Raw genomic sequence first — 138390 nt, 5'->3', positions numbered from 1 at the left:
AAAACGAAAGACTTGAAATCATGCTTGACGAAATTGAAAACGTAACCGCTCTTGTTGTTTCTGAAACATGGCTGATGAGGGAGGAGGAAAAATACTTCAATATTCCGGGATATGAATCAGTATTTGCAAGTCGGGAAAAACGAGGAGGGGGAGCTGCCATATTCGTGAAAGATTGCATAGAATTCAATGTGATCAAGATTGTCAGTCGGGGAAATTGGTCATATATTCTGCTGTACCTGGAAAACTGTAGTAGATATATTGGAGCCATTTATAACCCACCATCAAGTGACAACAAACATTTTTTGGACTTTCTGGATGAGGAACTGGCGAATCTAACGAATAAAGAAGTGATCATTATGGGTGACATCAATATAAATATGTGGGATCCAAATTCTTAACACCCAACTGAATAATACGCTACTGACTTGACTACGAAAACTACGCGATCGACCCTAAAAGGTTGGACCATGCAGATTTATCGATATAGGGAGACGTAAGGGGAAGAGGTACTTGAGACTTAAGGACTGAGGTACGATACAGACGAACGAGGGTGGAATTCGACGTTAGAGAGTAGACGGACATAGTTGGGAGTCGACGTTAGAGATTAGACGGAAAAGGTTGAAGAATTCGACCTGATAGGCGCATATGATTCGACGTGAAATATAGTAGACGCAGCGAGTTAGATAATTCGATAATTAGACTATTAACAATTAGACGGAATAAAATAGCTTCGATAGTTCGATAGACGAAATTCAGTGGCTGTACATTCAATTGAAGTTGAATTGTACATAGTGTAAATAAACAATAGTTTAGTACCGGCGGCCTTTTTATATAAACCCCTAGACAACGATATATAAACCCTACAAATATAATTGACGGTTCAAGAATAGTATCCAATTACAAAGACGTCTGTGTGACAAATGGGTTTCAAATAGTCAATGAAACTTTTCCCACAAGGATCACTGGCTATTCACAAACACTTATTGACCATTCATTAATTAGTCACTGCATCTATAGAGCTAGCAATAATAAGCAACAGTATTAGTGATCATGAACTGCAAATTCTGAAAATGAATACTGAGATCTCTAAACAACAACCTTAAAAGTTCTACACGAAAAAAAAAATTGATCTGGAGAGATTAAAGCAAGATCTCTTGGAGGCTGATAGAAATTACCTGGACACCCTTGATATAGATGTAAACTACGGAAAAATAGCTAATTGTTTTGAAAAAAACACTTCCTATCAAAGATGTAAAAACAAACGCAGGAAAGACTCCAAACCCTGATTCACCTCGAAAGTGCTACAAGCGATAAAACATCAAGAGTATCTATACGAACAGATAAAAAGATTTCCAAGTAATGAATATTTCTTCGACCAACACAAAATGGCTCAAAAATCTGTAAAAACTGAAGTCAAAGCTGCGAAGAAGAAATATTATGAAGAAAAATTCAATAGAACAAATGGGGATAAAAAAAACATGGAAAATCATAAACAACATTATTAGAAACGAGTCAACAACCTATACAAACCATATTTCTGCTATAAAAACAGATAACAATGACACCATCACAAGTCCGGAAGAAGTCTACAACTATATGAAAAACTATTTTGTTGGAATTGGGGAAAAACTGGCCGCAAACATCACACCCCAAAATATAGACCCTGCAAAGGAAACAACTTGTAATGCCAGATTCTCATTCACCCCGGTAACACAGGAGGATATAGGTAAAATTATAGACGACCTGGACACATCCAAGGCACCAGGATGGGATCAGATTGAAGCGAAGACTGTGAAAGAGTGTAAACCTGAACTACAAAGTGTTTTGTGTAAACTTATAAACCAGTCCTTATCATGTGGTAAAGTACCAGAAGTCTTCAAACTAGCGAAAGTATCACCTATGTATAAGTCCGGTGATAAGGAAGACCCGAACTACTATCGCCCTTTATCAGTGCTTCCAATACTATCGATAATAATTGAGAAAATAGTGAATAAGCAACTGCAGGAATATCTTGAAGAAAATAGTATATTGACGAAATCACAGTACGGCTTTCGCAAGTCGGGTGACACTACCACCGCTGCTGTTGATCTGATATCTGAAGTACAAATGAAAATTGATAAAAACAAAAAGTGTGCTCTTGTTTCACTTGACTTATGTAAAGCCTTTGACACTGTCAACCATGATATCTTGCTGAAAAAATGAGAATGATCGGTGTTCAGGGGAAGTATGTCACATGGTTTCGTGATTACCTATCAAATAGAAAGCAATTCATTCAATAAGGCTCATATTTTAGTGAAAATAAAAAAATTAACTGTGGTGTACCACAGGGATCGATTTTAGGTCCCACCCTTTTCCTCATTTACATCAACTCTTTAGCGAACATAAATATTAGAGGGGAAGTCCGACTGTATGCAGATGATACAACAATTGTATACTGTGGAGAAACATGTGACGTCGTCTCCCGGAGCATCGAACACGATCTCCAGTGCTTGACCAAATGGTTATCTTGCCATAAGTTGACCCTTAATTTGGATAAATCTTTTTTCATGTGGATTGATAAATGTAAGGTGCCTGAATACACCAAAAAAGAAATATCATTTGGAAATAGTACTATGAAATACTCTAGTAGGATTAAATTTCTTGGTCTGATCATTGATGAAAGGCTTTCATAGCGTGAGCACATTGATTACGAACGCAAAAAAAATAATAGGACCAGTAGGTGTTCTTCGAAGTTATACTGTGCCAAAGTATCTATTGAGGTCAGTTTACTTCTCCCTAGTTCATTCCCATCTGGAATACCTAATCATCATATGGAGCTCAACTTTTGAGAGTTATATAACACCACTGAAAACACTACAGAACAAAGCCATCAAAAACCTGTATCAATTACCAATGAGATCTACAACATCAAATCTGTTCGGCAAATACAATATTAGATCCCTGGATAGCCTCTATGTGGTGAGAGTTAATCAATTTATTCATCAAGCACTGAATCAGGTGGGACACACTCAAATGGAGTTCCCTATGAGGTATGAAATTCATCCATATGAAACTAGACCATGCAAACATATATCTTTACCACAATTATGCTCACGTCATGGTCTGAATTCACTGTTATATAAAGGAGCAGTGGAGTATAACAAACTCCCCTCCAACATAAAAAACTGAATGTAAACAAATTTAAAATTGTCATGAAGAGACACGTTCCCTTATATACCCATTGAGAGTACTATTTCATTATATCAGTCATTAACCCATTAGATCCTAGCGTTCCATATATGAAACGACAAAAAAGTAATTTTTAAAAAATCGGTAGAACGCCCCTGCGTTGAATATTTGCTTGCATAACAACGTTTTCAGGACGGGGAGTACCTAATCTAACCTCAAATGTCAATGAAAATAGTCGCTAACCGGTTTTTAGTTTTATAGTTGAACTTGAATGTTATTTACTTTTCGGAAGGGAAAAAAATGAGTTCTAAGAAACGATAAGTTAATTTTTACATTATTGTTATTGAAATATGCCATTATTTATATAGTTTTGAATTTAAATGTACTCAAGTGAGATATCTATGTTTATAAGTTATAGTTACATTCATTGGCATGTCTCTAAAGGTCACATGTTGACTGGTGTGTCTTATATGGTACACTAGGCCTTTAGGCTACTGAAATTTCATTAGTTTTAAAATATGTTTTATTATTATTACATAATATTATTTATTACTAAAACGCCATTTGGTTTTATACTAAACAAATTATTATTTTATTTCAGGCTCACGGTACAAGATGTGGCTGATATGTTTGAATCCGAAGAGTTCTGGGCGGATTTTGAAAACGACGGTTTGGAACGGGTATATATCGAACCACCCGATAACAAAGAGGAATCGGACGAAGATTCGGGGGATGAATCTGGAGGTTTGTTAGATAACCTGACTGGTCGGCAATTGGCATCATCTGCAGAAATGGTTTTACAAAGTGGGAAACGATTTGGTTATGAGGAAGACGACGAAAATTTTACCGAAATTGAAAACAATGGCAACCCTCCAGACCAAGACTACGATGAAGAAGATGATCTGCCTCTTGCCAGGTTTGTTATTCCTAATGCGAAAGAAATTACGTGGTGCCAAAATAATGGTCTGCCTGTGTCAACAGAAAAAATATTTCCCGAGGTAGATTTTTCAAAATATAGAAACATGTCACCACTGGAAATATTTGAACTGTTTATGACTAATGATGTCCTTCAACTGCTCCTAGAAGAAAGCAATAAATATGCACTGTTCGTTAACTGCCCAGATCCAAAGATTACCATAGAAGAATTGAAATATTTTATAGCGATCCTTATTGTATTTGGATACGATAACAAACCCTCAAAAAAGAGATATTGGGACTCTGGAGATGATTTACGAAATACTGCTGTTTACAATTCAATGCGTCGTGACCGTTTTATCCAAATTATGAAAAATTTGCATTGTGCAGATAATACCAAATTGGACCCAACCGATAAAATGGCCAAGCTTAGACCTCTAATTGACCAAATAAAAAAGTGTTTTCTGAAAAATTACTTACCAGAACAGAACATGGCGTATGACGAAAGTATGATTGAATATTTCGGGAAACATGGATGTAAGCAATATATTCGTGGAAAACCCATACGCTTCGGGTATAAAGTGTGGTTACCTAATAAATTTTGAGATTTACCAGGGAAATATACCAAATTCAAACCAAGTCCACCAAAAGAAATTCGGCTCCTCTTCTGCAACTTTTAGAACAGATGCCTGAAGAAAAAAAAGACTTTCCTTATCGAATTTATTTCGACAACTTATTTACGTCAACGAACATTCTTCACCATTTGAGACTAAATGGGTACGAGGCAACTGGAACCATTCGAGAAAACCGATTATCTAAAAGATGCCCTTTGCGCTCTGTCAAAGAGATGATGAAAACATGTCGTGGTACGTATGACTACGCTTTGAGTAGTGACAAAAAAATAGTCGTAACTCGCTGGATGGACAATTCAGTGGTAACGGTTTTATCAACTATACATGGCATTCATCCCGTATCTAATGTCAGTCGCTATTCCAGTACCGAAAAAAAGAGAGTTGGGATTCCAAGACCATTCTGCATTGGAAAATATAATGAGTTCATGGGAGGCACCGATCAAATGGATGCCAACATAAACGTATATAAAATCGGAATTAGAGGCAAGAAGTGGTGGTGGCCAATATTTACATGGCTCATTGTGTATTATATCAAATATGTAAAATAGTATGTTGGCAACATTGATATGTCACATGCTATTCTATGAGTATCCAGTCTATGCACATGACAGTTACAGATGTACAAGAACAATGGCCGCTAGTAACGCCATGCTTGCCGTGTAATCTTGTTAGACAAATACACTTGTTAAAACTGATAGTAGAAGTACTTCTTGTTGTACAAATACCTAAACCATATAACCGCTCCCTAATACATGGTGTCAGGTGTGTGTGTTCTTGCATATTTATGTAAGTAAATTAACGATTCAACTTGTGAAGCCCACGTGGAAGCAAAGATGGAATCTTTCTACAGACCCCCGGAACAACTTGTTCTTGATGGTAACATTTCCGAGAATTGGAAAAGGTTTCAACAAAAATTCGACGTGTTCTTAGAAGCCACGGATCTAAAAACTAAAGATGAGTCGAAGAAAATTGCCGTTTTCTTGAATTTAATAGGCGATCATGGATTGGAATTACACAATAGTTTCACTTATACAGATCAAGAAAGAAAATCCTTGAATTCGATAATGCAAAAATTCACTGAATATTGCTCTCCTAGAACCAACGAAATATTTGAAAGGTATAAGTTCAATAGTATATCTCAAAAGGAAGGTCAAGGATTTGACAGTTTTTTGACAGACCTGAGAAAAGCTGTTAAAACGACAGGCTACAAAGATCAAAATGAAATGATCAGAGACAGAATCGTCATGGGAATTCTAGATAAAACAACACAGGAAAGATTGTTGAGGGAATCACAATTAACCCTAACGAAAGCTATTGAATTTTGCAGAGCTATAGAAATAAGCAAACAGCAATCGAAGACAATGCAGGAATCAAGCACAGATGTCCAAGTTGATGCAGTGAAGCATAATAAACATAATCAGTCAATGCAAAGCTGCAAATATTGTGGATACAAACATGATACAAAGAAGAAATGCCCAGCCTTAGGAAAAACTTGTGCCATTTGCCAAGGAAGGAACCATTTCGCATCTGTTTGTAGAAACAAAGGAAAGAAGAATCAAACTAGAAAAGGAAACGAGACATCTGAGAGAAGGAAGAAAGTTGATGACGTACAGAAGAAAGAAGATAGAACAGACCAAGAAGACAGTGATAGTGATGAGTTTTTCGTTGATTCAGTGAAATCAGTTGGTGCTGTAGGTGTAAACAAGGAAGAAGATACAATGTGGAAACAGAAACTTATTGTTGATGGAAAAGAAATTGAATTTAAATTAGACACTGGTGCTGAAGTAAGTATTCTTCCAGCATATGTACTTGATCGTTGCAAAATTTTGAAAGTGAAAGTTAAACCTACGAAAGTAACTTTAGTAGCATATGGTAGTGATAAATTCAAAATAAGGCCAATAGGAGAAATTTCTTTAGAATGTAGTTGTAAGAACAGAAATGCAATTGTTGATTTCATTGTAGTCGATTGTAAAAATCAAGTTCCATTACTCGGTTTAGCTGGTTGTATGGCATTGAAATTAATCAGACGAGTTGATAATGTGGTAAAAAATGTTAATACAAATTTCAGATCACTCGAGGAATTAAAGTCCAAGTATCCTCAGGTGTTCAAAGGTTTAGGTAGATTTCCGAATGATTATCATATAACGTTGAAAGATAATGCAGTACCTACAATTTCACCAATCAGACGTGTGCCACAAACTTTAAGAAATAAATTAAAAAATAAACTTGATGATATGTGCAGATTAGGTGTTATAAAGAAGGTTGACAAACCAACGTCATTTTTACATCCACTAGTAATTGTAGAAAAACCTAATGGTGATATAAGATTGTGTCTTGATCCAAAAAGTTTGAATGAAAGCATCAAACGCGAACACTTTCTTATACCATCTCTTGAAGAAATTTCATACAAATTAAGTAACAAAAGATTCTTTACCGTTCTTGATATGAAGGATGGGTATTGGCAGATTGCTTTAGATGAGGCAAGCTGTGATTTGTGCACCTTTGGTACGCCTTTTGGAAAGTATCAATTCACTGGATTGGCATTTGGTATTAATTCGGCGCCAGAAGCATTCCAAAAGAAAAACTATGAGGTATTTGGTGATATTGATGGTGTTGGATTATATTTTGATGACCTGATCATAACAGGCGAAACAGAAGCTGAACATGACAAAAATTTAAAAGAAGTTCTTGATAGAGCTGTTAAATATAATTTAAAATTTAATTTTTCCAAAATTCAGTTCAAAAAGGATAATGTCAGATATATGGGTCAAATATTTTCTAAGAAAGGAATCTCTACTAATAAAAGTTATACAGATGCCATTATTAAAATGCCGAATCCCCAAAATAAAACTCAGTTGTTAAGATTTTTAGGCATGCATGGTTAAATATGTTAGTAAATTTATACCAAATATGTCGAAAATTAGTGCATCATTAAGAAATTTGACAAGAAATGATGTTGAGTGGCAGTGGTCAGCAGAACATCAAGCAGCGGTTGACAATCTTAAACAATTAATTGTCAATGCACCTGTTTTATCGTTCTTTGATCCTAAGAAACCTATTGTAATAGAAACAGATAGTTCGAAAGATGGGTTAGGAAGTGTCCTTATACAGGATGGTCATCCTATCGCATTCGCTTCACGAAGCTTAACAAAAAGCGAAGTCAAATACAGTCAAATTGAAAAAGAGTGTTTAGCAATTCTTTTTAGTGTACAGAAATTTCATTTCTTCATATATGGTTTACCAGTGCTGATCAATAGTGATCATAAACCACTTGAATCAATATTTAAGAAGGAGTTATCGTCAGCAACTCCAAGAATACAAAGAATGAGACTGAAATTATTAAGATACAATGTGACAATTAAATATAAACCAGGAAAATATCTAGTTATAGCTGATGCTTTATCGCGAACTTTTTTGAATAATCCAGATTTAAAATCCAATGCAGAAATAGAATATTCTGTTCATTGCGTGACAAAATATTTACCAATATCAGATAAACGTAAATTACAAATTAGTGAGGAAATAAATAATGATCTTGTTTTGAAGCAGGTGAAAACATTTGTTGATACTTGTTGGCCTGATAAAAATAAAATTAAAGGAGAACTTAAACATTTTTTCAAAATTAGAGAAGAGCTATATGTTGAAAGTTATTTAATATTCTTTAAAAATAAACTAGTATTACCTATAAAAATGAAAGCTGAGATGCTTCAGTTGTTACATCAAGGTCATTTTGGCATTGAAAAAACCAAAGCTTTGGCGAGGAGCATATTTTATTGGCCAGGACAGGCAAAGGATGTTGAGCATCTTGTGAAATCTTGTAAAAAGTGTGAAAGATTTGCTCGTAAAAATCCTAAACAATCTCTGTTACCTTATCCATTACCTCAAAGACCCTGGGAACGCTTGGGAACTGATATATTCACTTATAGTAATCAAAGTTATATAGTACTATTTGATGCTTACTCAAATTGGTTGGAAATACTACCGATCCCAGATAAAAGTGCTTATTCTACCATAAAAGCAATAAGACCTGTATTTGCTAGGTTTGGTCCCCCAGACTCTCTAGTAGCAGATAATGTACCCTTCAACAGTTTACATTTTAGAAAATTCGCTGATTCTTGGAATTTTAGATTACTGTTCAGAAGTCTACATTTTGCACGCTCAAATGGGTTGGCTGAAAAGGCTGTATCCATAGCAAAGAATATTTTTAAAAAATCGGAAGGAAAGGATATTGATAGTGCTTTGTTAAATTATAGAAATTCACCACTCAAATATATGGATTATTCTCCAGCACAATTATTGCTTAGTCGTAGATGTAAAACTAAGGTACCAATTTCTGATAGGTTACTACATCCTGAATTGTGTCAGAATGTTCATGAGAAGTTAGAAAAGAAAAGAGAGATTAATCTATATAATTTTAATAAAACATGTAATAAAAATTTGCCTGTACTCAACAAAGATGATAATGTAACTATTTATAATCATTACCAAAAGACATGGGAACCAGGTGTTATTGTAAACAAACATGAGGCTCCTAGATCTTATATAGTTAAGAATAACATGGGAAATAATGTTAGAAGAAATCGTCATGATATAAAACTATCTAAAAATGATTATGAGGCTCAGCCTAATTCTGAATCATCAGAACCAATAGAAAATAATATGCTAAGTAATGAGCATGAAAACATTGCGAGTTCTTCTAACAATGTAGTATTAAGAAAGTCATCAGATTTTAATGTTGACTCCCCTATACTTAAGAAACCAGTTATAGGTACAACACGTTCTGGTCGTTTTGTTAAAAGACCCAACAAGTTGGATTTATAAAAAGAGAAATGTATTATATCAAATATGTAAAATAGTATGTTGGCAACATTGATATGTCACATGCTATTCTATGAGTATCCAGTCTATGCACATGACAGTTACAGATGTACAAGAACAATGGCCGCTAGTAACGCCATGCTTGCCGTGTAATCTTGTTAGACAAATACACTTGTTAAAACTGATAGTAGAAGTACTTCTTGTTGTACAAATACCTAAACCATATAACCGCTCCCTAATACACATTGATTGCTGTATTCAAAATTCTTGGATTATGTACAGGAAACATAACCCGTCCGTAACGCAGCTGCAATTCCGAAGGGAAATAGCACAAATATATTTAAAAAGATTTCAGAACCTTCCAAAATCCGGTGGACGACCTTCGACATATTCTGCAAATAGTAGAGTCACGCCCGATATTAGATACGACCGGATCGACCACATCATTGAATACGTACCTAATAATAAGAGAAGACGTTGTGCCGGAAACCATATACCCTCCAGCGCTGTAAGAACACAATGTCTCAAGTGCAACGTGGGGCTCTGTATCAATTGTTTTGGTGATTACCATAAAAAAAACTAAGGTTCTGATCATTTGTTTTTAAATTTTAAATGAATACTTTTCTTGTTTCTCTGCAATATTATTGTTTTCTTTAGTACCTCAAGGGACTAGTGTGCCATATATGGTACGGGTCAAATCTGTTCTAAATATATGAACAAATTTAAAAAACGTATTTTATAGTTTATGAGTCCTCAATTAACAAGGAAAACATTAGTTTTGATCAAAATTAAAAAATTGGAAAACTCAGTCTCTAATGGTTTAAATGGAAAATATCCTGATTTCTACTACTGTGGTATATCTAACCAAATATTTTATTATCTCATCGGCTATTTCACTGTGATACATCTATTTGACTTGTTTATTGTGTTATTGTAGCGTAATTTTTATAATTAGAAATATTAGAATCTAACTTTATACATTAATACATTTCATCTATGTTTACCTCTGGAAATAGTGATTCATTATTGACATGCCCACGAAGGGCAAAAGTGTGTGATATCAATATTTTTCCACCTATTATTATAGGTGTCCCTATGTAACACTCTGTGTATTTTGGGATGAAATAAACGCAAAAAAAAAAAAAACACCAACAGAATTTATGAGATTTTGTAAACCCTGGAGATCATCACACACAAAACCAATATAATAACCATAATCGACTGGAGGTGGTGCGCGGAAACTCAGTACTAAACCACCACTACAAGAGATCACATGTCCCATAAGATTATAATATTCAAGATAGTACATTCCAAATTGTGTTTTAAAACTTAAAAGGAAAATTACCTCGTTTTATTCCCAAGTATAAGACAGAGACATTGATCCATTTCATTTTGAAGTGTTCTAATGTCGATTCATTTTTCACTGAATTCATTCAAATATGTACGATCTACGCCTACTCTAAGAATATCACAATTACCTCTATAACACGAATCTTCAAGTGGTTTACCCCTATACCTCATTACCTCTGTAAGTCAAATTCAATGATGAGTAATCTGTATAACTTGCCTACATCAAACTATACGTAACTCGAAGAAAAACCTTGGTTCCATCGTGTTTCGAGTTAACAAGAGCCGAATATAATACTTTAATTGAAAAACTCACCAACACTCCTACTCCGATGTTTCATCAACAACTTAAAAACACCTTCGTCGCATGTGAAGACCTGAAAATAGAAATAAAACTATTTAAATACCCGAATTTCACCTCATATAAATATTTTTTTTATTAAGAATACATTCATATGTATATGTGCTTATAAGGTTCTTCAGAGCTCAAAAATTCATATATTTTCATCATGACATAATTTTTTATGTCATATAATGAATTTTGAATGTTTTCAACAAAAAAACTATTACTATTATTACTATTAATAATGATTTCAAAATCTACTATTTAAAGATCAAATTGATGAGCAGAAACAGAAGTTTTAACTCCTCCTCGGTCAAGATTTTAGTCCTTCTGTAGAATTAATGCATGCTGATATCTTGGGATGTAATATCTACTTGTTAAAAATAAATGCATATAGAATGCAGAGAAAGAAGAGTAAAGTAAAAAAAAGTTTCTCTGCAAATCATAATTCAGATAAACATGACAGAATCATATCGCATACGCCTATGTTACCCCCTTCCTTCAAAGCAATGTAGGTAAGAGAATTGTTCAAATGACTGCATCATTTTGTAATAATTTAACTAATGGGATTCCTTCTCTCTACCTCTCGTTTGATATATGTATACAATTATCACATGATTTATCATTGCCAAAACTCTATATTGAAGTTTATCGATGAATTTCTATATAACTGCAGTAGAGAGATGTGCAGAGCACTGAAAAAAAGTGCTTCGCGTTAAAGGCACTAAACACTCTTGACAAGGGGCTCCAGAATGAAGAATCTCAATTCACAAAATCACATTATTGAATTTTTTGGACATCGTGAAGAATAGACAGCTTAAAATTAGTGCCTAAAAACAATTACAGTATAGAAAAATAAAATATTATGAAAAGTGTACAAGAAAACTTTCAAATATAATCTACTTAGATTTGATATCTGATATATAGAATATTGTATGTATGTATTCATTTCAATTTTTCAGTTCCATTCATGAATAATTTCTCTTTATTCACCAATATAATGAAATAACATCATATAACTAATTTTATTCAGGAATTTTTACGGAACACAAAATCATTCAAATGATAATGTTCCAGTACTACAAGATTTGCAGCATCACTACAAAGAAAAACCTCTGAAAGAGAACAGGTTTGAGAAAAAAACAACAACAACAAACAGACAACCTTTTGCACAATCTGATGCATTAAATGCCTCATCAGAGAAGAAATAAAAAACCACCTGTAGGATTAAAAGCCTCATTCAGAAATTTATAAAGGAACCTCACAATCAATGTATTCTTCCATTACTTTAAGGATAAAATAAGAAACAGGCTAGAACAATACATATAACTAATTATTATCATTATTATTGCTACAGAAGAGTTGAGATTTATATCTATAAACCTCTACTTCGCCAACTTGTAGTTATGGCCACGCAGTCGTGTATCAGCATTCAGGCAGAAGAGATTGGCTAAGTTAGAGTTGAATAAGTGAAGAACTCTATATGTGGTAATCAAGTCACCCCTCAGACGTCTGGTAGTAAATGAAGTGAGGCGCATTATGGAAAGTCTCTCTTCATAGCTAGGTCTTTTTGTAACATAAGGAATTCTGGTTACGCTCCGCTGAATGGACTCAAGGTAATTCACATCTCGGGCCCACACCGGACCAGCATATTCAAGAATGGGCCGAATATAGGTGGTATAGAGTACTACTATATTTTTCTTTGAATAAAAGTGAAAAGGAAAGTTTTAAGTTGAATTAGTTGATTCGGATAATATGATTGTAATATGTAACAGGCTGGAAAACTTTGCTTATATCTATTCGATTATATTCTAACTCATATTTTGATGATGAAGTAATAATTGTGTTCAAGTACTAAATATTTTCAGGTACAATTTCTCAATTCATACTCTTATAAAATATTTCATGTTCCTGACTTATCACAAGATATGTTTGAAATGTATGAAAGGGCCAGAAAACCTAGGTTGATAGACCCTTGCATTTATGATCAACACATTTTTAAAATAATTACCTACCTATAACACATTTATGCTATGTTCATACTATCCAAACTTCAAATGATACTTTGGAGAACAACTTAAAACCATCTTTGTCACATTTGAAGACCTGAAAAATAGAAATAAAACTATTTAAATCCCTAAGTTCACGAATTTCAGCTCATACAAAGATATTTTTGCTTTTGAAAGATTATTAGATTCATTTGTGTTTATGCGTATAAGGTTTTTCAAAGCTCAAAATTTACATATTTTCATCACGACATAATTTTTTATGTGGTATAATGAAATATATATGTTGTCAACAAAAGAACTCTTACAGTAAAGATTATTTGAAAATCTGATATTTACTGTCCAAATTGATGATAATTAATTCGATTTTGTTTCGTAGAGTGATTACGAAAATAAATTCAAAATAAAACCATTATACATTATATAATATTCATCAACAATGAAGACTGAAATATATTTGATATTATTTTACTTATATATTGAATAGAGTGCATGAGTCCTTGGTCAAAAAAGTGACATAGCTACCTGAAACTATATTTCCATTAAACTTGAAGTCCTGTCCATTTAAACTGTTAGTTTTTGAAATGGAATATAAATTGTAATAATAATTTCAATAGTGTTTCCAATTCACAGTGTGTTGTGTTGACTTGTTCATAATTACCGCCATTTTGTGGTTATGTTCATAGAGAAAGAAAAAACTTTGCTAAACAAGAGCATAGAACCACAATTTTCTACAATCCGCGATTCAAGGATAGGTCGCGCTGTCTGTGAACAAACACATTTAAGCGCGTTCGGTTATTACCTCGGACCGCTCGGACTTGTCTGAACCGTTCGTTTATTACATACAGAAATCTTTATTTGTTTATGGTTTATTACATCCAGATTGAGGGGAATACACATCTGGAGCGTTCGGCAAAGATATCTGATCAATCAGATGTCGATCTTTTCGTCGGACGTTTTCGACCTAGCAAACGATTTTATCCACAGAGTTTACCTTTGTCTATGAATTATTGGATTTTATCTGTCTTTAAGGGTGTTCAATACCTTGTTCATACCACTGCTATTTCAGTGCTAATCAACTGCATTTCCAATTCCAAAATACAGGTCGGATTCATTTCATTTTTTGAGTGAACAATGACGTGATAGTGAACTTGAAGGTCTCGTCTCGATTTTCAAAAAAAAATCGATAGTATTCCGAAAATTTAACTTTGAAATTAAACACATTCTTTAAATGACTATTCAGCTTTAGAGAGACTTCTCATTTCAAGTAACTCATCCTTAAATGTTCAGTGATATTCTGTATTTTGAATTGGTGCAAATATTTTTTTAAAATTGCTTGATTTGCTCTAATTGTAGATGTTTTTCAAATAGAATTATGCTTTTAGGAACGCCTCCCAAAGGTTTACACCTTTTTGCAACATGAACGCCAATAGAATCTTGGACTGTATTTTATGGCTCGAGATGAATGACACTCTTATGATTTACGAGGGTAGGGTTTCTCTGATTGGCTAAAATTGTGTACATTACTAGTTTATGACAATATTGCACTGATGAATAGGGATAGGTAGAAAACTTGTTATGAAATCATTGTTAGAATTACAAACGATACTGTTCCTAAAATATATATGCTAGCTGATTTTATTCGTAATGATGTCTGGAGAAGTACATTTTGAGGGCTTAGTATCATAAAGAAAATTTCAAAAGTCATAAAGAAATTGAGATGAAAAAAAGGTATCTGGATTTTTGCCGAAATATGGAAAATTATTAATATTTGAGAAATCTGAAAAAAAATTCTCAAAAAAAAAAATTCTTTTGAAAAACTCCCTATTCCCGAAACTCTATCTACAATATTTATCATTTCAATTTAACCCTAAAAATAGGCAATTCTTGATTAAAAAAATTTTCTCGTACTTCCTTCATTAATATTAACTTGAAAAAATTTATAGTAAACATTTTTCGCTTCGTGAAGCCATTCTTGTATACAAACCTCCTTGAAAATTTCATGTCATAAAAGTTTAAGAAATTGCCATATTTTTTTTAAATAATTTTTTTCGTTAACAAAAAATGAAAAATTTATGTAATGCAATGTAAAGTGATGTGCGTTTTTTCTTTTTCATCATCATATACCGTTTCGCCATCAGCGAATGACATCTTTTAATCCAAAAAAAATCCGCCATTTGTGTAATTGAATTTCAATAATATGAAATTCTAACAGTATTGAAATATTCCATTTTTCTCTCGAGTTAATAGATGCCTTCGCTGATGAAGGAAGGATCATAACATATTAAATTGAAAAAATTCACACATTACATTTTTCGTTTCTTTAGATTTCTTAAATGTTGATAGTTTCCGAGATATCACTTCGCCACAATGGCCGTACTTTTCGAATTTTGTGACGGGAATGGTCTCCAACGATAGTGTTTGACTCACCGATGACGAATCCGTCCTCAAATTCGATTCTGGTCAGTCCGACAGGCCGTCCTATACGTGACAAATATATGATATGCAGCCCTTTCTCACTATCTATATATTCAATTTCAATGAATTTATAAATCAAACTAGAACTTTATGAATCGTTATTTCTCAGAATATATAAGAAAAGATATTTGTAGATAATTCAATTTTGAAGGCATAACTTATTCCATTTATGAAAAGGAACTGTGTAATTAGTATATTTTCTATATGAGTACCTATATATTCGAATGGATGATACAAAAAATATTAGTTTAAGCTATTCGGAAAACGTGTGAATAGCAGTGCATTTATTTGTGATATTTTTTATATTATTATTATTTTGTACCTCAATTATGGCGAAGCGCCCTAATTCATCAAGATTGCATAACGAGTAGGGCTTCCCCTTGCACACCGAAAAAGTTCTTGAAATTTGTAAAATATGTCATGTCAACCTAGCTTAATGCTTGTTTGTTTATAAAAATTAACATTTCGTCGTAGTTTGTATTGAAAAATTTCAATATCTAACTTGTTATACTTCTATAATTGAATTTTAAATAAAATTATGGGTATGGAATGCAGATAACAAATGAATAGGTAGAGTGTATATTTTCGGAATGAGATATCTGGTGGTGACTTTGGACAATATCATTAGTAAGACATTGGGGACAGATAATTTTTTCGTGCATGTTCAGTTTATTCAGAAGAGCGATGGACATTCAAGCTAGGGATATGAAGAAAAAGGCCAAGCTTCTAAAAAAGCTGACCATGTTTACAATATATGAAGCGGACTGCCGGACTGGTTTCATTACTTCTGAATAAATGAGACAGACTTCAGTGAATTTTTCACCTTATTATATTGAAATTATGTAATGGATGAAGCAGAAGGAATTTACTCCTTCAAGGGTATCGACTGGGACATCAGTGTCCCAGAAGTATTTTATAAATGTCCTGTTCGGCAATAAATATACCCAGCATGGAATTAATTGGGAATATAAAGCCAGATCAGTGTATTCAAGGTACTATATCTATATTTGTGTCAGCTAATAGTTTATTATCATACGAAAGTTTCATAGAAAAAAATACTATATTCAGGAAAAGGACTTGAAGTTTGTCAGGCGGACCCGAGGCTTGTTGCTTTTCTGAATGGTGTTATTTTCAAGAATGGGGAGTCAGTGAAATTATTGGAAATCAAATGTCTATTCATTGGTAAGTTTCTAGTAAGTTATAGAGATTATTTTTATAATTGTTTATAATTTCAGGTCAAATTATTTCTGCTGAAAATACTGAGCACCATTGCCAATATTTGAGAAGAGGAAAAGCCAGCTAATTTGAAAGATTGAATAAACATTATGCTAGAGTCTGATTAAGTATGGCAATTATGAATTTGAAAAATTGCGACTCTATAGTGTTCCCATCTGGTGATAAGACGTTCAAAACTGTTAGTGAGCCATTTGATGAAGAATTCACAAAAAAATAATTCTTAAAACTTGAAATGATTTATTTTAAAAATATGCTTTACACATTGTGTAGCATGAAAGTTTAAATTTTTCAATTAGAAAGATATTTTTCCAAGCCTTAATTGTACTGTTATAAGACCATCCAGAATAAGAAAAGTTCCGAATCATACATGTCTGAAGTTATACATGTTATAACTTCCAGATTATTGAAAAATTTGTGTCCAGTTGTTATTAGTAAGAGAGTAAAGGATTTGCTATTGGATCATACAATATACAGGTTGAGTGATTTATTTAGGAATCATTTTTGTAAATATCATATTATTTGATAATTTGTAACTACAAACATATTTATGTTTTCATTACAATGACTATTAATACTATTCATTTATAGTTTCAGATTTTTTGATTGAGAAGCCATGTGAACTTTTGATGGCGTATGTTTTTATGGATTTCTTGTGTGCAAATAAATTATTATTATTATCAAATACTGCATTGATTTTACATATCATTTATTTATCCTATGGCAGTAAGTTATCCCATCATACATTTCCTTGCACCATAGTCCATTAAATTACTGATCAAAATAAAAGATATCATCTTCCAAATCACTTGGATCAATTTGACATGAAAATTCCTTTTTTCCTTCTTAAACTTCCATTGAAACATTTATGTCTTCCTAAAACGAATGGAGATTTTAGAAGTGGTTCCTCCTTGGAAATATACTTTCTACTAGATCAGACCATTTTTCTTTTATATCTTTTCATTTTTGTAGAGGAATTAGGTATCCGTTTTTCAGGCCCGGTCTGGCCAGGTCGGCAGGTCGGCGATCGCCGAGGGCCCCCGGCCAAGGGGGCCCCCAGCTGAACAAAACTAAACTAAACAAATTTTTGACAAACATTTTTTTTGGCAAGTTTATTTCATTTTAACGTTATGGTAGACTTTACCAAAGATATAGGAAGCAGTTATGGTCCAATTGGCTATTTTTGTAGGGTATATCATTCGATGACAAGTTTATGAAAGGCTTCTAGAAAATACTGTAATTGAAGACTCGAGTGGACTTGCATTCTACAAGCGTGCAACTTCAGAATTAACTAAGTACGGAATTCTGGAATCAAATATGGTTTCATGTTCATTCGACGAAGAAAATAACATGAAAGAGTGTTATAACGTTTTACTTTAAAATGACGTATCTATCACGTCTTGAACCTAGTAGCTGATTCAGCAGTAAAGTTATTAGATACAGAAAACTTTTTGGATTGGAGGAAGAATCTGCAGTTTTTCTGAGTTCATCTCAGAAGCGAATGGCAGTATGGGAGAAAGAAACAAAAAACAACATACCGCACACGACAAACTTTATAGACTGCAAAAAATAGGAGCCAGTGGAGTAAATAAGGCTCTATCTTCAATAATTGATGAAAGTGTGTTGGAGGAAACTGCCAAAAATAAATTATTGACGTCAGTACACCGTATTAAAAAAAAAACATGATGGTCAGATTGATTGTAAATCCAGACATATGGCCAGAAATTTGGCAAATCAATGATCAAAATTTAGAAACTCATTTATTTCATTCGTTTTACATTTGGTCCTTATTATAACTCCTGGTTCAAAATATTTGCTAACTAAAACATTGAACTATGCTGTTGCTTGAAATTCATATCAATCACTGCTCAAACTAATTAATGAAAAAAGAAATGATAAACATTTTGAAGTTGTATAAACGAAAACAAAAGAGTATGCGACATGAGTTTGCTGTTAATAATAAATCGGAAGATAATAATACTGATGTGGAAATAAAATTGGATTTCACGGGAACAAGAATTTCAAAGAAAAAACGGATATCTGGGAAAAAATCAAAAGATGATGCTCCTAAAATCTCAACAGACAAAATTACAAGCCAGTATTTTTCAATATGTTAGACTGTGTTAAAACCAGCATTGAAAAAAGTTTTTGTCCGAATAGAGAAATTTTAGAGGGTCTGTCAAGAAAGTTTAATGAAATAAGCTTGAAGATATTCCGACTGTAGTCCCCTCTTGTATTTCATATTCATTATTAACATAAATAATTTGCAGATCAGTTCAAAAGTTTCATGAAAATCGAAAATAAAAAGATGAACAAATCCCAGGCAAAATGTTAAACGAAGCATAAGAAAATTGAGATTACTGTCAAATTGATTCAGAACCTAAATCAGAGGAAGCAATTTTTCGTTGTCTCCGCAATGAGAGTAAAAAATTTGTCAAGTGTTTGTCATACGTCTCTTCAGTTCTTTATGATTTCTCTGGATCGGGCTTATTCATTTATTTGTATGTACCTACCTTATAAATTTGTACTAACGATATTTTGTATACAGGTTACCTGTGAAAGAGTGTTTTTTTGAGCTAAAAATAATCAAGAATCGTCTTAGGTTTAGTTCAAGCCAAGATCTTATTTCTACCCTTGTTTTTATGAAAATAGAAAGCGATTTAATTTCTGACTTGGACAAAGATGACATAATTAATGTCATTTGCAGGAGATGTGAAGAACTTATCAAAGACTGAAAGGATAGTTAGTAAAATCATTAATTACTAAACTAACACTGTGCTACGAATTTTTTCTGTATTAATATTGTTAACAACAGTATTCATTTTGACCTTTATACATATAATGATTCATTTTATACTTTTATTTCATACTGATACATTACAAAGGAATAAATGCTTAGTTACCGTAACTATAAACATTGTCATAACTCCCTTGGGAGTTAAACAGGGCAGTTATAGATCTTTAACTCCCTCTAAAGTGTTCACAAAAACAAACCGGCAGTTCTCGAATCTACCACTAAAGTTGTTATACCCGAATTGCAAGGACTTTCTATTAAACGGTTGTCACTGTTAATGACTGTATTCAAACATGAAGTTGTTTCCCTTCTTTCATCTGACATGCCAGCTTACATTCTTGCAGTTTTGTTTTTCAATTCCATGCTGTCGGCCAAATACCCTTCTGCCACCGTTGAACTTCGCCATCCACCATGTCTCTTCAATGTTGTTGTAGTATTTCACATATGCCTACTTATGCGTTTCGTCCCTGGCACACACACCGGACTCATCAGTGTGACTTTGGTATATTTGTGTGTGCCGTGTCACAGACGCTTGGGGAATTTATTATTATCGGGAGCCGCCGGGATTCGAACCCGGCACCTTGTCGCATCTCGGTGGGTGAGTCTACAGTCTTAGCCACTAGGCTACCGAGTGCTGTGTTTATTGTTGCTATGTGGGCTTTATGAGAAGCCGCCACATTGTCATATTTGCTCCTGCATTGACCAAGGCAGTCGCAGAAATCCTTCGCAGACAATGTCCTGTGAATGTTTCTGGATTCGGCAATTCCAAAAAACTAGCAATTTTGCTTGGAATTTTCCCGAATGTATTTTTTCCAACCGGTTGAACTGAGCAACGTTTTCCGCGATACGTTAGAAAAAATCTTTCCGGGCCCGATGGACGTAGAAGCATATACTTCCTCACTAGACTCAATGCAGAGAACTCGTTTTCTTCCACAATAGTAAATCTCTTACGAATATCTGTTTTACTTTCCGGAATGTCAACCACCATAACAGAGCCCCTATCTTCGATGTGATTAATTTTCATATTCAAAAGTTCTTGATATCTACAGCCCCCGAAATAACCCATAATCAAAACAGAACAATAAATGTGCAATCGTTACAGTTTGCATTACATGCCTTATGAAGTAAGTATTCTTGATCAGACGCATTCTTCAAAAATTTGACAATATCTTCCCGACTAAACACTTGAGACTTTTTTGGCTCATAGCCTTTACTTTTGCGTTTGAGAAACGCTTCCAATTCGTGAAATTTACTTCCATCTATGTCATCATGTATTCTCATCATCAATTTTAGCATTGACCTTTTAGTCCACAGCGAATTAGGACTATACAATTCAGACTGTAAGAAAAATAAACCAATTCACATATTAGACTAAAAGAATAAATAGATACCATCTCTTGAAAATACGCCAACATTACAGTTTCACTCGTGTTTTTACTATCCATACGGTTAACTTCCATCCACTGCAGAAATTTGTCATATTCCTTTTTGTACTTAAGTTCCGACTTAGTCGGTAGTAGTACGGAACGAGCTTTTTCAGCCTTTTCCAACAAATCTCTTGAAATCTCAATTCTCTCTGAGTTTGCATTCATTTTCACAAATTTGAATATGATGAGAAACACGATATGACAAATATCTACAATGTTGTCAGTAAGATGCATAGAATACCTGGTGTGTTTACTGATTCGATTTTGTTTCAGACTTTTTGAGAGACCCACCTGTTGCTTTGGTGGTCTGCTTCACCAGAGTGCTGTAAGGTGGCGCTCTTTGAAATTTTTCGAATTCCCGCATCTGCCTGGTGCCGTTTAAAAAGGAAATACTGATTTTAGACACTGCAAACATTCACAATAAATTACAATTCAGTTCATATCGAATTTTTACTCAAATGAATGGAATATAATGACAGACCATAGAATATAAAATATTATTGTTCTATACTCAAAGTTCACGACAAGAGCGTAGAAATACGGGGATACTGGGGTTGATTACACGGTGTTCCTAAATTGGAGATACAAATGAAAATGACAGATTTCCGGATCATTTTAAGAAAAAAAGTCCTATAACATGAGTCCCCAAACATTTTGTTTTGAGATATATGTGTTAAAGTTTAAGTTATTTTCTCGTATAACCTTCCCTTCACAAGATATCTAATATGAATTGGCCATAAATATTCCAGTTTAAAGTTTTCACTATGTGATATGCTAATTTTGAATGCAAATCCACAGGCTGATATATTTTCTGGAAGGATGCCTGCTTCCTTCCTCCAAAACTATATTTTGGTGAATGGCTGTTATTATTATTATTATTATTATTATTATTGTTACAATAAGAGTAAAGGTACAAATACCTATAAACTCAAACTTAAAAAAAAATAACATTCGGAAACTAAATATAACTCAAAACAAAAATTATGGTTTACAATGACAAAAAAATTAGGACGTATTATTCTCGAGGTTGGGTAATCCATCGGTCATATCCATTCTTGAAGGCGTTGGTGGAGGTTGCATCTACAAGATCACTCGGTAGACTGTTCCATAAGTGGAACACCCTATTTGTGAGGAACTGCTGTCTCTGAGGCGTGCGGAACTGTTCTCTCCTAAGCTTAAGTGAATGGCCCCTGAGGTGATTGTAGTTTCTGGAAAACAAGCGACGGATATCGTCGCCAAAATGATTGCGAAGGGCTTTGAAGGTAAAAATGATATCGCCTCTTGTTCTCCTGTCTTCAAAGTTTGGCAAACTGAAGAGTTGCAGTCTTTCCTCATAAGAGGGTCTAATGGGTCCATAAGGAAATCGAGTTACCCACCGTTGAACCGACTCCAGAAGAGCTGCGTCTGCTCGAGATGAAGGCCACCACGCTGGTCCTGCATATTCCAGAATAGGTCGCACATAATATTTTATCAGTTTGCTGAGCGTAGCATTGTTACAGCCGTTAAAGGATTTTGAAAGAATGAAAGCAGTCTGCTTTGCCTTGCTAGTAATATGCGCAATATGTTTGGACCACGAAAGGTCGGTCGTGACAGTCACGCCAAGGTCACACTGATGCAAAACAGAAGGAAGGGTTTTACCATCAAGACGGTAGTGAAAAGATGGGTTTGTTTTACCAATGTGTAGAACTGAGCACTTATCAACATTCAAAGGCAACAACCAATCAGAACACCACTGAACCAACCGGTCTAAATCCTCCTGAAGAGTGCTATACGATGAAAGAGGGTTGTTGTACAACTTCGTGTCATCCGCGAAGAGGAGGCAAGGGGATTTTAAAATACATGGCAGATCGGATGTGTACAGGAGAAAGAGAATGGGCCCAAGAACCGATCCCTGCGGCACGCCTGACCCAACTGTTCTGTTGGATGAAGATAAAGCATCACCCACTTTCACACGAAATGTTCTGTTGGACAAAAAAGCTGAAATCCAGCTCAGGAGATTTCCACGAACGCCGAGATGATCCAACTTCGAAATGAGACGCCTGTGTGGAACCCGGTCAAAGGCTTTAGAAAAGTCGAGATACAAAACGTCCACCGGAATGCCGCGGTCGTACGACTCAGTCCAAGCAGACAGACCTGTTAGAAGATTAGTAAGAGTGGAGCGGCCGGGAATAAAGCCGTGTTGCTCCCGCGGTATGATAGAGTGCTCCATAGCAAATTTGATAAGTTGGTCACAAATTATGCGTTCTAGAACTTTGGCGACTGATGAGACTAGACTTATTGGACGATAGTTCAGTGGTGAGAGCTTATCACCCTTCTTGAAAATTGGCGTAACCGTGGCCGACAGCCAGTCACATGGAAGACAAGAGTCTCGGAATGACTTGGAGAATATGGTGGATAAAGGCACCGCCATAGCCTTAGCACAATATTTAAGTAAACGTGAGGTAATACCATCACGTCCGGGAGAGGTATCAACTTTTAGTTCTAAGAGGTATTTCTCAACGGTTTCTTCATCAATCCAAACATGTGACATCCCAGGAATAGACCGTTCTGTTTGACAAGTCGGGATAGGTCCAGGTGGCTCTGAGGTGAAAGCTGAAGAGAAGACATCAGCGAGTACATCCGCCGACTCCACAGGACTCCCACACATGTTACCATCAAGCCTTCTAACAATCGGTGCCCCAACCTTAGAATTGAGGAAGGATCTTACGTATTTAAACATCCTTTTAGGGTTCCTGGACGAGACCAAATTATTCTCAAATGCTGCCTTGGATGACTTGATTTCCTTACTGACGAAGTTGGAAAGGTTACGATGATTTATGTAGTCCGAATCAGCTCTGGTTCTCAAGAATCTCTGCCAGAGAGATTTCTTTCTTCTCACTAGTGCCAAAATACGATCATCAATCCAGGGTCTCAAAGGATTAAATTTAACCTGTTTTGTATACGTATTGGTTGCAATAGCAGTCTCAACAATTGAGAGAAAGGTAGACCATATAGCATTCATCTGATCGTCTGCAAGGATCAAGCTCCAGTTCTTCGATGACAGTTCCGCAGCAATGCCGTCATAGTTCACTTTCCTTATGGTTTTGAATTGATTATTTTGGGGAGTGGGAGCCTGTAACTGGATTTCAGTGGCCAAAGTTAAATGGTCAGATTTTCCGAATGGTGCTAAATATTTGATCTCTGATACAGTGTCTGGGTCTGATGTGAAAAATAAATCTAATGTGGATGGATTTTGTCCGAGGCGATATCTGGTAGGGTTCTCCACCAACTGCTGAAGTGCTGAGTTAGAAACTATTTCTGCATAAGGAAAGGACGGGGAATTCACTGAAGGCAACTGAACTATGGGCCAGGTAATATCAGGGCAGTTGAAGTCTCCTGTAATCAACATGTTATTGTAATCTAAAGATGACTGCCGCATGAACTGAGCACAGCTCCAATCAGCTGAGCTGGGGCGAGGTCGGTAAATACAACCTACTAGCAAGGAAAAGCAAGGTTTAGTTATTTTTAGGAAAAGGTTGTCTATACCCGTCCAATTATGATGAATTACATCAACTCCAAAGGAAGAGGATATGTGTGAACTCACATAGATGCAAACACCGCGGTAACCAAGACAGTCTAAGTTATCGTCGCGAAAGAGCCCATAGCCAGGGATGTCAAACATTGAATTTGGTATGGAAGGTTGCAGCCAAGTTTCAGAAACAAACATCAAGACTGGCTTATGTAGTTGGACATAAGAGAGTAGTTCTGGAAATTTTGAAGAAAGTGATTGAATGTTAGTATATAAAATGGGCCAGCTATTGAGAGGTGTTAGTTTTTTGAATCTTCATTCTTCCTTCCAGGTGGTAGTGATACAACAGTTGGAGTTCCCTTGATATATTTGATAGTAATATCAGTATCCCCCAAATCCTGTCTTCTCTTGAGCTCCTCGCGGGCAGCATTCAGCGTAGAAATCTGTGCTCTAGTTTTATCATCCTGTATTCTTATGTTGTGGTATTTCTGGTTGCCTTGTAGGGAAGTTTTGTTTCTCAGTATAGTTGAAGCTATTTCAGGGTTGGAAAAAGTAAGTTTGGTCCAGCGAGGTTTTCTTTTGTCCTTTGACTGAATTCTCATGGTATTTGTTAGATATCGACTTGAGTTGGCAGAAATAAGGTCAACAATTTCACCAACGACAGGCAGATCATTATTATCCTCTCTTTCGGGCAGATTGGTGATGATAAGATTGAAAGACTTCTTCACCCTATCCAAGATCTCAGGCAAATCGTCAGCCGGAACATCTTTTCGGGTAAGAGAAAGTGTTGACTCCACATTTTCCATCTTTTCAGCAATTGATGTTATGTTGTTAGAGAGGGACGTGTGAGCGTCCTGGAGACACGATATGTCCGACTTACATGCCTGAATAGAGGATTCGTGAGCCGCCAAAGTACTAGAATGTTCGTTCAATGTCGCCGTACAGATATCCAGCTTAGTGAAAAGATCATCTACTCGTTTTCCGACTCTCTCCAGACCAGCGTTCATAGCTCGCATCTGCTCCATGAGAGCATTGAAATGAACGATCGTAATAGGATCGTTTGTAGCGGAAACTGAGGGAGAAGATGGGGATGTTGATCGTGCATCAGTGGAAGTGGAACCGCTACGAAGCAAACGGCCGGAGGTGGTGCAAGAGGGACACACCCATTTGGCATTGGTCTCGCTCAAATACTCCTGATCTTTCTTCGCGACGTTGACACAAACGGGGTGAAAATTTCCCCTGCACTTATAACAGCTGATGGGAGAAGAACCGGCTGGAATCGGTTTAGTACATTTGGAGCAACTATTCGGCATTGTTTTTAATGTCTTAAAATATAGGTTCAAAGGAAAACAAAAACAACAAGCTTCACTTCCTTGGGCCCGTAAGGAAGACTCACACAGATCGGGAAGGCCACGGATGGGTAAAATAATTATGGGAGAAGGAGCCTTACATTCATAGAACCAAGTGAAAAGAAAAAGGAAAATTAATATTCATTTGAATAAAAAATAAAAAAAAAACAAATTGAACAATCACCGGGAGTCTGAGCCACAGTGTTGCTGACGCCGCCACTGGAGGTGACTAGCGAGCGCTGAGCCGGTTTCGGGATGTTGCTTCTGGACAGCGGTATGGGTCAAGGTCACGCAGTCGAAGTAATGTAAATAAAACAAACTAAATCAGCCGAAAATCGAACTAATTTTCAAAACTAGAGTTCGGGTGTAACTAATTGATGAAATGTAAACAGACTACTCACTCTGTACAATATTTACAGTCTGAAAATGTTGGCTTTTTAGGCAATAATAATACAATATATTCGGAGCACCACAAGAACGTCTATATTTCACGAATGTTAGTTTAGAAAAATGTAGAAAAAAACTCTGGTCCAGTACTACACTTTTTGGTTTGTTATAGTTTTGTCGTATCTGCTATCGATTTCTAGAAAAATCTCTAGTAATCCTCAGAAAAATCCAAATTATTATAAAGATCCAGCTAGTAAGCTCTAATGAATGCATTAACTATAAGTTTTGGTAGTTATTTACCTAATCTGTAGCGAAGATTAATAAATATTTGATAAACTGTACGACACACTGGAAACCTGTATATTGAAAGCAAAGCGTTTGTGGGCTCATATTCATGAAACTTTTTTTTCTCAAAATTATCCAAGTAATTTCTCATTTTCCTTCGTAACTCTTATTTGAGAACACCCAGTATAAGGTAAGAACAACCGAATTAGTAACAACAAAAATTATTTCGAGTAATTTGGTTCAAACTTCATTATCAAACTTCTTTTTCTAACATTACAGATATGAATAAAAGTTGTCGTCAAAAATTTTTTTTTCGATTATCCCTCCCCAAGAAAAAAAAGATCTACGCCCTTGGTTCACAAGTGTCGAGAATTGAGAGAAATGTCAAATGTAAACGATGTATGCGCCATCTGAAAAGCCCGCGATCCCTCGAAATCAAGTAGGTATAAATCCGAAAAATCTCCCGTTTTGTCTGAAAGTTTTACAGGTATAAGTAGACACACCAGGTATTCTATGCATCTTAGTTGTCAGTGACATTTCCATGGCAACCATGCCTACTTAATTCTTAATAAAGATAATTCGTTTTGTTCTGAAAACCAAAACAATTTGGTTTTTATATTTCATGCAGTATGAAATAATAGTATATTCTAAAACAAGTTGCAGAATGGGCTCCTATTCCAACACGAATGCGAAATTCGAAAACGAGCGACGAAGGAGCGAGTTTTAGAACGCATGAGTGTTGGAATTGCCTTCTGCAACGAGTATTAGACGATATTTTCTCTATTTCAGTCAAGTTTTGTGAAATATTGTCGAAATTCAATGAAAAATTCGGATTTTATATCCTAGTTACTTTTGTATTGTATCTTGACAGTTGGTGTGACTGTTACGAACATTGACAGATTACGGATTTTGAATATGAATCGTACGTTTCGAATTTTGAAAAAAATTACAATTACGCATCAAATTCGTGTATTGTCTGACAAAATCGATTTAACACCACCAGAATCAAGAGAAATTGTGAATAATGTTGCAAATCAGTTCACTATATCCAAATTATATTATATTATACTTCTTCTTCTTCTTCTCAAATCACTTATTGGTGATTTAATGGGTTCGCATTTAGCATGTACCCAGATTGGTAGCTTACTCTGTGTTTGATTGATTTCTTATTTTCTCTGACTTTCCCACCCTCAAAAATCCAGAGAGAATAAAGGATAAGGTTGGGTTATTTTCATATGAGGGATCAAACATCCAATGTTAGTAGGTATCTACTGTATAAACAAGATTCTTCTATATTTTTCATTAATCTGTTGAATCCATTTTAAATTTCTATTTTACCTATTTTACAAATATTGCTTATATTTTAATATCTGAACATTCCAAAAATTCATTCAATATTTGAACTATATCAATGCTATCTGTAAAGATTACTTCATAAATATTAATGGGCCTTTGAATCTCAAACTTTTCGAGTTTTGTGTATAGTGTATTAATATTGTGTACATTCAGGTTACATTCAAAAAATACATGCACCAACGATCCAACTTTACCGCATTCACAATTGGGTGAGGAATTGATTTTGATCTTATATAAATGTTCTGGTGTCAAACAATGTCCTGATCGTAATCTCATCATAGTTGTAATGTGTTTTCTTGTCAAATTATTTTTTAATAGTTTATATGGCTTATCAATTGTACATTTTTTATCCCGATTACGCATGTGAGTGTATATTCTTCCCTTATTTCTACCCCACTTTTGTAGTGTTCTGATCCAATTTTCCCTTATTTTATCCTTGATAATATTGTACATAAATTGTGGACCTCCCTTGTAGTTTAATAATTCACCGTATCTACCTTTATTTGCAAGATGATCTGCTTTATCGTTTCCTATTATTTCTGAATGACTCGGTATCCAAACTCCCTTTATGATCTTGTTATCATTACTTAAATCTGCCCATATCTGCTTAACCGTTGCTGTGATGGTATCTATTGATGAGTCTAACTTCCAATTTTTTAAAGTTAATAATGCACTTAATGAATCCGAGAAAATGACTGCTTTGGTAATATTTTGATTTTGAATTATTTCTAACGCTTTTCCAATTGCTAATAATTCCGCTGAATAAATTGACCAGTATGAAGGTAGTTTTCTGCTATATTCTAAAGGTAGAGACGGTGAGTATATTCCTATTCCTACACTTATGTTACCGTTAATATTTTTTAATGAGGCATCAGTATAAAAACTCTGAAAATTTTCAAATTTATTCTCGCAATAATTTTTAAAATTAATCTTTGTATCAGGTTCTTTTTTTCCAAAATCTGGAATATCTATATCACATTGGGCCGAATGTTGTATATAATCCAAGGAATAAAACGGAATTTGTTCTGCTTTGTAAATGTTGTTTTTAAATTCTCTAACGTTTTGAAGGGCTGTTAAATATGCTGGTTTGTATTTTTTATTCCAGAAATGTTGATGTGAATTTAATTTATTAATTTGATCTATTATAATATTATTTTTAACTTGTAAATTTTTTAAAATATATTTTGAGGCTAATAATTCTCTTCTTTTTTCAAGTGTTGTTTCTCCGCTTTCCGCTAAAATAATGTTAATTGGGGTTGATCTCATGTATCCCATTGCTGTTCTAATTCCTTGATAATGTATCGAGTTCATTTTGTTGATAGTTGTTTTAGATCCACCGTATATCATAGAGCAGTAATCCAAATGTACTCTGGATATCGCTTTGTATAAATTTAGTAAACTTTGTGGTTGGGCACCCCACCAAGTCTTACACAGGCACTTTACTATATCAATTCCCCTTTTCGCTTTACAATTTGCCTGCTCAATTTGCAGTGACCATTCCAATTTTGGATCGAGGATAACCCCCAAATATTTTACTTGATTTTTCCACATAATATTTTGATTACCAATTGTTAAACATGGAAGTATTTTTGGTGTTTTTTTTCGTGCAAACAACATCGCGTACGTTTTTTCAACTGAGATTATTAAATTTCTTGATGAGAGGAAAGAATCAATGTTATCCAGAGTTTTAGTGATCTTTTCATAAATATCGCCTATATCTGATCCGGTACAAATTATATACTTATCATCTGCATATTGACCTATTTCGACCCCTTTAACTTTACATTTTATTACATTTTTTACATATAGGTTGAAAAGAAACGTGCTTAGTTTAGACCCTTGCAATATTCCTTTACTATTGAAATAAGGACCCATAATTCTGTTCTCCCTTGTGCATTGAATATACATTTCTTTGTTATTTAGTAGATGATCTATAATGCCTATGATATCCGATGGTATATTAATTTCACGTAAATCTTCCAATAATATATCTATATTTACACTGTCATATGCCCCTTTTATGTCCAGGAATACTACTACTGTGAATTTTTTTTCGGCAAACCCTGTATAAATCCGTGAAGTCAAATATACCAAACTATCGTTAACCGATTTCATTCTTCTGAATCCGAACATTAACTTATTTTGATTAAGACTTTTTTCAATTATATTTTCTATTCTATTTTTTATTAAGCTTTCTAATATTTTGATGCTACATAATGATAAAGCAATTGGACGAATACTATCCATATTTAACAGCGGCTTATTGGGTTTATTGAATGGTAATACTAAAATTTTGTTTTGACCTTTAATGTTAACTGGGTTTTTTAATATTTCATTCATTATGTTCAAAAATTTTATTTTTAATTTTTTACTTAAGTTAGTATACATATCATATGTTAATGCATCTAAACCCGGGCTTGAGATCTTCCTATTTTTGAGAGCCAATTCTAATTCAAAAAAACTGAAGGGGTTGGATTGATTTTGTTCCGAAATGTTTTCTTTTCTTATTTGTGATATTTTTGTGTTGATAGGTTTGGATAGATTGATCATTAATTGATCTAATATTTCTTCTGTAGGTAGGTTTTTAACATTGATGTTCGATTCATGATTTTTGAATTTTTTAATAGATTTCCATGCAGATGTGAGAGGTAAAAAATTTATATTTTCACAGAACTTTGTAAATGAATCTTTCTTTTTTTTTTTCATTATTAATTTTACTTTAGCTCTTGTATTATTTGCTTTAATATATAGTTCTTGAGTAGGGTTGTTACTATATTCTCTAATTATATCCCGTCGCAATTCTATCATATTTGATAGTTCTTCATCCCACCAGATAACTCTATATTTATTATTATAAGATATTTTTTTTGTTGGAAATTTTTCTTCTGCACTGTGAATTAATAATTTGTTAAATTCATCTAAATTGTGACAATCTGAGTATTCTAATTCATTTTCTATCTTAGTGTTATACCCTTCCCAATCAGCCTTCTCCGTTTTAAATTTTTTTGTGGTGAAATAAAGATTTGTAGCTATCGATTTATTACCTACATTTATCTCTATTAAAATGGGGTAGTGATCACTTTGCGCTGGATCGAATAATACCGTCCATGAACATTTATTTGCCAAATTCAAGGAAACAATACTTAGGTCTGGGGCGCTATTTCCTATTTGGGGTGGTGTACACCTGGTTACTGTACCATCATTCAAAACAATTAATTCTTTTTCATCTAGCATTTCGTCAATGACCTTACCATTGAAGTTTCTAGTGTGGGATCCCCATCTGGGACTTTGTGCATTGAAATCACCTATTAGCATATATTTGGTTCCGATCTGTTTTATTATTTCGTTAAGATTACTTGCTTTTAGCTTGATATTTGGTGGATTATATAAATTTACTATTACAATACCATTTATTCTTACTGCTTGGTATTGAAAATTGGGAGAACATACACTCACATGTATTGTAATTTCCTCATACATTATATTACTCTTAATTAGGAAGGCTATACCTCCCTTACCGTCATCTCTATCTTTCCTTAGAATATTGTAATTTGAGATTTTAAGCTTTTTACTTTCCCGCAGAAATGTCTCTGATAAAGCGACAACTTCCGGATTATACTGCTGAAGTTTTCCCGTGAGATCCAAAAAATTTGTATTAATCGACCTAATATTCCACTGTAGTATTTTCAAAGTCTTCCTATTCATGTTTTTGATTTATTTATTAGATGTTTTATTTACTGTTATAATATTTAAAATTTAAAATTGATGAGGATACTTAAGTATTTGATTTTTTATGTATTAACGCTTGCGTGTGAATTTCATTACTGTATTCTTCAAATTCTACATTATTTTCTTGAGTTGCATTATAGTTTGATGAGGAACTATTTTGAGAAAATTCCGAATAACATTCTAAAACTTCCATATCTACTGAATTATTATCATCTTCATTTACTTTTGATTTAGGTTGTGACCAATCTGATAATTCATTTTTTTTATAATTTGGGGTATATTGGACAAGACAATCTTCAATCTCCTTTTTATTATAACCTGGCTCACTTTTCTGTGGTCTATTTTTGATTTTAACTGTTGTAATTTTTTTTTGTTTTGATTTTTCAACCCTTGTTTCATGTAAGTATTACCATTTGAACTTGTTTTTTGCGCATATGTAACTTGTGAAACCGTAGGGGGTAATTTTTCATTTAATTTTAATGTTTCTATTTTATTTATTTGTGGGAAGTTAGTTAAATCGTTTTTGATATCACCGCTATTAATATTTTTTTTCTTAGAAATTAGGTTTGCCTCAAAATAAGTATATTTATACACCGCCATCATATTTTTAATTTAATCAGTTCACTATATCCAAATTATATTATATACTATATTAAACTCGTAAGCGCTCCTCCCACCGAAAATCGAACGATTTTGGACCGATTTTGCGGTCGAGTGTTCTCGGCTCTGGGAGAGATACGAGAAAAACTAAAAGTACGGAAAGAAAGAGAAAATGTCGAATTAACTCCCGCGGATATTCCCGTTTCCCGATTTTTCGGGATTACCTGGGAATGAACGGATAAAGTTTGGGAAATTTCCCGACGAATTTCCAGATTCACGTCGACGTGAACGACCAATAGGAAAATACTACGATGTCCTTGGGTAGCAACGGGCCTAGCAACGTCCGCGGCAATTGACGTTTCTAGAATATTTAGGTTTTATATTATTTTTACTGTGTCCATTAGAGGGCTCTTGATGAATAGAACTATTTGAAATATGAATAACTGTATAATAAAATCAAGGATCAATCTAATAATCTATTCAAAATATTCTGACGTTTTAACCAATTCTGTGCTCATTCATGAAATCGTCGAAATACAGAATGAAAATGGGAAACGTCAGATGATATTTTAATGGAAATGTTGAAATTTGGACGAATCGAGAGGAAATATGCAAGAAAAGATGAATCAGATTCGATTTATATCCCTTTTTCCATGTATATTTTATGATATTTTCAAGCGGAATCGTTTTGTGTCAGTGGAAAGCTTGGTTTGCCAGAAGCCTCTACAGGAGTCATTTGGTTATTTGAAAAGTTTTTAACGAGAAATTTGAGGAAATAATAGACTACACCTGTATGTATCGCCCTTTTATGATGGTATTTTTGCGTTTTGTTGATATTTTCATGGAAATTGGTCAAATCTTGAAGCATTCCGTTTCATGTGAATTGTTAAGGTAAATATATCATTTTGGAAAGATATCAGCATTTGAGGCGAAAAAAACTGGTAGGTAGAGATATTTTAATTCGATTTCCCTTATATTTAACGATTTTTCAAACGAAATTCATGAAAATTCATCAATTTATAGAATCTCTGTCACCAGTTATTTTGACATTATTCCTATAAGGAGCACAAATGCACATAATTATGCAAAGGCATTGTGGCCGGGTCGTTAGGGATGCGGTCGTACAATCTGAGGTCTCTTTTGGGATGCGAGTTCAAATCTTGCAGCAGGTGATAATTTTTTTTTTCTTAATTTTTCGCCAGTTATTAATTTTTATATTATTTGGCGGTGAATGCTTCGGATTATTGAAATGGATCAATTTTTTGTTAGTCTATTGTGTGAATGATTTCGTAGTATACACATATAATTATGTTTTTCCGATTTTCAAAGTACATATAAGAATAACGATTATACATTGTTTTTTTTCAAGTTGCCTATTGGAGGTTTTTCGATAAATTGACCATATTATACAGGGTGTACAATTTTCGAGCGCCAATTATGCTTTTCTGTAAAATTGAAAACTTATGAAATCTGAAAATTGAAATTTCAAGTTAGATTTCTCTCACATAATTTGCGAAGATATACGTGCGATGAATAACGTTTATACAGAGTGTACAATTTCCGAAATGTCTCTGGAGAACTGATAACTTTTCTTATAGTTGTCATGTTAGCTCTATAGGTTATCATTCAATTGCATAATTCTTGAAGGTATACAGGTGGGGATTGACGATTATATACAGGGTGTACAATTTTCAAGCGCCAATTATACATTTCTGGAAAATCGAGACCTTATGAAATCTGGAAATTGGAATAAGAGCTTTAGATTTGTTTTCTCTTGCATAATTTGCGAAGATATACGTGCGATGAATATTTTTTATACAGTGCGATATCGATTTTACAGGAGATATGGAAGTATTTATGAATGAATTAAAATATGGATCTATGGGCTATATTGATCAACCTAAAAGGTAGATCTATGGGCTATGATGATCTACCTACAAGGTAGATCTATGGACAACATAGATCTGTGGGCAACATTGATCTACCTACAAGGTAGATCTATGGACAACATTGATCTACCTATTAGGTAGATCTACAGGATATATTGATCTACCTACAAGGTAGATCTATGGGCGTACTAGTATTATATTATATTGACAATTATTGACGTTTATGGAAATTTGATAGGATTGAAGTCAGCATAGACAACCACAAAACGAAAAACATAACTGAAAACGATGCTGTAATGAGTTCATTACAGCACTGTTTTTAGAATTGTAATGAACTCATTACGATACTAAAATAGAGAAAATTAATTATCTATCTTGTGAGTTATTGGATTTTAACCACCTCGGGCAACGCAACAATCCCTCGGGACTTACGTCCCTCGGGATTGAAATCTGTTGCCCTCTGTGGTTAAAACCCTCATAACTCCCTTGATACATAAATAACTATTATTTCATTATTATATTACGCCCTATTTTACTTTTTAGTATCAATATACCTAGGATGTTACCTTAGAGTTCATTTTATAATTGTACTTTTTTTGTCTTGTGTTTTTCATTTTCATGTTCATGGTCTCTCATTGAACTCTCATCCTACTTCAATTATAATCACTTTCAAGGAGTACTGGATGCATAATCTTGTTCTTTCAATTAGAGATACAATAATAAATTAATCTAAATTTGCTGCTCGAGGCAAAATTTTTTTGAAATTCATTCAAACCTCAACAACCATAATTAAAAATTATTCAAGAGCACGTTTTCGCTACCGGGGGAGGTTCTCGTCTTATTTCCTGAAGGGGGGCCTCAAATTTGCATCTAGCCGAGGGCCTCCAATGGAGCCAGACCGGGCCTGCCGTTTTTTTATACTTCTGAAATAAGTAGAATGAGATTAGATTAACATAATTTAAACTAACCTCTACAAATCTTTGGGTTAAATGAAGTTCTCTCATGATCATTATTCCTCACGTTTCACACAAAATGAACTCTGCTTATTTTATGGAATACTTCAGGTTGCCATTTCTCTCAAATAAGTATGATCAGCACTACAATAAGTTTTGGATGAGAGATATTTGCTATCATTTCTCAAATATTCTAATAAAACTCTTCTCACACTAATAATCCATATCTTTCCTTCTTTCTAGAGCTACTTTTTCTTATTGTAATATGAATTGTGGCAACCAACTACATAGCAATGAATTTTTGAATTTCTTGCAGTAAATAATTAATAATAATAAAGTCCATACCTTAAGAATTTTTCCATATTTTTTTTTTCAATATTTTCAACTCAAAACTTCTTAGTATAGTTAAAAAAAGCATAAATTTCTAATGCCTTTCAGCAGGCAAGACAGTAAAAGTGTATATTATGAATATTGATTATGTTTTACTAATGATTTCATTTCATTTAGCCGCGAAGGGCGCCACATGCATATATCAAAGAACTGACATAACAGCTGAAGCTCAGGAAGCTCTGTACCGTTCGTTTATATCAGATAAATCTTGATTATCTGTAAAATCTGTGGTCACGTGACTAAAATATCCGTCCGCTCTCGGATGCTATTGCCGAACGCGCTATTTGTAAATGAGTAAACTCAGCCGATCTTCATGTAAATACAAATTAATTCGTCAGTCAAATCAAAAATTGAAATAGTTTTCAGTGTCGGACTAGAAACCAAGGGCGACATCGGGCAATTTTTTATTATTATGGGACATATTTATTTTGTTCTCCTGAATTATGGGTTATAATTCATCAAAAAAAGCAATTGTAGGATTTTAGCTTCAGTGAACTGCTTGTGAATTCAAGATGTTATAAGGACCCTTTGTCCAACATGAGGTCGGCAATAATATGACCATACTCATTGAAACTTGCAGACATACTGTTCTTCCTCTTCTTCATGGGTTCCTCCGTGTCGTGGGGGAGACGGCCTTTGATCGCTTTTTACGATCCGCAGAGCTACGGTGGGAAAATTCTTGAGCTGCTTTCCACACGGCTTCGTCCGTTACCCTGGACAGGGACCCTTCGACAGGTTTCAGCTTTCCGGGTCAGGGATCTCGTGGAATCTGCTGTGGGGTGGAGTCGATTCAACTCTCCTGATAGGTGAATAGCTAGGAATTCACCTACCCGCTACCCTATTATTATTATTATCCGACTTTTGCCTATACGCGTAGGATTTCTCCTCGCCGTTGGCTTATCACTCCTCGCTAAGAGGAACATTCACTCAATCCCAGATATTTAAAATATCAGAAGGGTAGAGCTCGGTCGTGTCCGGTCCTTGTGGTCCCCCTGGTTCTCGTCGAACATCTGGTCCTCTTACACGTGATCCTTGGACCTGTCCTACGCTTCCTAGGAATTTTCTCACCGTCCTTGAAGTACCTAAAAGAACAGCTTTTTGCATTATATTACTTACATACTCACTAAGTCCTAGTTGCTTGATATTTCTCTTGAGATTTTTGGGTACTATTCCTGTTGTTGAGATGATAATTGGAATAGTTTTCGTTGGTATCATTCCCCACTGGCGCTTTATCTGAAATTCGAGGTCCCTATATTTTGAAATTTTTTCGACCTCTTTTTGACGCATGTTTTTGTTATTAGGTATTGCTACTTCGATGAGTATTGCTGCCTTTTGATGTTTATCGACTAGTAATATATCTGGTCTATTGTGAGGGACTGTTTTATCAGTCAAAACTGTACGATCCCAGTACAGTTTATAGCGTTCGTTTTCCAGGATGGTTTCCGGTCGGTATTTCTAGTATGGCACTTTTTCAGAATGAATTAGTGTTAATTTAGTTACCATTTCTTGGTGTAGTATCTTTCCTACTGCATCGTGCCTCTCTTTATATTCATTTCCTGCAAACATTTGACATCCTCCCGTGATATGTTGGATTGTCTCATTCGTTGGACACCCATAACGGCATCGATCGTCAGTAATAGTTCGATCCTTTATGATATGCTTGCAGTAATTTCTTGTTGAGATCACTTGATGGCTAAAAGAAATCCTTCCGTTTCTGGATACATCACACCTGATGTGAGCCAATAGTTCGACGCCTCAATGTCGACATGATCTTGATTCACCTCGTTGAAATGTCGTCCATGTAGGGGCATTTCTCTCCATCTTTGCAGTTTTTCTTGGATGGTCTGGTGGTTGTATGACAATTGCTCCTTGTGCAGTTGTAAAGGTGTTGATTCGTCTGCTTCACACAGTACTTTGTAGATCTCTGACGTGCCTGATTTGTCTTTGAAGTATGTTCGTAGGCATTCAATTTGCCCATGGGCAAGTTCCATGATGTCTCTGCCTCCTTTATTCCTCGGCAGTGTCGTCCTCTCAATGCAACTTTTCGGATGGTGCTTGTGTGCTTTCGTCATCAAGGTTCTCATTATGCGTTGCAGGTTTTCTGTATCTGTTTTGCTCCATGGAATGATACCAAAAGCGTATGTGAGAATTGAACATGCATATGTATTGATAGCTCTCGTCATGTTCTTACTGTTGAGGTTTGTTTTTAAAATTTTGTTGATTCTCCTAATGAACCCAGTTGTTAAGTCTTCCTTCATTCTTTGATGGTTTATTCGTCGGTTTTGTTTCATTTCTAGGTATTTGTAAAGATCGTCAGATTTCATTGCTTCTATCACCTGTCTATTGGAGAGAGCTATCGGTTCATCTTGGATTTTTCCACGCACTACGCTAATTGTACGACACTTGTCCAATCCGAATTTCATCCCCACGTCTTTCGCAAAATTTTCCACCAGTTTGACCATAATTTGCAAGTGGTTTTTGGTGCCTGTTATAAGTTTTAGGTCATCCATGCATAGCAAATGATTGAGTGAAATAGTATTTCTATTTCCTTTGACATTGAAACCTTTTTCAGTAGCCATTCAGTTGTTTAGAAAGGCGGTTCTGCGCCAAGCAGAACCATAAGGGACTCAATGAATCTCCTTGGAAAATTCCCCTTTTTATTGGAATCTCTTTAGTAGTTATGTTTGCCGTAGATAGTTCGATATTCGTTCTCCAGTTGCACATTGCATACTTCAGAAAATTTATTGTAGTTGGATCGATCTCGTATATTTCCAAAATTTTTGTCAGCCACCCATGTGGAATAGAGTCGAAGGCCTTCTTATAGTCAAAATATGTCATAAAAAGATTTCTGTGTTTTTTGAAGGCTTGGTTGCATATGATGGAATCTATTATCAGCAGTTCCTTCGATCCTAGATAATTCTTGGAACATTCTTTCTGATGTGCTGTCATTATGTTATTTGTCTCGCAATGTTTGTAGATACGAGATGCTAAACATGATGTGATGATTTTATATATTGTTGGTAGGCATGTAATTGGTCTGTATTTTGATGGATCCGCTGTGTGTTGCGGATCCTTCGGTAGGAGGTAAGTGGTCCCTGTTGTTAAAAATTTGGGCATTTCCGTTGGATTACTTATAACACCATTTATGGTTTCAACTAGCCTGCCGTGTATACACCAAAATTTTTTCAACCAAAAGTTGTGGATTCCATCTGGGCCGGATGATTTCCAATTGTGTGTGTTTTTCAATATTTCATGGAATTCTTCTATAGAAACTGCCTTATGCGGCATGTGTTCTATTGTCTCACAGGATTTCTCTTCAATTCTTATCCAATCAGCCTGTGAGTTGTAGGGGGTTGGTGTAGCTACTTGATCTGTCCAAAAATTCTCAATATCCTCGACGATTGGATAGCTTCCTGGTGTTGCTGACATAATATTATTTTTAATCATTCTATACAATTTTTTTCGGAGTTTTCAAAAATCATATTATCCTGTTTTCTTCTATAGCTCTCATTGTATCTTCTGAGTCTTTCGGAGTACACACTAAGTTTTTGTTTCAGTGTCTAAAATTTTTTGAGCATTTTCATTGTTTGGATCATACGTTGTATGTTGCCATTGACTATCCATTATTATATTCACCATTTTTTGTAGTTTTCTAGACGGCGAACCTTTTGCAAATTGGGTGAGCCTCCCAATATCTTGGCGGATGCTATGAACTTTGTCTTCTAGACTTTTTTGCCAATGTGGTTTATTTTGTTGTTTTTCTCTGGCTGGTTGCAGACTTTTAGGTATTGGCTTCACACCTAGCACTGTTGCTATTGAAAAGCTGATGACTTTTCAGGGGACAGGGAGAGGTTTCTCTGGGACAACGAGTTATGAACTTTCTCCAGATTTGCTGTCATTTGTTATGTCATCTCTGACATATCACTGCCACTCATCAATAAACATAAGTCGTCCGCATATTGTACAGTTTGTATGTTAGATGCAAACAGATAAGGATGAAGAAGAGAATATAAGTTATATAAAGGAGGAGGAAGAACACCTCCCTGTGAGAGGCCACAGGAAGTAGTTACTAGTCCCAAGATAGTTCCAAGTGCTGGATGGGTAATATAAAGGGATCGATTTATCAAAAGGTCTATGATGAGGCTGGAAATAGAAGTTGGAATAGAGGCAGCTTCAAGATCAGTTAAAAGAACAGATGGAGAGACATGATCTTAGGCTAGGAACATAGTGAAGCCACCAAGAGGTGCGAAGAGGATAGTAGAGAGGATATAGGCGAATTCAAACAAATATATTCTAATAGGGTAGTACATAGTGCAGCGATGCGGTTGCGCGAGGCGGTTAAGCGAGGATAGAGGCGAGATCGGGGAAGTTTGTTTTCGTTTATCGCCGCGCGGCTGCGCAATTAATAAATAAAATTGGATATTGACGCATTCATAAGTTCGATATTTGTGAAAAGTAATTTGTGGAATCAGAGAGATGCTCAACATCATAATTGATATATTTTGGACAAGTTATGGGGTGCTGTAGCGGGTGAAATGAATCAAACAAGTAATTAATCCGTGGGAGTGATAGGGTCGCGAATGAAATTAGTACAGTTTTTCATTAATTTAGATTCAGTTTTTTCCAGAATGTAGTCGTTGCAATATTCATATGGAAATATGAAAGAAATTTCTCTGGATGATCGCTTAATTCTTTATACAAGTGATGAAATTCACCATGTACGTTCCTAGATTTATTAATTCCGTGAACACTACAAGTTCTTCTATTTTCATCATTCTTCATTACATACCAGAGTTTCAATAACGAATTTTCTAACAGTATAAATCTATTTTTCGGAAACGCGCCTCCTCTATGTCTAGGAAAATTGCCATTACTTTTTCTGCACGGGAAAAAGCTCCATAAACAAATGTGGTCAGAAATGCTAGGCAGTCATTTATAGAACGACCCCTTCGAAAGCCGAAGAGGGGACGGTTTGGATCAATTTGATCTTCAATTAATTTTTCAATTCGATGCTTCAATAGTGTCCCAAAAATTTTGGTGATACAGGGTGACAGAGAAATAGGCCTATAACTAGATGGGAGGTTTGATGTCTTGCCTTTCTTTAAAAAAGGAAGTATAAGGGCCAGTTGCACCATTTGCCTAAACATTGATTAAAATTTAAACATTGATTAATTTCTGGTTTCTCTTGAGAAATCATAGAGTAATCAACGTTTAAATTTTTCATCAATATTTAGGTAAATGGTGCAACTGGCCCTAAGGGTCTCTTTGTACTCAGAAAGGACGTTTCCCGATAGGAGAATTTGATTGAACACTCGTAACAAGAGGGGCTTTTTTGACGGATATAAAATTTTACAAAGTTGAATCCAAACGATATCCGAACGCAGTAATAGTATCGATATCGACGATATTTATCGAACGTTTTCTGAAAAAATATCGATATTTCGATATTTTTTGCCCATCCCTAATTGTTACCAATGTTACCATGTCTATGGTCCATGTTAAGAATTTATTCATCATAGACATGAATTTATTGTAACCTTCAAATAAAATTAAATAGTTTTATTTTGTTTATCGTTCTAAGACGACATTCTTGCATATATATCCTCTTCTCCTATTTCTACATTGAACCTTTTTTATTTTCATCTGAGATTTTTGGTGAGAATGGATTCAGAATCTACTATCAACGCAGCAGATTTACTTCTTCGCCAAGTTGCTGAAGTTAAAATAACGTGAGAAAAACTATATTCATGAGAATCTACATTTTTTATTGTAAAATTTGATTTTCAGGTCATCTTCCTCGACAGCTAAAAAAAATCCTGCTGTAAAAGAAGAGCTTCAGTTCATAAATCTTGATGAAATATCCCAAGAGAAAATTTTGGATACCTTACATTTCATTTATGGTCAAGTGAGTACAAGTCAAGTTGCTGTTGTGCAATACTATAGTTAAGTAATCTTCTTTAGGAATTCAAGTTGAAAGATGCTTCTGCATATCAGGATGAACACTCAAATTTAACTAAAAAGTTTTGGGTAGGACAAGGAACCTTGGTAGTTAAAGGAGGGTGTGATTTTTCTAAATCAATTGATACCGATATCGATGAAATAGACAGACTGAAGAAATTTGCCTTAGTAAGGCTTGAGAGGTACTACATATATTGTATGGTTTTTCCTAACAACTCTTTATTTGTCATATTTTTAGCTATGGATTCCACATAAATCATTGTAAAGAAGCTCTAGACTATTGTGCAGGAAATATAGAAGATTGTTTATATTTATTATACTGCAAGTACTTCAATCAACAGTATCCATTTGTGAATTATAATTCAAATTGCACTGAAGCTGAAATTTTAGAGCAACGAGCAGATGAAAAAAGTTCTCTAGAATCTATCTATGAAAAATCATTCCAGGAAAAAGTTAAGGATTCTGTCTGGATCTTGGAACTAAGATTAGATTATTTAATTAATATATTTCGACAAAAAAAGCAGGAATCTCAGAAAAATATTCAACAGTTAACAATAAAAAAAAAAGAAAAATGTAAATTATTTTTAAGAGGACACTGCAAGTATGCTGATAAGTGTAGATTTTCACATGAAGTTGAAAAAGTTAAAGAAATTGAGAATGAGATCATTTTTGAACTAGAGATAAGATTTCCAAAAAATAGTAAATATCCATTTGAGCCGCCTTTAATTTTTCTGAAGAAAAATGATATTCTTCCACAATTAGTAAAACTGCAAATTTCTAAGAGACTATTTGAAGAAGCTGACTTCTATGCTAAAAATGGTATTCCCTCTATTTATACTATCATCGAACTCCTACAAAATTCAGAGGAGATCATAAAATATATCAAGAAAGATTTAAGTTTTCTGAGTCCAAAGATGAAATTATTTGATGAACTCAAAGTAACTAAATCATTGAAACATAAAAACTCTCACTATAGAAAAGGTATGACAAATAGGGACAACAAAAGAAATATCAGTGAAGAAGAAATATTTTGTGAAAATACCAACCTTGTTGAGAGATTCAAAGCTAAAATGGACACAGAAGATTACAGAAAGATGTTAATTTCTAGACAGAAATTACCTGTTTGGAATTACATGAAGGACATTTTGAATACAATAGAAAAATCCCAGGTAAGAAAATATGAATTCTGTGAAATGTAACATTCCTTTGAGTGCTTTCAACACTACTTAATTTTTCACTGGTAGTCATTATTTTTTTGACAATCATTTGGTCACAATATTTGCAATTTTCGAATTTTGAGCTGAAAATGGTCTCAAATCAAGAGATTCAACACACTGATGATGAATCTGTTGGCAAGTTAGCCAAATGTTATATATTTTATTACTGCTGTTAAGAGTTTTGAGGAGATCAAGTAGTGGGTTTTTAATGTCATAGTGATAGAGAATAATTTTTCGACAATTGTTAATTCAGTTTTTTTTCTCTGTGAAGTATTCCAATGAATAAGGTTCAATAATAATATGATTTATTTCAAATAAAAGTTACGTTGCAAACAAAGTATTCCCCAAGGAAATATCGTCAAAAGAAAAAACAGAGACAAACAAGGCAGACATTGCTATCTAGATGTTGTATCTTCAAAGTTTTTGCCCCATTCTGAAATTCTTCAATATTATAAAGTTCTTTATCAAGCAGGATCTTATACACTTGCTTTTTATAGGTGTTTAGGCTAGTTTCATTCTTTATCATGTCAGACATTGTATTGAATTACTTGATACATAGGTATTCAGGTCCTTTCTCTGTAGATGTTTTACTGTGAATTGAATATTTTGGGTTCGTTTTCCTTGTGTCATATATATTGGATGAGTTCAATTCGAATTTATTCCTCCTTTTGAAAACAAAAATCAGATGTTCCTGTATGTGCATTGCTATAACAGTCAGTATTCCATTATTCCTAAATTTTTTTCTACATATTTCTCTGTATCCTTGTCGAAAATGATTCTGAGTGCCCTTTTCTGGAGTTTGCATATTTGAATTGCTTCAGAAGTATGCCCATAAAACATGATTCCATATCTTGCTTTATACTCAAAAACTGCATGGTAGACTATTTTCATGGAGATTTTATCCAGATATCTCGTCACTAAACTTAAGGAATAACAGACCGAAGCCAAGCTTCCCCCCAGCTTAAAAATTTGTTCTTTCCATTTCAGTTTATTGTCCATATATATTCCCATAAATTTTTTAAATTGAGGTAATTTTGTTCACTTGTTGATATCAGAATTTTATTTGGAGTCTCAAATGCTGCATATAACGATTTAAATATTAGGAATAGCATTTTTTCCCTCTTTCATATGCAGTTAGTTTTTCAAGAACCATTCTTTTATATTCTCAAACACTTTCGTTGTTCTTCCTATCACTTCATTGTATTCTTTTGCTCTAATAAGAATATTTGTGTCATCTGCATAATTTGTTAAGGATGCAAAGTTATCATTTCTGATGCAACTGTCAATATAATTTATGTGAACTATGAATAAAAGTGGCACTTTAATACTTCTATTCCTTGAGGTATCCTTAGCACCAATTGTTTGGCATCTGACAGGGCCCTTCTGGTTTCTCTACATAGACATACTGTTTTCTATTGAATAAGTTCTTTTTCATCAGATTTGCTGACTTGTCTCCCACTCCAATTTGTTCCATTTTATCCAATAGATACCGATGGGATAGACTGTCAAAAACCATTGTTAGATCCAGGAAAATGCCCATAGTCAAATCCATTTACTCAAACATCTCCACTTCCTGTTATGAAAGCATAAATGGCAGTGTTAGTAGATTTTCCTTCAATATATCCGTGTTGTGAGATTGCTAATATATTGAATTCTAAGAGGAAATTCATTAGTTGTTCTACAATTATTAGATCAAATATTTTGGAAAAATATGGTAATATACTAACAGGCCTGTAGTTAAACATGTCAGTAGTATCTCTTTTTTTATAAATTGTTATTACCTTTGACTGTTTTAATTGTTCTGGGAATATTCCATACATGTATGTTAGCATATTGTTTATGATATATGTTAATGGTTGTACTGTCAAGTCTATGGATCGCTTGATGATTTTATTAGAGACACCATCTAAACCACAGCTGTCTTTGGTCTTCAGTTTTGAGCAAGCCAGTATTACTTCTCTCTGAGTTACTTGTCTGAAAGTGATTACCTTCAATATCATGTGTTAAAGGAACATTTTCCATCTTCTTTATAGGGTCCTATACTACTGCTGTTGAATAATGATGATTGCAGTCATTTGCTATCTACTTGAATTTTCTTCTATTCCTACAATCCTTTAACTTTCCACTTCTTTTATATCTTTGACACATCTTCTGTGTAAGTTTCTGAAAAAAATTTCCACTGATCATCGTTTTCTTTTGAAATCTGCCAAAGTCCATCCCACTTTTGTTGCTTAAGTTCTTCATTCAGTGCTAAAAGTGTATTTCATTCACAATTCTTCTATATACATACATCGGTATCCTTTTAGTATTTTTCCAATTAATTGTCATATTATATTGTGCATTAATATGATCTGAAATATTGGTTGGAAATGTCCCAGGTTTATATTCTGTGTAATTTGTCGAGATATTGTCTATGCAAGTTTTTGTAGTTCATGTAATTCTTATCGGTTCCATTATCATTGCATGTATACCATAAGAGTTCAACAGTTGTAAAAACGTTTGTGTACTGTTATGATACTGATTCAACATGTCTATGATGAAATTTCCTGTTAAAATAAGTTTCTTGTTTCCTTTAATTGAGTTTAATAATAATAATAAATTAGTCTTTATTTAAAATCAAATTCAAATCGATATACATGAGAGTAAAGTGAAACAGTGTCAAAATAAAATGGAAATTCATCCCATATTTTTGGAACTGTTGATTGTTCCTCTTCATAAATAATAAGCATTCTTGTATACAGGGTGTTTCATTGGGAAACGGAAATACTTCACAGGTGTATAGGTGGCACCAAGATACCCCATTTATTGGGTCTTACTGTCTTCGTAGCCAAGATACAGAGTGTTTTATGAATTTTGCCCGTTTCTTTCTCAGGCCATATCAAACGAACCACCCGGTATATTTTCTTCATATTTGGCAAATATGTTCCTAATTGAGAGCCCAAACGTATCATGCAATAACCGCCTTGAAAATCCAGGTTCGGGTTAACAAAAAATTATGATTCGTTTGAATCCTCGTAACAATACCCTGTACATTGGAATTTCGAAAATCCGTTTAATATTCGGAAAAACCACTAAAAACTAAACTGAGACGTGTACTTCAAATTTTAGCGCTGACAGTTTTACTGCACTAATTTTCAACGTAAAGTGAAGATTTTAAGAACTTGGATACCTGTAAGTGGTTTGAAGTGACAATGAATAATCAAAAATATTTAATCCATAATTATTTCAAGATACCCTTATTATTATCCCGACTTTTGCCTATACGCGTAGGATTTCTCCTCGCCGTCGGCTTCTCACTCCTCGCTAAGAGGAACATTCACTCAATCCCAGATATTTAAAATATCAGAAGGGCAGAGCTCGGTCGTGTCCGGTCCTTGTGGTCCCCCTGGTTCTCGTCGAACTTCTGGTCCTCTTACACGCGATCCTTGGACCTGTCCTTCGCTTCCTAGGAATTTTCTCACCGTCCTTGCAGTACCTAAAAGAACAGCTTTTTGCATTATATTACATATATACTCACTAAGTCCTAGTTGCTTGATATTTCTCTTGAGATTTTTGGGTACTATTCCTGTTGTTGAGATGATAATTGGAATAGTTCTCGTTGATATCATTCCCCACTGGCGCTTTATCTGAAATTCGAGGTCCCTATATTTTGAAATTTTTTCGACCTCTTTTTGACGCATGTTGTTGTTATTGGGTATTGCTACGTCGATGAGTATTGCTGCCTTTTGATGTTTATCAACTAGCAATATATCTGGTCTGTTGTGAGGGACTGTTTTATCAGTCAAAACTGTGCGATCCCAGTAAAGTTTATAGCGTTCGTTTTCCAGGATGGTTTCCGGTCGGTATTTCTAGTATGGCACTTTTTCAGAATGAATAAGTGTTGATATGGTTGCCAATTCTTGGTGTAGTATCTTTCCTACTGCATTGTGTCTCTCTTTATATTCATTTCCTGCAAACATTTGACATCCTCCCGTGATATGTTGGATTGTCTCATTCGTTGGACACCCATAACGGCATCGATCGTCAGTAATAGTTCGATCCTTTATGATATGCTTGCAGTAATTTCTTGTTGAGATCACTTGATGGCTAAAAGAAATCCTTCCGTTTCTGGATACATCGCACCTGATGTGAGCCAATAGTTCGACGCTTCAATGTCGACATGATCCTGGTTCACCTCGTTGAAATGTCGTCCATGTAGGGGCTTTTCTCTCCATCTTTACAGTTTTTCTTGGATTGTCTGGTGGTTGTAGGACAATTGCTCCTTGTGCAGTTGTAAAGGTGTTGATTCGTCTGCTTCACACAGTACTTTGTAGATCTATGATGTGCCTGATTTGTCTTTGAAGTATGTTCGTAGGCATTCAATTTGACCATGGGCAAGTTCCATGATGTCTAGCAGACCTCTGCCTCCTTTATTCCTCGGCAGTGTCGTCCTCTCAATGCTACTTTTCGGATGGTGCTTGTGTGCTTTCGTCATCAAGGTTCTCATTATGCGTTGCAGGTTTTCCATATCTGTTTTGCTCCATAGAATGATACCAAAAGAGAATTGAACATGCATATGTGTTTATGGCTCTCGTCATGTTCTTGCTGTTGAGGTTTGTTTTTAGAATTTTGTTGATTCTCCTAATGAACTCAGTTGTTAAGTCTTCCTTCATTCTTTGATGATTTATTTGTCGGTTTTGTTTCATTCCTAGGTATTTATAAAGATCGTCCGATTTCATTGCTCCTATCTCCTGTCCATTGGAGAGAGCTATCAGTTCATCTTGGATTTTTCCACGCACTACGCTAATCGTACGACACTTGTCCAATCCGAATTTCATCCCCACGTCTTTCGAAAAATTTTCCACCAGTTTGACCATAATTTGCAAGTGGTTTTTGTTGCCTGTTATAAGTTTTAGGTCATCCATGTATAGCAAATGATTGAGTGCAATAGTATTTCTATTTCCTTTGACATTGAAACCTTTTTCAGTAGCACTCAGTTGTTTCGAAAGGGGGTTCAGCGCCAAGCAGAACCATAAGGGACTCAATGAATCTCCTTGGAAAATTCCCCTTTTTATTGGAATCTCTTTAGTAGTTATGTTCGCCGTAGAGAGTTCGATATTCGTTCTCCAGTTGCACATTGCATACTTCAGAAAGTTTATTGTAATTGGATCGATCTTGTATATTTCCAAAATTTTTGTCAGCCACCCATGTGGAATAGAGTCGAAGGCCTTCTTATAGTCAAAATATGTCATAAAAAGATTTCTGTGTTTTTTGAAGGCTTGGTTACATATGATGGAATCCATTATCAGCAGTTCCTTCGATCCTAGTGCATTCTTGGAACATCCTTTCTGCTGTGCTGTCATTATGTTATTTGTCTCGCAATGTTTGTAGATACGAGATGCTATATATGATGTGATGATTTTATATATTGTTGGTAGACATGTAATTGGTCTGTATTTTGATGGATCCGCTGTATTTTGCAGATTCTTCGGTAAGAGGTAAGTGGTCCCTGTTGTTAAAAATTTGGGCATTTCCGTTGGATTCCTTATAACACCATTTATGGTTTCAACTAGCCTGCCGTGTATACTCCAAAATTTCTTCAATCAAAAGTTGTGGATTCCATCTGGGCCGGGTGATTTCCAATTGTGTGTGTTTTTCAATATTTCATGGAATTCTTCTAAAGAAACTGCGTTATGCGGCATGTGTTCTATTGTCTCACAGGATTTCTCTTCACTTCTTATCCAATCAGCCTGGGAGTTGTAGGGGGTTGGTGTAGCCAGTTGATCTGTCCAAAAATTCTCAATATCCTCGACGGTTGGATAACTTCCTGGTGTTGCTGACATATTATTGTTTAACATTCTATAGAATTTTCTTTCGGAGTTTTCAAAAATCATATTATCCTGTTTTCTTCTATAGCTCTCATTGTATCTTCTGAGTCTTTCGGAGTACACACTAAGTTTTTGTTTCAGTGTGTCTAAAATTTGTTGAGCATTTCCATTGTTTGGATCATATGTTGTATGTTGCCGGTGACGATCCATTATTATATTCACCATTTTTTGTAATTTTCTAGACGGCGAACCTTTTGCAAATTGGGTGAGCCTCTTGGCGGATGCTATGAACTTTATTTTCTAGCCTTTTTTGCCAATGTGGTTTATTTTGTTGTTTTTCTCTGGCTGGTTCCTGCCTTTTAGGTTTTGGCTTCACACCTAGCACTGTAGCTATTGAAAATGCTGCACAGTATATGATGAGGTGTAATGATTCGAGATCATGGTAGTCAGAAAGATACTTTGGTATAATCTCCTTGTTGGTCATGACCAGAAGATGAGATAGTTTCTTGGATGTCCTCAATCTTGTTAGAATCGGTCGTCTCAATGGATCTGTGCCCTCAAAATCTATAACGCATCTATTCATTGTGGCAGATAACCGCTCCAGTAGTTCTCTTTGGTCTTCTTCTGGATTTTCGACGGGTGCAGCATATATATTCTGTCGTTGAGCATCACTTATTGCTATCACATCTGCGTTGTTTTGTTCCTCAGTGTTCATTTGTGCATTGATGTTGTGTTGGTTTTCAGCACAATCGTAGTTTTCTTCAATTGTCGTTTCGTTGTTAGTGAGGTCTCTATTCTGTAGCCTCAGTTGGACTTCATTTTTTATGGTGTTAAGTCTCTCATCGGGTACAAGTTTATTTCTCAATATGATCCGGTATTGGTCGGCTACTCTTTGCTCAGAAACTTGGAGTTCGGGATAATTTCTGTGGAATTCTGCAAATAATTTTATCCTCTTCCATATTAGTCACTTCATAATATATGCGCATGATCGTTTCATTTATCGAACTTGTCCATTTCATGCGTCTTCTTGGTAGACCTGCTTGGGTGAGCGCTGGTTGGGGATCCTGCGCAGCACCTTCAGCGGTCGGAGAAACTCGTGTTATTCTTCTCCTAGAATGTTGAGATTGTGGAGGCGTAGCATTTTGTTCGACAGACGCCCGTCTCCTTAGCACTCTGTCACCGACGTCCCGCATACTGTCATGTCCAGCGCCGGCTCCAGACACGCCCTGACGAACCTCAGGCAGCGGCTCTATATTCCTATTCCTCAAATTCACCATCATTCATGGGTTCCTCCGTGTCGTGGGGGAGACGGCCTTTGATCGCTTTTTACGATCCGCAGAGTGGGAGAATTCTTGAGCTGCTTTCCACACGGCTTCGTCCGTTACCCTGGACAGGGACCCTTCGACAGGTTTCAGTTTCCCGGGTCAGGGAGCTCCTGGAATCTGCGGTGGGCAGGAGTCGATTCAACTCTCCTGATAGGTGAATCGCTAGAGATTCACCTACCGCTACCCTTAATAATCAAGATTATTATTATTATTATTATTAAAAGATACTGAGATGAGGCCATATGGCCTATAAATCTCATACAAAAAAGAAGAAAAAAACACCTTAGGAGATAAATGTAAGAAACAAAAAAAACACTCTAAGCAAAAATGGAGTCCAGTCTGTATTTGAACGAATTCACACTCTCAGCACCCACGACACTCTCCGGTAAAGAGTTCCACCTACCGAATACCCGATTCGGCAGGAAAGACTCTCTCGCACGTGTACGAAACACCTAGTGGTATAACTTATACCGGTGGCCCCGGAGATGATTTTCGTTCATCATAAAGATGACAGCGAGATCACATAAAGATGACAGCGAGATCACCACCAATAAAATTGTTTAAGATGCGATATGTCACAATCAAGTCACCCCGGACACGACGGTCATGAAAACTACTCAACCGGAACATCTGTAGTCTCTCCTCGTAATATAGTCGAACTCGCCCAAAAGGAATCCTGGTTGCAGAGCGCTGTATTCTCTCCAAACGTTGTTGATCACAAATCAGGTGAGGAGACCACGTGGGGCCGGCGTGTTCGAGAATTGGTCGGACGTAGGTTATATAAAGCTGCCTGCAAGTGACAATCGAACATCTGGGAAACACCCGCCGTATCAGGTACAACATCTTACTGGCTCTAGAGACTAAATTACCCACATGGGCAGACCAAGAGGGATCCTCTGTAATGATGACACCAAGGTCATTATGCTGCCTGCATGACTCCAGAACACGGCCATCAAAAAATTATTGATGCCTCGGGTTGTATCTACCAAGATGAAGGACCTTGCATTTATCCACGTTTAGAGGTAGGAGCCATTGGTGACACCACCCATCCAACCGCACCAGGTCACCTCGAAGGACATCAGAAAAGCGCTCATCATAAAATAATTTGATATCGTCTGCGTATTGAGAACAGAAAGCCGAAAGTAAGTGTGGGAGATCTTAACCGTAAATCAGAAAAAGAAGCGGACCCAAAACAGAGCCCTGAGGGACTCCACTAATAACCGCCCTGACATCCGAAAAAGAATCACCCACTCTAACCGAAAAATACCTGCCAGTGATGAACGAACGGAGCCAAGCCAAAAAACAGCCTTTAATGCCAAAATGCTCGAGTTTGTAGAGAATGCGATTAAAAGGAACACGGTCGAAGGCTCGGGAGAAGTCCAAATAGATAACATCCATTGGTATCCCACAGTCAAGAGACTTCGTCCGGCTCTGAAGGCATTGCAGGAGGCATGTGACGACCGAACGCCCAGGCAGGAAACCATGCTGGCACTCAGGAATTATGTTGTTTTCAGTCAAAAAATTCAGCAATTTATTACAAACAACTCTCTCAGCAATCTTGGATATGATAGGAAGGAGACTAATTGGGCGGTAATTGCTCGATCATAGTTTGTCCCCCTTCTTGAAGACAGGAGTTATCCTTGATATCTTCCAAGCAGTTGGTAATTGACATGAGCTGAGGGATAATCTTATTAGGACAGTTATCGGCAGTGAGAGAGATGTGGAGCATTTTTTCAGCAATCCAGCAGGGATATTATCCATACCAGGGGCGGCAGATGGATCCAACTCAGATAAAAGCTTCAGTATTTCTTCCTCGTTGACATCAATAGATTTGAGCGAGTTGAAAACACGGGGAGAAGTAATGCAGGGCAGAGGGCCCCCTGGCTCTGCAGAAAAGGAATTGGTGAAAACATTGGCGAAGACTGCAGAACATTCTGGGTCACCAGAACACAGACCACCTGATTCATCTCTGACACGAAGAATTGAAACCTTAGAGCTGAAAGTGTTTCGAATATATTTATAAAATTTTTTCCGGTTATTGGGTTGGGTAAGAGATTCATGAAACAACTTTCTTGCGTTCTTATTTTTTTTGCCAAGTTTATTTGAGAAGTTGCGATGAACACGATAGTCCATCTCAGACCCACTACGAATAATATACTGCTGCCATAGCTTCTTTTTCCGACGCTGCATGGTGATGATCTCATCAGTCAACCAAGGCTTGAATGACACGGAACTGACCAACTTTCTCCTGGTAAATCGAGCTACAGATTCCTCTAGATACGTGCAAAAACGTTCCCAAGCACCATCAATATTCCCATAATTCAACAGACTGTTCCAGTCAGTATTAGAAAGGTAGAATTTGAGGGAATCATAATCAATAATGGAGATCATCTTCTTAGAGGTTTTTGGTGCGGGAAGGAAAGTGAACTGTAGAGTAGACTTAATCATCACATGGTCCGATCGACCCAGAGGGCTCAAATACTCAACGTGGGTTGATGGGTTTTGGCCATGAACGAGTCTGGTTGGCCTTTCAATCATCTGGTGGAGGCCAGATTCATCCAGCATTCCGACAAAGCGTCCAGCAATGGTGTTCGGGGGCGGGGATGAAGTTATTGGCCATCCTATTTCCCTAAAGTTGAAGTCTCCCGCAATAAAAACATTAGGGTAAGTTTCATATAGAAAACGAAAATGATCCAGAAGTAACTCATCAGATGGGGATGGGTGAGGTTTGTAAACGCAACCAATGAGAATCGAAAATGCGGTCGAAGACAAACTGATAAACAAGTTGTCAACACGTGGAATGCTGGATGATAATACTCGGACACCATAAGATTCAGTGATTTTGTCACTAACATACACGCAGACACCATTATAACCGACATTGAGGGAACTGTCGCAGCGGAACAGTGAGAAACCTTTTATAGAGTACAGCTGGTCCGGGAGACCAGCGTGCAACCATGTTTCGGTTATGCAAATAATATCCGGGTGCAACTGATCGACATTCACACACAGCTCATGAAATTTGTTCTTTAAAGATCGAGCGTTAGTATAAAGGACCGCCCATTGCTGCAGAGTACAAGAAGTTAGTTTTTTGAAGAAGAAGCCATAATCTTATCTACCACCCTTGGGACACCCTTGATATATTTAATAGTTAAATGATCTTCACCATTCGACTGCCGACGTCTTAACTCCTCTCGTGCTTGTTTCAAACAGTTTGCCTGAGTTGGGGTGATATCATCTGAAAGCTTGATGTTTCGTAGGGCTGGGGATGATAATAAGTTAGCTTCATTCTGCAGGATCTTACGGACGAAAATGGAGGTAGAAAAAGTAATGGCCAGGGGTCTAGGAGTGTGAGAGGGTGAACCGAGACGAGAGTGATGAACAACGTACTGGGAGAAAGACGGCAAGATGTGATCAATAATTTGCTGCATAATGGAGCTATCAGATGAGCCATCAGGACCCTCAGGAACATGGCGAGCAATAATATTCTGAGATCGTCGCACTCTATCAACAAGCTTGCTGAGATAAAACTCGTAGACTATAAAGTACAGAATTCAATCTGCGCTGTAATATTTCAATATGGTCGGACCAACATAGATGCTGATCCAAAACCACACCTAAAAATTTTGTATTATTGCTTATATCTAAGTTATTGTGAAGAAGAGAGATCGTTTCAGGTTTCGACCTTTTTGAATGCGAGGTAAAAAAGAACACACATTCAGTTTTGTCCACATTTATCGTTAATTTATTTTGTGCACACCAGTTAGCAATAGTAGACAGGGTGTTTTGTGTCATTATGGTTCCTTGGGGTATATCGGAGGCAGGTATCAAGGTATTTGCATCATCTGCATACATAAACATTTCTACTTTATCAGGAACGATATCTGGCAGGTTATTGACATATATCAAAAAAAGTACCGGTGCAGCAATACCTCCCTGTGGTACACCAGTCTGTATCTGCATATCAGACGATATGACGATATATAATTCTTCCCATTATCAAGAATCACTCGCTGTACCCGATTCTCCAGATAACTCCTCACCAAGTTCAACTGTTGACCTCGTACTCCACAACAGAAAAGTGTATATAATAACTAAGTGTGATCAACAGTGTCAAATGCTTTGGAGAGATCAATGAAGAGGCCTATGGGTACGTCTCCTCCTTCAAGTACTTGAAGAATCGATCCTGTCAACTCAAACTTTTGGACTTCACAAATCCATGTTGACATCTTGAAAAGATCTGGGATTTATGGAAAAAACTCAAAAACCTATTTACCAGTATTTTTTCAAAAATTTTGGAGAATGCTGGGTGGAGGCTTATTGGCCGATAGTTACAAGGAACTCGATATTTCCTTTTTTATGTATCGGTCTCACAATAGCTATCTTTAAAGATTTCGGGAAGACACCTTCCTTGAATCATTTATTTATGATGAAGGCTCAAGGTTCTGATTTTGACTAGTGGAAATGATGCGTCGAATATCTGCTTGTACTTGTAAAAAAACAAGTCCCACAAAGACTCAACGACCATATCATTATTATCAATGAGAATTTTGTTCCAATTTTCAGCAGTTATCATCGATATGAAGTTTTGTAGTGTTGATTCGTTTATAAGACTCCCATCGAGATTAAGGAAATAATAATGGAAAAGAAAAGTATTGGGCGGTGTGATCTAATAGATAAGATGGTATCACAGCAACCTCATAATCAATCAAGTTGGTCAGTATGTTGTCTATGCATGTCGAAGAAAAATATGTTATTCGCGTCGGATCAAAGATCGTAGGTGTGGCATTAAAACCTTCGAGAAGTGACATAAAACTACATGCCTCCGAATCTTTAGATAAAAGATTTATATTAAAATCGCCAACAATAACATATTGACTGTTTTCAGATATCAGTCTCTGAAAAATAAAATTCATTTTATCAAAGAATAATGCTATATCACATCTGGAATACGTATTCGGACGGTATATCGAGAGTATAACATATTTCACCGAATTAATGCCGATTGCTGAACATTCGAAAACATAAGGAACACTGATCAACCAAGTCCGATCGCTCTCTATACGATATCTCCCGTTTACAATAAATTGCAGATCTTCCGTGACATCCGGTAGGTCTACAGTATTTTGATGCGAGTTTATATCCATCAATATGAAATGCATTAATTTCCATAGAACTCTGCCAATGCTCGGTGATACATAACACGCATGCGTTGACATTGTTTACAAATTGTTCTAACCCAACTAAACAATTTCCTAAAGATTGAACATTTCGATTAATTAATATACAACTTTCTTCGAATCTACTGCTTTGATTCTGTTGAGACGAAAGAAAAAATTATTTATTTTACTACCCATAACTTTGGATTTTTCATTAACTCAAACTTGTTAGCCGGGATTGTGATCTTGAAGGATGAATATTCATCCGGTCTTTCTTGATTGACCCTTTATTATTCAGATATTGGAGTAGTACTTCGTGTTTCAAACATGGGTCTAATTTGCAGACCTGCAGATATCCATATTTTGGAGCAGCTTTGATTGTCATTTCTTCAGCGTTCCCACTTCCCAGAATACTCCTATCAATTCGTCTTGATTTCCTGGATTCTACCACTGTGAATTCACTTTCCCTTTCGACTCTCACTTTTTTGTTCAGATACCGGGTTTTTCTCAATATAACTATTTCCAGATTTCTTGGGTATGTCAATAACTGTAGGAATTGTACTTTGTTTTTTATTTGCTGAGGTTGACACACTGTGTGGAACAAGTGCGAGATATTATTAGAGCAGGGTATTGAATCTTCATAACGACTTATCGGTTTAGAACACTTGCAGCACGTAAAAACCATCTTGAATATTCAACGATTTCACCTTCAAAGAATCATTGAATGATTTGATTGTTACCAAAATCAAAAGCAACGAATATATCAGTCTGGATAGTATTTGATCAAAAATCATATGGATTCCAATAAATCAAAACATCACATAAAATTAATTGGTTACAACTTCAAGATGAAAGGAAAATTCTTATTGATAAACAAAAAATATTATAGAATAGAATTTTATGGAAAATATTGAGAATATTTGCAACAAAATGTGAAATTCGTTTATATAGGATAGCGTTTCTTATTATATTTCATCATATTGAAGTAGACGTGTTTTCGGTACTCCGTGAATTGTTCATTGATTTCTGGTTCGAAAAATTCTGGAAACTACGGGATTTCAACTATTCTGAAGTAGATTTATTGTCCAATAGTGAGTACATTGATGAATGAAAAAATTTATTCAGCGCTTTCGGTTACAACTCCTACATAAACGAAGTAACCAGACCTGTAAGTAAAACCTGTCTGGATCATTTCTTTGTAAGCTGTCGCCGTCCTGTTAGAGATCTAAATGAGAGTTTCATTATTCGTACATGCGTAACTGATCATTATACAAAAGTATTATGTCTTGATTTTGAAAAAAAACACTGTAGAGCAGAAAAAGTCAAATATGGGGAATATGTATATTAATTATCATACGTTAAAAAATGATTGGAGGAAAATTGACTGGAATGTTTTGATTGAGGGATTGGGTGGGAATGTAAACAATTTCGCTGAGAACTTTGTCTCTTTATTTATGTAGTCTTCTGAATGAAGTATATTATTATTATCCCCGACTTTTGCCTATACGCGTAGGATTTCTCCTCGCCGTCGGCTTCTCACTCCTCGCTAAGAGGAACATTCACTCAATCCCAGATATTTAAAATATCAGAAGGGTAGAGCTCGGTCGTGTCCGGTCCTTGTGGTCCCCCTGGTTCTCGTCGAACTTCTGGTCCTCTTACACGTGATCCTTGGACCTGTCCTTCGCTCCCTAGGAATTTTCTCACCGTCCTTGCAGTACTTAAAAGAACAGCTTTTTGCATTATATTACATATATACTCACTAAGTCCCAGTGAAATTTTTTCGACCTCTTTTTGACGCATGTTGTTGTTATTGGGTATTGCTACGTCGATGAGTATTGCTGCCTTTTGATGTTTATCAACTAGCAATATATCTGGCCTGTTGTGAGTGTCAAAACTGTACGATCCCAGTACAGTTTATAGCGTTCGTTTTCCAGGATGGTTTCCGGTCGGTATTTGTAGTATGTCACTTTTTCAGAATTAATTAGTGTTGATTTAGTTGCCATTTCTTGGTGTAGTATCTTTCCTACTGCATCGTGTCTCTCTTTATATTCATTTCCTGCAAACATTTGACATCCTCCCGTGATATGTTGGATTGTCTCATTCGTTGGACACCCATAACGGCATCGATCGTCAGTAATAGTTCGATCCTTTATGATATGCTTGCAGTAATTTCTTGTTGAGATCACTTGATCTTGGATGGCTAAAAGAAATCCTTCCGTTTCTGGATACATCGCACCCGATGTGAGCCAATAGTTCGACGCTTCAATGTCGACATGATCCTGGTTCACCTCGTTGAAATGTCGTCCATGTAGGGGCTTTTCTCTCCATCTTTGCAGTTTTTCTTGGATTGTCTGGTGGTTGTAGGACAATTGCTCCTTGTGCAGTTGTAAAGGTGTTGATTCGTCTGCTTCACACAGTACTTTTTAGATCTCTGACGTGCCTGATTTGTCTTTGAAGTATGTTCGTAGGCATTCAATTTGACCATGGGCAAGTTCCATGATGTCTTGCAGACCTCTGCCTTTTTATTCCTCGGCAGTGTCGTCCTCTCAATGCTGCTTTTCGGATGTTGCTTGCGTTCTTTCGTCATCAAGGTTCTCATTTTGCGTTGCAGGTTTTCCATATCTGTTTCGCTCCATGGAATGATACCGAAAGTGTATGTAAGAATTGAACATGCATATGTGTTTATGGCTCTCGTCATGTTCTTGCTGTTGAGGTTTGTTTTTAGAATTTTGTTGATTCTCCTAATGAACTCAGTTGTTAAGTCTTCCTTCATTCTTTGATGATTTATTTGTCGGTTTTGTTTCATTCCTAGGTATTTATAAAGATCGTCCGATTTCATTGCTCCTATCTCCTGTCCATTGGAGAGAGCTATCGGTTCATCTTGGATTTTTCCACGCACTACGCTAATCGTACGACACTTGTCCAATCCGAATTTCATCCCCACGTCTTTCGAAAAATTTTCCACCAGTTTGACCATAATTTGCAAGTGGTTTTTGTTGCCTGTTATAAGTTTTAGGTCATCCATGTATAGCAAATGATTGAGTGCAATAGTATTTCTATTTCCTTTGACATTGAAACCTTTTTCAGTAGCATTCAGTTGTTTCGAAAGGGGATTCAGCGCCAAGCAGAACCATAAGGGACTCAATGAATCTCATTGGAAAATTCCCCTTTTTATTGGAATCTCTTTAGTAGTTATGTTCGCCGTAGAGAGTTCGATATTCGTTCTCCAGTTGCACATTGCATACTTCAGAAAGTTTATTGTAATTGAATCGATCTTGTATATTTCCAAAATTTTTGGCAGCCACCCATGTGGAATAGATTCGAAGGCCTTCTTATAGTCAAAATATGTCATAAAAAGATTTCTGTGTTTTTTGAAGGCTTGGTTACATATGATGGAATCTATTACCAGCAGTTCCTTCGATCCTAGTGCATTCTTGGAACATCCTTTCTGCTGTGCTGTCATTATGTTATTTGTCTCGCAATGTTTGTAGATACGAGATGCTATACATGATGTGATGATTTTATAAATGGTTGTTAGACATGTAATTGGTCTGTATTTTGATGGATCCGCTCTATTTTGCAGATTCTTCGGTAAGAGGTAAGTGGTCCCTGTTGTTAAAAATTTGGGCATTTCCGTTGGATTCCTTATAACACCATTTATGGTTTCAACTAGCCTGTCGTGTATACATCAAAATTTCTTCAACCAAAAGTTGTGGATTCCATTCGGGCCGGGTGATTTCCAATTGTGTGTGTTTTTCAATATTTCATGGAATTCTTTTATAGAAACTGCGTTATGCGGCATGTGTTCTATTGTCTCACAGGATTTCTCTTCACTTCTTATCCAATCAGCCTGGGAGTTGTAGGGGGTTGGTGTAGCCAGTTGATCTGTCCAAAAATTCTCAATATCCTCGACGGTTGGATAACTTCCTGGTGTTGCTGACATATTATTGTTTAACATTCTATAGAATTTTCTTTCGGAGTTTTCAAATATCATATTATTATTATTAAATATAACATAACAATAACAATAACATCACTAAAGTCAGATTATCATATAGAAAATCAGGAAAGAAAAGACTGGTCTTTTAAAGTCCATAAATCAAAAAAATATTCCATATAAAAGAATGATGAAGGATCCGCTCAACAGAGAATTAAAAAACGATTATACTATATATAGGAATAAACTCATAAAAAACGCCAAACGGAATCATATAAGTAATTGTATCAAAAATAATAATTTCAATTCTAAGTCACTTTGCTCTAGCGTGGATGACCTGTGTGGAAAATCCAGGTCAGAAACGCAAATTGAAATGATTAGGACACCTGATTGACAAGAAATAAGTTCAAAAGAACAAATGGTGGAAGAGCTATGTGAATATTTCACTAATATAGGGGAGCAACTTGCTGATAATATAGATAATGTTGAAGAGAAGGAGGAAGGTGAATATTCAATAGGAAAAAAGTTATTTTTGTTACCTACTTGTATAGATGAGGTTAAGGGAATCGTCACAGAGTTGAAAAGTGGGGGAGCTCCAGGCGAGAATGGTTTGAACATAGCACTCATAAAGAATATTAGTGAGGAAATAGCAGAACCAATTTCGTTTCTGGCAATAAATGCTTTGAAACTGCCGAGTTCCCTGACAAGTTCAAGGTAGGTGTCATCAAACCCATATTTAAATCAGGAGATAGATCTGATATCGCTAATTATAGACAAATTTGTCTGATGTCTAACATGGCTTAAATAATGGAAAAATTGATCAAGGTCCGCATTGTAAACTTTCTAGGGGAACATAAGATCTTATCGGAGAATCAATTTTGATTCAGGAAGGGCTCCTTTACTGAAGATGCAATAAGGAAACTTTTAGAAAGAATGAATATATAGCTGTTTAGATGAGAGCAGAGTCGGTTTATGCGTATTCATAGATCTCACAAAGGCATTTGACACAGTGTTACATAGGAAGCTATTGCGAAAGCTGTATTTGAATGGTTTCATGGGTAAAGCATATGAGCTTATGAAAAGTTATCTGTCCGGCAAAAGACATCTGGTGGAATTTGATGGTATAAGAAGCAGTGCCAAAATTGTGAAATATGGAGTACCACAGGGTACAGTGCTGGGACCTATTTTATTCCTGATCTATATAAACGGCCTTTTACGAATGAGAAAAAAAGGAGAGACCATCTTTTTTTTTGCAGAAGACACTGTGATTATATACTAGAGTTACACTTGGGATAATCTAAAGAAGAAAGCTGAAGAAGATCTAAACAACGTAAATATGGAATTCAAAGAAAATAAGTTGACCATGAAGATAAGATATCTACCATTTGCTTCATATGAATCCGGCCTTCCGCATATGGGAAATCTAGTAATTGATGAGTACACGTTAATCCCAGAAACTGACCAAGTGAAATATCTAGGCATAACATTTGATCGTCATTTGAAATGGGACAAACACAGATATTTCAGTAAAAAAATTGAGGTGTTTACTATCCAAGTGTAAGCACGTTAGAAAGTACTTGGATTTACCAGATCTAAAGACCATATACTCGGCACTCTGTCAGTCCCAAATAATATATGGCCTAATAGGTTGGGGCGGAGCCTACAGCTGTCATATGAAGAGGGTTGAGGTGGTTCAAAAATGGTTGCTGCGTGTTATCTGCCGAAAGCCTCTCCTCTTTCCGTATTTGTTGTGACAAAGGTTATGAATCCCCTCCAACTATTTGTACTGCAGATTGTACTTGGCATAAACGCCCAAAAAATCAAAATTACAATGAGAGAGACAGAATATGAAACTAGGAACAAAAGCGATCAATACTTCCAACTTGGGGAGGACAAACGCATAGGCCAGAGGAGCTTTGCCTATCTGGCACCGCGAATATATGCTGTGGTTCCGAAGGATCTGAAAGGTAGAAAAGGATCGAGCCTAAAGAAGAAACTGAAGAATTGGGTAATGGAAAAGGGTAGACAATTTTTCAATTATATAGTAAACCCCTCAATTGCTCTCGTAGTACCCATTTATCTGATCATAGTTAACAGGCAAATAAATGTTTCTGTCGAGTGCGACCTTGAACCTAGTTAGCTGTGGTTTTTTTAGTTATTATTATTTGAATATATTTCCTTTTTCCGATGAGGAGACTGCTGTTTTGGGAAATTCTACAGGGTGTTTCAAGTTCGACTACCTATTAGACGTTTCTGGAGAACGGGGCCTATTTGAAATCTGATAATTCGGAATATGACATTGTTCAGCTAAAATATTTTCGAAGCTCCCGCACTTCCAGTTATAGGGTAAATGCACTGGTTCTCGACCATTCCGTGATATGAGATAAAATAATAATAAAAATATATCATGTAGTGCAAAATATTTTCGCGGTACGTGTTCTCGACCATTCTACCCTTCCAAGATAGTTTGCATAGTAGTGGTATAGGTCAAAGTTTTCGCGCTAAAAATTAGTTTATAATCGTCTATCATAGAAAAGGGTTCTTTCTCGTCCTCTCTTAGAAAAGTGCTTTGTGATATATGACCAGAAAATAGTAATTATTTCTTATTTTAAATGAATTATGTGTGTATATTTTGTTCCATATCAACTATAAGATATATTTTTGAGTGTATTTCAATCAAGAAGCAAATAAATGTATATTTTTTTGTTCAATATTCGGCGGTCGCGAACTGGTATTGGAAAATTTGTATCTTTTATTTTTCGACCAAAGTGGTCGAGAACCAATAAGTTACTTCAATAATTGTTTATTTTAACCGATATATTTCTGTTGGATCATTTTCGTTTTTTTTCGATACCCTGATTCATTTATATTTCTACTTTCTGAATATTAGTTTGCGACCACCGAATTAATGTTGAATCACTCATTTCTACCCTTTATTTATTCGTGGTCGAGAACCAATTTGATTGTACTTAATTCTCGAACACTGGTGGTCGGTGTTTTATATTTTATTTACTCATTAGTTTCTAAATAGATATTGAGAGCAAAATAACCATATAATATTGTATGAGTTGCTATTTTGCTTGATTACGTCATCTGAAACCCATCTGAGTGATGTCGATGGTACGGTACGAAAGTAAGTACTAATCACTCATCTCGCTCTAAAGTTTTTTATAAATTTTTTAAGTGGAGCGGTCACTATTATTAGTGGTCGAAAACTAACACAAAAATAGTCGAGAACTCTGCGGCCTGGTCGAGAATCGAAGGTTATTGAGATTTTCTATATGTTTTTACATTTCACAGATTAAATGCGCAGAGAACGCTTAAAATTATATGACAAATCATTTAAATCTCGCCAAAGAATCGATGAACACCAACACCATTAAAATGTGATAAGTTTAGGTATGAAAAAATAGTGCTCGAAATCGATGTTTCTGTTAACTGGTCGAGAACCAGTGCATTTACCCTACAAGAAATTAATACAAAATTCTCAAAAAAACTTTTTTTTTCATTTTATCTCTTAGATATTATCGACATTTCTAATCTCAATCACTACTCACTAAATTTTTTGCTTTAGTCCCTATAGTTTTCAAAATATTAAGAAAAAACCGAAAAAAAGAGAGAATTTCCTTATTCACTATTACGTAAATTATTTTTACTATGAATATCCTATGCGTATACTCGATTCACTTTCTCGAACCAGAATGATGTAGGAATATTGTGCATATCTTGAGTTTGAGAAATATCATCACAGGGTGTTTCAAATATTGTGCCATAAATTGTGAACAAAATTTGATCATAACTTTCGATTTTCAAATTAGAACCCTATATTTTTATGATTGCGTTGGATTCTACGGAGAGAAATAAGTATAGTGTCCAAACATGGTTATGCTCCCAAAGTCAATAATTCAAGAGTCTATAATTATATAAAACCGCTTGCACATTTACGTCAAACTTTAAACGTAAAATCACAGCCCAAACGGGACCATCTAGAGCAAAAATGACAAGAATAAGACCCCCCTCAAAATCGTCTGGAGATCCCGGGAAAAATCCCAAACCTTCGATTCTCCTCGCGGTTTTCGAGTATACGGGGTGTTTCGGATCATTTTGACATTTCAAGTCCCATATTTCTGTGGTATCTGTGGACAATTTGACTGTCAGTGTCATGTTAATAATAAATATTCCATTTCGATATATGAAAGTTCTTGAAAAAGTTTGCAGTTTCCAAAACTGTTATTCAATATTTAAATAAATACCGACAGATAAAATGCAAAGTCTTCGGCGAGTCAAAAATTCGATAGATATTTGTCAAAATTTGGAAATGAACATTTATATCATCGAATGCATTTTCCTCAATTCAGGTTTGTTTTAAGTGTTTGTATCATTCAATTGGATATGAATGTTACTTTATTTCAGGAATTTTTCGTTTATCTTCCACAAACTATAAAACTACATTATCTTTCGTGAGAATTTGAATCTATTGCGACAGAAGATGGAACTACAAAAGAGAACAGAAGCTTCATCTGACCATGTATTAAACAGATAGAAAAACTCCTTAGATAATTCACAATTGGCTTTATTACTGGATAAAGAGCCAAGTTAGTCAGATGACATTCAAAAATTTCCATGTGTTTTTGGAATATCTAAAATATTCACTTTTACGACAGAAGAGTGCAAAAATATAAATGATCAATCCGTTTTTGAAGAATTTGAGTGCAGTGCTGTTGAATTTATATAGAATAAGTCAAATCGTTGTGAAATCTTCCATACGAATAATTTCAACTATATATTATCTATTATATTATTTGCCGCTCAACTGAAACATGTATTAATAAACCTTGGAAATTAGAGACTCAAACTTTTTACCTGATTTCTCAAAAAGGTTACACCAAGATAAGACATTAAAATTTCTTATGAGGTAACATAAGCCATGGGTATTTGCAAGGCAAGTCTATTCATTCTGTCTCTTTTTAGTTTGTTTATTAAAGCTATACTAGGATATACATATAAAAAATCAGTTGAAATACTAGTCAAAAACAGAAATAAAATTTAAAGGATCAATCAGTATATGAAGAATACCAACATGGCAGTTACTTTTGAAATTTGTATCAATTTTCCAGCAATTCAATGTAGGTATAAAATACTTTAAAAGTAACTATTCATTAAAACTTTCCATTTCATGAATGAATGATTGAACTCGTATAAACATGTAGATACCTATTTCACTAAAGTTTTCAATCGTTATAGGAATAATTGATCTATGGCCAGTTCGAAAATGCTATCCTACTGATTTATTCATTGCTTTTAATTTTGGTAAAAATCAAATTATTAATTGATTCAGATCCAAAGTTAACATTGGAAAAAAATCAAGTCAGTGTAGTTATCGAACCCACTAAATAGGTCAATAGTATTGGCTGATACAATTTTAGTACCGAGGCAGTCATTTCAAATACTGAACACATCTTCTGACTGAAGTAAAAATTGAACAATGATCTTTTTTTACTTGCATCTTGAAATGAATTTTGCACTTTTTCAGTGTTCAATAATGAGATAATTATTAAATTGATTCAAGAGATTAACAGAGTATGCTTTATCAGGATTAGTTAATACTGCTAAAGACGTTAATAAACCTATTAATTTCTTATATGGTTCATCATTACAACTGTCTTTTGTTGAATCAAATTTCAATTAAGTTTTCAAAGGAGTTTTCATATGTTTACAATTAGACATGTTGAATTATTGCAATACATATTTGAAGAATATAAACAATTACTATACTACCTTTTTCATAATTTCTAGTGATATTCATCCCTAAACATTTTTAGCTTTCCGTAAATTCTTTATGATAAAATTATCACTTAAATTTTCTATCAGATATATTCATTCAGAATTAACATTTGTTAAAACAAAAAAGTCATCCACATACAATGCAACAACAGTTAGCAAGTTATTTTTTGAATTTATGTAAATACAATGCTCAATTGTTGATCTTTTTTAACTAATATCTGTCAAAATTTCATTTACTATATATATTGCCCTGTTCAATTTACTTCTGAGTAAAACCCAGAGCTACAAGCTTGCTCTATAACGTAGCGAACCATTATTCAGCTGTCCTCCACTGAATCAGAATTATCTAGTGAAATTTCTATATCATCCCTTATCTATGATAACTACATCTCGACTGGTAATAATGAAATTGTTACCTGTATCCCTTCGATCATTCACCAGAACCCACAAAAATCATTTTTGTCCATATACCTTCAAGAAATATGCAACAGAAGAGTATGCAAAATTCATCGATACAATTTTCAGATTCTAAAAACGCCTTAGTTCTTCAGGAATGTCCAATTGGTCTTTCAATATTATAAATTATGGAAAATAACCTACTATTAACCAAATTTTTAGATTTCAAAAGGTGTCCTTCCTTGTATTCTAAATATATACACCCTATATAATTGTTGATCGAATATTGTATTTCTTAATAAATTATGAAATAGAAGAATAATTTGTTGCTCAACTGAAAAAAGTATTGATGAACCTCGGAAATGAGGGACTTCTTATAACCTGATTTCTCAAAGATGTTACACCTAAATATGATTGCTTGTAAGGCAACATAAGCCATGGGTTTTTGAAAGGTAGATCTATTCATTCTGCCTCTTTTCAGTTCATTATAGCTATACTGAATATTCCTAAAACAAAATTTCACTGTAGGTCTTTTCATAGATCTTATCGAATGATTATGTAAATTCAATATTTGTCAAAACTGAAAATAAACATTGAATGCAGTTTCTTTTTCAGGTAGTATTTCTATTGACTGATAATAACTCTCACATTTTGATTATGCATTTTTCCCAAATTTTTTAAAGAAGAAAGAAATTGCCATTTCTAGAGAAATGAGAATTTCAGATTTCAAAATGTCTAAATACTACTTCAAATATATATACACCCTATATAATTGTTGATCAAATATTGTGTATTTCTTTACAAATTAGTTAATAATTTGAAGCTTTAATCTCAATTTTCAGACTTGAATTGGTCCAACATCTCTAGATACTTCTAATTGATATTCAACAAATAAATATCCTGTATAATTATCCATCCAAACGAAAATAATCTGTTTTCTGAAAAGAAAAACAATGTTTACTATATAGAATTAATTTTAATAATGATTCAAAAGTGATGAAATTTTGCAGACTTACTTATTTTGGGTCTTAGATCAGGAATCCGCTGTCATAAATTCCATAATCCAGCTAGTTTTTTTTTTTAATTGTGAAATTGGCCTAATGAAGGTGAGGTTATCCACATTAATAGCTAGTTTTCTTGTATTTTATTAACTGATTCTCGTTAGAAATGATTAATTAATCACATTTCAAGCTTTCCCTGAAATAAAAATGCCTTTTTTTCGTCAACATCGATGGTTTTATCGATTTTTATCGAGATATGGCGGCGGCCATCATGTTGAATACGTAACGTTTGTCAGATGCGAAATAATCTGCAACGTTGCCTGTATGCCAGATCTTCTTGATGGGATCGGTTTTTTACTTGGTGGAAATTCATATTAATAGATTGTTTGAGATTATGACGTATTATAAAACTGTATGGAAACTCATAATTTTCGCACAGCTATTCGAGCAGAAAATTCGGCAAGTTTATTTTCGAAATGAATAAATGGTAGTTCATATGGTGTTATTCTGGTTTTTTCGATATTGGCATCGGATTCAGTTTAGTCCTCCTGAACAATATACAGGGACATTGATGTTGACGAGGACGCTGTGATTACAAGGTTTTCAAAGGGTTCACAGACCAAATTAGATTTTGTGTTATACTTGCCAATTGTCTTTTTTTTTTTCATATGAAACAATAGATTTACTATTTTTTTTTTTTTAATTTCTACCTGAATGGCTAAAACCGTGATAGGTAAATAAATATATTATAATATAACAAATACATAAGCGTACAAATTTTTTTACCGAAATTTGAGGCTTTATTGTAAAACACTGGTTATACATTTATGATTCGAAATATTGCCCATCGCTGGTCACTATACTTTCTCACATCTTTCGGGCAGCGTACGAATTGAAAAAACTGGTCATCTTTTGAAGCGATCCACGAATCGATCCAAGTTTTTAATTCTTCATAAGATAGGAAGTGCTGGTCAGCCAGGCTGTGTGCTATTGATCGAAACAAGTGATAGTCCGAGGGAGCAACGTCTGGAGAATACGTCGGGTGGGGTAGGAATTCCCATTTCAACTTTTTCAAGTATATCTTGACTTTCGCAACATGGAGTCGAGCATTGTCATGCAGTAAAATCCATTCATCTACTCTCTCGTCTTATTGCGGCGGTTTGTCTCTCAATGCTCGACACAAACGCATTGATTGCGTTCGATAACGATCGCCTGTGATCGTTTCAGTCGGTTTTAACAACTCATAATACACTACGCCGAGCTGGTCCCACCAAATACTGAGCATGACCTTAGAACCGAGAATATTCGGTTTAGCCGTCGACGTGGAAGCATAGCCGGGATATCCACATGCTTTTATGTGCTTGGGATTATCGTAATGAACCCGTTTTTCGTCTCCAGTCCCAATCCGATGCAGAAATTCCTTCCGTCTTCGCCTCGAAAGCAGCTGTTCACAAACAAACAAACTCCGTTAAAACACCTCCCGGCTTCAACTCGTACGGCACTCTCTTTTCTTGTTTCTGAATAATCCCTATGACTTTCAGGCGTTTTGAAATGGCTTGTAGTCCTAATGATCCTGTCAATTATTGTTGCGTTTGAAATGAGTCTTGATCAAGTATTGCCTCCAATTCTGCATCTTCAAAAACCTTCTCTCTTCCACCGCGATGCTGGTCTTCGACATCAAAATCACCATTCTTGAAGCGTTGAAACCACTCTCGGCACGTTCTTTCACTAATAGCGGCCTCACCATAGGTATTTGAGATCATTCGATGAGCCTCAGCCGCAGATTTATTCATATTTCAGTAGAAAATTAAAACCTCCCTCAAATGACGGGAATTTGACTCGTAAGCTGACATGGTTAATCGTGAATAACTTTATGATGCAGACACAGATCGACTAACATGTCGATGGCGTTATGTTCACAAATAACTAAACTTATTGTATGACATCTACGATATATTTATTTCGACTACCACTTACCGTTACAGCCAGCTATTGCAAAACGGCAGGAGCAAAGTTGTACGCCTAAATCTAAAATTTCGGAATATTACATTGTTCAGCTAAAATATTTTCGAAGCTCAGGCGCTTCCGGTTATATAAGAATTAAAAAATTTTTTTTCAAAATAAACTTTTTTTTCATTTTATGTCTCAGATATTATCGAGATTTCCATTCTCAATTACTCTTTGCTAAAATTATTGTGTTAGTCCTCATAGTTTTCAAAATATCAAGGAAAAACCGTAAAAAAGAGAGAATTTCCTTAGTCACAATTACCTGAATTATTTTTACTGTGAATATCCTATGCCTATTTCAATTCACTTTCTCAAACTAAAATGATGTTGGAACATCGTGTATATCTTGAATTTTAGGAATATCATCACAGGGTGCCAAAAATTGTGAACAAAATTTGATCATAACTTTCGATTTTCAAATCAGAACCCTATTTTTTTGTGATTTCGCTGGATTCTACGGTAAAAAATAAGGGTAGTGTCCAAACGTGATTATGCTCTCAAATTCAATAATTCAAGAGTTATTTGAGATTTTATGAATTTATGTTATACGTAGGGTCAATTTTATTCGATCTGTTTCCAGACAGACTAGCAATAATACTCTATGACCATAGAAATTTAAATATCTAATTACATGTGACAGGTATTTTCATTATCAAAGCTTCACTAATTTGATTTCACGAATTGAATTTCCGATATTCAAATGACAAAATTCTGGATATACTTTTCTCTAATTATGTGGCAAATCAGTTCTTTCCGGCACATTTTGTGGAACAAAATAGACTGGAACGGATTTATCTATTATTTGTCAAATTTGTGATACAGAAAACTGTTCTACCAACCAACATTTTTCAATGCAAAAATCACTAATAGATATTTATGGAAATTTCCGTCAATTTCAATAAAAAGGCAGTGAATTCGGGAACATAATGTTTAAAACTCGTACAGAAGGCTCATTCTACCACTCGGTCATAATGAACTCTTGGAAGAATATCAATAAGTTCTGCACTTGTATTATAAATATCTAATTCCATATTCACGATGAATGCATTAGTATTATTGGTAGAACTCATCAAATTTTAAATCAGAAATTTCCACATCTTCTTGAAAGGATGTTGCATACTTCATGAATATCCATTATACTGGAGTTCCTACCTAGAAAAAAAATCTGTACCATATGAGATAAAATCATACAGCACTCCTGTGTGCCAAAGTTGATGAATAATAATAATAATATATATATATATATATAATCGGTTTTAAAACGTCCGGCGACGTTGTCCGATGCCTAACTTCCACTCGTTCCTATCGTTCCATTGGTCCTCTCTTAGATTCCTATCACTCATAGCCTTGGTTATTCCTTCCTTCCATGATTTCTTGGGTCTTCCTCGCTTCCTGCGGTTTGGTGGTATCCAGTGCATGGTCATCCTTGGCAGTCTGTCCACATTCATCCTCTATATAATAATAATAATATTTCTTTATTTCAAATGATTTGTAGTTACATAATATAAACTATACAAATTGAGTGAAATGACGTCACAATTTAAGTTTTACATTGCTCTTTCAAAATATTCCTGGAGACTATAAGGTTCTAATTGAATTAGTAGATTTTTTACTTTGATTTGGAATTTTTTATATTGTGGAATGCCTTTTATCTCGTTTGGTAGTTTATTGAAAGCTCTTATACTCATGTAGGTTGGACTTTGTCCAGTTAATGTTAATCTATGTGTTGGGGAAGTCATGTCTAAAGTTCTTGTTTATATGAATTTATATTTTCGCTTGTGAATTTGCTCCTATTTTTATGTAAAAACATTAAACATTCGAACAAGTAAAGGCCATACACTGTTAGAATAGTTTTCGATCTAAATTTTCCTCTGCTTGATTCCCAATTTGTATATTATCCGAATTGCTCTCTTCTGTAGTAAAAATATTTTTTCCAAATTCTCATTTGTTCCCCAGAAAATGATTCCATATTTGTAGGTGTTCTCATTCATATACTCGGTGATTGATCTCAGTGCATAACAATTTTTAATTGATCCTTTTGATATTATTTCTGTGTGTTGACGCCAATTCAGAAATTGATCGATGTAAACGCCAAGAAACTTGACATATTCCGATAGTTGAAAATTATTATTTGATAAGATTACTGAATCTGACTTTTGTTTCTGTGATCTGTTTGTATCAAAAAGTTTAGTTTCATTTTCACTAAGGATCAAATTGTTTTGGTTAAACCATGTCCTTGATTTTAAGAAAATTTGGTTTGCTCGTCTTGTTAGTTCTTCAAATTCTTCTGCACCAGTTAATAAATCAACGAAATTGACCGTGCTACCTTCATTATCTTGGATTATGTTACCTAGATCATTAAGATGTACTAGGAATAGTAAGGTACTAATGACACTTCCTTGATCAATTCCTATGGTTCTCATTAATAGGTTTGATTAAGTCTGGATATTGTTTTGTGTGATGGAAACTCTTTGCTTTCTGTTGGAATATAGGACTTGAGCCATTTGTTTGTATTTCCTCTAATACCATATAATTCCAATTTCCTAAGAAGATGTTCTCTGTCTAGTGAGTCATATTTAGAAAGGTGCTTTAGAAAGGTCGAGGAATATACCTAAAGCCATATTCCTGTTTTCTAGTAATTCTAAAACATACTGTACAAACTGAAATATTGCTATTTGTGAAGAACGTCCATGCAGATATCCATGCTGGGTGTGGGAAAACAAATTATTTTCTTTGAAAAATTCCATTAATCGTACAGACATAAGCATTTCAAAAATTCTGCTGAATGCTGGTAACAAGCTTATGGGTCTATAGTTGTTTAATTCTTCTGGATTGCCTTCTTTTAAGTTTGGTTTTATTAATGCAAGTTTCAGGGACTCTGGAAATATGCCATATCTAAAAGAGTTATTAATTATGTATGATAGTATTTCGCTGACTGCTGGTAATGATAATTCAGTTATTATGATGGGGATTTCGTCATCGCTGCTGCTGAATTTATTTTTTATAGATTTGCTCAGGTTTTTTATTTCAGGAGGTGTGGTTAGCTTTAAATAAAAAGATTTAACAATATTTCTAATGTGTGAATAATCTACTTGAGTTGAAGTTAGATTATTTAAGAGGGTGGTTACTACATTATTGAAGTGTATATTGAAATTTTCAACTATCTCTTCTGGTGTTCCTTGTACTTGACAATTTTCTATGTTTCTTGTTGTTCTAGTTAGTTCCTTACAGATTTGCCACATAGTTTTGATTTTGTTATCAGATTTTCTCATTCTTTCTTCATAAGTTTTTACTCTTTGTTGCTTCAATGCATTTTCATATTCCTTTTTTGTATTTTTATATAGCTTCATATGTTGTTGACTGTGTGCTCAAGATCAAAAGGATATCTAATTTATTTTTTATTTCATCAATTTCTGGCGTTCTGAAATTGTTTACATGTTTCCTATTGATAGATGGAAAAGTTTCATTGACTACATCGGTGAATTTAGACTTGAAGATATCCCATTGCTTATTTACATTTCTTTTCTCTACCTTTCGTACAAGATCCCAATTTTGATTTGATAGTTGTTCCATAAATGAGGTTTTTTCCTTTTGTCCGTAGAATCTACGAAAACAGACGTTATTAGGTACTACATTATCAAGAGTGAAACTGATTTTCTGTGCTTTTTGATCAGATACATGTAAATCAAAAACATAATTTTCATAGTGTTGGATATTTGTGTAGATTGTGTTATCAATACAAGAGCTTGACCTTTTTGTAACTATTGTATCTTGACTTATCGTTGGCCTGATGTTGAAAGATTTCATAAGGTTTGTTAGGTCTGATCCATCCTTGTTTGTTCTTAATAATTCAATATTAAAATCACCAGCTATAATTACTTCCTTTTTTTCCTGAAGAATCTTGATCAAAATTCAAAATGTTTGTAAGTTTCCATTTGGTGGTCTATATATTGATAAAACTATTATGTTGCCATTTTCTCATCCATTCCTCAGCCTACGTTTGGATGCCAAAATGATAGTTCATACATGTTGTCTTTCTTAATTAAAGGTGTTGTTACACAAAAACTTTTGAGTTGTCCCTGTTTTGTTTGTAATTCGGTTGATGTGATTTTTTACCATATCGGTGGTATTCTATCATATAAAAAAGCGGTAGAATATATTTTATACTTCCGAAAAATTTTTTCGTTAATTGGTGATAAATGTGGATATTTCTGATTGAATGCTCGACAAGTTCTCACAACAATTATATTGCATTCACCGTGGATATGGAATTGATCCAGAATTTCATTATTTGAATAACGGAGATTCATTTCGTGAAATTTTAATTTACTAGCGTCAATAATGAATACACCTGTCACATTGAAATAATTGCATATTTTAATTTCTCTATTTCAGTTTCGTAATGAGTTCATTACAGTTCTAAGAACTGTGCTGTGACGAACTCATTACAGCATCGTTTTCGGTTATATTTTTCGTTTTGTGGTTGTCTATACTGACTTCCAATCCTATCAAATTTCAACAAACAACAATAATTATCAATATAATTTGTATATAGTGAAATGATTTGCAACATTATTCGCAGTTTCTCTTAATTCTGGTGGTCTTAAGTCTATTTCGTCAGACATAATTCACGTATTTAATGCGTAATGTTTCAAAATTCAAAACTTCCTATTCATATTCAAATTCCGTAATCTGTCAATTATCGTAACAGTCATACCAACTGCCAAGATACAATACAAAAGTCACTAGAATATATAATCTGAATTTCTCATTGAATTTCGACAATATTTCACAAAACTTGACTGAAATAGAGAAAATATCGTCTAATTCCGTTGCAGAAGGCAATTCCAAAACTCACGCATTCGTGTTGAAATAGTAGCCCATTCTGCAAATTGTTTTAGAATATACTATTCTATGATCATAGAATACTGCTTTGAAACGCACTCTAGAAACAGATTAAATGAAATTGACTCTACGTATGCATAAATTCATAAAATCTCGAATAACTCTTGAATTATTGACTTTGGGAGCATAGCCATGTTTGGACACTATCCTTATTTTTCTCCGTAGAATCCAACGCAATCATAAAAATATAGGATTCCTATTTGAAAACCGAAAGTTATGATCAAATTTTGTTCACAATTTTGGGCACAATATTTCAAACATCCTGTGATGATATTTCTCAAGTTCAAAATATGCACGATATTCCTACATCATTCTAGTTCGAGAAAAGGAATGGAGTATACTCATAGGATATTCACAGTAGAAATAATTCACGTAATTGTGACTGAAGAAATTCTCTCTTTTTTTCGGTTTTTTCTTAATATTTTTAAAACCATAAGGACTAACGCAAAAATTTCAGTGAGTAGTAATTCTGAATTAAAATCTTGATAATATCTGGGACATAAAATGAAAAAAAACTATTTTTTTCATTTCTTGTATAACCGGAAGTGCCGGAGCTCCGAAAATATTTAAGCTGAATAGGGCATCATGAACAATGTCCTATTTCGAATTATCAGATTTCAAATAGGCCCCTTTCCCCAGAAACGTCTAATAGGCAGTCGATCTTGAAACACCCTGTATAAGTTAATACGTAGATATATACACTGTGTCACCGAAGCAAAACGACCCCAGTTCAAATAATATACACTGTGTCCGTAAAGTATGGAACAAATTCATTTTCAGCTAAACAGACCATTTTACGAATAATCCTGAAACACGTCGATTTTTTATTTCGATTTACCGTATTTTAAAATAATAATCTATAGAATCTTTCACAGAAAGTTGATTGTACCCTACATGTTAATTTTCCTTTTTTAATTTTTAAATGTGATGTCTGTTCTAATTTAATATTTTAACTGTAAATACTTGACAAAAATTTTATTTATACAGAGTGTGTTCAATATTTTGTGTATCACATCGTTAGCCGACAACAATTAACTAAGGCTGTGAAGAAGTCTGAATATACAGACGAAACGTCGCTCTGTTAAAAAGGTGTGTTTCATTGGCTGTCCTACTTCCCATTATCCTTGTTTATTATCTACATAAGTAATCCTTATTTAATCCTTCAATTAAATAATAGTTCTTGAAATAAAAATTCCGCTAATGATTTATTTTGCCATTATAAAAATCATCCTTTTCAATGCTTCAATAATACCAACTTATTTATATCGACTACAGTAAGTAAATCGACTACCACACCCGATATCCTCGAATTTTCAATAATACCTCCCATTTGTTCAAGGTAACAATTATAAGTGGTGAAACAGGCTGTGGAAAAAGTACCCAAATACCTCAATTCATTTTTGATGACTGGATTATGAAATACAAGTCAGAATCTACACAAAAAATCAATATTATCTGTACGCAACCTAGGAGAATATCAGCTATAGGAGTAGCTGAGAGAGTGGCAGAAGAAAGGCTAGAAAAGGTTGGTACCACTGTCGGTTATCAGATCAGGTTAGATAGCAAAATGTCTTCATGTACCAGATTGACGTTTTGTACCACTGGTATTTTACTGAGGAGATTGGAGAGTGAAGTTTTTGTACCAGATGTCACTCATATTCTATTGGACGAAGTACATGAGAGAAGTGAAGAAAGGTAGGTAATGAAAATTTTATTTGTTTTTTTTTTATATAAAAAGAGAAAATTGAATATGTAATGTATGCATTAATAATTGACATAAATTTAGCCTTTTATTTGGTGAGAAGTCACATGCAGGCCTTAATATTTTATTCTTCATTGATATATCTCCTAGCTTCAGACAGATGTCTCAGTTTTCTTCAGGGAAACACAAATATTTCATTATTACAATTATAAATGTCCAAAAGGACGGTGACTTTTTCCTGTAATATGATCGATGAATTAAATATTTTAAAAACTCCACTATAAAGGCTATTAAAATTAAATTTTTCACTTTGTGACGGCTCTTATGTGGGATAAACACCCAAACAACACACATCTTTAAAAATTTTATAGATTTTTGGATGATCTATTAAACATCTAAAGTATCGAACTTCTAACCTAGGTTCGGCGTAAAAATGATTTACGTTAAAAAGTATTACGTTTTAGACGTCTATTTAACGTAAAATACATTCATTCTACAACAAGTACAATTTCTGATTTTTGGAGATTATCCGGAATTGGTATTATGTTTGACATATAATGATCATAATCATCTTTATTGGTGTTAATTTACAACAGTATTTACACACGTCAGACATCTAAAATACAACCGTAAATTACACAAAAAAACAACAACAAAAAAAGTCACCAAAACAATCAAACTTTGAATTAAAAAAAACATTAAAATTATAAGGATCCTTATCCAGTAACAATACTTTAATTTAATTTTTAAAATGGGTCGGTGGCAGCGATCTCCAACCTACAGGCAGAGTATTAAAAAACTTGAAGGCCAGAAAGTGGGGTCCATTCTGCGATCTCCTCAGTCTGTAATATTGCACACGTATATCATGCTCGGCTCTAGTGTCATGATCGTGAACATCCGCACCCAATCGTCTCTCCCCAAGGTTTGAATAAGCATTATAGGAGACATTTCAGAATGAAGACGCTAGGCAGAGTGAGAATCCTCAGAATAGTGACAGATTTCCTACAATCCTCACGATATTTAAGTTTATCTAAAATTCTGACAGCCCTACGTTGTAATCCAAACAACCTCTCAAACTCCGCACAGCATCCCCACACCAGAATGCCATACCTAAAATGGGATCACAAAGCGAATAGTAAGCTGTCCTTATTGCATCCTGAAATAGAGACAGCGCAAGACTTCTTAATAGGATTATATTCTTTGATATCCGAGAAGACAGGAAGCCTACATGCGCACTCCAAGTGAACTTAGTGTCCATAAATATGCCGAGAAACCTCACAACTCGGACCTCATCAACAGGTCTCAATGAAAAAGTTATCAATTCGGTTTTATCATTATTCAAACTCAAACCATTCCCAGAAAACCACGCCTAAAACGCGCAATCTCACACAACTCAATCCCCTTACTGAAATCTTTTTCAGATATATTAATAGTTGTATCATCAGCATAAAGAATTGTCAAACAGTGATTAAAAAAATCCGGAAAATCGTTTATAAAAATCAGAAAAAGAATAGGGCTCATGATTGTGCCCTGCGGCACCCCAATGGTTATATTTTTTTTCTCTGGACCACTGACCATCAACACACACAGCCTAAAGCCTATTGCTCAAGAAAGACTTCATGAGTTTGATGCTGATGCTGTCAAATTTATAAAATTCGAGTTTTCAAGGAGAGCAGAATGAAGCACGCAGTCAAAAGCCTTTGTCAAATCAAGAAACAAAGAGAAGAAGTAAAGTCCTAATTCGAAACACTCAATTGTATAATCTACACAATGGAGAATGGCATCAATGGTACTTCCTTTTTTTTGCGGAATCCGTATTGTGATTCTGAAAACAGCTCATTAATTTCAAAGTACTGCACAATTTGATTGCAAACAATCTTCTCGATAATTTTTGAGAAAACGGGCACAAGTGATATGGGTCGATAGTTTGATATGTCATTGGAGGCGCCCTTCTTGAACAAAGGAATAGTCTTCGAAATCTTCAGACAGTCAGGGAATATTTCTTCTCGCAGACATCTATTTATTAATCGAGACACAGATAGGCCATAGAAATCTCCTGATCTGCAATTTTTTGAAGAAAGTATTACATCCCTTATTTGGATGTATGAGACCTCCTCAAACCTAAAACCAATATTATTAGGATTTTTTTTAAGAAAATATTCTTTTACGTCATTGACATGATTGATAGAATTGACCGCAGTATATGTGGGGTCGAACAAAAATAGTCATTGAAAATATCAGAGGTTATGTTCTTATCCTTATTATTTTTTCCTGACATATTCCGCTTTGAATTTAACATCTTTCACATAGTTTTGCAGTTATTGGAAGAATTAGCTATGAGTGCATCATTTGCCGCGACCTTTGCCTTATTGACCTCTGCTTTATAATTCTGTCTCAAACGATTTCTCAACAACCTTAGATTATCCGTTTTGAATTTAAAAAACATTTCCGCAACCAGTTGTAACTCCTCTCTCATTTGTCTAAGTTTATCAGTAAACCAGTGCACCTTAAATAACTCAGTTTCCGTAAAATGCTTCAGAGGAAAAGCGATCTCAAACGCATCAACAAAAGTTTGATGTAACATACTAAATAAATAGTCATCTTTATCATTATCCTTCAAAAAGTCCTAATTTATGTTTTGCAAAATTCCAACGGTCTAAAGGATCTCCTAACCAAGTTAAATGGCTCACCCGAAATACACACGTCCGCCACCTGAGCCCCATGATCCGAAAATTCACATCTAATAACCCATGTTGCAAGACTTTCTGGCTCAAAATTCAAAAATATGTTGTCAAGGCAGTTTTCTCCTCTTGTAGGAGCATAAATCAATTTCTTAAAGCCATATGAACTGAGCAGCTCACACAATGAACCTATGGCCTTTTCCCTAAAAAAAAATTGAAATGTACTTCAAAATCACCACACAGACGGACTTTCTGCGAAAACTCAATTTTACTCAAAATTTCATTCAATACAATTGTTCATTCTCATTGAGGTTCTACGTTCTACGTGTTTCTAGAAGAACGTACCTACTTAAACATAATAAAATCATAAAACTTCTGTCGGCTGAGAATAAATACGAAGAATGATGGAATATCCGAAGGGTGCCTCATTGAAAACAGGTGGTGTGTAAACTTCCGTTGAAAATATACCATTATCTCACATTTGGTATTCTATTCACTGGAAAAAAATATGTCTAACTGGAATTTCATCGACAAATTTGGGTGGCTGCATATTTCAGATTTCGAATGCCAAATGCAAGAAAATATTTTCGGCTATTAACCGCATCAAAACAAAAAATAGAAACAGATTTCTAAATAAAAATATAGCATTATTATAACATGCTAAAGAAGGACTTAAAGAGATAGGCGATTGTTGTCGTTTTCAACCTACAAAAAATATGCTCGATTCGATGGATAGTGAAAATTTATGTATGGATGTTAAAGACGATGATTTGACTGCAGATTGATACTGATTTTTCAATAATTTTTTTTATGTTCAACTGTAGTAATTCATTTCTTTATTTAATGTTATTTTTATCTGAAAGATTTTAGTTTTTATTTCTATTTATATCCTTTTGTTTATTTAAATATATAAATTTGTTTGTGTATATTTGCTATTTTGATCCTATTTGTTTTTGTTCCGTTTTTTTTCTCCTTTTTTTTTGTCGTTCAAATTTTGAAATAAAATCTTGTTTTATTTTCGCATGAGATATCGCATTTTTATGAAAAATTATTCTGCCAAAGAAGACAGTGAGCACTTCTTAGAAAAAATAAAAGGCTTCGACTCCAACTCCATACCACCATGCTGGATATCATTAATTCAAAAAATTTACGAACTATTTTTGTAAATTACATGTGGCTTAATGCAACGGATCCAATATGCGTGAAACTTCAGCCTGAGAACTGCGGTTGGTTCTTAAATGAATATTTTAAACCAGTAGGATTCATTGGGGATCATACACCTTTGAAGATAGAAGACATTGTCGAAAGAACTGAAACGGAGAGTGATGATGACGAAGAAGATTCAGAAGTTGGAGATCATAGTTATATGTCCGATGACTCGGAACCTGAATAATTTCAAAAAATTTTTGTATTTATAATTTTTTATGAAAAACAGAAGTATTTTTTTAATTGTTGTTTTTCATTTTGTCGTCTAATAATAAAGATGAAATTTGCAAGATTAGTATTATATATGTATTGCTATAACCTTCTTTTTTAGTAAAGATTCTTTAGTGTCACATAAAAAATAGACACACATAAATAATTAATTGATTAAAAAAAAATTAAATAACTATTCCTCCATTTCAAAAATTATCTACTCCAAAATGATGCACGCATACACGAGTCTATCGCTATGCTTTTCATTTAGTGTCACATAAAAAATATACACACATAAATAATTAATTGATTAAAAAAAATTAAATAACTATTCATCTATTTTGATAATTATCTGCTACAAAATGATGCACGCATATACGAGTCTATCGCAATCCTTTTCATTTCCAAGAACAATAAGCATGCGCACTCTCTTTCTTTCACTGGACGGACTTCAAACAGCTGCTTTGATGTGTCCTCACTCGTAGCAATATTTAACTTTTTAAAATTCGACAACCGGGATTCTGGACTGATTTTTCGTAGGCAACCCTATACCACCGTGTTCATAATGAAATAATCTTTAATCATATTGATTTTGATTAAATAGTCAAACCGTTGCAAAATGCTAGTATAGATTGACCTGTTTATACCTGGCAACCGAGAGTTGTGACCGGAAAAAAATAGGCAACCTAACGTTTGCACATTCTATGGGCTTCATACTTTCGATTGGTATAGAATTTATCTAATAAGCAAACCGGTGAAATGTTCGAAAAAAAATTTTTTTTTAATTATTAATTAAACCTACTCTGGACTAAAATTTGTTAGGCAACCCATATGTGATATATTCATTGACATGTTAAATTAAATATAAAATACGTTTTATCAAATAAGCATCTCGGTGAAGGTCGTTCTATATCGGGATCCTATACTATATGTAAACGACTTGATGACATCTCAGCAGATACAGCTGAAGCCAGAGCTGCAAACATACTTCATGGTATTGGTTTCACAAAAAAGATAATAATAATGGAGTTTATTTCGGTAAATAAACAAAATACATCACTGAGGTATGAAACATTATTACCTGTATGTGATATGAAATACAATATGAATTCTTAAATTAGTTCCATGCAAAAATTATTGGGTAAAAAAAATTAAAAAAATTTCATTCATTAACAAAATCACGAAAATAACCACTTATATTGTCCATGAAGGCAGAGGTTGACAGAAAAGATGAATGATAACTAAAGAAAACAAAACTCAGAAAAAAAAACAGAAACCGGCCGAAAGTTTTTTCACTGATTAAATTTGTTCGATATGTTATTTCATATTCACACTCGACATCCACAACATGCAGAACAAAAAAACCAAAGATTTTAGTGGGGAATGACGAATGAGAATTGCTCTTGCTAGGGCATTGTATGTGTAGCCCCATCTCCTATTGCTTGATGAACCTACAAATCACTTAGATCTTGACGCTTGTGTGTGGCTTGAAGAAGAGTTGAAACATTATAAAATAATTTTAGTGCTAATTTCCCATTCTCAAGATTTTTTGAATGATGTTTGTATGAATATCATAAATATTAACAAGAAACGATTGAAATACTATACATGTAATTATGGAATGGAACTTTTAGAAAATCAAATGAAACAAAACAATTGGGAACAAGACCAAATCAATCATATGAAAAACTATATTGCTAGATTTGGTCACGGTTCTGCTGAACTTGCTCGTCAAGCCCAGTCTAAAGTAAAAACATTAGCTAAAATGGTTGCTGGAGGTCTCACTGAGATTTGGACACAAGATTAGCTCTTGTAGGCCCCAATGGTGCTGATGAAAGTACACTATTGAAACTACTGTATGGAGGTCTTGTGCCAACAGAAGGAATTATTAGGAAGAATATACATCTTAGAATCGCCAGGTACCACCAACATCTACACGAATTATTAGATTTGGAACTATCGCCCCTGAAGACATTATTATTTCAAAAAGATACTGAGATGAGGCCATATGGCCTATAAATCTCATACAAAAAAAAGACACCTTAAGACATAAATGTAAAAAACAAAAAACAAAACATTCTTAACAAAAATGGAGTCATTTTGTTTTTGAATGAATTCACACTCTCAGCACCCACGACACTCTCCGGTAAAGAGTTCCACCTACCAAATAGCCGATTCGGCAGGAAAAACTATCCCGCACGTGTACGAAACACCTCGTGGTATAACTTATACCGGTGGCCCCGGAGATGATTTTCGTTCATAAAAATGTCAGCGAGATCACCACCAATAAAATTGTCTAAGATGCGATATGTCACAATCAAGTCACCCCGAACACGACAGTCATGAAAACTACTCAACCGGAACATTTGGAATCCTGGTTGCAGAGCGCTGTATTCTCTCCAAACGTTGTTGATCACAAATCAGGTGAGGAGACCACGTGGGGCCGGCGTGTTCGAGAATTGGTCGGTTATATGTAATATGAAGTTGCCTGCAAGTGACAATCGAACATCGGGGAAACACATCTTACTGGCTCTAGAGACTAAATTACCCACATGGGCAGACCAGGAGAGATCCACAGTAATGATGACACCAAGGTCATTATGGTGCGTGCATCACTCCAGAACACGGCCATCGAAAAAGTATGGATGCCTCGGGTTGTATCTACCAAGACGAAATACCTTATATTCATCCACGTTTAGAGGGAGGAGCCATTGGTGACACCACCCATCCAACCGCACCAGGTCACCCCGAAGGACATCAGGAAAGCGCTCATCATAAAATAATTTGCTATCGTCTGCGTATTGAGAACAGAATGCCGAAAGTAAGTGGAGGAGGTCTGAAACGTAAATCAGAAAATGAAGCGGACCCAAAACAGAGCCCTGAGGGAAAAATATCTGCGAGTGACGAACGAACGGATCCAAGCCAAAAAACAGCCTCTAATGCCAAAATGCTCGAGTTTGTAGAGAAGGCGATTAAAAGGAACACGGTCGAAGGCTCGGGAGTAGTCCAAATAGATAACATCCACTGGTAACTATTCGGAATAAGAACATCAACATTCTTCGATCATCAGTTTCAATTTTTTTGGAACTGTTCCACAGCCTTGTAGGATATGAAATGTGCACAGAAGTAAGGTAGAAATTCAAAACACTTCTTTCAGCGCATTTCTTTCGACACCTGTATTGTCCGTCATAAATATGGCTGGATATATCATTCCAAGGCATTGGCTGCAGCAAAAAGTGTTTTTGTTAACAACTATTTTCACTCTATTTGTTTCCTTCCTTTCGAAGAATTTATTTGTGTGCCGACATTTACTTTCCTAAAATTAAGTAACCATTTGTGCATAAGTTGCTTTAACCGCTTAGGAAACGGAATGCTCACGCGCGTTTCTGTTTCCATAATGGAACCTAGGAGCACTTGAACTATAGTTCAAGCGCTCCTAGGTTTTCTATAGAAAACGGAAAAATGGCATCCGGTATGTCTCTTTTGTGTCAAATTTGTTGTAGTCATTAATTTGGCAAATATCTCACCAAATCCAGTATTTTGCATCGAAATGCGAAGGACTATTCAATTGATTTCTCAATAAGTAAACAGCTTTCACTGAGGGGTCATTAACGATTTTGATATTGCAACATTAAAGTATCCATAGGAATTCAAGCTTTTTAGGAGCGAAAGACACATCCTGCAGAGTTTTTACATTTTTTTCTTGCGGTAAATTTGAAAATTATCTGTATCGACTTTTCCAGAACGTCTCAATAAATTTGTATTCTGAAAATATGTAATTATTTGTAATAAATATTTTTTTAGCGATTTTCTTCTGATGATCCTAAGAGATATGCTGCCTTCAAGACCCGACCTGAAAGTCATTCTAATGAGTGCAACATTGAACGCCAATCTTTTTGCTTCTTATTTCGGAAATGTTCCTATCATCACAGTACCTGGTAGAACATTTCCTGTTGAACAATTCTTTTTGGAAGATATTTTCGAACATTGCCATTATGTTCTGGAAGAAGGTTCGGAATATTCGAGGAAAATATCGAAGGATGATGACTATATAGAGAGTCAGTTGCAGTCTGGAGAAATTATGTTCAAGTCGGAAAAACCCAGAAATAACTTGAGAGATGATGCCCTTAATTTCAGACAGATTTGTACTAGATATGACGGTGAGTACGTGTTATTATATGTAATTATATTAATTTGCAATATTATGTTCCATAAGTTCCGTAGATATATCAATTTTCCGCAAATCGCTAAAAAATGTTGACATTATTAACAAAATTTCTTAAAGGAAATGTCATTTCTTTACAGTATAGAAATAGTTCCTTGGAGTTATTAGGGTTCTCCATAAATGATTGAAAACATATTGTTGGTTAGAATTCAGTTATTTTAATTCTGAAGTGTGTTTCAGTTTGATTCAATTTGGTAGAAAAAAAAAGTAAAAAAATCGAAATTATAAATAAGGCAGTGGACTGCATTTTTGTGAATTCTGAAATATTTCCCAAAACAAATGAATAGATAAATGTACCCAATCAACGATAAGAATATTAATCTTACCCTTATCAGCAAGTTAAGATGAGCTGGAGCTTGGATGGTGTCTCCAATGATCATGAGCAGAGTGATCGAGCTCGACAAACTATCATGGACACGAAGAATTCTGGTGATGATGCTGTTAGAGTTAAAACACTTATCCTTGCTGTTGTATAAACCACGCCACTGGTAATACAAATTAATTCGACACTGTAGGTCGAAATTAGTTTCGATATAACTGAAACTGAGGACGCCGAAAACGATTGCCGAAATTAAAGAAAATGAATGAATGAATCAAGAAAATTATAATTTTCAGGATTCGACCGATATTAAAGAACGACGTGAATTAACGTAATATTGATTTTGGATGCATACGTTCTCACTATGGATGCTATCTCAAGACTGACTAATTGAATTAAGTGTGTTTTCATTTTACTATGAAAACGAAAAGAACAGAAACAATAAACGCCACAGCTGACAAATCAAACGCATTAAAATGAAATAAAGAACTTTCATAGTTCTAGCTCATATTCCACCAAAGATAAAAGAAAACGAAAAACAATAAATTTAATATATGTTCATTTGTCATGAATACACATTGTTTATAAAAAATTAATTTATAAAAATTAAAAAAAAATAAAGTCCTGTTATTATTATTATTATTATTTTGAAAATATCAATACCATGTAGAATACATTTTGAGATTAATTTTTTATATTTACAGTTATTTGACAGTTATTGAACTTTTGAGGAACATTATTAGAACTATGAGAAATATTTTGGACAACATGCGGGGTGGTAGGGTTATCTTGTTGAATATTTTATTTTGTGGAGATTTTATTTGCCATGTCAACCTCATTGTTAAGCGATTCTTCGATATATCCTTCAGCAACGTTTGATGATGTCCATCCGCCATGCCTCTCTAAACTAGTTATGTCGGCACCAAAGTCAAACAATATTGTTGCAGAAGACCGTCGAAAGCAGTGACCATTATATTCTGTCGGATTTACCAAGTAATAAGTAGCAACTATTTTGGGCATTTTTCTTAATTTTTGTATTCCTACCACTTGTCGGCGACTCTTTCCGTTTTGATATTTAAAGAAAAATCGGCCATTATCCATATTATCTGGAAATAAACTTTCGATAAACATTCAATTACATCTAATTAATTACAAATCATCTTGATTTATTAGTCTTCGAATCATGTAGAGTCAATCGGACTAACTCATTCATTCTACAGACTCCAGAAATACCAAATATTAAAGCCACCTAAATATTGAATATATATATATATATATATATTTTTTTTATATCACCTCAATAGGGTTTGGCTATCGATAATGCCGGATCGGTCGGATCAAGACATTTATCAGCTGGTGGTCAGGAAACTTCGGACTATTCGGGTGGTCCATAAGATGACCTCCTTCTGCGCTTTTTCAATTAGTTTTTCGTCAAGTCCCAGCTGTTTCGTGTTTTCCGCCAGATGCTTTTCAACAAGTCCATTGGTGGTGATGAATATATAATATATATATATATATAGTTACTATGGTTTCCTTTATTTGGATGTGTCAGGTTTTTAATGATGATATTTGTTTCATATAAGATATTTAATTAGACGTTTCGGAGAGTCTCTCCTTCTTCAGTAATAATAATAAAAATTAGATTGTTCACAATATACAAATTAACCAAAATTGAGCCTGTAAAAGAACACAAACATTTAGAATAGTATATATAATAATTTTACATCACAAATAAGTTAATTAAAATAAAATGTATCTCACCTTCAATTTCTCGTCAAATTACAATGTTGGAATACGAATGTCAGTCAGTCTTCCCTGATATGTGTCATGTTTTAGGTCTTGTGTTTTTCTTTTTGTTGTGTTGGTTTTTTAAGAAGTGGTATATAGAATTGACTAAGTTGTTTTACGTCTTGTCTATCGTTTACTGTTGTTTCTAAGTTCGATTGTATGTGTATCATCTCCCATATTTTCTCTGTTTTTGTTTTGGTTCAATTGTTAGTATTTTTGTTTCGTCATAGTCGAATTCATGTTTTTTTGTTTTTTTATGTTTGTTTAGTGCCGTTGTTGCGTTTTTCGTGTATTTATGAGCGTTGAGTCTGTCGTGTAATCTCTGTGATGTCTGTCCGATATATTGCTTATCACAGTCCTTGCACGGAATACTATAAACAACATTAGAATGCTAAATAAAGGAAACCATAGTAACTATTAAAAAGCAGGTAAATAACATTGAACCGAATATATATATATATATATATATATATATATATATAATATATATAATATATATATATATATATATATATTTTTTTTTTTAACTCTTCACACAGCAGTCTGTGGATTTTGCAGAAACAACCGGACGCGAGCGTCAAGATTGTTTCTGTTTGCTGTCAATTATATATATATATATATATATATATATATATATATATATATATATATATATATATATATTCAATTTAAATGGAAATTAAAACCTTGTAAATTACCTTAACCGTAGAATTTTCTTTATTTGGAGCTTCCTGGATAAATTTTTCAATTCGGTTCTTCGTTAAAATTATAGATATCTTTGCTACTACTGAAATTATATCTACACATGCTTCGTTGTTGGTAGTCTAAGGTTCCTTTCACACGGTGAGCTGTACGGCTCTCGGTCTTGAGCGAGAGCCAGACCCGGCAGATCGAAATGCAAAGACTACAACGGTGCTTTCACACGATGAGCCATGATCCATCACGTCTCATGAGCGAGAGCTTCTTTCACACGGTGAGACGTAATGCATAAATGCAAAGAGTACAACGGAGCTTTCACACGATGAGCCATGAGCTGTCACAGCTCATGAGCGAGAGCCGTCACGTCTCATGCATCTCGACCTTGTCTCTTGTATAGGAAACAGGGCCGGCAGTAGGCATTGTAGGCGTTCGCCTCGGACAAAATTCAGAGGCGGCATTTCAAGCTTGATCAATAAAAAGGCCATATGTAGAAATTCAAAGTTCCGAATGAGATGTAATTTAGTCAGAAACAATATGATGGAATACATACGAATTGGATAAAACATAGGGGTTGCCATTGAAGATTTCAAACTAATCTCTTCCGCCTCCACTAGAATAATAGGTGATAGAAACACTGTATATTCTTATTTCTCAAAAGAATTTCATAGAGAAAAACCGGAACTTTAAAGGACAATCTCAGCTCAGCAACACTAAAATTTCTTAAAGAATGTCAATTGTACAATCATATTTTGGTTGATGTAATTTTACTACGACGTTTCCTTTTCTGTAAATACTTGTAAATATTTTATAAAAATTATAACCTGTAATGGAATAGTACATTGTACCATATGTCGAGACAAGTTGATTTAAATTGAAAGAAAAATGGGATTCTGAGAAATGAATTCATATTTGAATGATGTTGACGTTCTATTCATTATAATATTGAGTTTTTTATTTTTATATGTGATATATTATATTTGTATATAATGTATTTTTTACTTGTCTCATATCATGTAAATGATCGATTGGACTAATAAATATTAAAAGAGGACTCGCGACCAAAATATGGTAGGTTGAAATTGTATTTATTTATTCCAACCACGTTAAATACATTTTCCTATTGTATAGAATTCTTTGTATAGTCAGGTACCGTCTACATATGAATATCATACATAGCATCGGAACTGACGAAGTAAATAATGAATTATATAGCTCTGAAACAACTTGAATAGGCATAATTTTGAGTAAGTAGGTACCTCTATTATTGGTCTGCCTACCCAGCAAGGTAATACTAGCGGTCCTGACAGAGGTTGTCCTGTACAGTATGTATTTGATTAGACTCCTCCTGAACGGTTGGACGGATTTTGATTTTTGTGTGGATTCGGCAAAAAAAAGTTCGGATTGAATTTTGAAAAATTAATTAGAGAAATATTACGAAAAAAACGTGGATCCAAACCCATTCTCGAATCCACTTGAACATACATACAAAATTTCATCGAAATCCGTCCAGCCAATTAGGAGGAATTCAATGAAATGAATATGCGAAGAATAATTTTAAACATGGAAGCCCATTCTGAAAAATTCCCTATAATAATATAATGAAATGAATAACGAACAGTACGAAGAGTCTATTAAAAAAAAAAAAAAAAATTCAAATGAAAGTTTCTTAGTTTTCAGGGGGACATCGGATGCAGATATTCAATATGAACTTGAAGTTTTACCTATATCAAGGCTGAGTAGGTATATTTTTTAAGATAATATTTTCTTCGCAGAATATTAATCTCCTTATGAAACTAAAAACATCATTCGATTCCTTCGTTTTTCCCATAAATAAATTTTTGAATGAATGAAGATATGAAATGATTCATATTCAACATTCAATCACTTGTTTATGTATTCCATACGAACATATCCAATAAGCGAGTTGTTTTCTTAATTTTACTCCAACCGCACACATGTGTGACACCGCGATAATAAAATCTCACTAAAGTTGAATGTAGAACCGGAAAAGGCTCTCGCTTATGAGCGAGACCGGAAGTCTCACCGTGTGAAAGGATTGCATGTATGGGCGGAAAACGCTCTCGCTCATGAGCGACTGGCGTACGTCTCACCATGTGAAAGGAACCAAGAGTCAGTGGACAGCAGACCACACATATTTTAGGAAAGCCAAAAATTTCCTCAGGGAGTGTGTTGTACCTACCGACCATGGGGGTTAGCTAAGCGCGGTTGCGGTGGCCTCAGTTGTAGTGAAGAGAGACAGGTATTTTAGCTGCCGATTTAATATGTCAAAATACGCTCTTATAGCTATTCAAAAACGAAACGGCAGACGATTATCGCGGTGGTGAAGTGGTGGCAGAAATTTTCAAATTAACAAAAAAAATTATAAGAATTTTTGGAAACTTGGAATAATATCCTTTGTAGTTTCAGAAGCTTATATTTCTAAGGGCAGACGGGTCCTCACTAAAATATCAATCCCGCAAATCCGCGAGATAAAAATTATCAATCCCGCGGATCCGCAAGAATGCTGGATTGTTAACAACATACATACTCTTTGTACTCCACCTATTAAACATGCTCATAAGAAGGTCTTATGCTATTAAAAACATACTATTGTATAAAAGTGTTTTTCGGCAACCGTCCGGGAAGTGCTCACTTCCCGGACGCTTTTTTCTCTGAGAAAGTAGCATTTCCCGGCCTAGTCCGGAAAGTACGTACTTCCCGGACTAGGTCGGAAAAGAATCATAGAATCCATAGAAACCGAGATAACGGCTGACAGTTCATATGAAATTAGTTGTCAAAAATTTGCATGTTTTTTTATCACAATCGCAATAAAATATGGAAAGCAGCAGCGATAGTGTTATTTTACATGGTTGCCGAAAAAATATTGTACGCAACACGCCCGAAAATGGTTTTTTTGGACTCACAGACTTCCAGGACTCGCTCACGCTCGTCCTGGAATTTTGTCTATTCGTCCAAAAAAACCCTATTTTCCGGACTTGTTACGTAAATTACTATTCTCTATTTCAGTATCGTAATGAGTTCATTACAGTTCTAAAAACAGTGCTGTAATGAACTCATTAGAGCATTGTTTTCTACATATAAAAATTCAACACACGTCAATTATTGTCAATATAATATAATTTGGATTAAGTGAAATGATTTGCAACTTTATTCGCAATTTCTCTTGATTCTGTTGGGGTTAAATCGAATTCGTCTGACATAATTCACGAATTTAATGCGAAATTATAAATTATTTCAAAAATTGGAACTTATGATTCAAATTCCATAATCTGTCAATTTTCGTAACACTCACACCAACTGCCAAGATGCAATAAAAGAGTCACTAGGATGTATAATCTGAATTTTTCGTTAAATTTCGACAATAATTCGCTAAACTCGACTGAAATAGAGAAAATATCGTCTAATACTCGTTGCAGAAGGCAATTCCATCACTCATGCGTTCCAAAATTCGCTCCTTCGTCGCTCGTTTTCAAATTTCGCATTCGTGTTGGAATAAGAGCCCATTCTGCAATTAGGATAATAATAGGCAATGGTGTTTATAGTGGTTGGGTTGCTATGTGTTATTTACAACAGGCGGCTTAGTAAAGACGGTTTGGAGATTTTTATTGCAGGGAATATTGATAAACGATGCAGAGCGGACCAACCTCATGTTGTTTTAAGCATCGAGACTTTATTTTTTTCAGAAATATAAAAAGGCGGTCACAAACTGGGCTAATTTGCTGCGCCTCGAATAGAGGCGCCTGAAACAGTCGCTTCACTGATTCACTCCTAACGCCGGCCCTGGTCGAGTTATAATAACTTTCCAATTAGCTGATCAAGAATCGTAGTGTAGTTTCAGCAGTAACTAGTGTTGCATCTTCGTCCGTAACTTATGAGTGGTTTATTGCTTTCTGGAACGTTTCAAAAGACGTTTGCGCTTTTATTGTTTAATATGCAGTCAATATTGAATCCCGCATGGAAAATCCCGAAGAATTTCAGAGGGATCCCTCATTTGCGGGATTGGATTCCATAGTCGGTTCCTTCGACCTGGCAGACATGAAAATCTGTCTCCCCCGAGAGGTGGAGAAAAATGCAGGTTTGTCCAGATTTGAGTTCAATAACTTTGGCGTCGGATAGAACAACTGTTTTCATGAAAAAAAAGTTCATATAATCATATATCCTAACAAGCTTCGTTTTAGAGATACAAGTTGGAAAAAAAATCATTTTTTTTACTTATGACCCCAGTAATATTACATTCATTGGTTTGATTTTTAGGTATCGAGGTCTAGATAATGTAATGTTTCGAATTAGGTGAGTGTCTTCGGCCAAAATTATCCAGTGGCGTACATATAGGGGTGCTGATGATCCTTTTCCTATTGAAAATCGACACCACTGTCTATTTTAAGGAGAAGTATTTCATTTCTGAAATCAACAGGTTTTTACTGAAAAAAGGTCTCCTGATTTTTTTTTATTGTATGTACCATTTTCCAGATAATCGAGTACAAAGCAAACACTATCCACGAAAATCTACAGACAGTAAAATATTTCCTTCCCGCGAGTATAAAAATGTATTGAAATATTTATTACAGTACCTATCAAATCAACTAACTTTTTCATGAACTATGATCGATCTTAGAAATTATATTAATTAATCAATTCGCGTATTTACTTTCCTAGAATGTTGAGATTGTGGAGGCGTAGCATTTTGTTCGACAGACTCCCGTCTCCTTAGCACTCTGCCATCGACGTCCCGCTTACTGTCATGTCTAGCGCCGGCTCCAGACACGCCCTGACAAACCTCAGGCAGCGGCTCTATATTCCTATTCCTCAAATTCACCATCATTCATGGGTTCCTCCGTGTCGTAGGGGAGACGGCCTTTGATCGCTTTTTACGATCCGCGGAGCTACGGTAGAAGAATTCTCGAGCTGCTTTCCACGCGGCTTCGTCCGTTACCTTGGACAGGGACCCTTCGACAAGTTTCAGCTTTCCCGATCAGTGAGCTCCTTGCGCAGGGGCCATGCTAATCTTCTCTGTATCGTTCTAATTTTAGTCTATGTACCGCCGAAGCGAGTCTCTGATATTATTCCACGCATGCCATAGTTGCACGAGATACTGTGAGAAACTGTATCAAAAGCCCTTGCTTAATCAATGAACACAGTTAAACAATTCCATGGTCTCGACGATCCCCTTCACAAAATCAAAAACAACTCTTTCTGTTGGTCCTTCCTTTCTTAGATGCGATGAGAACAAGTGTTTTAGAGAAAACGAAATAGAGATAAATAAAGGAGGAAAAGAAAAAATGGATGAATTTCTCAGGGAAATGAAAAAAGAATACGTTGCTGTGACAACGGAAGAAGGCAATTTAATTGAGTTCATTTCAAACATTGATAGGTTTTCATCTTATCTTCGACGCATAAGGTCAACATTCTGGTTGTTGAGAGCTATTCGAGTTTTCAGAGATACCATAAAATTGTTCTCTGAGTTATTTCCAGATGAAGTAGGCAAAGCTGTGTAAACTTGTACAGGAAGCATGTTTCAGAGAGGAAATTCAAAGTTTAAAGAATAAGAAGCCTATCGATAAAAAGAGTAAACTTTGTAAATTATCTCCCATGTTGGACAGTGAAGGAATTGTGAGGAGAAATGGAAGAATAGGAGAATCAGAAGATCAAAGCTAGAGTATGGATGTGTAGTGTGGAGCCCTGGTTATAAAGTTCACATTGATAGTTTGGAGAAAATACAGAGGCGATTATTGATGGCATGTATCCAAATCGTGACATACCACAGGAATATTTATTCAATAGATTTCATGTGAACTCCCTAGAAGTGCGCCGTGTTTACTTGAGAATTCTTTTCCTACATAACATTATAAGTTCTCAAATTGATTGCCCTTACTTGCTAGCCTCAGTGGATTGGCACGTTCCAAGGCTGCCTGTTCGAAATGTAACCACGTTCTACCTTCCTTCCTTCCTTTTCCGCGTACTAACGTACTTCGATTTCCGCCTTTGTTCAGAATGTGTCAAGATTTTAGCAATGTTCAGAATATTTGAGACATTTTTTGCTGTACTCATTTTGATATAAAAAGGGCTGTTTTAGAGTCGCAATTTTTTTCAGAAGCTATCTGTATATACAGGGTGTCCCGTAAAGACCACGTCAAACCGAGGGAGAACGTAGATCAGAGGATAGCCCACCTGCTATGACAAAATTCCTATAATAAAAGTCTTACCGTTTTCGAGATATATTTTTTTTTTTGAAAATAATGAATTTTTGCCCCTTTCAATAGTTTTGCCCTTACAGTTGGTACAATTTTACATCTTTCTGGTTAATTTTTTCAGTAAAATATTGCTGAAGAATGATTTTAACGGTTACATTAAAAACATCCCCCGAAAATTTTAAAGGGGGGCTATGAGAAATATTTTTATTGGAAATTTTAGCAGTGAATTATTTTGTTCATGAAGTTTAGCCCTTCGTAGTGGAAAAAAAATGTACCGAGCTACTGCTGCACATTAAACCAATAAATTGTCTATTTTATAGTGATTTCAAAGAGGTATCACACAAGTAATTTGTTATTCGAAAAAAAAAAGATATGGCTGTTTTTATCCAAATGGGTACGTTTCTGACATAATCAAGTTTGTCAATTCTGTTAAGAAATCTTCGATGTTGAATTACTTAGTGAACAATGGCAATTTTTTACGTTTGAAAATATCACTCGCATAATTATTCACCTCAACGAAATTCAATTTTGCCGGCAAATTTTGGAAAACATCATGCAGATCCAGATTTTTTTAATAATATCATTTGGAGCGACGAGTCTTCCTGTACCAAGGATGGTTACATGAAGACCTAAATCCTCTGGACTTTTAATATTGGGGCTGCCTAAAAGACAAAGTATCCGCAACACCCATACGTGTTGAAGCCGAATTGCGGATGCGTTCTCTCGATTCGGCTTCATCACGTATGGGTGTTGCGTATCTATACTTTGTTTTTTAGGCAGCCCCAATAATAAAAGTCCATAGGATTTAGGTCAGGTGAACGAGGAGGCCACAAAATTTCACCTTCTCTTCCAATCCACCGGTGGGGATAAGTTCTATTCAAATGTGCGGTATCTTCGAGTCCGTAATGTGCTGGGCATCCATCATGTTGAAACCACAGACTACATCGCAGCGCCAGTGGCACATCTTCCAATAAAATGGGCAGCTGGTTGGTTGAAAATTCCAAATAATTGTTTGCGTTCAGTGATGGCGGCAGTTCTATCGGGCCCAAAATTGCACCATTAAATATTCCAGTCCATAAATTGATCTTGAATCGATATTGTGATCTATCTTCTCTCACCTCGTGTGGATTTATGATATTCCAGCTATGTAAATTGTGGAGATTCATGTACTCGTCGCTCCAAATGATCTCATTAAAAAAATCTGGATCTGCATGATGTTTTCCAAAATTTGCCGGCAAAATTGAATTTCGTTGAGGTGAATAATTATGCGAGTGATATTTTCGCACGTAAACAATTGCCATTGTTCACTAAGTAATGCAACATCGAAGATTTCTTAACAGAATTGACAAACTTGATTTTGTCAGAAAAGTACCCATTTGGATAAAAACAGCCATATCTTTTTTTTTTTTAATAACAAATGACTTGTGTGATACCTCTTTGAAATCACTATAAAATAGACAATTTATTGGTGTAATGTGCAGCAGTAGCTCGGTACATTTTTTTTCCAGTACGATGGGCTAAACTTCATGAACAAAATAATCCACTACCAAAATTTCCAATAAAAATATTTCTCATAGCCCCCCTTTAAAATTTTCGGGGGATGTTTTAATGTACACGTTAAAATCATTCTTCAGCAATATTTTACTGAAAAAATTAGCCAGAAAGATGTAAAATTGTACCAACCGTAAGGGCAAAATTATTGAAAGGGGCAAAAATTCATTATTTTCAACAAAAAAAAATATCTCGAAAACGGTAAGACTTTTATTATAGGAATTTTGTCATAGCAGGTGGGTTGTCCTTTGATCTACATTCTCCCTCGGTTTGACGTGGTCTTTACGGGACACCCTGTATACTATTTTGTATTGTTTATTGTAATTTTGTATTCTTCCCCATTCTGTAATTGGCTTAGGCTGTAGATGGGTGTAGTAATTAAATAAATAAATATCTGTTATTAAACAAAATATCCAATCATTCGTGAAAGAAAACATTATTTTACACGTCTTTTGATACTTCATTATCATAACAGAGCCAGACATCAGGGACAAGAGTTGGTTTCGAATGAATTACGACATAAATTCTGAATGTTACAAGCTCGACCTTTTATCAGGAGTGCATGGAAGTCTTGCTATAGGTGCAGAAATTTCAGAGCAAAACCCATAGTCTCAGAAATGTCTCCACTCCCAAAATACAGGGTAGTGCTTTTGTTAGACATTTTACTTTTACAGGTATGGACTACTTTGGTCCAATGAATGTCACCATTGGCCGTCGACACGAAAAGCATTACGGGATTTTATTTTCCTGATTGAGTGTTCGAGACATCCACGTGGAGATTGCAAATTCTCTTACTACCGACTCCACCGTTATGGCCATCAGACGAATGATCGGACGAAGAGGTTTGCTGATAATGATGCGAATCTGAAGGCAGCTGAGAGAGAAATGAAGAAGGTGTTGAAGGAAATGAACGAAAATCAAATTTTAGCCAAAATGACCACTAAGGGAATCGAGTGGGTAAGGATACCACCGCTTACATCACACATGGGAGGTTGCTGGGAGAGGATGGTGAAATCCGTAAAAACAGCAGTCACTCTCAAAGAAAGATCGCCAAAAGAAAAAGTTTTGTCCGCCCTTCTCATCGAAGCTGAAAATATAGTAAATAGTAGACCCTTATTCCATGTTCCGATAGATGTCGCAGATGGGGAAGCTTTGACGCCGAACCATTTTCTTATAGGTGCTTCTCTACTTGCCTTGCATCTTATCGGAAAGGGATCTGACTACGAGAAAACAGTGGAAGATATCCCAATATCTTTCCGCCTGTTTCTGGAAACGTTGGATCAGGGAATATCTTCCATATCTCACAAGAAGGACGAAATAACATGAAAAGATGAAAAATTTAGCTGTAGGAGACGTAATAATGATTATTGATGGTTACTTGCCCAGGAACAGGTGGATGGATAGGATGATCGAGGCTGTTTTTGTTGGAAAGGATGGGCAAGTCAGAAGAAGCGCCGATCTCAAAACAAGGCTGGGAACCTTCTGAACACCAGCCGCCAAGTTGTGTTTTCTAGATGTTCAATGATGTTTTTGTTTTATTTATGTTTGGGGGGGGAGAATTTTGCAGTTTGATATTAGTTGAATAATAAGTGAGCTTTCACTCATTCATATATTTTTATTAAATACAGTTGAATTTGTTATTAGGTAAAACAGTTTGTATATAAGTCAGTGAAAAGTAAAAGTTTTTATTAGCCAACAAAAGTTGTTTATTACCCCGAATTATAGCGTACAGTTACACCACTGTTTGTGAATTTTTCCTGATTTGTAAAATGAATTTATAATATAAGCTAAGGGTTCCACAAAATATTCATGTATCTCCTTTATATTCCTTGCTGATAAGCCGTCAGGACCAGGGAAGGAATTAAACTTCAAACCAGATATAGATATAGATTGTAACTTCGTTACCGTTACTTCACTTACCGGCTCCAAAAATATTGAATGATTTAAAAATTGTCGCTCTAGTTCACACTTATCAATTTTTTCCGCCATATTTTACCCAACCTTCGTGAAATACTCATTAAATATATGGTGTGTGAATAAGTCTTTCCCGTTTTTTGTAAGAGATGGCGCCACCAATACTGTGCGAGTATTTAATGGTTACATATGTCATAATCAAAGCTTATTCATCTGTCAACAATTTCCCACTAACACATTAGTTGAAATTTTTTCGCATCATAAATTTTTGAAATCGTGAAAATGTCGAAATTTGAGCCGAGTCGTCATTTGCGGGAAGTTTCACTTTATTGGTTCAATTTGAAGAAATCTGCTGCCGAGGCGCATCGGTTGCTTCAGGAAGCTTATGGAGAAGGTTGTGGCGATGATTCAAGTGTTCGCGGATGGTTTCGACGCTTCAAAAGTGGCGATTTCGACGTGGAAGACAAGGACCGTTCCGGGCGGCCGCAAATCTTTGAAGATCAAGAATTGGCGACTTTGCTTGATGAAGATTCGTGTCAAACGCAAGAAGAACTTGCTGAAGCATTGGGAGTTGACCGAACAACCATTTCCAAGCGTTTGAAAGCCATGGGAATGATCGAAAAGCAAGGAAATTGGGTGCCGTACGAACTGAAGCTGAGAGACGTCGAACGGCGTTTTTTCACTTGCGAACAGCTGCTTCAGCGACATAAAAGAAAGGGTTTTCTGCATCGTATCGTGACTGGCGATGAAAAGTGGATCCGTTACGATAATCAGAAGCGAAGAAAATCATGGGGACTACCCGGCCATGCATCATCATCGACGGCCAAGCCAAATATTCATGGCGCCAAGCTCATGCTCTGTATATGATGGGACCAGCTAGGTGTGGTTTACTATGAGCTTCTGAAACCGAATGAAAGGATCACAGGCGAGGTCTATCGACGACAATTGATGCGTTTGAGCCGCGCACTGCGAGAAAAACGGCCACAATACTCCGACAGGCACGACAAAGTGATTTTGCAACATGACAATGCTCGCCCACATGTTGCACAGCCGGTGAAAACATACTTAGAAACGCTCAAATGGGAAGTCCTACCCCACCCGCCGTATAGTCCAGACATTGCTCCGTCTGATTACCATCTCTTCAGATCGATGACGCATGGCCTGGCTGACCAGCACTTCCATTCCTAAGAGGAAGCCAAAAAATGGGTGGATGACTGGATAGAGGCCAAACCGGTCGAATTTTTTCGCAAAGGGATGGCCAATACTTTCAATAATTCATTTGTAACCATTTTTGCACAATAAAGGCTCAAAATTTGAAAAAAAAACGGGAAAGACTTATTCACACACCTTCATTATCCGAGATCAATTCTGCATTATCATTCACTATATTTATTTTATCAATATGTTGTTTTCGCGATCTTATTTCAGTGATGTCATTTATTATGTTCTCCAATTTTCTTCACACCACTCTTATCAATTTTCCTACAGAATAATCATTTTTTGTCTTCTGGATCAAGGAGTTCAATTTATTACGGTAGGATTTATATTCGAAGTCAAGCTCTTTGGTATGTACACAAAGTACATACTTAAAAACTTCGTCAGTTTATTCCTATCATTAATCAGTCATGGCGTTCACTACAGTGTACACATATTTCCATTGATTTTCGTTGATTTTTCTTTCCTTCTCTAGCTCGTGTTTATTGTGTATGATGTATATAGCATTGCAGTATACAGCACTGCAGTATACACAATAAACACGAGCTAGAGAAGGAAAGAAAAATCAACGAAAATCAATGGAAATATGTGTACACTGTAGTGTACGACATGACTGAAAGGGTTAATGAACGTAATGAGACCCTGAGTTATCCAAGGTTTAATTTTTAATTGTTCTTTATTTTTGTTATAATTTCCTCCGTAAACTCGTCGATATATTTATTCAATATATGCTTGTAAGTTATCATATGGAACCTGAACATCAACATTGTAAACATCTCCCGAACTAACCTAACCTAACTAAGAGTTGTCTCAATCTGTTATACCTTATTTTTTCACTTTTGTTTACTTTTGAATTCTCGAGATATAATAGAACTCTTGATTCAGAAAAAATATCGAGGGTGTAAAGTGGTCGGCCATATATGATTGGAACAAAATTGATTCGATGGAGAGTTTGTTATTTATATATTTACTTTTTCTCGAAAATACATGATCAATTATTGATTTCGTATTTTTAATCAATTTGTAGGCTTATTAATATACGAAATAAAACCGTTAGAGTTCATTATATTGAAATAATTATTATGTAGTTTCAGTAAAATTTTTCTGTGTTTAGGTACCATAATTGGTGTTAAAAAATCATTCTATAATTTATTTAACCTTTGTGTCTAACTGAATGAAGTACATACCTACTTTTTTGTTATAGGTTATTCAAAGCTTACCTGCAAGAATTTATTTCTGATGGACACTGAAAAAATTAACAATGATCTTATCGAGTACTTACTTAGTTGGATCGTATTTGGAGAACATGATTTTCCAAAAGTGGGAACAATATTAATTTTCTTGCCGGGTATTGCTGAAATCACCAGTCTTCACGATCAGCTCAAAGATCATCCAGATTTCGGATTGCAGACGAAGAAGTTCCTATTATTGCCACTGCATTCATCGTTAACTAGTGAAGAACAAGCAGCCATATTCATGCAAGTATTTCCATTTAGTTTCACTCATTTCAAACCAATTTTTTTTCTGAATTTCGAATCAATCCTGTTTCAGAGCGTTGGAGAAGTTATTTATTTTAATTATTTATGGCGGAAAAAATACGAACAGATGGAAGTCCAGTACAGGTTTCATAGTTTGATGTCAAGGGCTTTTGCATTGTTGTTGCAATTAACTTTCGGGTCTTTTTCACCAAACACTCTCTTCAGTTTTCTTAACACAAATCTGAAGACAATATATCAGAATACAATCAAGCAATTAGTCTGCATAGGCATAACTCGTAGTGTGAAGACATGAAAAAAGTTAACGTCTTCTTCAATTGTTGCTAGGCCAAAGGCAACGGACAGTGATTTTACTGAGGCCTAACTTGTTATCTGTTTCATATTGTTGGGTGTATATGTATTATATTAATCTTGTTATAATATGCAATGTGTGACATGTGACATATGCGGAGAAGAATTACTATTTCAATCGAGTTCTGTAACCACATTCAGGGGGAAATAAATTCATCAATATTGTGTGTTGCCTCACCTCCCTTCAAATATTCTTTCAATAGATCATTCCAATGACCTTTGTACATTAATCCATTTGCGTCGTTAGGGCATAAAAATCAAGAATTGTAATCGATTGCATCGACATCAACTCTTAACTCAGATCATGCAGCATTTCTGGACCCGATGGTGAACTGACTACTCAGTTACATTACAACGCCAAAGTAAAATCAAACGTGCAGTACTCAAATCGTGTCCTTTATCAATTGATGAAATTTTCTAGTATATATTTTCATGTCGTTTCATATACAGTTTTCAACAACTAAGATTTTGATATTATCAGACAATATTTCTGAGTGTACAACACTTGAACAAGACGACATTACCTACATTTTTACTACTTAGTAGGAGGGCGCCATCCAAAAGTGGTTCGACTGGTCGGCATGTCAATCTCGTAGTCCTAGGTCGAGTCAAATAGCGTATTATAAATGAATAGTCGGAAATGACTCGTTTTGGCATATTATGACTATCTATACTTTTCGGCAATAGTCGAGCGATAACATGTTTCATGGTTATGCTGCGAAACAAGCTAGTTGCAAGATTTGGAAGCATATTTGTTTACCCAAATTGATTGTAATTAGAAAATTTCTTTTTCATGTGGAGGAATCGAAACAACTACTAGATATTTTCGGTCAGTGTATATTTTAAAACAATCATAACTAACTGTTCGATATGTTAACTTCTTTTAAAATAAGAGTAATACTTAAAATTAAGTTCACTCAGTTTCAAGTCTACCTCAAGTAATATATTCATCGTGCATGATACAATCTGAAGAAGTGACTTAGGTTACCCACTATAATCTATTCATGATATTTCTTGGACTCAATTCCTAAAAAAATTTCAATTTCAGTAAACCTAAAACTGGGGTTCGCAAAATCGTTATTTCCACAAACCTTGCGGAAACGTCAATCACCATAGATGACTGCGTTTTTGTAGTCGATTCAGGCAAGATGAAAGAGAAACACTTCGACCCCAACAGAAACATGGAGAGTTTACAGACCACTTGGGTTACCAGGGCAAATGCCCTTCAACGAAAAGGAAGGGCGGGCAGGGTGATGTCGGGTGTATGCTTTCACCTATATACTGGATACAGATTCAGGCATCATTTCTTGGGACAACCCGTACCCGAGATACACAGGGTGCCTTTGGAACAACTCATTTTGAACATTAAGTTATTACAACTATTTGAGGGGAAGGATGTCAAAGAAATATTAGGTATGTTAGCATGTAAAAGTTTTTTTTGCTCCGCTATCAATTCGAAATTTTGCACGAAGCTTGGAATATCTATTCCATACCATAGTATAAGGAAAGGATAGTAAGCCAAGCGCCATTTGACGGCAAGGAAATAGTCACCAGTGGTCGCAACTGTAGTTGGATTTGGATTTGGAGAAGTAACTCGATAATAGATAGCGCTAAATCATGTAGATGGCGCAGAAATAATACGATAATTCATTCATTCAGTGGCGTGGTTGAAAAGGGGTCGCATGACATTGCCAACAATTTTTTTTGTTATTATTGAGTTACTACTACATTTGAATATTCGAATATTCATTGAATATTTATTCGAATAATTGCGTTTTGCATTACGATAAAAGTATGAATGATCACTTAACTCTCTATTCAGGAATAATCAAAACAAATTGATAGATACAATTGAATTAAAATTATTCATATAATAGTAGAAAGGGGTTTTCATCCGAAGAAATATGAATAGAATTGGGATATTATCAATGAAAAAAATATAAAATTGAATATAAGATTCAAACATATGAATTTAGCAATAAAGAGTTCTAATAATAATAATATAAGATTCTACATTCGAAAATATTCATTTCAATTTCAAATATAAGGTAAATATAAAAATAAAACATGATTTTATTTATTTTCAACATAATTGAGATATTTCAATATAATATCAATATCAATGATATTTCGGTCAGAAAAAATTATTACAGGTGAATAATAAAATACATAACTCGAAGAATCGTAAAAGGTTGGAAAAAATGATCGAAACCAACTGTCAAAAGCTAAATATAGCTTTTGAGAAATTTCATTGGAACTTACGACATTAGGAACTTAATGTTGATAGAAACTTTACCTATTCTCACTCAATCTATAACAAAATAATATCAATGAATATTCTTCAAATACATTCAATTGCAATATCGATATTCCGGAAAATGGAGTTTATTCCATTCATAAATCCTGAAAAAACCTAGAGATATCATTTCATGACGACTGGACGTGATTAATGATTTCATGATAACTTGTAGCATTGTAATTTTTTATCACAAATACACGCCACTGGCGTAAATGCTTATTAAAGAGCTGAAAAAATATCAAAATATAGAAATCTTCTGACCACTCTATTTCAAATATTTTAGACAGTAAAATTCGAGTAAAACGTGAGTACAACTAGATGGCGCTCAACATCAACAAAATCGAAAAAAGCACTACACTATCCTTTCCTTATACTATGTCCATACATAAGCGCAAAATTTCAAAATTTTCCATATTCTGATTGGATTTTTTATGTTTTTAGTTGAAAAATGAGGTTAACTTTTAACTATGACAAAGACAAAGCATTGAACTCGAGGCAGTATCACGTGGGGAGCTGTCATGTTAATAGTAAATAAACAGTTAAATGTTTATACAGGGTGTTTCATGTTCGACGGCCTAATAGACGTTTCTGGAGAACGGGGCCGATTTGAAATCTGAAAATTCGACATTGTTCATGATGCTAAAATATTTTCGAAGTTCCGGCACTTCCTGTTATACAAGAATTTAAAAATAATTTTTCAAAAAAAACTTTTTTTTCATTTTATGTCTCAGGTATTATCAAGATTTCCATTCTCAATTACTCTTTGCTAAAATTATTGCGTTAGTCCTTATAGTTGTATGTACAAATTGGCCATTTGTAGACATCGACTATTATCCACGAAATTCCTGATATTGACCTGGGTTTTCCAAATAGGGTACAATACTTGTCATTAATGAACGGCGCTCTATTATCCTAGTAAATAAAGCTTCAATCATTTGTCTAGTCAATATCGAGTTATAATGACTTTCCAATTTGCTGGTCATGAATCGTTGTGTAGTTTTTTAGCAGTAACTAGTGTAACATCTTCCTCGTAACCTATGAGTGATTTATTGCTTTCTGGGACGTTTTAAAAGACTTTGCGCTTTTATTGTCTAATACCCAATTCAAATATTAATTCCCGCATGGAAAATCCCGCAATTTTCGCAATTTCAGAGGGATCCCGCGTTTGCGGGATTGGATTCCCTAGTTGGGATTTGTGTGACGTGATGTTCATCTGATAGTTCCCCTTTCTGCCCTTTATTTTCATTATTTATTTTATTTTCTATGAAAGAACATATTGTGGACATCTTTTCCCATATGTATAGTTGCATATTGAATCTTCCTATACCCACATTTTCCGGCCAGAATTGAGGATTTTACAATTCATCTTTTTTTTCCAAAAGGCACTCTTACCAGAAAAAGATTTCTTTTATTGTTTTCAAACAGTAATTCTTTAACTTCTATATTCACCGTTTCAAATGCAGGCTTTTGTTTCATATATTTTTCAATAGAGTTCTCTGTTACATGATTCATAAAAAGACATGGTTCCACATCAACCAAGTTATGAATCATAACTTGGTTGATGTGGAACCATGCCTTTTTTCTAAACTCACTAAAGCTTTCATTATTTTCAGGAGCTTAACATGTGCCTATTAGGTTTTGTTTTGGTTCTGTTTTGGTTTTCTTCGTCCTCTTTGTATTACATTCCATTCCGCCCTGCTTGCCATTTCCACTGTTTCCTTACTTTCATCTGGAGTTTTCCGCTTCTCACTACCTTTTTTTACGCTGTCAAATTTTCCCAAATTTATGTTTTCAGTTATTCTCTCTCTTTTGAGTTTGGACATCCTCCAATTCTTTATGCTCTCCTACAGTTTTCCCAACTATCTTAAGGCGATTTTTCCTTGTCCTCTTAGGATCATCTGTTACAGTATTCCTATCTGTATTCAAGATTTGTTTACCAGCGTGTTGACCACGTGTATTCCACCTGTTTCTATGTTTTTTTTTTTAGAGCCTGCTCTGAATCACGTTTAGTCTCGATGCACACGAGCGGTCGTCTCGAGGCGTGCACGCTGCGATCTAGCAGCGAGCACGTGTGAAAAAATGAGAGTCTCGATTCACACGAATGATGTTTTCCTGCTACGAATCTTCAGTACTTCGTCTCCACTAAGTATGAATGCATCTGGCTAGATATCGGCCGTGTGAACCACCCAATTCATTCACGTGTACTGCTTAACCGCTGGTAGATTTTCTCGCAGCGAGATCGCGGCGATCAAGCAGATCCTGGCGATTGCCGGCGGCTAGTGGCATGCCCGCAGGCGAGGACGCCGCGATTTTATTTACGTGTGAATCGTACCATTGGTTTCTTTGGTCCGATGAATCGCCCGTGTACATCGAGCCTTATATTCTGATAAATTTTTCTCCAATATTACATTTTTATATCTGAGTTATTGATTGTTCTCACTCAGAATTTGAATTTTATCCTCTATTTCCTGGATAACTTTCATCATTAGCTCCAATTTCGTTGAATCAATTGTTATCACCTTTTTCGTCTCGGTTGGAATGACGTTTGTATTTATTTATTTAAGACAAATAGGAATACAAACAGGTAAACCCCAATACAGCATTCACAGTTTGACAATTAATATATCATACTAGATATTGAAATAATGAAAACAAATTTCAAGCTATGCTATAAACTATAAACTAAAAATTAAACATAACATCTGAGAATGATCAGCATACTGAAAAAACAAGAGGCAACTTTCATTTTAAAATTCTTTTCAATTCATTGGAGTTGAACATTGAAAATATCAACATCACATGAAAAAGAATTAAATGTTGACAGCATTCTACACAGTGGCGAATTTTGGGTTATGTTAATTCTACGGAATGGAACCGCGAATGAATCACGGGATCTTAGTCTTCTCTCCGGTACTCTGAAATCGATAAATTCGAGAATTTCTGGGACATAAAGTATATTATTTACTAATTTGAAAAGCAGACACATATCTTTCGGTCTTCTACGGCATTCCAAAATTTCGTTGAATTTCTATCTCAAATCAACTCCGTATTGAACTCTTTCATCCATAGATCCATAAAACTGACAGGTAGCCTACACATTACACAAAAAATCAACATCCCCCAAACCGCCCTAAAACAGAATGGCTACAACAGTCAACAAATTCAGAAAACCATTAACCGACATTACATGTGGCCATATGACGAAGATATCGGCCACATATCGAAGCCGGAAAATAGGTTTTAGGTGGAACGTTTCGATGGCTCTGGTTTCAAAATGTTCCATATACACATCAGCAATGGCTGGAGAAAGTGGAGATCCCATGGGTGTACCTTTTACTTGTTTACAAACTTTGAAAGAGGAAGTACGTGCTCGGCATGCAATGGTTTATAAGGGTTAATGTATCCCGGGGTATGTGATGTTTGATTTCCAGTATTTCAAGGGAATCTTTCAGTGGAATATTGGTGACGACGTCAAAACTGACGAGAATTTCTGTTTTCAATATTTCGATGGAGTGGAAAGAATTCTTTACATGCGATGATGATTCTGCAGCTAAAGGTATGGAAGCTGGGTATTTAGCAAGATGATGACTTGGAGATCCAAAGGCACTGACGATTGGACGGAGGGGGATGTCCGGTTTGTGAACTTTAGGTAATCTGTAGATTCGAGGGGTACAAGAAGATTTTTACCTTGGAATGAGGATTTTTACCTTTGAATGAGGATTTTTTTTTCAATCGGAAGCTTCGGGGCAGTGATGAGAGCTTTGGTTTTCTTTTCGAGATAGGTTGTAGGGTCCTGCGAGGTGGTTTTGTATTCTGAAGACTTCGGTGGACGACATTTTGAGGGATGCAAGACCATCTCTGCAAAGAAAACTCTCACAAGTATGATAATTCATGAACCACTTGAAATCGAAAAACGACCCACTTGCCTCAACAAACGAGATGATAGTCAAAGATCACCTAACACCCGAAAAACTTCGATTTCCCGTCTCATGGCAACAGATCAATCGATAACTCAGCCCCCGACAACAACCCGATCGATGACTCGAAATCACTTGACAACAACACAACCGGTACTGCGCAGGCTCGTACCACCCGTACCAGGTCCCCCAGTTAATACCCGATCGATGACTCGAAGTCACTTGACAACGGCGCAACCGGTTTCTCCACAGCCTCCACCGCGTAGGCTCTCTCCGTTTTCGTTTTGGTTCTATTGTTAGTATTTTTGTCTCGTAATAGTGGAATTCATGTTTTTTATGTTTAAAAATTATAGAGCAATAAGTGTTATATTGCGTCAAATACCTGAATGGAGTACATCTTTTTCATCACTATTCATCTATAAATCGTTTTTCAATTCAAAACAAGTCACACAACAATGGCGTGGTATTTTTCATGAGAATTAAAAATTAATTAATTTATATCATATTCCGCTCGAAAATGAAGAGTATTTGGTTAAGTATTATTATTTTTTTTTCAGAAACGTTCATTGAACCGCCTTCAAAAGATAACGTGAATGCATCAATTACGAGATTGCAATGTGTTGGTGCTCTAGATGAAAACATTGAATTGACTGCACTTGGGCAACATTTAGCCACTTTACCAGTAGATGTAAGGATAGGCAAACTGTTACTTTATGGTGCCATTTTTTCTTGTGTAGATGCCGCACTTACTATGGCTGCCTGCTTGAGCTTCAAGACTCCATTTTTGAGTCCATTCAATAAAAGGGACCAGGCAAATGCAAAGAAAATGGTTTTCGCTACTGGTTTTAGCGACCAAATCACGGTATATAACGCGTATAAGGTAGATTCACTATATTTGTCTTCTTATATTTCGCTCGTTCAGGAGTGAATTCATGAAGTGTCAATATTTCCTGATACGTTCTATCATAATCGGAAATTGTTTTATAGAAATGGCTGCAAGTATACAAGAGAAGTTCCATAGGAGGGAGAAACTATGCAAATGAAAATTACTTATCTTTTAGAACATTATTAACAATAGCAGATATAAAATATCAGTTTCTTGAGTTACTCGTAGATATTGGTTTTGTGAGTGTTGTTTTGAAAAGGAGAAAAAGAATGGGTGATGATGATGTTGCTCAAATTACTGGATCGGAAGTAAGTACCATGTAAACCAATAAAAGATAGGACTGATAACAAAGCTTCGATATGCATTCTTCCATCGTTGATCACCAAGGTTTATAGATTTAGACAGGTTGTCTCGTAACTTTCAACCAATCAGCGCCAACCATTCTTGACGTCAGTCGTTCACACATTCAAATAAATAACATTTGATTGCAATGAAATCATGGGTTTTCACGGATTTTCTTATTAGTTTGATCGCGTATATCGTTCGTAGTCTCTATAGTCTTTAGTATCTTCAATCATAAAATAGCTTTGATAAAATGTCTGTCAATGATGGCCAATGGCGATAGAGACACTCTATAGACCTTGACAGACACCGGATGACGCGTTACCCCACTCTTCAACCCAAGTTACGAGGCAACCTGTGTAATCTACAGACCTTGGTTGATCACAACATTGAGTAATTTTGTCATAACGCCACTTTTGGAGAGTCCGGAGAAAAAGCGGCTTTTTACTGACCAAAGGCGTAAAGTTGTTATTCTCAAATGTGTTAAATAATTTTTCTCTCGTAAAAGGGAGGAGCGAACTCAACCAGTCGCAAAGATGGGCGTAAATTCTTAAGTTTAATTTTCCTGGAAGATAAGATTATTTTTGTTGAATCAAAGTCATTGAAATTTACCTAAATATAATAAAAAAGTAAAAACATACAATTTGTAAAAGTAGAACACAATACTGGTTCTTGAAAGTAATATGAAAATAATCAACAAGTAAGTACAGTGCATCCCATTTTGGGTGAGACTGCCAGGTTTCTCGCTTGTTATTTAAGATAGAGCCTTGCGGTTTTCACGTTCCTGTCCTACTTTTTCGTGAAACTCAAGTTGGTCTAATCAGATTTTGCATAACTGTTTCCGTTCAAGAGATACAGGGTGATTTTGGAAATTGATACTTTTCGGACTCCTCCTTTATCTCCGAAGTTATTAGGAATAATGCTGAGGTAAAAACTACGTCTGAATCAGAATTTTGCGTAGAATCCAGTGGCGTACTCAATTTTTTTTTCGGGGTATGGTTTTGAAGATTCAACACAAACCTATATTTTTTTCAATGGAACACCCTATATATCATTACTTCGTTGAATTCGTTATTTTTTTCCCTTCAAAATGATATATGACACTATATAGGTATGATCGTCAAAAATGTTAAAAAAACACTAAAACATCAAATAATGATGATTTTTTGTTAATGAGCAATGGATTTTCCATATGAAAAAAAGGATTAATTGGATAATTTTCATTTGTGATTTTTATTTATAGTAGAGTAAGCAAACAAATATAATACACTCATCACTAATACGAAAAACAAAACGTAGGTACCTACCTAATAGCAACAAATGAATAATAAAAAAAATCATAAACATTGCATAATATCTTACAGACTAAACTGTTCAAATTGCTGTCCATTTTCCCTAATACATATAATATACTACAGTAAAAGACATAACAGTCTCGAAGAACTTCGTGCATCAAGAGAGGCAGTTTTCCAGGATTTACAAAACCGCCCTTTTATAATATTAAATGCACTCAGGCGTATTGAAAAATTTTGTCAATTATGTATTAGAGGAAAATGGACAGTAATTTGAACAGTTTAAGCTGTAAGATATCATGCAATGTTTATGAATTTTTGTATTATTTATTTGTTGCTATTAGGTAGGTATCTACGTTTTGTTTTTCATGTTAGTGATGAGTGTATTATCTTTGTTTGCTTACTCTACTATTTATAAAAATCACAAATTAAAATTATTCAATTGAACCTTTTTTTCATAGGGGAAATCCATTGCTCATTAACAAAAATCATCATTATTTGATGTTTTAGTGTTTTTTTAACATTTCTGACCATTCTACGTATATAGTATCATACATCATTTTGAAGGGAAAAAAATAACGAATTCAACAAAGTAATGATATATAGGGTGTTCCATTGAAAAAAATATAGGTTTGTGTTGAATCTTCAAAACCATACCCCGAAAAAAAATATTGAGTACGCCACTGGATTCTACGCAGAATTCTGATTCAGACGTAGTTTTTACCTCAGCATTATTTCTAATAACTTCGGAGATAAAGGAGGGGTCCGAAAAGTATCAATTTCCAAAATCGCCCTGTATCTCTTGAACGGAAACAGTTATGCAAAATCTGATTAGACCAATTTGAGTTTCACGAAAAAGTAGGACAGGAACGTGAAAATCGCAAGGCTCTATCTTAAATAATAAGCGAGAAACCTGGCAGTCTCACCCAAAGTGGGATGCACTGTATACCTCCGAAAACTGGAAGTGAAAAAATATATCGTTTCCAAAAGCTACTGCTCATCACGTCACTCTCCTGGATATTCGGGTCTCCATTTGCTTAAAATGAATAGTTTTCAAAATACTTCGCATTTTATGTTTTGTATAAGGTCTGAGAGTATACTTTCCACGTATACAGTTTCAAAGAGATAAGATTACTCAACTGTATTCAATATCTACTAGTAATATAAAAGATAAGCCAAATCGAATAAATCAAAATATTTGGAAACATATATTTTGACAAAATTCAATGGAGACCACGTGAAAGAAGCTGCTCAATTCTCTTAGCCTACTACACTAGCACACTTGCAACTTTTTAGTATCGGTGATTAAATAATTAAGTCGCCTGCTGCTGGAACCAAGCCCCTATTGCCTGGTGAATAAAGAGTGTTGGAATTTTTTTAGTTGCCGCAACTAAATAATTACCTGTGAGCGAGTGCTCATACGAATATATACAGGGTGTCCCGTAAAGACCATGTCAAACCGAGGGAGAATGTACATCAAAGGATAACCCACCTGCTATGACAAAATTCCTATTATAGAAGTCTTACCGTTTTCGAGATATTTTTTTTTTTTTTGAAAATAATGAATTTTTGCCCCTTTCAATAGTTTTGCCCTTACGGCTGGTACAATTTCACATCTTTCTGGTTAATTTTTTCAGTAAAATATTGCTGAAGAATGATTTTAACGTTTACATTAAAAACGTCCTTCGAAATTTTAAAGGGGGGCTATGAGAAATATTTTTATTGGAACTTTTGGTAGTGGATTATTTTGTTCATGAAGTTTAGCCCATCGTAGTGGAAAAAAATGTACCGAGCTACTGCTGCACATTACACCAATAAATTGTCTATCTTATAGTGATTTCAAAGAGGTATCACACAAGTCATTTGTTATTCAAAAAAAAAAAAAGATATGGCTGTTTTTATCCAAATGGGTACGTTTCTGACAAAATCAAGTTTGTCAATTCTGTTAAGAAATCTTCGATGTTGCATTACTTGGTGAACAATGGCAATTGTTTACGTGCGAAAATATTACTCGCATAAATATTCACCTCAACGAAATTCAATTTTGCTGGCAAATTTTGGAAAACATCATGCGGAGCCAGATTTTTTTAATAAGATCATTTGGAGCGACGAGTCTTCCTGTACCAAGGATGGGTACATGAAGACCTAAATCCTCTGGACTTTTAATTTTTAATTTTGTCTTTTAGGCAGCCCCAATAATAAAAGTCCATAGGATTTAGGTATTAACGTCGTTGACGACCTCCCTGGGTTTCTATGAATGAGTAGGGTAGTGAACAAAAGATCTGCATGGTCGCAGTTCCCGGAAGGCTCACCGAAGCAAAACGACCCCAGTTCAAATAATAATAATAATAATAGGTGAGGTGAACGAGGAGGCCACAAAATTTCACCTTCTCTTCCAATCCACCGGTGTGTCCGTAATGTGCTGGGCATCCATCATGTTGAAACCGCAGACTACGTCGCAGCGCCAGTGGCACATCTTCCAATAAAATGGGGAGCTTGTTGGTTAAAAATTCAAAATAATTGTTTGCGTTCAGTGATGGCGGCAGTTCGATCGGGCCAAAAATTGCACCATTGAATATTCCAGTCCATAAATTGATCTTGAATCGATATTGTGATCTATCTTCTCTCACCTCGTGTGGATTAATGATATTCCAGCTATGCAAATTGTGGAGATTCATGTACCTACCCATCCTTGGTACAGAAAGACTCGTCGCTTCAAATGATCTTATTAAAAAATCTGGATCTGCATGATGTTTTCCAAAATTTGCCGGCAAAATTGAATTTCGTTGGGGTGAATAATTATGCGAGTAATATTTTCGCATGTGAACAATTGCCATTGTTCACTAAGTAATGCAACATCGAAGATTTCTTAACAGAATTGAAAAACTTGATTTTTTTCAGAAACGTACCCATTTGGATGAAAACAGGCATATCTCTTTTTTTTTTGAATAGCAATGACTTGTGTGATACCTCTTTGAAATCACTATAAAATAGACAATTTATTGGTGTAATGTGCAGCAGTAGCTCGGTACATTTTTTTTTCCACTACGATGGGCTAAACTTCATGAACAAAATAATCCACTACCAAAAGTTCCAATAAAAATATTTCTCATAGCCCCCCTTTAAAATTTCGAAGGACGTTTTTAATGTAAACGTTAAAATCATTCTTCAGCAATATTTTACTGAAAAAATTAACCAGAAAGATGTAAAATTGTACCAACCGTAAGGGCAAAACTATTGAAAGGGGCAAAAATTCATTATTTTCAAAAAAAAAAAAAAATATCTCGAAAACGGTAAGACTTTTGTAATGGGAATTTTGTCATAGCAGGTTGGTTATCCTTTGATCTACATTCTCCCTCGGTTTGACGTGGTCTTTACGGGACACCTGTATGTTCAATTAATGTGACTAAAATGTTGCTTGACAAAAGTTGCTAATGTGCGGGGGGTCTGAAGGAGTTCTAAATGACTGCATATTTTCAGTTGAAATTAGTTTATAGACATCTGAAAAAATCATATGAGCGTTAAATATTGTTGAGACTATTTCAGCTGAAAATATGCAGTCATTTCGAACTCCTTAAGTAAATTAAGACTAGGATTCAGTTTTTTCACGTGGTCTCCATTAAATTTCGTCAAAATGAATGGTACCGAATATTTTGATGATTCCTTTGATAAGGCTTATATTTAATTGATAAATAGTAGGTATTCAGTAGTGTTTAGTAATCTTATCCCTTTGAAACTGTATACGTGGAAAGTTTACTCCAGACCCCGTACAAAACATGAAATGCGAAGAATTTAGAAAACTATTCATTTCAGGCACAGCAGGTCTCGCCAAAAAATGAAGACTATTCACTAGGTTATTTGAAAGGCAAAAAAAATCGGTGCATGCCATTTGCATTTGGACTCATTGACATTTTTTCAAGGTCACAGTGTCTTTTGGAGCACCTATAGAGTGATCTGTAAATTTGCACAAGACGTGAAAACTTTTCTGGAATCCAATAAAAATAATATCGTCTTAAACGGTTTTCAAGATATGATCTTTAGTTTAAAACAAAAATTTCCCCAGATAAATGATGACAAGTGGGGTATTTCGAAAACAGAATTTCATGGACATTACTAATTTTTAAAAAGTATTCTATGTGATCAAGAAATGAGTATTATATAAAAATTGGGCATTTCCATTAAAAAAAAATAGGGTGGTATCGTGTTTCATTCCTTTCATACCAGCCTGTAGAGTCGAAATTAATTTAATAGTAGACTGGCAACCATAGAAACTTCCTTCTCTAATCCGAAACTCGTCGGTATCTCTTCTGTATACCTACAACAGATATGGATGTGTTCAAGGCATTGTGTAGATCACGAAACTGCTTGTTGTAGTGTTTCAAAATGGTGGAGCAGATAGTAGCGACGTCAAAACATAGCTGTCGAAGGTTTTGTTTTGTGTTAATACAATGCAACCATTAAGTCTATTTCCTTGTGTATGGTGTCGTTTGAAAGCTTATCAAATGTTTTTTAATATATGTTCAGACACGTGAAGCGTGGCGATATCGATATATCTCCGCTAATATTGATGATAGAGCTCTGTGGTGGGATTCTGTAACGGCAAAGCGAAGCGAAAACGTGACGAAACGACAGTTTTGCTCGGTTCGGTATTTTGTAAAGGGATTCGGCAATAGTCGTGTTTGCCGAAGCAAAGAACGACCTCATGACGATAACGAAACATTTTAGGGTTCGTTGTCATTACGAAAAGTCCGACGACGTTTTTGATTGGTTTACTTTTACCACGTGACCAAGTCTTAAGCGTCATATTATGACACTTGAATGATTTCGATTTCGAGGTTATAATTTTGAATGTTTTGCTTCACAATATCACAATTCTTAATTTTAAGTTTGAAATTCATTCTATTAATTATTGAAAAATTGCGTTATGAATATATTATGCAAATATTCTTGTCCAATACCGCGTTGGTGATTTCCACTGGCAAAAAATCTCAGAGTTATCAATATTCCCTGTTCAAATGGCGTTCTCGTGTTCCTCCAATAATTATCCATAAATGGTTTCAATTCATCGAATAGAACGTGAACTAAATGTTTCGACAAACGGAAAACGTCTATGAATCTCTCATCCGTTAAGTTAAATGGATCACTTCTATCTCGAAGAAATCTATTCTCCTCTCTTGTAAGAGTTAGACGAACTCTTCTTGAGATTTCCTCGTCGATGATCAGAATCATTGAAAACATGATGAATATTTCTTTATACCTATACACACTATTTGTTGACTCCCCGAACTTATTTTGTAGTATGGGTAGGTTTTGTAACTGGAATAAGAATGAAGGTTTTAAATTATAATCCATTGAATGAGGTTCCATTTCGAATTTCTTCCAGTGCTCAAATAAGATTTATTGTAATACTCAATATTTGCATTCAGGTGTTGTATTCAATTAGCTAATTCATTCTTAATGATAAACTAAACAGTTTAAAATGGTATGAAACCCTTTGTTAAGTAACTTCCAATGAGAGTCTTAAATCAAAATATAATTTCTGACAATACTCAAGTTAAATACTGTAGATTATTCAAAGGACATTACAGCTAGAGTCCATAAAAGGGACTCTTATCTCATTGCTCTTATTAGAGATTATCTCAGGTACCTCATATGTCAAAACCTGCAGAATCCTACAGTAGCTTAAATATCTACTTATTTGCCAATGTTCCTTCGTGTAAAGTCGGCAAGCTCCGACAACGAAACTAAAAGCGTAAAGATAACGAAACGATAAAGAAAAAGACGCTTACAGAATTGAGAATACCGCATTCGCTTCGCTTAGCTTCGCTTCGTAACGTTATCGCTTTCGTTTGCTATGATAACGAAAGTTACAGAATCCTACCCCTGAAATTAAAACATTATACAGGCACTTTTTTACGTAGAATCCAGTGGCGTGCTCGTATTTTCGAAAGCCCTTTTAATTAAGAATGCTATGACCCAAAGTTATGTTTTTTTAAATGGGAACACTAGATTTCTGTGCCATTTTCTGAAAGCTTAATTTTTCCTGATTTCAAAAATATATAACATGGTATGGTTTGTATTGAAATAAATAACAGAAAATGGTCAAAATGAATCTATTTTTTTTATGAACTTATGTCCGGAGTTGCTTCGTTTCTCTGTTATAATTTAAAAAAAATGGTATTCACAAATGATCATATCATCGATTCGGTTGAAGTGATGCAGTTATTTTAAATAATGCTTGGTTTCTGTGATGAATAAGAAAAAACTATATTCACAAATAATCATATCATTGATTCGGTGGAATAGATAGAGTCATTTCAAATGATACGGGCCGAACTTTTTTCAATTTTTTATTTTCTTCAGATTTAGCAACTGAAAATTCTATTTTGGGCTCATTCGTTTTCTTCATTTCGAGCTTCGTTTTTGAAAAAAAAAACTTCTTTTGAAACTATTTTCTGCTCAAAATTCGAAAATTAAAGACATTGTGAATTGTGACGGAATGAGAGAGCGATCTCTTCAGAGAACGATCGATCAAAAACATCAAAATGATTCTAGTTTGATCTAATTTCGAATTAAGTTATGTCCTTGTTCAATGAATTCAAGTGATAATAATTAACTAAATAATAAGTTACTTCCTTTTGAATATTTAATGTTGCAGTTCAATAGAAATGATGGAAATTGTAGACTTCTGTCGTCTATCATCTGTGCAGCTTTATATCCTAACGTAGTGAAAGTGTTAACACCTCCAAAATCCTACATAATGAGTGCAGCAGGTGCGATACCTAAAGAAATGCAAGCAAAAGATCTCCAATTTGCAACTGTTCAAGAGAAGGTTAGTATTTATCATTGGAATTGTTGTTAGATGTGTGGGAATTGGACCCATTGAACAATAAGTGCTTTTCAGTCACCGTCGCACATAGGTCAATTTTAACGATCTACGCGGCCAAAAATATTTTCTTACTTTTATCATTTATATTCGGTATTTATCGTTTCTATGCAGTATTATATGTCTGATTAAAGATTTTTTTAATGAGTTCATCTCGTAGAATGTAAATAAAAAAACATTGGAATAGAAAAAAAAAGTAGTCTTGAGATTCCGTAAATGAAAAGCCGTGATATTCAAAACGAATGTTGGATTCATTTCATTTTCACGTTGAGTGAAACAATTTCTCCGCAAAATAACATAAAAAATACATATTATCTTTGTGCAGTAATAATATTTTTATTCAATTAAAGAGTCATCTTCCTCGCAATCTGAATCGGGTTCGAGTTGGAATCTGCCGGCAATAGCATTTCTATTGTTTCAGGACAAAAACTTTTTGATATTGTTGTTTTTTTGGGCCTCAGACTGCTTATCAATGGATCCGAAGTCAATAGTAATCTGTGATATATATCAAGGTTGCATTGTTCTCTAGAAAAATTTCTAGCGAAATTCTCGCGATATACGCGGAAATGTTTATTACGCGCTTCTGCAGCCTCCTCCGACAATTGACCTATTGGTAGCAAAGCTTTCTCAATGATTGTTTCTCCATGTATTAAAATCGTTGTTTAATTGTTTTCAAATTATCATCACTTGTGCCATAGTTCGATAGTAAGTGATATTCCAGATAATCGAGTTTTGCTTCAAAATTTGGTAAATTTTGGTCTTTCATTATTCCATAAAGGTAACTCCGGGTAACAGTTTTCTCACCTGATGTTCCGGCAGTTTCTAAAATAACGAAAAACAATGATTAGCGAAATAATAAAAGAATTGAAATTTTTGTTGAAAAAAACTATGTCGTTAAAAATCGCCCAATTTTTATCATCTGCAAATTTACGCAGGAAATTTTTGTAACATTTACTAAGGAAAGGAAGGTACTTCATGATAGAAAATAATAATCACGGGGTTTAACAGAGGACCACAACAAATTAACTTTTGAAGCTTAAAGTTACTTCAAAATTTGTTTAAGAAAACACTCTTTGTTATATACTACATAAATATACTAATTTTGCATTGAGGCTAAGTAAATTATATTAGAAATGAAGAATATTACCAGATTTATCGAAATCCATCACGTTTACTCCAAAAACTGACACCGGTAAAGAAATATTTATGTTCAAATTTGTTGTTATTTCAAACTCTGTGATCTCAAAGAAGAGCGCACTGGTTGATGGTCAAGTTCCAACTATCTGTGCACGCTCAGGATTTACCTGGGGTGGTTATAATGAGTGATTTAGGATTACCTGGAATGTTTTCTAATCGACGATAATTTGTTCTAAATGATTATTATCGTTAGTTTTAAAAATCCAATTTTGGCCGCGTAGATGGTTAAAATTGACCTATGTGCGTCGCTCAGTACAGATCTGAACTGTACCAGTGCGCATTTTCACTGTGCCAGGGTTCCAGCAAGTAGAGCGTCAAGCCCTCGCGCTACCTCCCCCTTTTCCCTAACGCACCCCCCCGAATTTGCTGGGCATCGGGTACTGACATCTATGACTTTTAAGAGAGAAAGTAGACCCTTACTTACTTACTTCGCATAACGTACGAGACAGCTGTTGAACGCTGGTTTATTCACGTTCAATTTGACAATTTGGTTTTGGCGTGTTCCAGCAATATCTCCTAGAAAATAAGGCCACGGCGCTCGACTCGAAAATGTGTTAACGTCACACATCACAAGGTCATCATATTAGGGATAGGGACGCTCAACCTTTATCCCAGCAGACACAAATGAACTGTGATATTCACTTATTTTGTTAGTTTTTCAATACTTGTAAGCAAGGTTATTCAACCTGTTGTGAAATTTGTGTGAATAATTAGTGTTTAGTGATATTGGACAGTACCTTTTAGTACTACCCGTGTTGAGAAAATGCCTTATATGTGTTTTGTTCCCGGGTGCAGGGGAAATTACAAAAATGGACCGAAGGTTCACCCTTTTAAGTTCCCTACGGATACATAATTGCTTGAAAAGTGGTCAACGGCCTTTCCTAGACGAGATTTAAAACCAAATATACACATCAAAGTTTGTGAGAAGCATTTCGCAGAGGATATAATTCAATTAAATTCGCTTCAGCGACGGATACCTTACAATTACGGTAACTCTGAAAATTCCTTAGACTCAAACCAGATGCTGTTCTAACTTTGTTTCCTAATTGTCTGTTGGGTTTGCGTTGATTTCAATTTCAAGTGAGATGATATGATATTGATCGTCAGGAGTTCAATGTTCTTTGATTGTTCCAGCAAGCCTTCAATTTTTGCTCGCTGCTTCATGAACATTTCTATGCTTGAAATTTTATGTTTGATGAATGGGCAATCGGTGTCTGCATTCTCTTGTTCGTCTTGGAATTCTCTCTGTATTTTTGTAAGGTAAGCCAATGCTTAGTTGTATATCTTTTTGCTTGCCCATATGTCTTTGGTGAAGTATTCATCAATTTCTGGTATTTTTTCTTTAAAATTCTTGTGCGTTTCATTGAAGTAATTCCATTCTTTCTCCAGTATTTCTATTTTCATTTGGTAGTATTCTTCGTTTCTTCTTCCTCCTTCCTTCTTCAAGTGAAAAAGAATTCTTTCGATGACTTCTGCCGTTTTGGTCTGCTCTGCGATGAGGTTATCCATTTTGAATTAGGTAAGTAGTCTAGTCTAGTTATTTGAGGTTTGTTTTACAAGGTTAAAGGATCGGTTCGAATGATAAGGAATTTTGTTCGACAAACTGAACAACCAGGCTCAGAAGTTCAAGGGTAGTCTTAATTCCACAGCTTGTAAACAAGGTTACAAGATCGGTTCGAATAAGAAGGAATTTTTTTCTACAAACTGAACAACCAGGCTCAGAAGTTCAAGGGTAGTCTTAATTCCACAGCTTGTCAACAAAGTTGAAGGACTGGTTTGAAAGAATGATGGAATGTGATAGGAAAGATAATTACTGGTTATTGTTGGTTGTGGGGTGCAGTGGTTGGGGTTCCAAAGTCCCTGGTAGTTGGGGCCAATGGTTCGTAAATCCAATGACTGTAGTTCTGGGGTGCAGTGGTTGAAGTTCCAAAGTCCCTGGTAGTTGTTGACAATGGGTCGTAAATCCAATGACTGGTAGTTCTGGGGTGCAGTGGTTGTATTTCCAAAGTCCCTGGTAGTTTTTGTGTTAGCTCGAAGGACCAATGGGTCGTAAATCCAAGTTTTGGGGTGCAGTGGTAATATTTCCAAAGTCCCTGGTAGGTTTTGTGTTAGGCTCGAAGGACCTAAACTCATATATTCTGTCAGACATCAATTCATTTAAGGTAAATAAACCATAACACCACCCGTCAAAGATAGACATAAATGACGTTTCATTTGGTTCCACAGAATTATATTCTATATTATATTTTGTTTATTATTTGCAATATAATTCTGTGGAACCAAACAAACGTCATTTATGTCTATCTTTGACGGGTGGTGTCATGGTTTATTTACCTTAAATGAATTGATGTCTGACAGAATATACGAGTTTTATCAATATTATAAGTTATTTGTTTAATCTTTATTACTGTGAGAGAGTAGTTGGGTTGAACTATTTTGTTTTGCAATATTTTGAATTAGGATTAACAGGAAGGCATAAAACCACAATATATGTACGTTAGTTTTGTGAACTTGCTATTTGTAATGTTTATATTTAATATATATTACTGATCCTTGAGAAAGGTGAGAAGTCTTACCGAAAGCTTGGATGATATAAAAGTGTATCACTGAATTTCCTAGATCGAAACATCCTAACATTTTTATCTAGTAGATTAATTGCGATCAATAAGTTTCTTACCAATTATATATATATATATATATATATATATATATATATATATATATATATATATATATTTTTTTTTTTTTTTATTCTTCACACAGCAGTCTGTGGGATATATATATATATATATATATATATATATATATATATACATATTAAACAAGTAATAAGTACAACAATTTTAGGTTTTCATGCATCCCAGCTCAATTAACTATAAGTTGGCCAATTTTCCAAGTCCTTATCTAGTGTATCAAGAAAAAGTTAGAACCAGCAAAGTATTTTTTAGAGATTGTTCTCTTATTCCATTGATGTCATTGATTCTTTTCACCGGATTTGATTTGGATATTCAAATTCATAACGGTTCAACATTCATTTCCCTGGAAAATGGCTGGATACTATTGCAAGTCGAAAAACATCAGGTAAATTTTTGTTCAGTTTACTTCAATTTAAAAATTTGAATTACACAATAAATTCACATAATCAAATATGTATTTTTTTTATTGAAAAATTTTAAATTTTTTTTTGTTGCTAATATTTCATCAATTCGGTAGTTGAATAACATTCAATTTCTTGAATCAAGAAATCTTCGCTTTTATATTTTTGAGATGTTTTCCCAATTTATATTCATTGATTATTATCAATTTGGAGAGTATATTGCCTAAAAAGAGTATTGTATGCAGTGTAATCAAATTCAGTTATCAATTTCAGGTTGCCGAGATGATAAAGTTGATCAGATTTGAATTTCTTGAAATTCTTGAAGAGAAAATAAGGGATCCTTTGTTGAACTTACAACACAACGAAAAAAGCAACAGGATCATTTCAACAATTCTTCATTTGATTTCAATATAAATTACATAAAAAAAATCAGATATTATGAAAAAAAATTGTTGATTTTGTACAGTATGAATTCGTTGCAAGTAAAATATATTGATATTTTCTCCAAAAAAATTTATCCTGTTTTCGAATTCCTATTTATTTTCTAGCATATGAAAACTGGAAGAAATTCAAGTGATTATTGAGGATCAACATTTCCATATTAATACATTTTTTTATTCATAGTAGTCAAGCGGGTTCCTCAATAATCATTAGGAATGAGATGACAAGCTCAAATTAACAGATAATTTCCCATTTTTACGTCCACAACGGGGCACCCGTCATCGCCTACAGTCGATCCATCGACTGTTCAAGTAATTCTGTAGGTGATTTCAAGTTTTTTTTGTTTTGATCATTTTAAATTCTTCCCAGTATTTCACAAAAGATTCGGATTTGTTCTCTCTATTGGTTGGGCAAGATGACAAATTTTTGAAAACTATCATATAATGTACAGTGCATCCCATTTTGGGTGAGACTGGCCAGGTTTCTCGCTTGTTATTTGAGATAGAGCCTTGCGGTTTTCACGTTCCTGTCCTACTTTTTCGTGAAACTCAAGTTGGTCTAATAAGATTTTGCATAACTGTTTCCGTTCAAGAGATACAGGGCGATTTTGGAAATTGATACTTTTCGGACCCCTCCTTTATCTCCGAAGGTATTAGGAATAATGCTAAGGTAAAAACTACGTCTGAATCAGAATTCTGCCTAGAATTCAGTGGCGTACTCAATTTTTTTTTCGGGGTATGGTTTTGAAGATTCAACACAAACCTATATTTTTTTTAATGGAACACCCTATATATCATTACTTCGTTGAATTCGTTATTTTTTTCCCTTCAAAATGATGTTTGATACTATATAGGTAGAATGGTCAGAAATGTTGAAAAAATACTAAAACATCAAATAATGATGATTTTTTGTTAATGAACAATGGATTTCCCATATGAAAAAAAAGTTCAATTGGATAATTTTAATTTGTGATTTTTATAAATAGTAGAGTAAGCAAACAAAGATAATACACTCATCACTAACATGAAAAACAAAACGTAGGTACCTACCTAATAGCAACAAATAAATAATACAAAAATTCATAAACATTGCATGATATCTTACAGCTTAAACTGTTCAAAAAACTGTCCATTTTCCTCTAATACATAATTGACAAAACTTTTCAATAAGCCTGAGTGCATTTAATATTATAAAAGGGCGGTTTTGTAAATCCTGGAAAACTGCCTCTCTTGATGCACGAAGTTCTTCGAGACTGTTATGTCTTTTACTGTAGTATATTATATGTATAAGGGAAAATGGACAGCAATTTGAACAGTTTAATCTGTAAGATAACTGGGATTCGGGCATTTTGAAATTTTTGCCTCTGAAATCCGGGCGCGAAAATATTCATTATGCAAAATAATAGCATTTTCCTGTCTATACATGTAAAAAACGGTAACATGTCGGTTGGAAACAGCGTGGCGGCAGCATCTTTCATTCTGCACTTTGTTTTTGAGAGTGCCGGACGCAATGGTTGCAGTCAAACGATCACATAAGACACTTACACTCACAGAAAAGTCTAGCTATCAGGTGGACAAAGGAGAATAACCTTCCCCTTGAACATTTATAGCTTTTGAAAAGGCTTAAAGACAACGCAATTGATATAGATGCATCCAAAAAGGTCCAAACTAAAATTGATATGTATTTTTCAAGAAAGTAGAAGATATTTCATTTTGCATACATACATAATATGTATGTATACAATATTATAAATACCTACATGTACATAGTTACATAACGTGTTACATGTACTTGAGTGTTTTGTTCAGTTTTGTTTTATTTTATGAGAAAATAATATTTTTTTTTGTGACTTGATTAATAAACCTTATTTTGATAATTTATAAGTTGCTTCATTTCATAAATTAAAATCACTCCAGTAATCCGGACGCCTCCATAATCCGGGCAGGTACCGGAACGAAATCTGCCCGGACTACTCAAGTTATACTGTACATGGCTGAGCGTAGCGTGGCTGGGAATTCAGCTAAGGTAGTCAATCATTACTTTGTCGCCTAGTCAAACAAATTATTGTGTGAATTTTATTTGGCAATAACCCTTTTCATCCGATTTCGATTAAACAAAGCTTGAATATTGAACTTAGATAAGATGAATATATCTGTAAAAACCCAAAGTGACACCCGATAGACAGAACAAAATACAACTTTTCATTCCTATTCTGTTACTCTTTTCTTATTGCCCTCACTAATTTTTTTTCACGACTTATAATACGTGTCAAATGTCAAATAATCATTTGAATAATCATTCTGAATTTCAGGAGAATATCAATGAGATGATCATATATTTTTTCTCAATTCGAATAAATTGCTATTTCTATTATCCATACTCAAAATAAGTCCATGACAGTGGTTCATTGTCATTTCTAACTTCACAATATTTTCAGCGATTTTCTTATTTAGTATTATATACCTAAACAGTGGCGTACCCAGACATAAGCCTTGGAGGGGGGATAAAGGAAAAAATATCAAATTTTCCTTCTTTTGAAGAAGTTTTCCAAAGAATTTTGCTTACTCATAATAAGATTGTGATATATAAGGTTGTTACATATAATGGATATTCCTCCTGGGGGTATATATCCCCCTTATCCCCCCCTAGGATACGCCACTGTATCTAAACTGAACTGAATTTCTAAAGTTTACAGAAACACAAATTTACTCTTTGCTGGGCTCCATCGAGAGTTGAGATTTTATTAGGGGCAATAAATACCAAACAGGCGGTTCTTCAAGTTGAATGGGTGTATCAGGTACAAATCTACCAAAAATTTTCGGGTAGCTCCATCTAACGGAATTGCAGTTTCAGCGCAAAGTAGTCTACAACCTTAAATAACAAGCGAGAAACCTGGCAGTCTTACCCAAAATGGGATGCACTGTACATCTTTTTGCAGATAGTGAAGTTTTAATAGAAAAAAATGAAACGTATATACGTTCATTTAGTAATTTCGTTGTTTTGTGTTGATAAATATGAATTCCAAAAGTTGCAAGTATTGTGGGATCCGTCAGTCTAAAACAGTCATACCCAACATTTTTTTACCTTGGGCCGCATAATTGCTACTGTTCATTCTTGCGGGCCGCAGTAATTTACCTACTTGTAAAACCAGCTTTAGCCCGCACGGTTTTCGTTTATCGCGCATCATCAAAACCCTTTTTTTGAGTCGGTTACAAAGTAGCCTAAGTCCTTTCCTAAGCTCTGCTAGTTCCTGTCTGTGTACCAAATTTTATCAAAATCGATTCAGTGGTTTTTGCGTCAAACCGTAACAGACTGGCAGATTATGTTTTTTCGCATTTGTAATATTAGAAGGGAAGTGCGAATATAAAAATATACAGGGTGTTAGGCAACGCTCCCGAAAACGGAAACAGGGGATACTATTGAAGATTTTAAGAAAATTGGACTAATTTCATTATCGCAATTTTTTATTTTGGTAGGTACCATGATTTCTAAACCCTTTTATTAGGATAATTCACGCAATAATGCTAATAAGAGGTTTTAAAAATCATGGTACTGGCCATAAAAAAAATTACATAATTATATGACAATTTAACTATACAGGGTACACAGCTGAAAAAACGCACCCAAGAATACATAGAAACGAAAACTACAAGAGCAAAAAACGTGCGATAAGGCATTCTCGCTAAGAAGATTAGAAATATGTAGTATCATAGTATGTATAAAGAATCCATTGTTTATTCTATGGTAATAGTGTTCTGTGTGTACGCAATAAATTAGAAAACAAAGGTAAATGAGTAAATATTGATACCGTCATTTTTGCGTAATTTCGAAACCTTATTTGTGATACTACTGTGAAAATTGTAATATTTTTCTATGGGGGGCCTCATAAAAAGGGCCAAAGGTTCTCACGTTGAGTATGGCTGGTCTAAAAACTCATTAATAAAACTCCAGAGAAGTTATTTGCTTTCGTTTCACAAAAAAAAAAAAAAATATGCGGGACAAATGGCTCAAATTTCGACCTTTTTAAATGAAATAACAATGAGTACCTATTCGGCTTTATTTTCGTGAAGATCATTTCGATGTGAGTATTTATGTAATTAACTTTGTAGATCCTAGAACAACATATATCTTGTTTGAGGTCTTAATTCATATAAGAAACAATATTTCTTAAGGTTATGTTCCACTGGCACCACAGTTGTCTTTATATAGAATGAGAGAGTGAATAGATCACCATACTTAGAGATTTTCTCGATGTATATCTATATACAGCGTGTTTCCTAAACATGCGGCAAAAATTCAGGGGGTTGTTCCTTGGACTATTTTAAGCATGTTTTGTCCTTGGATGATTTTTGAAAAACCTCTTTGTTTCGAAGATACAGGGCGAACAACATTTTTCATATTTTTAAAATTAATAATAGTTTAAATAAAAATGCGTACCGCACTGTGTTTACTAAGTAGGTACAATTTATTTTTAAATTTGTTTAACAACATTCCAATTACTAAAAACGGCCAGTTTTTTGACTAAAAATTGATAAGTGCAGATGGTAAAGGAATACAGATTAAACACGGTTTTCATTTGAATTCGTTTTGTGATGTATTAGCAATTTTTAGTCAAAAAACTGGCCGTTTTTAGTAATTGGAATGTTGTTAAACAAATTTAAAAATAAATTGTACCTACTTAGTAAACCCAGTGCGGTACGCATTTTTATTTAAACTATTATTAATTTTAAAAATATGAAAAATGTTGTTCGCCCTGTATCTTCGAAACAAAGAGGTTTTTCAAAAATCATCCAAGGACAAAACATGCTTAAAATAGTCCAAGGAACAACCCCCTGAATTTATATATAATATATATATATATATATATATATATATATATATATATATATATATATATATATATATAATCTATAATATATATATATATATTTTCCCTTCACACATTATGCGGCAGTTGAGGTTGCCCGGGTTCGAGAACCAAGAGCAACTCCTATCAGTGAGGATAGATCACTTGTCTGATGATGTTGACGGTTCCGACTGTTCCGAGGATGACCGCCTTCTGCATCCAGTTTATGGTGTTCTTGGGTAATTTCAGTTCTTGCAGATGCCTTGTTGTGTTTCGATGAACGAGTCCGTTTGCACTTACTATCAATCAGTGGCGTACCCAAGGGGGGGGATAAGAGGGATATATCCCCCCCCCCAGAAGGAATATCCATTATATGTAACAACCTTATATATCACAATCTTATTATGAGTAAGCAAAATTCTTTGGAAAACTTCTTCAAAAAAAGGAAAAATTGAAATTTTTTTTTATCCCCCCCCCCCCACAAGGCTTATGTCTGGGTACGCCACTGCTATCAATGGCATTATCTCCACCTTCTCAAGATGCCACATGTCTCTAATCTCACGTGATAGTGCCTCGTACTTGTTTATCTTTTCCCCATATGCTTTTCCTAGGTTATAGTCCTGAGGCACCGCAAAATCTATTATAATGGCTGTATTTGCTGTTTTGTTAAATACCACCATGTCAGGTCTGTTATGTTCCACCGCCCTGTCAGTTATTACCGTCAGGTCCCAGTAAATTTTCACCTTTTCGTTTTCCATTTCTGTCTGTGGAGCATGATCTTTCACACAATGTGTGAAGCATATTTCTAAAATGAATAAAATAAATTTTGACAGTAATTTTTTGCGAATTTTTCATGAAATGGTACACTAATAGTTTTGAATGTCTTATTACCATATGAGCACACTATTTTCATCAAAAATAGTTCAACTTGAAATGAAAAACAATTATAAAAATAATCTTTATTATTTACTAGAAAAATACCAATAAAAATGAATGTTCATTTGATTTCCAACAATTTTACTGGCTCCCTATACAGAGAAACAGCAAGCGATGGGTCTGACTGACAAATTACAAATTCTAATTCCTTAATGTGACAATATTTTTCTCTGAAACTTTTGTATGATAAACTATTAACTGACAGAAATATGAACATAGTATCTTGAATACACTGATCTGACCCTATTGCAGAACAGGACATTTAAAAAATACTTCTAGGACTTGTTGATGTTCCAGTCGGTGCCCTTCTAAGTGGAGAATGGAAAGGTTTTTGATGCTGTAATTTTAAATTTCCTCTGCTTCATCCAACTTACTTACGTAATTTAGACCTTATAAAGTGGCAAATTCACTGAAGACTGTCTCACTACTTCAGAAATAAAGAAACTAGTTCAATCCATTATGTTGTAAACAAGACCAAATTTTGTCAAAACTTCGCCTTTTTCTTAGGAAAATGATTAAAGTTGATTTTTAAAAACCAGAAAGATGCTTGAATATCTATTGTTTTTCTAAATGAACTCCACAATCATTTATAAAATAACCTGTCTGTAATGTTTTACTAACGTACGAAGGTTGCCACAAGATGTCCTAATTTCCGAATTATGTACATCGCCAACACGATGCTTCAATCGTTCCAGTGGTGTGCGTATTGGCACGTCATAGGCTATTTTTCAAGAAAAATACAGGACGCCGCTGATTCCTCTAAAAATGAAAATATGTTTTTATTATTTGTTCAATTGTGAAGAAAAAAGCTCTCATAACTTTTTAACGTACGACGTACCGTTTTTTAGTAAAAAAAACCTTTTAGTGAATGTCCATTTATTACAGAAAGTGATTTTTAAAGAACGAGGGTTTTATTCAAGGGCAAAAACAAATATTTCACCAAACCAACAATTTTACCAACCAAAAATTACAAAAACTGTTCATAGTGACCACCTCGAGCTTGGATGCAAAAATCTAATCATCTCCTCATTGACTGGCAAACTCTCTTTTTTTAATTGAACTTAAACACGCTGTAGATCGGTAACGAAACGTTTGCGGACCTATATTTATAGAAACTTTTTTGAATAAAATGACCCGAGCGTCTTGAGCAATCACCCCCTTTAATATTGCCGTATCATTTTTAAACACCCTGTATATTAAGCTTATAATATAATTTCACCAATTCATGGTAGAAATTCCAAATTTTAATAAAGGATCCAAATCTATTGCGAAGTATTCACTCGATCAAAAATATGACCGAGTGATTGAGAGACGTTCGAAAAGCAGCCTCAAATAAATTTATTTAGTGGAAAAATAATCTAAGATCTAAAGAAAACGTAACATTTAATATATTTCAAAATCATAGTTTTAAAATCAGATCTAAAATTCAATCAGCATCACAAAAAATCACGTCATCATTATATATACTTGGTTTCTCATAAAAATTTATTGGAATGTGAGGTAAAGAAGGAGCTTCACCATTCCATTCGTCATCAGATAGTGTTATTTGTTCAAGTTCAAGTTCTTTATCCCAGTCTTCTGAATCTGAAAATAAAACAAGCACTCTATTTATGTGGAAATATAAATTTTGTTCACTAGATGAGATTGAAAGTCAACTATGTCCTAAATTTTTTTCTTTTATAAATATTTATTACTTTTATTCGATTACATGGAGAACTTATTCAACACATTCGCTGCTGCTTAAAAATAATGCTGCGAAGATGGGAGCCAACTTTATTTTACCTTATTTCAGACAATATAACAAATTAAGACTTTCACTTAATTTAAGTATAGTGTATGTATTTTACAGCCATGCCGGTGGCACTGGCTAAAATTATGGTGTAGTGAGAAAGTACTATTTTAAGGTAACAGCCACCTAAGTGGTCAATGGCATCCTAAGACAGAGCCGAGGGACCCCTCAAGTGGCCGGTGGCAGTCAATGTGTTAATTTTTCAGTAAAAATATGAACTCAATATTATTTTCTGTTAGATATATTTTTTCTCACCTTCAGATAATTCTTCTTCAGAGTTATCTTGATAATTTGCATCATTTGATTTCAATACTCCATCCTCCCGATTTTCTAGAACAAGTGTTAATCTCAGTTTATGTCTCATTTCTTCATATGCCAAAAAATGCCATTGCGTTGTATCAAAACAATTTTGTTCTACATCAAGACATTTTAAATTTGTACAGATTAAGTCATGATCTAAAGATTTAAGTTTATTGTTGTATAAATCCAAGACTTCCAAACTTTTCATTCCTGAAAAATCACATGGCACTTCTAATTTATTGTAACTTATATTTAAAACCTTCATGTATTCCAACCAAGTTAGTTTCTTTGGGATTTCAGAAATTAAATTGTGTGAAATATTAAAAACTTCTAAATTCACAAAATATTCTAAGCCATCAGTTGGTAACCATGTGAAATTATTATTTGTTAAATGAAGTTCGGTCAGACCCTCTAACCAAGTAAGTCCTTCAGGGAATATGGACAACGATGCATAATTCATTTTTAATACACTGAGATTCTTCCAGTTTGGTTGATACAGTAATTTATCTATAGTTTTGATAAAATTCAGATGAGATGCATTATCACTGACATTACCTATATCTAATTCTTCTAAGTACCTGCAATTTTTGAGGAAATTACAGTCTTGATCTCTCAGTATACAGTTTCTCAAGCTGAGTTTTGAAACAGAGAAATTCATATTTGATCCAAATATACATCTCAATGAAGTGATTTTATTGAAATCATAATACAGCGCTTTCAATGCAAGTGCACGATGATTCATAATCCACTGTGGAATATCTTTCAACTTATTAGAACATAGAATTAATACTTTTAAGGTTTTACAACAATTGGGCTCTACTTCGAAACTGGTTATATTATTATTTGATATATCTAGAAATTCAAGCAATTCTAACCCCAAATAAAAACATCTTGGTATTTGGGTAAGCAGATTTCCAGCAAGGTTTAGTTTTTTTAAAGGCAGTTCTTTGAGACTAACTTTGACATCAATCAAATTGGTATTAGATAAGTCGAGGTCAGATATTTTTGTCAGAAAACTAGTATTGGGTGTAGGATATAATATAATACAATCGCTTTTTTTGTCTCTTTGTTTAGGTTTGTCCTTCAAATGGTCCTTAAGATTATCGTTGTAGACTATTCTAATTAAATGTTTTTCCATAGTTCTAGCCCTAGTAGAAACATGTGAAATTGAATTATTTTTAATGATTATGATTGAATGATTTAAATGATATATTGACATACCTTATTTTCCCGATGGAATTAACTCATTTGTTATCACAGATAACAGACTAACAGAGTGTTTGTTATGGACAAAGTGACAAACCATAGACTAATCTTATTGGCAGTGTCACCAATGCACTGCAGTTATCAACTTATCTATGACTGCAGTGTCACCAATGCTACTTGACTGAAAAATCCGAATTATATGTCCAAAAATCCGAAAAAATCCGCTAGTTCATAAAACCATATATTATCAAAAAAATTTCAAAAAATTGGATTTTTCCATGCGCTCGAGTTGAAGAAAACATTTGACTGGCTCTTTCTGGTTTAGAACGAATGTCCAATATTGGGCGCGTTCAGCAGACACAACAGTTGTGGAACAGTTGTCAATATTATCACAGATTACTGTTAGTCTGTGATATTATATTCTATAGGCATCTGAGATTAAGAATGCAGCGCCAAGGTGAGCAAACGTAGAACTATAAATGTTGACATTGGAGTATTTTGTTTTATTAGTTGTGTGTGTATTTGCGTTATTAAAATTTGATTTTACAATAAATATAAAAACTTTTTAGACTTCTATAATGAACAAGTGTGTTACTGTGTATATAATATTCTCATTTTAGGTGAAGGCGGTAGGTATCATCATTTATTTCAGTTCAGTCTAGTGATATTGAAAGTTATGCAAGGATGGAAGACTTCGATAAATGACGAATAAAATCGTGTGCATATAATATGTGAACGGTTCCGTCAACATTATTATACTACAGGATTCTAATAGTACCTTTTTTAGGTCCAAATGGCAAGACTGAGTTTAGTAGAACACTTGGGGTATCTTAAAGGCACAAACACTTCTAGAAGTGTTTATGAAGGTGAAGAAGTTTTAAATGCTGGTCACATAATAAAAATGTTACATGTTATTTGCATGACTAATAAACTTTAGTTGAAAGGTTTTTTTACTTATCCGAATTGATCATTTCACATTACCCTTCCATTATACAGTCCCAACAAAATATTACAAATGCTAATGTATTGAATATTTTTGGGAATACTACAGAAAGTCCCATATCCATTCTTATTTATTTATTAAGAGATAACTCAATTTACATAAAATGTTTCTAAAAATAAATTTATAAAAAAAACTTGAAATGATTTATTTCAAAAATATGCTTTACACATTGTGTAGCATGAAAGTTTACATTTTTCAATTAGAAAGATATTTTTCCAAGCCTTAATTATGCTGTAATAAGACCATCCAGAATAAGAAAAGTTCCGAATCATACATGTCTGAAGTTATACATGATATAACTTCCAGACTATTGAAAAATTTGAGTCCAGTTGTTATTAGTAAGAGAGTAAAGGATTTGCTATTTGATCATACAATATACAGGTTGAGTGATTTATTTAGGAATAATTTTTGTAAATATTATTTGATAATTTGTAACTACAAAAATATTTATGTTTTCATTACAATGACTATTAATACTACTCATTTATAGTTTAAGATTTTTTGATTGACAAGCCATGTAAACTTTTGATGGCGTATGTTTTTATGAATTTCTTGTGTGCAAATAAATTATTATTATTATTATCAAATACTGCATTGATTTTACATATCATTTATTTATCCTATGGCAGTAAGTTATCCCATCACACATTCCCTTGGCACCATAGTCCATTAAATTACTGATGAAAATAAAAAGATATCATCTTCCAAATCACTTGGATCAATTTGACATGAAAATTCCTTTTTTCCTTCTTAAACTTCCATTGAAACATTTTTGTCTTCATAAAACGAATGGAGATTTTAGAAGTGATTTCTCCTTGGAAATATACTTTCTACTAGATCAGACCATTTTTCTTTTATTTCTTTTCATTTTTGTAGAGGAATTAGGTATCCGTTTTTTTATACTTCTGAACTAAGTATAATGAGATTAGATAAACGTAACATAATTTAACTAACCTCTACAAATCTTTGGGTTAAATGAAGTTTTCTCATTATCATTTTTTCTCACGTTTCACACAAAATGAGCACTGCATATTTTATGGAATACTTCAGGTTGCCATTTCTCTCAAAATATGATCAGCACTACAATAAGTTTTAGATGGGAGACATTTGCTATCATTTCTCAAATATTCTTATCAAACTCTTCTCACACTAATAATCCATATCACCATATCTTTCCTTCTTTCTCGAGCTACTTTTTCTTATTGTAATATGAATTGTGGCAACCAACTACATAGCAATGAATTTGTGAATTTCTTGCAGTAAATAATTGATAATATTAAAGTCCATACCTTCAGAATTTTTCCGTATTTTTCAATATTGAAAACAAAATCAACTCAAAACTTCTCAGTATAGTTAAAAAAAAGCATAAATTTCTAACGCCTCTTCAGCAGGCAAGACAGTAAAAGTGTATATGATGAATATTGATTATGTTTTACTAATGATTTCATTTAGCCACGAAGGGCGCCACATGCGTATATCAAAGAACTGACCTAACAGCTGAAGCTCAGGATGCTCTGTACCATTCGTTTATTTCAGATAAATCTTGATAATCTATAAAATCTCTGGTCACGTGACTAAAATATCCGTCCGCTCTAGGATGCTATTGCCGAACGCGCTATCTATACTCTAAGGATCATATGACCATACTTTACTCTCTGTGCAAGTTTATGAACGCAGCCCTCGGATCAAAACCAATAACTCAAGAAAAGGAGAATAGCTTTCATAATTTTCATTTATAGAGTATTCGACTTAGAGCTGTGTCGATCACGGGTTTTTCGTGATCGGGTTCGATCGTGAGCTGTCGGCCAGATGATCGAGTCAAAAGATTCGATCATTTCGATCACAGATGACTGTTATGCTTTTTTGACTCATTTATCTTGCTTGTTGAACTAAGGTTAACAATAAGCGGTCAGGGATGGTGGTATGAATTGAAAAAATGTTTATCCTAAGTAATAGCCAAATTATTATTTTGAAATTTTTTTTGGTTGGTTTTTAATTTTGTAATGTTTAGAATTAGAATTGAATTCCAAGACAAAAATGAACCAAATATATCATGAACATACATTATGATGAAGAGAATGGACGGAAAGTTGCCAATTTTTTGATTGTAGTAAAGTAGGAATAAAAAATAAAACAGTCACTGAACTATCAAAATATATAATTTCGAGGGATTTCTTGAAAAAAAAAAATTTTTTTTATTTAATTATATTAATTAATAATGTTCCGTTAAAATCAAATATATCAAATTTCGAATACACGAAAAATATTGAACGCAGACGATCAGTTCGCAGGTAGTAGGTTACGGACGTTACGGTCATACGGTGCAAATGATCCATATGAAATTCGATCTCAAAGCTCGCTCTCGAATCCCGATCTCCATCGACCAATCACGACCGACCCGATCATTTCATTCTATCTATTCAGCTCCATATGAAATTCGATCTCAAAGCTCGCTCTCGAATCTCGATCTCTATCGACCAATCACGACCGACCCGATCATTTCATTCTATCTATTCAGCATGAGCTATTCGGAATTTCGGAGAAGCACTGGGTCACTTTGACTGATATGAGTGCCATCTATCAGATAAATACCACAACTTTCGGTGGGTTTCTGAAACTATAGAAATCTACCATAAATCTCGAAGCATATTCGAATATCATCGAGTCGGTCGGATGATCGAATCATTTTGAGATCCGTGACCCGATCGTTCTTGTATAGGTTATAATCGAATCAAAATGATTCGATCGATCGTGATCGACACAGCCCTAATTCGACTTGCTGCACTAGTGCGGAATGTCTCACGTAGTACATTAAAATGAGCCATCTTCATTCGAACACCTCCCAGGCATCCATTTTAGTCATTAGGTTTCTTGATTTTAGGTATTGTTCAAGGAAACTTTCAATTTAGATCACACGTCTTTTTTCATCATGCATTAGTTTTCATTTTAAATAGGTTGCCAATCCACAAACGGCGCACCGCGAAAAAATTCATCAGATGGAAAAGAGTTAGACATCTGATAAAATACCTCCCCGAATCAACAGGATACAGTAATTGTGAGAATCATATCACAATAACTCCACATACTGTTAACTCTAAATAGGCATCATATGTTTAAATTGATCTGATCACTTTATCTCAAAAACTGAAAAGCTACATGAAAATATATATATAAAAAATATTGTAGCTTACACACTCTGCAGATGAGTAACAAAGGGTTTTGTTGTTACATGGAAAAATCTTATTGAAAAATATGCCTTTAAATTATTGATACCTAATTTTTGAAAAACACTGCGTAATAAAATACAAATAAACTTTTCTTAATTATTTATTTTTGTTATATTACATAACTTATTGTCTGCTACCTCTACCAAATCCTTGTCTCTGAAAAAAAAAAAAAATTACATTTCCATTTTTTCAACATTCATTGCAAGCTTAGAAGAAAAAAAAAAGGAACACAAGCAAAGTTAAATGTATGAAGCCAAAAATTTTAGGGCCTCGGTTCGAGTTGATGTTCCACATAGGTCATGGGTATTAAGTTTCCGCCAACATTTTACTGTTGAAGGTTTATTATGAATCATTTGTGATAAATGTGAATCTCTTTCAAAGAGATTCATTATTGGACATTCAACTATTCATTAAGACGTGCCCAATTGATGTCCAAACAAGTGATAGAGAATTTGACTTTTCAACTTACAAATTCTATAGCAGAAGAACCAGCTCCAACTTCAGCTTTCTTGTCAGAATCTCCTGGTCTTTCCATTCTCCTATAACCCATTCTATCATCAGGCTTGGAACCCTCAGACCTCATAGGATTAGGCCTAGCTCTTGCAGTTTCCGTCCTTGTTTGTCTTTTGAGGGTATAAGGGACAATTTCAGGAGGCAAATTCAAGAAGGTCCTTAAATAATCTATGCCTGGATTGGTTAGCACCCTAAAATTTTACACTAGATTATTACAAAGAACTCATTTATACAGAAGTAAACTAAAAAAAGGTAGGGTAAATGCACTGGTTCTCGACCAGTTAACAGAAACATCGATTTCGAGCACGATTTTTTCACACATAAACTTATCAAATTTCAATGGTGTTGGTGTTCATCGATTCTTTGGCGAGTTTTAAATGATTTGTCATATGATTTTAAACGTTCTTTCCGCATTTAACCTTTGAAATGTGGAAACATATAGAAAATCTCAATAACCTTCGGTTCTCGACCATTTTTGTGTTAGTTTTCGACCACTAATAATAGTGGCCGCTCCACTTAAAAATTTCATGAAAAACTTTAGAGCGAGATGAGTGATTAGTACTTACTTTCGTACCGTACCATCGACATCACTACCTATCACTCAGATGGGTTTCAGAGGAGCTAATCAAGTAAGAAACACTCGAAACGTAAAAAAAAATTATTTTGCAAAAGTTTCCACTTTCTATAAATATTTCAAAATAGCAACTCATACAACATTATTTGGTTATTTTGCTCTTAATATCTATTTAGAAACTAATGAGTAAATAAAATATAAAACACCGACCACCAGTGGTCGAGAATTAAGTACAATCAAATTGGTTCTCGACCGCGAATAAACAAAGGGTAGAAATAAGTGTTTCAACGTTAATTCGGTGGTCGCAAACTAATATTCAGAAAGTAGATATATAAATGAATCAGGGTATCGAAAAAAAAACGAAAATAATCCAACAGAAATATATCGGTTGACATAAACAATTATTGAAGTAACATATTGGTTCTCGACCACTTTGGTCGAGAAATAAAAGATACAAATTTTCCAATACCAGTTCGCGACCGCCGAATATTCAACAAAAAAATATACATTTATCTGCTTCTTGATTGAAATACACTCAAAAATATATCTTATAGTTGATATGGAACAAAATATACACACATAATTCATTTAAAATAAGAAATAATTACTATTTTCTCGTCATATATCACAAAGCACTTTTCTAAGAGAGGACGAAACAGAACCCTTTTCTATGATAGACGATTATAAACTAATTTTTAGCGCGAAAACTTTGACCAATACCACTACTATGCAAACTATCTTGGAAGGGTAGAATGGTCGAGAACACGTACCGCAAAAATATTTTGCACTACATAATATATTTTTATTATTATTTTATCTCAAATCACGGAATGGTCGAGAACCAGTGCCGGTCGGCTAACCAGTGCATTTACCCTATATCAAATGTGATAACACCCTGAAAGAAAAATCGTCCTTAAGAGAACCCCAAAGTTGGAATTGTATCTCAAGTATCAGAGACAAGGCAAGCTCATTTTTCCAATCAAGATATATTCGGCAGATTTTTCGAATTACTCTTGAACTATTCAGCAATGTTAATTGATATAAAAAATAGATTTTGTCAATTCAGACAAGATATTTTTCATGGAAAAAAAAAAAAAGACTAAAGAATAACAACCAGTTAAAACAAATCTGTTGAATGCCATGAGATTTCAAGTAGCTTTCTAGAGAAAACTGAATCTTTTGCGTCTTAAAATAACTAGCATAAAGCATAAATATACAAAGAGGAACGATAATTACAAATGACTGATGTCATTGGCTCACCAGATAATTTCTCATCTCATGTATCTTACTGTAATATTATGTTATAACTGTGTCATAAACGCTAATGACCTAGTTGTCGGAGCATGTATTCAATAAATAAAAATATTTATGAGAATGTGATAAATAGGAACTTTTATATTCTCTCCAATTGCCTGATGCTTGGAAGACTTGAGTGACTACAATCATCATTTGTTATTGTAAGTTTTCAATTAAGGTACCTCAATTAATTATTATTCTTTGTAGTTGATTATTTGAATTCCTTGCAGGTTTGATTTCAAAATGATACCATTTCAAAGGTCACGAAACTAGTCATCATTAAAATAAAGATTGTGGGACAATAAGGACTTTTTCTGCGAATTCAATGAATTACTGAGAAATCGAAAGAGATGTTTATGAATGTGATAATCATGATAGGCTAATTGAGTGGATAATGTTTGTCTTTTTGTTTTATATATTCGGCAACTGAATAAAGCTATATATTCATGATACATTAGTTTTGGTGGATACCAATTTCACCGATACACTATTACCATAAATAAAAAGCAGATTTTGAAATCTTTTCCTATAAAGTAAGAATACATGCCCTTTTCTTAAAAAAAACTATTTTTGGCAATGAACACAAGTCTCAAGAGCAATTCTTGGCACATTTTTCCATATAATTTCCACCTAGATAGATGAGATTCATAGATATCATGGTAACTGTTAAGGGTTTAGTAAATATTTCCATAACTTTCAGTGTTCACTTTGCATCAAAGATGAACAAAAATCAAAAAAAATTATTTGAATTCTGGTTCATTTCACTGATCCTGGCGCAAAGGTGAAAACTTCAATAATGGAAATGTAATCGAAACGACATCATTAAAAACAAAACTTCGAAGTGGTTCAAGCTAGGGCATACTTCGGCTTTCATTGATGCATAGTGAAATTAATGTAAGTGAATTACTTACAGCCACCTTTGGCCAAGCAGACAAAAAACAATAAATATCGTCTTAGCATGAGATACCAATTCAGAGAACTGAATTGTGATTAGAACTAATTTATTGTATTTGATAAACCATACCATAATACACAAAATGTTACAGTGCAAGGTATTGACCTTACAATGGTTATCTTAATCATTCATCATTCAAAATGGACCAATAATCATTGGTAATAAAAACGCATTATGATGAAGTTCATTTAACTTTCACTCAAGGAAAAATGTGTTAACAGATAAAAATAATTTCAATAATATTGAAGTACCTACCAATAGTGATGACGCCATGCGAATTGTTCTTTGACATATCCTTTGGATTTAAGTGATTGTAAAGCTTTTATCACATGCAAATTTGGGATATTTTCCAACTCTGGATGTTTAGGTGCTTGAAAGTCTTTTTTTGCCACCATAACACCTTCTTTAAAGAGGTATTCGTAAATAGCCCTCTTATCTTTTTTAGGCATCAACATTCTGCTAGAAAAAAATAAGTATTATAACCTACAATATGAATTGAAAAGAAAACTACAAGTATATCAGAAATTCACCTATATTCAGTGATGAAATTCAATAAAATACGGAATGATAAAGTATAAGATTAATTAAATAATGTGAAGTTGAAAAAAAGCATGAGCTTACCTGGCCTTGTATATTTGATCAGAGAGGAGAGAAAGAGAAACTTCGTTGACAACCCAACTTCATTAGATTCACAAAATTATAACATAACTAGTATTCTATGGACAATACTGATTTTTGTCCAGTCATAGATGTTTCTTCTTTTTTCTACATGGTGGTATATAAAATGGACCTTGAAAACTGTATTCAGAACTCAGAGATATGTAGTACCTCCATTGAACTAATTTTATTAATTCTATGAGTACCTACATATCACGCACCTAAGATGTCTAAAAACCTGGTGAATGGACTGATTGGATTTTGTTTTGCCAATTTTGAGAATATAAGTTAAGTTTCGTTATGTCAACTGTAGGTAGCGCTATTAACAATTGATGATAGATTCTTTTTATTTATTCTTTATGAGTTTTGTGACATTTTGTACCTATGTATCTTTCATGATGAAAGTTTCATCATAGTTGAGACCCGAGGGTCAGAACGGGTTTTTTGTGTTTTTTTGGAGGAATTATCTACCAGTTGATATCAAGTTTTTTACAGTAAATTATTTATTTACAAATTTAGCTACTAAACAAGTCCAAGGTTATGTAGCAAACAGTTTGATTTGTTTTCAGAAAAATAAAATAGGAATATAGATAAATTTGAGAAGAAATATTGATAAATAATAATTTTGTATCTTTACTGCTTTCAGATTTTTCTTAAAAGTGGAATCATGGTGATGACTCTGTAGTCATTACAGTGAGAGGAGAACTTGTAAATTTTCAGTTTTCCTGCAGATCCTTCCGAAAGGATAAAGATTTTAATTTTCAGGAAACTGGATACAGAGAGCTAAATGCCAATGGAGACACGTTAGCAATAAGAGTAGTAGTATACGGGTGGGTAAATGTTTACTATATTGATTAATTTTAATAATGATTCAAAAGTGATGAAATTTTGCTCACTTACTAATTTTGGGTATTAGATCACGAATCCGGTGACATAAATTCCTCAATCCTGCTAGTTTTTTTTTTAAAAATTTGTAAAATTGGCTTGATGAAGGTGAGGTTATCCACATTAATAGCTAGTTTTCTTGTATTTTATCAACTGATTCTCGTTAGAAATGATTAATTAATCACATTTCAAGCTTTTCCCAAAAAAAAAATGGCTTTTTTTTGTCAAAAACTACTATTTTATTCATTGTTTATATCCGGTGGCGGTCATTATGTTCAATACGTAACGTATTTCGCATATGACAGACATTACGTATTGAACATAATTTCAAACCACGTCCCATGCAAGTAAGTTTCAGATTCCGACACATTCAAAACAAAACCCGGCAGTTCCATTTTATTTATCTAATTTTTGGCGATATTACCTGGCTTTTTTTTAAGAAATACAATACAAAATTTTGTATTGACCTATTAGGTCTATGGTTCAAATATAGGTTATTTGTTATTTCTTTTCAAACAAATCAAAACATGTAATGTACATAGTAAAAAATGGCAACCTCAGTAATGTACCCTAAAATTTAGATGCGCAGTAGTCGAAGCTCATTCTCCCTACTCCATATCTCTGATTGAGACACTTTTTTCTTGTTTCCAAAGGAATTTCTTCTAACAGCTTCCTTTTTAAGAAAAGATAGAAAGTCGCTTCCACCTTGAAATCCATCAGAAATCTTGGAAAAAAATTTGGACCAAAAACATGTTTTCCCTTAATACCAAGTTGATGGTGACTAGATCTTGAAAAATGAGGATTTTCTGTACCATAGAAATGTAAATTGCGCCTATTCACTAATCCCGTGTTATGGAACGAGAACTCATCTGTAAACATAACATAGTTGGGGAAACTTAAATCTTCATTACATTCATCGAGAACCCATAAGCAAAACTCCAATCTCCTATTAGCATCATTGTGGGTTACAAGTTGATACAACTGGATGCGATAAGGGTGGTATTTTTTTATTATTCTTTGAATGCTTGATTTGCTAATTCCACGAACCCTCATTATTCTTTGTTAGCATGTATCAACCAATTACGGAATACTAATTTTCTTCGTTTTCCGTGATATACTTTCTCCTTTATGATTTTTTATACTTGATATATCCATTATTACGATCTTTGAGTCC

At 34.6% G+C, this 138390-nt stretch overlaps 5 protein-coding genes, 4 long non-coding RNA genes and 2 pseudogenes across 16 annotated transcripts; 5 read left to right on the top strand and 6 right to left on the bottom strand.

Moving 5' to 3' along the window:
• Positions 1-5548: 5548 nt before the first annotated feature.
• Positions 5549-7600, top strand: LOC123684594 (uncharacterized protein K02A2.6-like). Its single transcript, XM_045623909.1, has one exon. The coding sequence runs from the start codon at positions 5549-5551 to the stop codon at positions 7598-7600; it is 2052 nt and encodes a 683-aa protein (XP_045479865.1).
• A 3731-nt stretch (positions 7601-11331) lies between these two features.
• LOC123685471 lies at positions 11332-14316 on the bottom strand. The gene is made up of 3 exons (XR_006748299.1): positions 13755-14316; positions 13239-13329; positions 11332-12923 (listed from the first exon to the last, which is right to left on the bottom strand). It is a non-coding gene; the product is annotated as an uncharacterized LOC123685471 (long non-coding RNA).
• A 5284-nt stretch (positions 14317-19600) lies between these two features.
• On the bottom strand, positions 19601-21369 carry LOC123684593. The gene is made up of 3 exons (XM_045623908.1): positions 21126-21369; positions 20847-21072; positions 19601-19671 (listed from the first exon to the last, which is right to left on the bottom strand). Exons 1-3 carry the CDS (start codon positions 21324-21326, stop codon positions 19601-19603), a joined length of 498 nt encoding a protein of 165 aa, XP_045479864.1. The 5' UTR covers positions 21327-21369.
• A 19461-nt stretch (positions 21370-40830) lies between these two features.
• LOC123685462 (putative ATP-dependent RNA helicase DHX57) lies at positions 40831-119101 on the top strand. The gene is made up of 13 exons (XM_045625168.1): positions 40831-41336; positions 41395-41512; positions 41569-41747; positions 41804-42734; positions 74443-74798; positions 82707-83062; positions 98030-98303; positions 99721-100085; positions 105446-105768; positions 105876-106082; positions 114067-114240; positions 118339-118572; positions 118862-119101. Exons 1-13 carry the CDS (start codon positions 41269-41271, stop codon positions 119000-119002), a joined length of 3726 nt encoding a protein of 1241 aa, XP_045481124.1. The 5' UTR covers positions 40831-41268; the 3' UTR covers positions 119003-119101.
• On the top strand, positions 79782-82695 carry LOC123685463 (annotated as a pseudogene).
• LOC123685515 lies at positions 90907-91006 on the bottom strand (annotated as a pseudogene).
• Positions 119102-126177: 7076 nt separating the features above from the next.
• On the bottom strand, positions 126178-128257 carry LOC123685461 (leucine-rich repeat and death domain-containing protein 1-like). 6 transcript variants are annotated; one of them, XR_006748294.1, is made up of 4 exons: positions 128122-128213; positions 127776-128048; positions 126856-126930; positions 126178-126395 (listed from the first exon to the last, which is right to left on the bottom strand). XR_006748294.1 is itself a non-coding variant. In XM_045625164.1 (3 exons), exons 2-3 carry the CDS (start codon positions 128036-128038, stop codon positions 126238-126240), a joined length of 1341 nt encoding a protein of 446 aa, XP_045481120.1. In that variant the 5' UTR covers positions 128039-128048; positions 128122-128207; the 3' UTR covers positions 126178-126237. The 6 variants fall into 6 exon arrangements, 3 of the variants coding, with proteins under 3 accessions (XP_045481120.1, XP_045481121.1, XP_045481122.1); XR_006748293.1 differs by lacking the exon at positions 127776-128048 and having other exon boundaries at positions 128122-128257; XR_006748295.1 differs by lacking the exons at positions 127776-128048; positions 128122-128213 and adding an exon at positions 127479-127767.
• Positions 128258-129240: 983 nt separating this feature from the next.
• Positions 129241-130559, bottom strand: LOC123685459. The gene is made up of 2 exons (XR_006748292.1): positions 130064-130559; positions 129241-130014 (listed from the first exon to the last, which is right to left on the bottom strand). It is a non-coding gene; the product is annotated as an uncharacterized LOC123685459 (long non-coding RNA).
• Positions 130560-131638: 1079 nt separating this feature from the next.
• On the top strand, positions 131639-133039 carry LOC123685458. The gene is made up of 2 exons (XR_006748291.1): positions 131639-131912; positions 131991-133039. It is a non-coding gene; the product is annotated as an uncharacterized LOC123685458 (long non-coding RNA).
• Positions 132421-136451, bottom strand: LOC123685456 (40S ribosomal protein S10-like). Of its 3 annotated transcripts, none has more exons than XM_045625160.1 (4): positions 136296-136451; positions 135930-136133; positions 132806-133040; positions 132421-132492 (listed from the first exon to the last, which is right to left on the bottom strand). In XM_045625160.1, the coding sequence occupies exons 2-4, from the start codon at positions 136127-136129 to the stop codon at positions 132460-132462; spliced, it is 468 nt and encodes a 155-aa protein (XP_045481116.1). In that variant the 5' UTR covers positions 136130-136133; positions 136296-136451; the 3' UTR covers positions 132421-132459. The 3 variants fall into 3 exon arrangements, with proteins under 3 accessions (XP_045481116.1, XP_045481119.1, XP_045481118.1); XM_045625163.1 differs by having other exon boundaries at positions 135930-136130; XM_045625162.1 differs by lacking the exon at positions 136296-136451 and adding an exon at positions 136205-136292 and having other exon boundaries at positions 135930-136130.
• LOC123685457 lies at positions 134755-135169 on the top strand. Its single transcript, XR_006748290.1, has 2 exons — positions 134755-134880; positions 134950-135169. It is a non-coding gene; the product is annotated as an uncharacterized LOC123685457 (long non-coding RNA).
• Positions 136452-138390: the final 1939 nt, after the last annotated feature.

This window comes from Harmonia axyridis, chromosome 7, assembly GCF_914767665.1.
Source record: "Harmonia axyridis chromosome 7, icHarAxyr1.1, whole genome shotgun sequence".
Classification (NCBI taxonomy): Eukaryota; Metazoa; Arthropoda; class Insecta; order Coleoptera; family Coccinellidae; genus Harmonia; species Harmonia axyridis.
The sequence above is the reverse complement of the archived record's forward strand: the minus strand, read 5'-3'. Positions and strand labels throughout refer to the sequence as shown.

Coding starts and splice junctions, on each gene's coding strand:
- LOC123684594 (XM_045623909.1), top strand. CDS start 5,549: ATGGAATCTTTCTACAGACCCCCGGAACAACTTGTTCTTGATGGTAAC.
- LOC123684593 (XM_045623908.1), bottom strand. CDS start 21,326: ATGAATGCAAACTCAGAGAGAATTGAGATTTCAAGAGATTTGTTGGAA. Junction 21,073..21,125: donor TGGCGTATTTTCAAGAGATG/GTATCTATTTAT, acceptor TTTTTCTTACAG/TCTGAATTGTATAGTCCTAA. Junction 19,672..20,846: donor ATACTTACTTCATAAGGCAT/GTAATGCAAACT, acceptor CTATCCTTTCAG/TCTTTGATAAGTTCTTCACA.
- LOC123685462 (XM_045625168.1), top strand. CDS start 41,269: ATGGATTCAGAATCTACTATCAACGCAGCAGATTTACTTCTTCGCCAA. Junction 100,086..105,445: donor GGATGTCAAAGAAATATTAG/GTATGTTAGCAT, acceptor TTTTTTTTTCAG/AAACGTTCATTGAACCGCCT. Junction 118,573..118,861: donor TGCAAGTCGAAAAACATCAG/GTAAATTTTTGT, acceptor TATCAATTTCAG/GTTGCCGAGATGATAAAGTT.
- LOC123685461 (XM_045625164.1), bottom strand. CDS start 128,038: ATGGAAAAACATTTAATTAGAATAGTCTACAACGATAATCTTAAGGAC. Junction 126,396..126,855: donor TGAAGAAGAATTATCTGAAG/GTGAGAAAAAAT, acceptor TTTTATTTTCAG/ATTCAGAAGACTGGGATAAA.
- LOC123685456 (XM_045625160.1), bottom strand. CDS start 136,129: ATGTTGATGCCTAAAAAAGATAAGAGGGCTATTTACGAATACCTCTTT. Junction 133,041..135,929: donor GCATGGCGTCATCACTATTG/GTAGGTACTTCA, acceptor GTAAAATTTTAG/GGTGCTAACCAATCCAGGCA. Junction 132,493..132,805: donor GTTCTTCTGCTATAGAATTT/GTAAGTTGAAAA, acceptor TTTTTTTTTCAG/AGACAAGGATTTGGTAGAGG.